A 144,179-nucleotide genomic window follows, 5' to 3' on the forward strand; every position below is an offset into this window, starting at 1 on the left:
TAAGATTTTTGGCCGTGGAATCGTTTTGAATTCACGCTAAAAGTTTTAATTTTTAATTTCGCCTTTATTAATTTCGTCCGAACCTAAATTTGAGACATTTCAAGATTCTGTTGTAATTTAGTTTTATCAAAGATCTCTATTTTAATCAAACTAAATAAGCCTTTGCGAAGTTTTGTCAGAAGATATTTTATAATTAGTTTTGTTTGTTTATCTATTGCGAGAGTATATTAAAATCAGACAAAATGAGCGGAATACGGCACGGAGCATATATCAAGTACGTTAGTAGAGAATTCATAATGAAGACATCATTACTAAACCGGTTTCAATACTTGGAAACGTCCGAACAACACACAGTTGAGAGTTGTCGTCGTAAATATTACTCGAACTTTATTGTATAAGCACTTTGAATATAATAATAATTTGTTGAATTTGTAGAATATCTATTTTAATTGTCAAGTAAAAATTGATTCGTATAATAAAAGATAAATAAATATAAACACGACCATTTATATTTAATACAATCGCAAGATTTATATGGTTTTAAAGTAAAATCCAGTAAATAGAATTTTGTTACGTCATTTGAAAGCGAAATAATATTTTCTAAATAAAGATTTCAAATTCGTTAAATTACAAACCCTACCGGTGCTTTATCTGTTGTCACATAATTTAAAGTAATTACAATTTATTAAAATGTATATCTATAATTATATTATAAAGCTAAAAAGATTGTTTGTTTTTTCTTTTAAATGCGCTAATCTCAGGAACTACTAGTTTGATTTGAAAAATTATTTTTGTGTTAGATAGTCCATTTACTGAGGAAGGCTGTATGCTATACAACATCACGCTTTGATCAATGGTGTTGAGAAATCATAAGAAATGTTACGAAAATAGGAATATTTTTTTTCTTTTTTTAGATTTCCCTTTACGTTCGCTGCGTTAAACGGTTAAAGATAACCAAAATCGTGTATGACGGAGTTGATCACCAATAAAATTTCTAAAAAAGTCCGGGATATGCCTATCTTTTACGGTTAATTTATTATAACCCGTTTATGGTGATTATTTTTTTCTAAAATAATGCATGATTTGCGAAGGTAGTTTTACAGACATTATTTAAATCCTTATCCAAATTAGTGTCATTCAGCGCAAGTATTTCCTTTTGAACAAAATTTTCCTCAACATTATTTGATTTCAATGTATATCTTAGAAGATATTACTGTTTTCAAAATAACTCAGCTACGAATTAATATTGATTACTACGAATGCATTATTATTAGCCAGGCATATGAATTCTCACGACTAACAAATACTTAATCACCAAGGCAATTTCATGAAAACAAACTTTGTCTTTTTGTAGTATTTAATTTGGTCACATAATTTAGGAGATAATGTAACATCGAATGAAACGACACCGTCGTGCGCTCACCGGTATATATAAGTCGCCCGAATTGCACAGTAAAGGTTTAAAAATATTTTAGTACGTTTTCACTCAAAATAACGCGGGTTAAGCCGTGGAGCACAGCTAGTCTTACATATTATAAATACACGAATAAATTTTATATATAAAATTCTCGTGTCACAATGTTAGTTACTATACTCCTCCGAATGGCTGGACCGATTTTTATAAAATTTGTGCATATCGGGTGGTCTGTGAATCGGCCAACATCTATTTTTCATACCCCTAAGTTATAAGGTTGTGTTAAGGAGCTTAATAACATAATAGTAAAACTACTTTTGCGGGGTCAGCTAGTATTAAATATAAAACTTTGCATTGTTATTGTCAATATAATATATAACTTAAATAGCACAAAAATGAAATGTTTTTAATATTAAAAAATAAATAAAAGTAAAGTAACAAAAAAGAGTTCATCAATCCCCGATTTCCGAATATAAACTTTACACGTCATTTTGATCCCATTGGATAAAAACAGAATGTGAAAAATATAACGCCCTCTGCACTTATGTGGAAGGGGAGATTTAAAACATTATAAAGTCTCAGGAATCTACCATTAATTGAATAATCATTCAGACCGGTGCCGGTATCATTAATCATTTCAATATCAAATAAAAAAAATTGAAAAGATTTCGTCTTAAGCTCATACATATCTATACATATATGTATTGCTATAAAATAATTAAGTAAGTTCTTTAGATTTGTATTTAATACATTTGTAAAAAATTACCAAACTCCAAAAAATTGCTGGTTTTATAAACGTTCCATAAACATAATTAAAAACCTCAATAAATATAATATCATTTTGTAATACATCGTGTTTATTACTTGGAACCTAATCGCGTGTCTTATTCTGATAACCTACTCCACCCCTTTCCTAGTCCCTTTTTTGAGGCTTATCTATTTAATTCATCGCAGGACTCTTTCAGACCCTGACCGCATTCACGATATCGGCCACATGACGAAGGGCCTAAGGATTCGGGTTAAATTTACCAGAAGACATTTATTTATTCACTGATACCCACGATTACGATCTCTTTGGATAACTGGTTAACGATGAATGATTATATTTTAATATTATAATGTATTAGTTAGATAGGGAAACCTTCCTTTGGACTTTTAAAATATCAATGTTAAAATGAAAAACCATAACGCGTAATTGCATTTGATTTACCTGGTATGATATAGCTGCATATCGTGGTTTCCATTACACGAGGTGTATTTAATGCTATCGCCGATCGTAATGGTCGCGAAGACCATTAACGGGCCCCACAACACAACTTTTTCAATGTAAACTCGAAAGCAAAATTGTCATTTTTTATTTTGTAACAGGCGTGCTTTGTTGCAGTTTTTTTATCCTATTATTTCATTATTGGTTTTATGGTGTTTGCATTTTGGAATATGATGACTTTTATATTAAAAGAGTTTTTATTATATCAATTTATTTTTATTGTTATGATCATATGAGATCATATGAGAAAAAATGTATACTTTTTATTTCGTATACTTTAAATTTAAACTAAATAGTACCAAAAAGGTAGTAGTAGTAATATCTATGTACTACGCTTACAACTGTAAAAAAATCTTAAAAACCCAATTGGCTCATTAAGCTGCTAACCGTCGCACCAGCGTTAGCTCGTTTTAGGCCTAAATAATACTATATTTAACGCTGTTTATTAATTTAGTGAAAAACTTTTTTTTTTCATTTTTATTATTTTATTGTGATATTATTATATCATATTCAGTTACTTTTTCATGAATACTGGAGTTTTAGTTTGAAATAATTAATTATTTATTATTTCTATATTGTTTCCAATCTGATTTTTACATTTCTTTCCAGGAAATAAATAATGAGTTCAACGCGTTAAAGTTAACTCCTGTGTAGTGTTGTGTTTTTGAAGTGACTGTGATAAAGAAAGATGCGGACTATGAGAGTATTCGCTCTATCAGTACGTTGGTTTGCGTTCCTAGTTGTGAGTGTAGAATGGCAAGTCCATTCTCAGGCTGTGCAACAAACTTCAGAAGTAGACAGCTCGTACAACTTTTATTATGAACAACCGTGTTGTACGGGACCCGTCATTAAGAACAAATATCATGTCAGACACAAGAGAGGTGAGTTATTCACATTTATAAAAAATCGTTAGCACATGTATCATTACAAAACATTACTTCATTAGTTGTTCATATTTCCTTAAGCACGTTTTAAGAGTGTCTCTCGATTCCTAGAAGGCTGTTTAGCGAATCATGATTCATGATATAGCAGAAAACATCAAACAACATGCAAAACTTTTAACATGTGTGCGTAGATCTGTGCATGTATTCTTAGCACGAACACATTCAAAACCGCGACGCTTTCAAGGGTACGTAATGTAAAGTGAGATAGATGTATATGACTTTAAATGTGTAAAGTGAGACAAAACAATGCTTTTATTTCATTGCCCTCCCTGGTGTCAAGAGATTTTAATACAGTTGTAGTTAATGTTTCTTTATGATCAGTAATTTCCTAAACGACGTACACACGTCTAAAAAGCCTATTTTTTACGGTTGTCGATAGAATAATAATAGTGTTTACTCGCAAACAGAAAAAAAACCGACTTAAATTACATCAACAAGTAATACCACGTCGGTAGACGAAAAAATAGTCAAGTAATACGCATTATTATAGATAAAAAGTACTCCTTAGATCTCAATCAAATTTATTTGAGACCACAAGACAAGTCAAGTACCAGCTTTTTATTAAAAAAAGAATAATCAAAATCCGCACACCAAGTAAAAAGTTATAAGGTAACACATGAAAAATCCAGTCGAATTAAGAAACTCCTCCTTTTCTTCAATTCTAAGCATTTCACTTTAAAATTTGAAATGTTTTATGTAGGTGCGTGCTTTATCTTTTTTAGGTGTCAATTGTTACTTTCCCAGGACAGCACCGGACGTGGTCATCTAAGCCGCAATATTAATGTGCAATTTACCGCCACCATTAAACTGTGGCTTAAACAGTTCGCTTATATCGTAATGAATGTGGAAACTTTAATCATTAAGCCTTGTCACAGTTAATGAAAATCAACTAATGTTGTTGGTACGCAGACACATCAAACCTGACATAAGTTTATAGCTAACATAATGTGTGCCTTGTATATTCCAGAAATACTTATCACTTTAAATTTTAATATATTGGATACTTAATGCATTTTCCCCAAATGTTTTACCCTTCGTCCGAATAATGAGAATGCAATCGGCTCGTCGAATTCGGATGCTGTTTAACTCAAACGCCATTAAAAGTGTCAATCACGGGGATTTTCGAATGACAAAACCGATTATCGGGCATATTAAGTCTGTTATTGTTATCGACAACGGAGCTCCGGCCATCCGACCATGAAGTAGATTAGGGACCTCATATAATGCCATATTTGGCGTCAGCTGCACGCATTGCATGCACGCCTCTAGCTGGCATATTTTTTCTTGCATTTACTAATAAAATACTAATTTAGAGAGTGAGCAGATACGATGGTTGAATTTTTAGTACACAATTCAATGCTTGAAAACTTCGAGCTACTATTGAATTTCGGTATTTTACCAGAATTTACCAACGAGGATAATAGTGCTACAATGAGGTCGGTACAGCTAATAGGAAATGGTGTTTTTTCAATTGTTTAAGGAATATTCTTTCATTATAAAATATTTAATCTAATTATTAACGAAGGCATAAAAATGTTGTGGCATAAAAATGTATATATATATATATATATATATATATACGATAAGTTTCTTAATAATGAAAATATACATTTTCGTAATAAAATCTATAAAATTGGAGTGTCTGTTTGTAATATTAAAATAACCGTTTTTTACCAAATGCATATGGATGTACTCGTGTACTCGGTACATATACCAAAACAACATTTTTTACAATTTTTGTCTATCTGTCTGTCTGTCTATTTATTCCGACTAATCCCTAAAACGGCTGGACAGATTTTGACGAGACTTTCACTGGCAGATAGCTAATGTAATAAGGAGTAGCTTGGGCTACTTTTATTTTAGAATTTCATTTATTTTATAACTTTGCGAAATTAACAATAACGTTTTTGTTAAATTCCACGCGGACGAAGTCGCGGTCACAGCTAGTCTCTAAATAAAAGTATATATTTCATTTTTATTGTGTATTCTATTCCAAAACATATTCGCTACTTAAAAAAAAGGAATAGCAGCAATTAATAAAACAAAACTAAAACGACTTTATCGTTCCATTTAATTTAAGTTGTTCAAGTGAGGAAGTCTCATCGGAGGCAAATGTCCATACTAGTGGCGAGCAAATAAAAAGTGTAGAGAAAGATTTGAAAGAAAGGACTCACTCAGCCGAGCAATGTGGAAAGGGTAAAAAATAAACACAATGAGTTAAGCAACGAACGGCGCACAACGTCCGGCGTAGTCAAAACTTGAAGCGCAAGTTGCTTTGACCGCTGACCACGTCTCACTCGAACTGTCCAACTCACTAAATAATGTTCAACAAGATGAAATATTCGTTAGCATTTTAATTTACAAACAGCAAACTCTCAATAAAGTTGAACTGGAAATCTCGGTCATAGATTGTATGATAAAATTTATTTTTTATTTCCAGAAACATAATAATTCCTCTGAGACTTATACGATCATGGAAAATAATACTGAAAATATTATTATTATTTTATTTAATAGTTCTCTCTGATTACTTAAGCAAATAATAGCTCTCTTATCTCAATAAGGCCATTGAAGAAGATACACTGCCGAATCAATGGGGAGATGACATTACTTATTTTAGACATTCGTACCACAAAACATTTTGTTTGAAATTTGGTCACGTATAACGCAAGAAGGGCGTCCCATATCGTATCTTGTAAGCATTGCGATTGTCCATTGTATTCTCGCGAGACAAAGGTTTGAGGACGCTGGGAGGAAGCTTACCTTCGTCAAACCGCTTTTGGAATCAAACGTTCAGGTATTCGCGAGTGATCAACCCACTTTATCTCAACAGCGTTCACGCTTCGACGAATACGCTATATCATTGTGAATGGTATAAATTCACGATAAAGATGTATATATTTTGAAACGATTGATTTCAATACGATTTCTATGTTTATCATATTTATATTTAGAAGACAAGTTAACACTGTGGTTACAACATCCGGCTTATGCGCTAGCGGTATCAAGTTTGATCCCCGCACACATGCAATGCATGTATAGGAGTCGTAGTTGGGGCATTTGTGCTTGAGTTGTATGTGTTTACGGTTATAGAATATTTATCTTACTGGGAGACAGTGAGAGATTGAGTCGTTATCCCGAGTAGAAATTTTTTCATGTTCCTCGGGCATGATGGACCATCTGGACCATCATGCCATCTGGACCGGATAAGGTATGTAACGCAGAAGATTTGTCTAGACCTGATCAGGATGAGATGAGATTTCCTGATCGGGTCCAGATCAAGCATCTGTGTTACATACCTTGCCTGGTCCGGGTCGTGTAAGCCCTGTCCGGTCCTTTTAAAAAACACGAATGTATATTCTTGAAAAAATTGTTTAATAAATAAAAAGTAAATTGATATTATAAATATGTTACTTAACATAATAATTATTAATATTTATTTCCATTTATTTTCCAATGTATTATTTATTTTTGTTTTTACTTTAAATATCAATTATTTTTATTTACTTTTTTACTATTAATTAATTATTATAAATAATAAAATTTTATTTATTAACTTCTATTAATTAACTACTAATTAACTACTTACGACTGCTCTACTGAAGAAATGGACTCCGTGCTAGACTGTCCTGATAACTGTATATATACTAAGTGCGCTTAAAAACATCGATAGCGCGATTCAGGCTCAGTTCACGTAATCTCTTTCAGGCTATCCTAATCTGAACCAGACCTGGTTCTGATGCAGTTATTCCTTACCATGCTTGATTAAATTTTTTACATCAGGCTTTTCTTATCCAGACCGGACCGGGTCCTGATCCAGTATGCCTTACCATACTTGATTATATTTTACATCAGGCTATCCTTGTCTGGACCAGACCTGGTCCTGATTAAGCTTGCCGGATCTGGCATGCCTCATTCTATCCTGATCCGGTCCATGATCTGGTTGAGCATTACTTTTTTTCTAGTCGGGATGAACGACTGATAATATAAAAATAAACATATATTTTGAGTTTGATTTTAAATGGTACTTGCATAAAATTAAATGTAACTACATAGTAATGATTTTGCTCTAACTGCTTTTTAGTTATAATAATTGTGTTTGCAGGCAAACGGAAAAAAACCGACTTCAATTACATCGACAAGTACATCAATATACAACATAGATAGACGAAAAAATAGTCAAGTAACTACGCGTTATCAAAGATTACTCAAGAAGTGGTTATCAGATCTCGATAAAATTTAAATGTGACCACATGATTAACATCAGCTTTCGATCAAATTAAAAATTATCAAAATCGGTACACCCAGTAAAAAGTTATGCGGATTTTCGAGAGTTTCCCTCGTTTTCTCTGGGATCCCATCATCAGATCCTGGTTTACTTATCATGGTACCAAACTAGGGATATCTCCTTTCCAACAAATAAAAGAATTATCAAAATCGGTTTTTCACCTTTCGATTAAAAAAAAATTGTCGAAATCGGTCCACCCGGTCAAAAGTTCTGATGTAACATACATAAAAAAAAAATATAGTCAAATTGAGAACCTCCTCCTTTTTTGGAAGTCAGCTAGAAATAAATACTATTGAAAAAACAAAAAAAAACAAATTCAACTGTTCAGATTATTGTTAATTTAAACCGCAAGTATGTGTAAACATTTAGTTTTTAAGTTGTGAATTGTAAATATGTATAATATTGTAAAATTTTGAAAAAAAATGTATATTTGTATCAATTATCGTTGTAAGATTGGTAAGTAGAATAACTGTGTCGCTCAGTATATCGCCTATATTTTTAGGCTAGTTACAATTTACATATTTTTATACCGTTTATAATTATTTAAAACATTACTCAAATATCCATTTTACACACATAAAAGATACGTGTACTATTGTACGTATGTGCATATAAAGTTTAAGATATAATTTTCAACTTACTTGTTTTTTTTTTATTCATCCTAATCGAATGAAGCTGGATACATGAAGTATGTTCAGAGGAGTTTATCAGAGCTTTTAAAATTGAGAAAAAAATAGTCACTAAAAGTCTGTACAGGATTTGCCATTTTAAATATAGCAATTTAAGTTTGTAATAATACAACCCTTTATAAGTTGAATTGGTTAATAATCGTTTGTATAGGAGTACTATAAGTCTATAACCCAATAAGTGTTCTCAAAGTTTTTCTTTGAAGATGGTGAAACTAAATAAGTGGATTTTTTTCTGCATTAATTAGGTCCAAATTAATAAAAATATGACATACTTCTTGAACTATGCTCTAAATAATAGCTAATAAAGATCATTAAGATTAAACGGTATAAAACAAAGTAAAAGTCTACAAAACGCTCTTACTCAAAGTGGATGCAAACCTTTTTCTTTTAAAGAACAAGAAAATGCAATATTCACAATATTTAAAGAAAAATTAAAACATTTAAAAACGCATTTATATATTTTTCTTGGTAAAAATATTTTATCAAAATTTAACTAAATTTATATATTCCACACACACGTTATTTAACGAATAATCCATGTAATTATCCTTTCACATTTTTTTTCCGCCCCATAATTTTTTTCTTTTAACTGGCTAACATATCGTTGATTACGATAACGATTCCATTTATTAAGTACAAGCGAGTTCTACAATTACTCGACGAACATTCAGATAATTACCGATTTGCGAATTGTCACAAAACTATTAATTAAATCATTTTAATAATGAAACATATCTTTGAATAATATTTTGTCAACTGACATGAGCGTTAAATCGCTTATTGATATCCTATTGAACGCTATTATTAATAATAGCCCTTAACGTAACAAATAAAATATAAGTATAAGTAAAATAAAATATAAGTAAGTTTAACGAAGCATTTTTAAAGCAATAATACAAATTAATTATTACTAATTGCATTTGTAACACTTAATAAAATACACGAACCACTTGAAGCTTTATTATAAATAGGCTTCATTGTATTAGATTAAAGTCGTCTTTTATGAAATTAATCCTCGCATCCTAAGTAGCGTTGCTGCGGCATATAAATTAAATTATGTTCAGCACTCTATCCCCTTTAGACCTTGAGCCATCCACATTAACTTTATAACGCGCTGCTTTGTTCACTTTAAAACAATTGTGGTTGCAAAGAGATCCACAAATTCCAGTCGTAAAATACTCATCACGGACTAGCTGACGTCTACTACGGCCATTGTTGGTAAAAGGCATCAAAATTCTTCCCGTCTGGAAAATTTCAGCTTTGTTCTCAGAATGCCCGAACGCCGAAGCCGAACAAGTTACTTAATCTCTGCTCCATCCCTTTTATGTTTCGTTCGTCAATACTTTTATAAGTTGCACCTCAAGTGAATTTCGCAACTTTGCTATTTTTCGTTAGTATGTCACTTCTCACTAGAGTTATTTTCTGTTTACAGCATTGAAAAATTTAAAACTCAAAAACGTACCTAATTTCGACAAGTTTAATTTTCATTCAACATTTTTATCATCTGTTCATAAGATTAAAGTTGTCTAAATGTGTTAATTTTATTTTCAAACTATTTACATCAGAAGGTGAAAATACATATTTGCTTAAACTAATTTCCATGTATAATTTATTCTTAGACAGAAATGTAGTGAAATAAATTTTTTATGTAGATCTTTGTGAAAATGAACAATATACTTAGTACCAGTACGTCGGTTTAGTGGCATTTGCAATGTTAATTTTATTCCACTTTAGACACCGCATCTTTTTGAAATATCCATTTAGTTACATGTTCTACCCTTTTATATTTACAAGGCGCTTATACCTCGACGACTCTTTTAGTTGTGCGTAAAGTTTTATTAACGCTGACGGTCGCAGGTTCGATAACTGCTCGGTAGTTAAATTTACAAATAATTTTAGTTTCGTTGAGTAGAATAATCTTTGTCATTTGTAGTTAATATTAATTAAGGTACTACTCTAGGAACATTCCTAGTTTCATATACATACCGTAGTCGATGGATGACTACAACACCAGAAGCGCGCAAGCGAGCAAATAAGCGGAGCAAGCACGTTGTCGTCTTTACCCCGATCTTCCCCAGGATCTCTGGTTACCTTACTCACAGGAACATAGAACTACTCGAGGGCAATATAATTTGGCTGTAATTTGCTACAAGATTGAGGTACTTCTTTAATTTTCAACAAGATACTTATAAACTCTGCTACTTACCTTAAAAAAATCCATGTACCTATAATAGACGTGTAATTAACAATTCAAACAAAATGTTTAATACTTTTATGTACGGGACTTATCGTTATTTATATTTTGAGATTCCTGATATTTCGGCGGTGATGTATGCGGTCACAGGAGTCGTCGTTATTAATAGAGAACGTGAAGCTTAAAAACTTAACGTATAAAAGGTTTAATAACTTTTTCTGTATTTTTTGCGAAACGGTAATATAATATATCTAATCGTGCAATCGGGATCTACATTTTTCAATTATTTAAAATTTATCAAAGTATTATATCGAAATATTTTTTTTATTTAGATACTATAACCTCACTGATAGAACATACCACATAGCTATTAAAACATTTTTCTACTATATAAATATTATATTAAGCTCGAAACACATTCGACGATTTTTAGTAAGTAATTTAAAAAAGTCCAATTTAATACAATATTTTTACGTATAATCACCAAAAAATTACTGCTAAAGTAATAACCTCATAGTTCTTAATTAGCACAGAGACATATTATAATAAAACTGGATCTTTTTGCGTTGGTTTTACATTTTGTGGAAATCAGATTAAAGTATCTACATAAAATAATTCATAAAATTATACTTACCCACGAAATTCGAGTCATTGCATTACACGTTCTTGGTAGTTATAAAACTCGTTTCTGTTTTAAAATTTTCGTTTGTTAAAATAATGGAATAAGTTTAATTAGTTTTTGTTGTCGGTGCCTAGTCTTAATTAGGCTTCGAATTTTGCGTAGTAGGTAAAGTACCTTTGTAGTTCTTATTCCAGACTTCTTATTTTTTAATTAGTTTCATTTGAAATGAATGTTATAACTAAGTTTTTTTTTTAAGTTTGAAGACCTTTTGAATTTAATAGATATATAGTACATGATCGAAAAGCTTCGTAAATCTTAACCGTTAATTGCAGCTTTTCTTATCAAGATATTAAATTATAGGTCTTACTTTATGTACTAAGTCTTTAAATGTAATAAGAATAAAAAAGAATTAATAAGAATTAAATATCAGCAGTATTTTCTGGGTATAAAAGACGCCGCGTAACATGTTTTAGTAACACGACTTTATTATGCACTTCCACTATCTTCTTTCACCATATTTCTTTATTACATACCCTTTCGTATGTGATTTTATTATCATTGCTCTTTAACGTTCGCTAAAATACCGTGAAATTCAATGTATAAGTGCCATTTGTTCGATATACTTTTATTGCAGCTGTCTTCACAGGTATAATAATAATCATAATTCTTTATTGCGGTGGCGTGTGTCTCGAATTCTCTCGCAAAGGAACAGCGTATGGGTCGATCAATACGTACATTTGGTTTATTCGAATGCATTTCGTCAAAGGTAATTCGATCCGACTGAATCGACGTCCTTTTGTTTTGGCACTTATACGCCTTTAGTTTGTTTTTGCCGTAATCCAATACTCAGGCGTTCGTGTTACTATTGACACTTCGTACCAAAACATAAAAGCGATTAAAAAATAGTTTGATTCGATCATGTTTTTTTCTATACAAGAGAGAAAGATAAAGTCTGTAAAGACAGAAGTAATATTTTTATCTAAATGATGAATTTAATCTCTTTAAGCTAAAAAGAAATCTATTGCACGATATCAATGATATGGCATCCAAAAAATATAAATTAAAAGCGGTCTTACAGCGGAACGTGGTTAGAATACGAATGACATTCATAATATCCAATTTTGTTATTCTAAAACCTGTTTGCCTAAAATATATCGTCAATCATGTATTTTCATTCAATCCGCGAAACAAAATTGATCTACAACATTAAGCGTACATTTACGATCATGATATAAATTGCCTGATATCACCGCTATAAAACAAACCACAGGATTACCGATTTAAATTCGTCGATAGCAAAGCAGTTAAAGGGGACCTTTATAAATTAACGATGCCAATTTCCCTAATGACATTGTAAAAGGAAAGTTTACGATTAACGTATAGACTGTATACAACAATACATAAATATAATGGTATTGTGTTACTATTTCGGGATACGTAGCGTTCCTTTCTACGTAATTGCACACACTATTGTAAATTCTTAAACTAATACGTAAATAACATGATCAATAGTTTCAAACGTTATGTTACGTTTCAAATGATTAAATCATTCTATAAGAATTTCATTGTTCTAAAAGTTACCCCCCCCCCCCCCCCCAATAAGCTAGTAATTGTAACGACGTAGGAAATTCATTCAATCAGATTACATGCGCCAAAATAATACGCCGGTGTCTTAAAATTAATTATACATGCGTCTTTATCAGTTGTCCGCCTCAGGCCCTTCTGAAATGCGCCGATCATTTTAATATTTTGTCTTAACATTTGTCTATCGCAAGTAATTTCATTGTATATAATGTTAATCTTTTATTGCTCGCATTATTTAATTAATTTAAAAGTTTTATGCGATATTTTTAAAGTATAAAAGGTCCTGTTTATTTAAGGGTATAACTATCATCCATTAAATTTTAAGAAGTTTTTAATGTAAGAGTTATACATACATTACTAAATTACGGGAACAATACTTCATATAATTTTATACAGTTTTGTATTACTAAATAACTACGTAATACAAAACAAAAATACTAGTAGTAAAATATTGTGTTTATTTGGAAGATATTGTATAGAAATGTAAGATATTTTGAACGTCTTTGTATTTTCCTCGATTATATTTTTGCGAATGGGTTATTTTATTATCAAATTATTTCGAAACATTTCTATTCTATAATGATGGAAATGAATCCCAATCCTTCATTAAATTAGGGCCGTCCCTCGATACAAATAGGTAACGACTTCACCCGCCGCTGCCTCTAAATTATATTACTTTATTGTTATACTTTTTTTTTACTTTGTTCCCCCGAACTAACGTAATTGGCTTGGGATCACGCTACTATAACTATAAACTGCGTTATTGGTTTGGCTTTGTAAGGCTATTTCCCTTTGTGTGTTTTAGGTTTCCATTTGTTCAACTATTAACTCTATCCAATAGTTGTTCTGACATATGGGAAAGCAGTTAGTTATAATATATTTCAATGGGAAAAAAACACGTTTATTCAATTTGATATTGTCAATTACCTTACGAGACTTTATGTATACTGTCAATGATGTGACATATCGTTTACAATTAGACTTTCGCCGCATACTATCTATTATTATGACCAGAGGAAAAAAGGTTTTGGTAGTTAATTCAAAATTGAACCGTTAGTTTTAGTCTTTACGTGAAAATGTTCTGCACAACGAAATTACTCATTTGTTATCACTCATTACGAGCCAGCCGAAGAAAGTAGACGGCATTTAATAATAAGAGTCTACTAACTTTACTTCAATCACGATAAAAAAGTTATATATTCAAAAATTGTAGTCAGGTCTTAAGCTGTATTTGGTTCTCCGTGGCTAGTTAGGATAACTATATAATAATATTTACGAATACAGTTTAAATTAAAAGTATACGGAAATGCTCGCCAGAAACTTTAGCTTCTACTTGTCCGTAGCATAGAATATGTTTGTTATAATAATTTGGAAGGAATCCGCAATTTATCGTAGGTTCAATCCAGTTCTTGACAAATAATCCCTATGAAAGTATATCGTTACCTTGGTTTTTAACCGACGTTCAAAAAAGAAGGATGTTCTCAATTCGTGTGTATTCTTTTTTATGTATTTTACCTCAGAACTTTTGACTGGGTGAACCGAATTCGATAATTTTTATCTTAATCGAAAGGTGATGTATGTCATTTGGTTCCAATCCAGAGTTATATCAAATAATGCGTATTTTTTACCTGATTATTTTTTCATTGACTTTCGTTGTATTATATCGCGTAACTTTACACTGGATGTATTGATTTTGATAATTCTTATTTTAATCGCAAGCTGTAGCTTGTTTTGTAATACCATTTAAATTTGATCAAGATCTGATGACTATTTTTTGAGTACTCTTTGATAACTCATGTTTACTGGACTATGTTTTCGTCTACTTACGTTGCGTTACTTGTCTATGTAATTAAAGTCGATATTTTTTTCGTTTGCGAGCAAACACAATTATTGAATTAATCTTGTATGTAATTCTAAATTATGAAGGTCACAGTTGAATTATGAAAGAAACAGGTGAATCGGTCATTTATTACTATTGCCTATATGTGCTACCCTTAAATTATTAATAACAAATAGTAAATCTTTAGGCATTTATAAAATTAATTGACCTAAATAACATCATAATTTGATAATTTTCCAGTATAAAAACTGAAATTTAAGCAAATTTATCAAATTAAAATATCTAACCCAAAATTAATCAAGTCATAATCACGAAGTACCTTTGCCTGTCATTTTTAATTACTTGTCAATTAATTTCCGGCTCCGTTCAAAACAGAAAGTGTCAAAAAACTTCTTTTTACTTTAAATTGAAAGTGCTTTGTGGTTTTTTGACAACTTATTTTAATATTTTATTAGGCTTTAGTGGGTACCCACACAGTTTTAACGTAATATGGTTCCCAGTAAAAAAAATTAATCAACTACGTCGGCAAACAAGCGTTCGCCTCGCCCGATCACACTTTTTGTAACGCTCTAGTCACGCATTCACCAGCTTAGCGCTGCCCAAGTCAAGCATGTGTAATGAAGTTTTACTTCATAAGTTCGGAGAAAAATTACGACATATATATACAAGGATTATCATGCAAACAAAGTCGCGGGCAGCAAGTAGTATTTTAATATTTAAACGATGGAATGGAAACCATATACTTCAGATGTACTCGAAGCCGTTGTTCACAACTGTACATGGTCACTAGACGTGTGTTTTGGAAACCAATACCACGTAGGCACTCAGGTCGTACATGCAGACCGATCGAGAACACTTTGATCCCTCTCGATACGAATCGGAATCGCGATTGATATCGGCTATCGAGAACCGCTGAAACAATGACCCCCTTTATCACGCCGTTGTTGACGTCGGATTAGTGGCCTCGCGCTTGACGCCAGGACCTAACACGACCCCATTAGAACCAGATTCGGTATGTGTATTGTATATAACGATTTCTGTGTATTATATTTTGACTGCGTTTGAAGACGTTTTAATCAAAACTGAATTTATCTATACAAATAAATAAAATTGAAGTGTCTGTTTGTAGTATTAAAATAACGGCTTTTTACTGAATGAATATGGATGTATACACGGTACATATACCAAAATAACTTTTTTTACAGCTTTAGTCTATCTTTCTATATGTCTGTTTGTTCCGGCTAATCTCTGAAACGACTCGACCGATTTTGACGGGACTTTCACTGGCAGATAGCTGGTATAATAATGAGTAACTTAGGTTACTTTTATTTTAGAAATGTATTTATTTCATAACTCTGCGAACTAAACAATAACTTTTTTGTTAAATTCCACGCGGACGTAATCGCGGGCACAACTAATTGAAAATAAAAATTGTCACTATGGAAAAATACTTAATAATTCTTCTACTTATTAAAATAAAGACTTTTGCATGTTTTAAATACACAAACCATGTTTTAGTGTACTACTATTTATAATAATATATGACTAAAAATAAAATACTATATTAGCCTTTTTAAAAGCTTAAATCGTCAAAACGCCGTTTAAAACGAGTTCTCGTAGAAAATCTCAATAAGTTAGTAGGCTTAAACAAGCTCTTTTGAATCATTAAAATCCCGATTCAGAATAACCTCAAGTAGAACAAACGACCTATAAGGAAACTCAGTAGTGAGAGAATTTCGGTTGAAGTAGTAACTCGTTTAAAAAAAAATCCACTTTGTAATGGAAATTGCATTTACTCGTACTTTTCAACAACTTGGAGTAATTTTATTTTTTACGCAATATTTATGCAACTACTGCTACTAACGCACCTGCATTTTCTGAAGCTTTGTCATTTTTTACGATAAAAAGGTATAATAATGAAATCACATAACTGCGTCGTGATCATATAAGGAGTTATAACTTAAATTATTTAATGTTTTTATATTATTCGAAGCTAATGAATAGACAAATTAATAATATAATTAGCTTAACGTTAAGTGATGTGGCTAATTATATTAATTAATCATCCTTTAAACACAATTTAATTTAATTAACTCTATGATGTATTGTTCATGCAGTAATGCAACAGTTTTGACCGCTAGATGTTTGCAGCATTGATGTTTGAAGCATTGGGATCATGTGAATTACTTGAAAACAATATACACACACATTTGTATAATGTATACAAACTCCATAACGTATAGTCACAAATGTGACCATACTCGTATCTTACATTTGTGGTGATTACACAGTTTCTGTCGTTTGCTCTTTACTTAATTATTTACTATATTAAGCTGTATGAACTGATTGTTTTTTTTTTTATACAATGATAGGCTTGCGTTTGACTACTATTTCACCTGATGATAAGTGAAAATGCGGTCTAAGATGAAGCACGCTTACCTAGAAGTAACCTATTCACTCGCGACTTAAAGATCCCCAGGTTATAGTTTTCCGGAAACACAGACGCTGGTAGAGAGTTCCATTCTTTGGCCGTACGGATCAAGAATGTACTAGCGAATCGCTTAGTGCGTATAGGGGGAATGTCAACCATATAAGGGTAGCGTAACGCAGAGCACCTGGTTGTACGAAGATGGAAGGGGGAGAGGGGTACCAGGTCATGGAGTTCCTGCGCACACTCTCCGAAGTGTATCCGATAAAAAACCGAGAGGCCGGCCACCTTACGCCGATGATGCAAGCTTTACAGCTTTGCAACGACCAGTGCATCATCACCGATGAGCCTCCTGACTCGTCTCTCAATTGACTCAAGAAGCTCCAGCTGGTACTTGGCTGAGCCATCCCAAAGATGAGAGTAGTAAAAGAGGATGCATGATCGAACTTGCGGTTAATATAAATTTATAAGCTGTTCCGGAGTGAAATACTGTCTCACCTTCGAGAGGACATCCATTTTTTTGGCAGCTGTTTGAGCCTTTGCCTCTATGTATGAGCCAAAATTGAGGGTAGATGACAAAGTTACGCCAAGAAGCACCATGTGGCAGGCTATGGGCACGGGCACATCTCGGAAAGACGGAGTCAGATATTGAATTAGTATAATCAAATTAATCATCCCTTTTAGGTAATGTTCAGAGATAAATTCAGAACCGTAGTCTTCATAACACAATAACTTTAACATGTTAATTAACACTATACTATATCTATTTACGTTTATACAGTCACAAGCACTAAACCCTTGACAAAGTGGAACTAACACGATAGTCAGCCCATGTAAATAAATGCAATTTTCATCCTAATTCAGCGTATTCTACCAGTGCGGACAGATTATGCTATAACATAAAATATTATTTTTCCGAGTAAACTAAAAATATGTTGAATTTTTACGGTAAGCATTCAAAGCGGCTTATCTTTGTCGCAGTTTTTCTTTCTGTTTATTTTTACTTATAAAATAGTATAAGCAGCAACGCTACAAAAAATTCTTCCAAAATTATAACTGATACTATTGTATCAGTATCATACTTTCAGCTTTAACAAAACTAGGTCGCTTTTTAATATGTCAAAGATATTTCTGAATGGTTATTAGACGAGCGGTCGGGTTGATTGTTTAGATAATCGCGACATCCAGTCAGCGTCACTGAATTAACACGATTGCAATTGACAGTCTACGGACACTCCATTAAACCTGACTCAATTACCCGACGTTTATCAAAGGCGTAAATAGAAAATCATCTTTATCGGGTAATGGATATATTTATACAAAAAAAAATGTATTGAACTGATTTTGCAACGGTCGCAATTTTAAACAATAACAAGAACCCATTTTATCTATTATATTGAGTTAATATTTGCAAATGAGATTAAAAATGACTTAATATTTTACAATTACTTATTTTATTAAATGATGGGATGTTTACACATTATACTTTTTACTTGTAATCCAGTTTATATGAACAAATAGTAAACGATACTCTTTTAATTAAATTCACATTTGGAGAAATTTCAAATTGAAGTAAAAGTAAAATTTATTTAGTAACAAAAAATTAAATAACGAATCGCAATAAAACTGTCCTAAACCAATCCACTTTAATCCGCTTTTATTAACGTTTTCCATTTTATCTGCCGTTTCGAGTATCTTAATGTAAATATAATTTCTTATTTAAAAAAAAAGTAAAAACAGACCAACCGCTGTAGTCAATTACAAAGCTTAAAAATATCGCTGGCATTATTCCTCGTATTTAAAATGAAGGGTTTCCGATCCTTTAAACCGCTAAAAACAACTCAAGATTCCATCGCATTAAACCAGCTAAATCTGTATTTTTTGCGAGCGGATTGCCACTCCGCGAACCCTGAATATTTCGGAATTTTGTTAATATCCCAATCCTCCTTTTTAACTCGGCTCGGACTTAAGCAACGGTATTCACCGTTAACAGTTTCATGATTAATGACTGAAAACTCTTTGATGGCTTTTTAATTAGAGCTAAAATAGGGGTGTAATACCGGCGCGGGCGGCCGACGGAAGGTTGTTGCGGCCACCGCTGTATTTCATAGAGGGTGCGGTGGCTCCAAATTTGCAAGGCTAATAAATTGCGGAATACCTAGGCCTTATTGGATCAATGTTGAATCGCTCGAGCGGCACTGGATTATATTCCTTAAGTCTCTCACTCGCTTCTTCATAAAAAAGCCGAATGTATTCTTTCTTACCTTTGTGCGGTAATATACCGAAAAGCATTTACTTATCTGTAACGCAGGAATGAAATTTCTAACTTTGCATTACAAATTTATTTCCTCGAACCTCAAGGCTCGCTTTTCAGATTATTCCTATTCTTCAGTGAAAATAGCGATTAATATTCAATATGAACAGCCTATTTGAGTGATTGTTTCTGGAGCTGGCTATAGAGATCGAAATCGGCTTTGTTGTCGGCACTTTCCAATTGGAGAAATAAGCGTTTTGATTTTAATAAAATATTAATCTTAAACTTTGGATTAATATTGGCCTTTTTCCTTTATTTCTGTTAATGTAATGAAAGGTACGAAAAGAAAGTAATTATTTGCTTATCGGTAGATTCATATTCTTCTACTAATGGTATGATAACAGAAATAAAAATCGTTTGTGTTTATTTGTAACGAAATTGAAAATGATGGTTTCCTATGAGAGGATTATCTTCAAAGTTGGTGCGTTGAAAACAATGGCTCGCGAGAACGTATTAAGCAGCCACTCCGAGCAGTTAGGAAAAAAAGGAATTACACGCCCGCTTTATGTCAAGTGGCAAATTCTTTCAAATGTTTTGCTTTATCAACGTTCTGATTACGTAAACAATGCAACTTGTAACACACGTTTAAGCGGTTAAAAAGACGCTAAAAGTGTTTAAGACAAAGTAACTAATTTGTTAGTGAATAAATTATAAAATGTAATTCTTTAGCAACTCTTTAAGCAATATTAAAATAATCATCTTAGGAATCAATAGTAAAACTATATAGTTTTAGTTGAAATTCAGTTTTGAAAGGTCGATAACTATATCAGATAAATATTTATTTAAATTTCTTATTATATTCAAATGAAAACACTTCAAATCTTTATCTACTTTAAACCTATGAACCTAATAATAATACCTGCCTTATAATTAAAAAAAATAGACTCTGAATTAAATAGTTAGATAATAGCAAAATTTAAATTATTTTAATATAAACTTTCCCTCTTAAATTATTTAAATGTAATTATTCACTGAATATTACAAACGTAAAATTAGTACAGTTTTACAAGATGGCGTTAACGAAATCCGGGAACAATGTAAAAAGTTACGCCGCCTGCAAGGGCCTCAGCTGCGCCCAGGAACTGTTCGTAATATATGGTTGTTATTAGCGAACAAAGTTTTAATTTCACTCTAATCCGAATGTAATATATTGCTTGTTTTATTTATTCATTAAAATAAGAATACTACTTAATTTAATGTTTTTCTGTACGACTTAATTTACTTTCTTTGTTGTTTCTAACGTCTTTATTTTTGGTTTTTATATTTTATTTCTTTAAATAATCTAGAATCTATGTAGGTACTCATTTGATTATTTTTTACAGACTGTATAGTCAAAGAGCTACTCGAACAAAAGAGAAAAAAGTTAATTATTTACATTTTCAATTTAATTGCATTTTTAAATAATTAAAAAAAATACAGTCCAAGAACTTTGCACAACCCAAGAAATTTAGTTCGAGATTTATTTTCATATAATCGGATGTAATAAATCAGCTATTAATAATATTTTCATTCATGACATAATGTTACAGACATTATCTATATTTTATTCACTGACAATTTCGTTATCATTTTATTAGTTGGCATTCTTTCCCCTCGAATGACTCACAGGTCACATATATTAAAGGATCCATTTCATGCCGATTGTTCACAATTCTAATAAAAACGGCTGCTTCAGGACAAAGGGCCTGTTCGTATATTAACTTCTGTTGAGATATCGCTAATTCATTATCATCATCATTTAGTCAATTGAATATATCTTACTATTACTTCTATATATCTTACTATTACTATTACTTATACTCATAAGCTGAAATATATAAGCTAAGAATATCGAGTATTTGTATCTTTGTTTTTAAACGGTTTTATTTAGCTCACCCCGTTTGTTTTATTTTTTTATTTATTCTTTATTCTTGGGTCAAATTTAGTAATTCAAATTTCACCCTCTTTCTGTCAACCGATTAATCTGAAATTTTGTATACACTTTGGATTTTGGTGACAATACAATTATGTTTAATCATTATCATTATAAATTCAAGATGGCCGCCGCTACAAAATGGCGGATAATTTATGTTTTATTAATCCCATCAATATGGGTATCAAATGAAAGGACTCAACAAGCAGAATACAATATACTATAAAAAATTGAAATCCAAGATGGCGGCCGCTACAAAATGGCGGATAACGTAGGTTTTATCAATCCCATCAATATGGGTATCAAATGAAAGGGCTCAACAAGCAGAATACAATATACTATAAAAAATTGAAATACAAGATGGCGGCCGCTACAAAATGGCAGGTAACGTAGGTTTTATCGATCCCATCAATATGGGTATCAAATGAAAGTGCTCAACAAGTAGAATACAATTTACTATGCAAAATTGAAATCTAAGCTGGCCGCCGCTACCAAATGTCTGATAACAATTTTTTATCAATCCCACCAATATGGGTATCAAATAAAAGGGCTTGACAAGAAGAATACAGTGCACTATACAACCTCAATATTTAAGATGGGCCTTGCAATAATGAAGCACTAAATGAATTAAACAGAATGCGAAATAAAAACTAAAAACTAGAAAATAAAAATAGGTAAAAAAACTTTTTAAGTTAAACGGTTTTATGTTAAACATACATTGCAATGTTTAAGATAAATGTACTAAAAACCAAAAAATAATAAAATAGATACAGTCGTGGGAATTATAAACATATGCATAGACTAGACTAAAATAAAACCGTGGGGCACGTCAATTGTCTACAATGTTTCAAATGTTTTGTCGATTAAAGACAAACTACGAGCAGTGAAACGATTCCTCGCCAGCCAGCAGTGTGAATGTCCAACGATAAACTAGTTGAAACATCTCTTTTATTTACATGGAGTGTATAACTATTGGAATTTCCATGAGCAAGAAAATAGTAAGTAATTTCCTCACCGTCTGCGGGCCAACTGCCTATTTTAACGACGAATTAAACGATTCTTCTATCGCACATTAAGTCGATAATTTGTAGACAATTGACGTGCCCCACGGTTTTATTTTAGTCTAGTCTATGCATATGTTTATAATTCCCACGACTGTATCTATTTTATTATTTTTTGGTTTTTAGTACATTTATCTTAAACATTGCAATGTATGTTTAACATAAAACCGTTTAACTTAAAAAGTTTTTTTACCTATTTTTATTTATTTATATGTATATACATATATTATGACAAACACATAGATACTTCTTAAGCCATTTACAAGTATGTGTCAATAAATTTGTAGTTGCAACTTTTTTATTAAATTAAATACATATATACAATTCACAACTTAAGAATTAAATAATCAAATATAGTGATGGTACAAATCATGTCCGCGTGGAATGGTGCCAAGAATAATGGCAGCATTTCTCCGTTGAATCGCTATGCCGATTCTCTGGGCAAAAAAATGCACCAGCCCTCTTGTCACTAGTGGTGGCAATAAGACGAGGAGTTATCTCATTAAATTTTTTAGCACTGCTACTCCAAGGTCCAAGTGTGTCGACTACAAACGGCACAAAGATGTGATTTGGAATTAGTGACGAATATTTGTGCTGTTTAGTCGTTTCAGCTTTTTCCCGCTCCCGCTCTTAAGGCTGTTTCCCTGACATGGGATGTAGCAAGTATGTCAACGCAAGTTGCGTCCTACAATAGTGCCCGTTTCCTTACTCAAGGAACCAACATCAATCCATCAGATCTCTTGCCATCATCGAAACTAATTCCAGTAGGCTCGATAAGAGCAAGAATGTCGGTGGTGGTAATTTTTTTTATGTTATCACTTAGTGAACAGTTGCAGGGAAACCTACCTGAACTCTTGTTACTGGAAAGGTCGTTTAGTCCGAAAGAATCGACCTCCTTTCCACACGGACATCTGTGTTCAAAGCACAGTGGAGATCCCAACCGGAGACCGATAGCAATTCTAAAACTTTCACGGTCTAAAAATGTCCCAAGATTTTTTACGACATTGCGTGTAACGAGTGACCTGACTTTTTATGTAACGCAGCTAGAGCCTGGCCTAGCAGCCTGGGACGTTTTTTGTCACTTGTAAGATTTAGCGTCAAAATATGAGTATTATTAACTATTGGCATATCCTTATGTTTTTGTTTTGTAACATCCTTCGCATTGGCAATAGCCATTAGAGCAACTTAACTTCCAGTTAGCATTTTTTTTTTAGCATTGCATTAGTAGTGTCTGTAATTTGGACTGAATTTACTTTTAAGGTGTCAGAACATAGACCCTTGATAGTATTCACAGAAGCAAGAAACGCAGGAAGAGCAACTCTTAAACGTTTTTTTTTTTTTTTTCACGCCAATGCCACCGTTTCTAATTGGTAAAGTAGCTTGATTCCACAAATTTTCATCAAACGATGAATTAAGATTTTTTTCTATGAAATTTCTAAAGTGGCATCAAGGTTTTCGGTCAGTCCAGGGAATTTCCAAATTGGGGTTGCGCGAAAACTATCCATTAATATCGAGACCAATTTTATCAATCTCGTTTTGAATTTTGAATCTTTAACGACATCGTCTACTTTAGCTCCTATGGTTCCATCTAACCACCATACGTTCAATTTCGATTTAAAATTCGAAATTTATAACAAATTAAATTGCTTATAAGCTCTAAATTTATTAAGAATATTGACACATACAAAGATTTATTTATATTTGTTCTAGCTTAAATTAATATTATAAATGTCGACATGTATAACATGTTGCTTGCTTTCAAAGATTTTTAAGCGGAGTACGCTGTTCATAATAATTTTTATCAAAAATTGACCTCTGTAAGCCGCTTAAGTCAACAAAGAGTATAAGTAAACGTTTCCGTTCATAGATTAACAGGCACAGCAATTAAACTCACATTAGCCTATAAAATATGAATCGGTCGCACTGCGAGGCGCTAAGCAATTTGCTTAAGCTGCTTGCAAAATGTTTTCCTTTACGAAACTCAAACAAAACAATTTCTCGGAGTCAGCTTCGTCCATTTGGCATCCGGGAGTAGGTTTAACTCCAAACAATAGTTAAAGGAACAAAGAAAGTTAGACTCTGCGGTCGGACCGTATGTGAATCGACAGTCGCATTGTTTTACGCTTTAACTCAAAACAATCAATTTAAATAAAAGCTTACTACGTGTGTAATGTCTAGCTACTGGTGAAATTACTAAAATAGTATACGTAGACATGTTTATATTTTTAATATGAACTTTAATATTTCCTCGAAATATGGTAGGTATTTATCATATATATTGATCATTTTAGTATATCTATTAAGTTTGATAATGTAAGTCAACTTCTTTTGTGAAATTAATTTAATAGAAACTATTTAATTATATTTAGAGATAATTTACCTACCTGATTTGAGTCTTATTTTCTTATAAAATTTATAACAAATGTACTTTTAAAAATCTGCTTACTCTAATATTTAAATGACTATTACAATTCCATAAATTTTATCTTTTTACCACCCGTATAAAGCTTAATAAATTATCTTTTAGATATCGTTATAGTATATTGTAAAATGAACTTCACAAATGTATATCTAACTTTATATAAAAGATTAAAAGAAAATTCTTTCAGTATGTTTACAAGTAAATTTACGCTGAAAGATGCATCGTTTCTATCAAGACACAACCAGAATATACGAGTATGTAGGAAATGCCATTAGAGTTTTCACTTGGGTCGATCTGGGTCTGGTGATTTATTTGCGGGCATGAGGCGTGAAGCAAATGAACTGCAGGCGCATTGAGATATACGAGCTCGCGCTAACTAGGGGGAGATCAGGAATGTTCGGATTGTAGATGCAACTTTAACCGTTACTTTAATGTCATTAGTGAGAACAAAGCAGCTCAACTTGTTTACAGAGTAATAAGAATGTGATGTTAATGGTTTCAGACACATTATTCAATTTTGAGGTAATCTCTGATATATATATATATATATATATATATATATATATATATATATATATATAGTTGTCTAAAAAGGTTTTTTTATATATCTATTCAATACACACGCGGTCATCTGTTCCTAAAGTAAGCAACATAATGCTTGTTTTATAGGTAACAGCAGACTGGTAAAGCTACATATTTTTTCAATACATATATATATAAATATATTACACCCAGACTCGGGGTGGGAATCGAACCCACAACCCCCGGGGCAGAAAACACTAACGGGAACCACAACAAGAAAATGAATATATTTATAGGTCCCAAACAAGCGTACGACTCTCCTGATGGTAATTGATTACCGTAGACGCCGGCAACACCAGGATCATCGCAAACGTGTTGCCGAGACTACCCACCCATTAACCCCCTCCCCTCCTAAGAGATCTGGTCACCACACTCACCACAAGAACACAACACTGCTTGAAAGCAGCTGTGATCTTCTTTAAGTTACGAGATACTACCCCAGATGAACTGCTCCAGATTTTAAGTAGCATATTTCCTACTGTGCCCTACCTCAGCCAAAGTTTCATTTTTCTATCATTTTAATCAGTATTATTTAAATGGGATCTTCTGTAACTACAGGAACATAACGCTGCTTGAAAGAAGAATTATTGTGTAAGGTCGAAGTACTTTCCCAATCCGGCTGCTCCAGATTTTGAGCATCCTGTTCACTTCCTGATGTACCCTATCTCAATTAAATGGGATAATCAGAGTCATTAGTGTAAATTATTCACCAAAGTAAACATAGTAACATAATTCTTACTTCACATAAAACTACCCAAGTGGTAGTAAACTCCTAAAATATTTGAAGTAACACAATATAGGATATTATATTAATACCTAATGTGAAATATCTGAATTAAAGTCAAAAAATCACAAACACAAATGTATAAAATAAATTATAAAATAGCTTTAAAATGCATTGGTATAAAATATAAATCAAAACATACGGGTACAGAGCTGTGCGTTTGCAATTCGGCTTGCGGTGAAGGAGTCATGCCAGATTCCGCTTTCCAACTGTCATTGCTAGCGATTAGTCAAGCTGTTAAGTGCTACTTTCCACTTGTTTTTCTCTTCACAGTCAGAAGCTGTAATTTATGCGACTTTACAGTTTCACAGCGAAATTTGCGATCGGCGGGGATCCCGGCAAAACCGAAAGTTTATTTATGGAGGTATAGTTAGAGCTGAAAGTTCTGCGGTTGCAGCGAACCTTTTTTGTTTCCGTCTACTTACTGAGGAATTAATCCTCTTGCGTGCATCGAATAGAAATTTTCATTCAATAGTTATTTTTGAAGCAATGCGAATGCATTTGTTAACTCACTTTTATACTTTGAATCTCCATGTGTTAAGTTTTTAACTAATAATAAGTTTACACTGCACAGTTATAAATGAACTTAAATTTTAAGTGTTTACATGAAACTATAACTGTATAACGAATATCTTTTATTTGCGAAAGTTAAACCGTAACTTAGACGTACAATCTCGTATATACCTCCTCGTGTAAACTTCTTAAACAGAGCCCGCGTTCCTTACACAAACTTTATAAGGAAAGTCAACAGCGAGCCGAGGTGACAAAGGTGCAAAGTCTCTAAAGAAATACCCTTAACAAATAACAGGTTACGCACACAAGACAGTTAACGGATTGTTAAATAAGGTCATTTACAAAAAATGATCCTAAATAATCATACTTTTGAATTGAGAATTTACACACATTTTTAAATTTAATTAGTAATTGTAATTATTCGTTATATATAAAAAAGAACAAACATCCCATGTTCTATCTGAAAAACTTCATAGCTACTTCTAGGCCTTTGTAACAGACTGGACTTTCAGACTAGACTTTCGTAAACAAACATGTTTAATATTTACGTATTTTAATACTTTTGTAGCAATAACAACCCAAATATATTTAAAATAATACTAACGTTCTATGAAGTATATATAATAATATAATTACATAATATGAACACGGCTTTAATCAATAAGTCGTATCTATATTGAGTCCCTTGTTTCGCGTTGTTTGTGTCGTGTATTGACAAGCAATCCGTAGCTAAAAGAACCATACAAACAGTAGAAGTGGGCGGATTCAGTGATTGCTCAAGGCAGCTCCAATGTTTATTTATCTGCCTTTGCCTTTGATTAGCTCCTTCAGATTTATAATAAAAAGTAAACTGAAACAGGTCAAATAAAATTTATTCGCTAAAATGTTTGCACTGTGAAATGTGTTCCTAGCTGTAAGTTAAAACGAAATACAAATAAATAAACGATTTTCTTTGTATAATTTTAACTTAATGCAGCATGTTTTTTTTTTCACAAACAAATTTATTTATTAATATTATTTTTATTAAATAATAACGCCCAAACGAAGACGCTGTTAAGTAAAACATTTATTGAATAGAATAAATATTTAAGATTATGAAAAAAAAATAAAAAAAAATAGTTACCCTTAGGGGTTTTTTGCTTTCCATGGCAAGATCAAGATATCAATTCTCGTAAAAAGTATTTCTGTGATTTTATTTATGTTTATAGATGTATTTAAAAAATATGAACATATGAGTCATTTATTCTTATACTATGAGAGAGAGATATCTTATAATATGAGACTTTTTAAAAGAAAATACTGATAATAATTTACGGCCAGCTGTAATATTTAATTAAAGGCACATATGTGCCTTTAATTAAATAATTATAAGTAAATATAATTAGTAATATTACATTCAAATGAAGTCGCCTAACCATTTTATTTTTATTATTTCTTAAAAATACTTGCCTAGCGCTGTGTCGTTAGAAATCCAGCAGTACCTACGAGTATAATATACAGAATTATCATCTGTAAAGTTTACGCGAAAATTTTAAAAATATGTATTATATTTTTTAAACAACCAAATACTCAACGCAACGAACAAATATTTTATACACAGTTTAATCTACAACACTCTTCAATCCAAAGTCACTGTCAAGAGCTGAGTGACTCGCCTCGCAGTCCTCGCTTCCGCCCTTTGATTTATAACCAACCGCTCTCGTCGGCTTCACTCTTAACACTTAAAGCGATTCAGTATTTAAATACCTTTTTTGCTACAGTGTGAAACTTAAACTCCTACTTGTTAAGTCGAAAGGAAGCCAGCGTTGAAACAGACTCAAGTCGGCTATGTTAAAAGAAATGAGAGAAAAGATTTTTTTTGGTCTGACCTACTGGACCGATTACCTTATTTTATTTCTCAACCGGATGAATTTATAGACTATACTATTAAACTAGTACTTCATGGTACAAATTTATTATTAAATAGTTTTTTTTTTTTTTTTGTTTTTCATTAATCTTATTTAAACTTTTGTTAATTATAATATAATAATTCAAAAAGAAGTTAAAGTTCCTTCATGAAAGTATTTATTTCTACTTACATAATGTTTCGACTTTAAGTATTTATGAATCGAACTGAGAGAAAAATCCACAATGTAAAGCTTTAAATATTGTTGACAGAAGAGGAAACTATGAGAGAAAAATGTTAGGACTGTACATTAATAATTTACAATACAAATTTTTCAATGTGAAACTTTTGAAGTCACTTGGATTTTTTTTTTAAATATGACTTTAGGTTAGGTTGGGAAAATTATTTTATTCATTTATTTAGGATTTCCAAAAGAATATACAATATTAATGTTTAAAATACTCAGTAATTTAATAAATAAGGACGATTGTAGTTATATTTATAGAAAAAAAGAAAAATTGTTTTTTTGGTCATAAAATATAAAAAGTTATTATTTAAATGAATGAAGAAGTATTAGAATATTATAACATAACATAATAATAAAATAATAAAATATAAGAAGATAGATATATAGCAAAAGAAAAAAAGGCTAGCCAGGATTCTGACTCGGCATTGGAATTTGCTGCTAAAAACGCAGTTATTGAGGCAGAATTTGTATTGTATAGGCAATAACTACTTGTTAAGCTCAGTGTAATTAAATTAATTAATAAAATCACAAAAACTCGTATATTAAGAAAATCGAAAACAATAAAGACACAAAAAATGGGGTCTCTGGTAGAAATGACTAAATAGACATAAATCCGCACTCTGTTACTATCTTAAAATATGTTTAGTGTGTAAAATTTAGTTGTGGAGTGCAATAAAGTATCAATAAACAATAAATAAAATATTAAATGGCGTGGATTATAACTAAGCCACGACATCTACATATAAAAAATTACACTTTCATTAAAAATATAAAAAAAAAGAAAATATTACACAAACGCAAAACAATTAAATTTGTGATCATTAGACAATACAATCATAATATACTATGGTAAGCTCAGATGCTCAAGTTTTCGAGGCAGAAATGGAAGGTATAATTTCCAAATATATAATTTAGGATAGATTAACTTACGCCAAATAAACGTTGCATAGTTTTTAAAAATATAGGCAAATTAACTGCAGAGAGTTGGTTATATAACCAGATTACTGGAAGACGGATATATGTCATTATAGAAGTATAATTAGTTCTACTGATAGAACTTAAGAACATTTATTTAGCTTATAGTGGTTATTTAAAATAAGTAAAAAAATAATTAAACAGATATTTTAAATTGACGGCTGTCTTGAATTGATAAATTGTTTGCCACAATGATTAATGGATGTTTTTTTTAGGATTCGCAACTTTGAGCAACACTGCTTTATTTGACAATTCATTAAACAGCTGATAGTTACTTTTTGTTTAGTTTGGTTTGACATTTCATTAAAGATATGCTTACACCTGAGCAACGCTTGCAAATTGTGGAAATTTTTTATCAAAATAATAACTCTGTTTGTTAAAGTTATCGTGCACTTCGTCGATTTTATGGCGTACATAATCGTCTTTCAAAACGGCTTCATTCTCATAAGAATGCATAGTTTTCGGGCCACAATAATGCCGTGAGAGTCCGTACAGTGCGCACTAAAGAAGCTGTATTCGCTGAACAGGAAAGCATTGAAGAAGATCCAAATCAATCAATTCGTCGCCGTTACCAGCAACTGAGGTTGTGTCCTTCCACTTTATGGAAGATTTTATTAAAGGATCTTGGCTAGGTTTCAAAAATTCAACTCGTGCAAGAGTTAAAGCTAAAAGACCAGCGTATGCGCCGCCAATTCGGCGAATGAATATTGTTCTCCTATGAAGGCTATTTTTGGTTGAATAGGTACGTAAATAATCACAAGTTTTTGTCGAAACACCATTACATCCACTGAAAATTAATGTTTTCAAAAACGATGATGGTCAGAATGTTACTGTCAATGGTAAACAGTATAGGGACACGACTAAAAAATTTTCCGTATCTCAATTAACTGGTATTAATTTTGCTGACATGTGGTTCCAGCAAGAATAGAGTCACACGTAATGGTCCAATTAATTGGCCAAGATCGTATGATTTACCCCCATTGGATTATTTTCTTTTAGATTAGGTAAAGCTACTCTACCTACTACCTACTATCGCGGAAGTACAACCGCGTCCCCGTGTTTTAACCCAAGCGTGTCGAAGAAACACACCAGAGGTTTTAATCCGTGCGAATCGGACCTACCCTCCAACTCCACCGAACTGGAGGTATCCGTTAGGGATTACCTCTGTGTAAAAAAAAGGTAAAGCTACTTGTCTACATCGATAAATAATAAATCGTGAATAAACAGAGACAATTGAACACCTGGAAATCAGCATTCAAAGAGTTATTGGCAAAATACGGCTGTAAATGCTGGAAAAAGTTTGTGAAAATTGGTGTTCCAGATTTCGCCTTGTACACGCCAGCCGTGACGTCCATATGGCCGAATTCATATTTACATTGCGTAGCTTTAAAAAAAGACGTCCATATGTTCAAATTATATTATACTAGCGACCCGCTCCTGCTTCGCACGGTTGCAAAAACTATCAGCGTTCCTCTTCAATATTATGCATGTATATAAACCTTCCTCTGGAATCACTCTATTTACTTAAGAAAACCGCATCAAAATCTGTTGCGTAGTTTTAAAGATCATAGCATACAGACAGCGGGAAGTGACATTGTTTTATACTATGTAATGATGGTATAGAAAGTACAAGATTTGTGTGTTATTGTAGAATATGTAAGTATACAAAATATTTGTTTTACTCAGCTTTAAGTATAGCAAAAGCAAACTACGTGTAGTAAGTAATAAACATGAACAATATTTTGATTGTTTTTACAAGAACTCCCTCGTGTTTTTGTACCCGCTGCCGGCGGCTCCATTCTGTTTCCCGTCACTACCATTGTACTACAATAATTACAATTTATTTACAGGACCTCGTTTATTTTGGAACATTATAAAAACGTAGCATGACAGTACTCGGCTTTTTAAATTTTCGTCTAAAGTACTTTAAGGGTAGTTTTATTTTTACTAAGGAAAGTTTAGCTTTACTTTTTATTAAGTAACTAATATAAAGCCGCAGTAAGAAAATACCTCAATAGTTAGCATAAGCGATACCCTCATGCCCATGAAGGTAACAAGGCTGCTGCTAGATTCTAGTTCTATTATGCATCCCGCCTTGTTTCTTTCAGGTGAGGTGTTAAGGATTTCCCAGATAAATGAAAGGAAAGTAAAGAGGATAAGTACTACAGTCTATTTATACGTATCACCATTACCACTCGAATTTCGTGTTTAGATTTTCTCAACTCTCAAAGGCAGTAATTAGAACAATAGTAGGTACAAGCGAAGAACATATAGAACGCCATAAGCATACTTACCTACATACAAATTGCTTTTCCTGTGTTCACAATAAAGTCGAAAATGATTTCAATTCTTGTAACTTGGGGGTCGATTGTAGGGAGTATTTGCTGAGTGGAAGCGAATGACTTTCATCACTCCATCTTTTTAGTGCTTAGAAAAATATGGTTAGGTAGGTAAATTATATATCAGCACGTCTCTCTTATACGCCCACTTAAACTTCGATTATTTTAAATTATATACCTACAAATAACGTCTGCATAGCTTTGTCAACGCTGTAAAAGATTTCTCCCTTTTTGATTAAAAGAAAAGGTGTAAAAAAAGGTTTCCACCTTAATGAGTCCATGGAGCATGTGTTAAAATAGTTCTTGCGCTCATTAAGTAGATCATTAAAATCATTGACTTTATCCTTACCTTACCGTTAGTTGTTAGCAGTCTAGTATACATTAGTTCCCCTCTTTAAGTATACAGAGCTGAGTCTTCTTTCTTAAACTTGACAAATGTAAGGAATATACAAAGCAATAACGTGCTTCTTGTTATTTGTATGCATACAAAAAGAGACTTACAAGAAAAGAAAAGACTAGACTAAAAACAAACGATTTAGAAAGAAAAAGGAATTAGACTGGTCTAATCAGCTGTTTTTGTTAAATACCGCAAAAAAATTCACAGGCACTTTTCAACCTAGAGAAATTTCGAAACTCGTAAATTTGAATTACTTACAGCCGTTGTTCAGACTAACATCCCTGTCGAATTTCGTGTCAGGGTGAGCCAAACAACAAAAGTTTCTCGTATGTACATCTCACTTCTAAAACAAAGAATGCAATGTATGTAAAACGAAGGGGGTGTCGCCACACGATAGTTCTCATGACGGCCCACCGATGCGGAAGGAAGCCGCTCTCGAGTTTTTTTTTTCAAAATGGCTGCCTGTCAGACGTCAGATTGACGCGTAAAACAAGAAAAAACAAGATGGCCGTTTGGGTAAAAGGGGTAAGCTTAAGTTGTTTTATCAAGGGGTTAAGTAAAAGATATAAATTTGAACGCATTCATTATTAAGTGTAGAGTTATTTTTATTGATATATGTAGAAAAAAAATTGATTAAGAATATTTATGCCTAACTTCGTCTCAGATTCAAATTCATTTACAAAAAAAAATTAATAATTCCGTTACCAACCCATCAGCATTTTCTATCTGTTCTTAAAGTCTTACGACTACTTTTTACGTACGTAGTTACGTACTTTATTCCTTATAAATTTTAAATACAAAAAGTTGTAAAAGAAAAAATTTAGACACACTGAAAAAAAATCTGTAATTTATCTCTTGTGATGGCGAAAATGACCTTTGACTTTGAAACCGCAAATCTCTGCTAAGTATAACATCTAAACGTCCTTTTTCTGTTAAATCAAAGTGAAGGAGCTCTTAAGTAACGGGCTCGGCAATATGAAACAGGCCGATGCGAGAGTCGCACTCCAAAGGGCCCGTCTCAGATGTCACTAAGAGAGGCCATTCGCGAGCCCGACCACACCCCCCACTCGACTCGCACATAAGCCTACGCGGGCCGCTTTATTTATTATGTACAGCCATTAACGCCATTGCCATCATGGCGGCGTTTTTCAATTTTTAATTTCCCCCTTACACCGCAACACCGACACTCGACAAATAGCCAGAATTGACTCTCAAGTTTATAACTCATTCTGCCCGACTACTTACCGACATAAACGATCCTATTTCGTATAAACATTTAATTAAATTTCTGCGAAAAAATCCTTACCCGATTTTTGAAAATACTCTCCAAAATTGCAAAGCAAGGGAAACATGATTCTGTACAGTAAGTAGGTAGAGGTATAACTTGATACGAATTCGGCGATTCGTCACCAGAATGTATTAAATTCGGTATGGCTTCATTTATTTACTCCCTAAATACTACCACCGATGTCACTTATAAGTCTTCTGAGGCGTGATAACAAAATGGCTGTCACCTAAAATAGTATCATCTTTCTATACCTTATAAGACTTATATTAATGTCACAAATAAATATATTTTACGTCATCAATCCAATTTTTAAACTTAGTCATGAAACTTGCAAGTGTCACTAAGAGTATTTCTGTAGCAATATATTTTAATTTATCTAACTCCAAATGAAAAAATAAGAAGAAAACTGAACATATGTTAAATATCTATTATAATATTATAATTCAATTACAAGTAAATATTTTCTTGTCTTACTACAAACAGAGCATGTCTTATTTTCTATCATAAATAATAAACTTACTAAGAATATCAAACTATTTTCTCTAAATAACGTGTTATTTGTAATTTATTGTAAACGATTGAAAAATATAATATTTATTTACGTATCAAATTTAACATTAGGTATCATCGATTATCACCATTAATCCTCTCAATATTTTTAAATTTAATTCTTAGATCTAGGTATGACATTAGTTGTTACTACTAGCTGATAATCTATCATTGGAGCTAAGTATATATTACAATAAATAATAAATTAATTGAAATAATTAGATAAATAACATTAAACTAAAAAACCTTAAGTATATATATACATAATATAATAATTAAAAAATATTATTAAAAGGAGTCCCTTTAGGCAAGGTTCCGAAGATACTGGCAGCATTCCCCCTTTGAATAGCTAGACTAATTCTTTGTCCGAAGTAGCTGCCAGCTCTTCGGTCTCCTGTGACGTCGAATAACCTTTTAGATATTTCCTTAAAAAGGGTTATAGCACTAGGACCCCACGGACCAAGGGTCTCGACACCGAATGGGACAAAATCATATTCGGAGCCTAGACCCCTGTATTTGTCTGCTTTTGTTTTTTCCGCCGCTTCACAAGCCGCACCAGCTCTGTTGTTGGTTCCATGTAGATGGGAAGGGGCCAGCGTGTCTGAACAGGTTGCATCCCATACCAGCACCCGGCCCATCTTCCATGGAATCAAACTCATACCGTCCGGTCTCTTGCCATCGTCTCTTGCAATACCAGTCGGCTCAAGTAGACTTGGCACGTTGACGGTGGCAAGGGACCGGCGTATGATATCGTTAAGTGCGGCATGTCTCGAGAAGCGGCCTGCACTTTTTAGGCATGACAGACCGTGATGTCCTAGCTTATCGACATCACTGCCACAGGGACATTTATGAGGAGCGCAGACCGGAACCCCAAGCCGTAAACAGGTTGCGATTCGGAGCGTGTCAGGCTCAAGAAATGTTCCTGTATTTGTCGAAGGGTACGCGTGAAGCCAGTAGCCAGCCTCATGCGTACCCACGGCCAAAAGCCTAGCACGCGCCGAGCCTGTACTACAGCTTAAAAGATTTTCATAAGTCAATTTGCAGTTTATGTCGTCCCAGCTCCTCTGTGAATTTGGAGAAACTGGAAAATTTTGACCTGGGCATGCAATTAAGAAAGCGTTTCTAGCTTCTTCCAAACCAGCAATCTCAAAGTTTGAAGGGGATGCCCTTAAAATTTTACTTATGAGATTTGCTGAACTATGGACAGAAGATAGAAAGGCTGGTAAAGCGACACTGGAAATTTTGCGAATCCCTAAACCACCATAACGGATAGGTAGGGACGCTTGGGTCCAAGATTGCTCGTTCAGTTGCATATTGAGAATCGATTCTAAGCTAATTTTGATTAAGTCGTCTACTTGTGTTAAAAGATCTGGGTGATTCCAAAAGGAGCAGCAACGGAGCGCATACGTAAATTTAGGGACGAAAAGACAATATTTTAAGATGCAAAGTGCATAATGTGGACTAATTTCAAGGAGACGGTCAACTGAATTTTGAAATTTAGTGAATGAATTATTAATATATTCAGAAATACATTCATCAAAAATTGGAGAACCTAAAAGGTAAAGCGAATTACTGTTAACTATTTTAATATTTGGAGCCAAAATATTAAATTTTTGTTTTACGTCATTTAAATTTAAGTCGCAGTTATTTATAAAAAGTTCGCATTTGCTAAAATTAAGTTCCAAACCAATGGCTTCAAATTTATTTTTGATTAAAAAAAGGTCCGAAAACACAGTATCCACATCACCTCCTAGGGTTCCGTCGTCCAAATACCAGACGTTGAATTTTGAATTTAGATTTTTAATTATCGGATTTATAGCTAAACTAAAAATTGCAGGCCCAAGGGGATCACCCTGTTGACAACCTACTTCCGAGGACAGTTCATTAGAACGATATAATAATTTTGTTGGGTCAGCGTAACTGAGAAGAAGATAATTGTATAATTCCGGTATATACTGTTTTATTTCTGTCAGCAGGGTATCCCTATTTACCGAATTGAAAGCATTTTTGACGTCAATTTTGAGCAACACGTCAGGCCGGTCGTAAGTTAGGAAAGAGCGTAAGGCATGGACGGCTGCCTCACAGCCTCCTTTTACACCGAAGCCTAACTGTACGGGTTCAAATTCCGAATTTAATTTTGGTAAAATATGTCTAACAGCAATTTTGGAGGCCAGACGTCGAAGTGTTGATCCAACAGCAATCGGTCTCACCCCTCCGTCCTTTTTGGTGAGGGCGATGAGGTTCGCGCCGAAAAGAATGGGAACAATTTCTGGATTGACATTACCGGAATACATAAAATTTATTAATTTAGTGATCGAATTTACAAGTTGCTCACCTGCATCACCCACAGAATGCGATGTTAAGTCTTTCAAATGTTGGGGTGAGATTCCATCTAAACCTGCAGCCGAACCTGGTTTAAAAGATAAAATGGCACCCGTAACATCTTTGTTTTGAATTTGAAGGCATTCTTGCCTTGCTGTTGGTGGGTCTAGAAAAAATGGGTTTACTGGAGCTGGAGGGTGTTTTGTCTGTAAGGCCTGAAGGGTGTCAGGGGTATCTGGTGATAGCACGTCGTTGGAGAACAAAAGGCGAGCGGCACCTTTGAGATCTCCGTCACAGATTTTGTTTTCGATGACTTTGTTGCGATTACGAGGGGCATCATGCTTAATTGGAGGTGCGGGAGAAGGCGAGGACCTTACAGCACAGTTATTTTTAATCTTTTGTGTCAACGATAAATTCGGTTCATCAGTTTTTATTATATGTAATGTGCTGTATGAGAATAAAAATAGGTTCTGCCAGTCTTGAGTACAATTGCTAATGTAACATTTCTGGATTAATTGTGACAAATGCTTAGCAACTGTTATTCGAGCTCCTCGAGGGATTCTTTTAGCTATGGGTATACTATTTTTCAAATGGCTGAGATATGTGTGGAAAGGAGTTGCATCATTGGCTACATAAGTAGGCGCACGCGGAATAATGGGATGGATGTCTGAAGGTGAACTATTTTGGCTACATTTCCTGTGTGTTTTTGTAGTATGTATTTTGAGGCCTTTCAATGATTTGAATTTCTTGTTGCACTGTATACATGTATGGATCGTGTTCGACGTGCCATCACAAGATTGGGTCACGGACTGCATTTAAAACATTTAAATACATTCATAAAAAAAAGGAATAACTTAAAAACAAATTAAAAAAAAAAAAAACACAATAAAGAAACTTAAACTAACACCGATTAAAAATAAAAATAATAAGTCTAAGTTAAAATATGACGGATGCTTGTTTAAATAACCAGGAGCGTCACAGAAAGGTCTTGCAATTGGACGCAGTGGAAGAGACTGATGGCGGCCTTAGCAACCGCATTTGAGCTTTCACAATACATTAGCTCACAGACACCAATTTGTAAAACTCCATTCACTGTTTATTTCAATTCGCTTTTCTTTTCCTTTTACATTTGGGGTTGATTTCTTCTATAAATATTGTGTTCGTTTTTAATTATTAAAGTTGATTTTCGGTTATGTCAAAAAATATAATTTGTTGGTGTTTTTCTGATTAAATCAAACATTCCAAAGCACTCTTTTTACACAGACAAATATATAATCCAAAACTTAGGATTTTTTATAACACTTTTACAACGTTTTTCAAACAATTTATAACGTTATTTTTAATTAAATCGTATAAAATATATAAAAGTATATTTATGTGACTTTGACAGTTTTTTCTCATTTTTTTACAATAAATTAATTTTAAATAAAAACAATTATAATAATCATAAATGACATCTATACAAATAATTAAAATTGGAGTCTGCCGAAATAACATTTTTTACAATTTTTGTCTGTCTGTCTGTCTGACTGTTTGTTCCGGCTAATCTCTGAAACGGCTGGACCGATTTCGACGAGACTTACTGACAGCTAATGTAATAAGGAGTAACTTAGGTTACTTTTATTTTAGAATTTTATTTATTTAGTAACTCTTCGAACTGGACAATAAGTTTTTTTGTTCAATTCCACGCGAACGAAGTCACGGGCACAGCTAGTTTCTAATAAATGTCCACAACATATGCATGCAAATGAGTATTTATATAAAACTGTTTGCGTGTATATTGTTTTGGCATCTCGAGTTTTAGTCACCCCTACTTAAGTGGAAATGGAGGACATAATACGGCCACGGTCAAGCCACAACTATCCGGCTTGTCCGTCCGTGCGAGCCGGTCTCTTGACGCAAGTTCCGACTACTGATTCCCTAAATTTATTTCATTAAATTTAATTCTAAACTGTAAGGGCCGGCTGGGAATTCGGTCAGAAGCAAACGAGTTAAAGTTCAAGAGTACCTCGGCAAATTAATCTTAAGGGAGTTTCGATGTTATCCTGTTTCTAGCCTTGAGTTGGTCCATCTGACGTTATAAATTAACAAACCCTCGACAGTAATTAAGCGGGAGGTGTGCTTTTACATCGAGCTTAATGAACAAAAATTCAATTAACCTAAATTATATTTAAGCATTTTTATCACAACGAGTTGTATTTTCTACATATCATTATGTCAGTCAGTCTGCCGGCCGAAGGACGTCCCACACCGCGTTTACCAACACGCAGTCTCTCCTTCAGGTTACGTTTTCTCCAGCGGATATCGGTCCTGTGACACATGTGACCAGCTCACGGCCACTTCAATTTACTAATACTGTGGGCTATGTCGGTTACTCTCGTTCTCTAGCAGATAGACTAATTTTTGACATTCTTTGAAAGAGAACCCAATCATAACCTGTTCTATTACACGTTCAGTGACTTGAAACTTGTGTTATAGTCCCTACGTCAGTATTCGCATCTCGTCACCGTATGTTAAAACAAGCAAGACACATTACTCGAAGTCTTTTGCCTTTAAGTGTTGCGGAATCTTTGAAGTTAAGCCTAAACGAAGCCGAAGCCAAATGCCGCACATCCCAACCGAATCCTTCTGTCGGTTTCCTTCTCGAAATTGTTTCACCCTAGTTGAATAGTATGGCCTAGGTAGACATAATCCTGAACAACTTTGAAAAAGGTCAAATTCTGTAAGGTGATGGACCAGCCGTCGAATGCGTCTATAAAACGTTACCAGATCTAGTGTTGGGTGGCAGCCTACCGTAACCCAATAATTCCTAGCACCCTCCGGCCCACCGCTAACGCGACTACTGCCGTGGACGGGAAGAGTTGAGCTGAAACTTCATACAGAGAGAGCCGAAATTTCATACAGTTTTGCCCATAGTCACCACGTTGGGCAGACGGGTTGGTGACCGCAAGGCTGGCTTTATCGCACCGAGACGCTGCTGCCTATCTTCGGTCTGTGTATTTGAAAGCCAGCAGTTGGGTGGTTATACCGCAATAGGTCGATTTCATTAGTTCCAAGGTGGTTCATTAGTGGAGCTGTATCCCTTAGTCGCTTCTTACGACACCCAAGGAAAGAGAGAGGTTGACTATATTCTATACTGCCGTTACCACACAGTACATATATCATTATGTGCCATGTAATAAATAATATGTAATATTTTTCAAAATATACACTATTAATTATTTTTGTTTTATTTTCAGGTAATAATGGAGTCAAAATCATCATCAATATAGGTTTGATTACCTAGCGCTATATATATACACCAAAATAATTATTGTAGCTTATCTATTTCTTTTCAGTGTGCGTTATTTTTACCGTAAGTTGAAATAACCACGATAAACAATACTTAAACGTGCAAAAGGTGAACGAAAGCACGTAACCAATGAAGTAAAGAAATAATGAGTATATATTGTGTTAGATATATACAACATATAAACTCATTAATTTTAAGTGAGAATTCGCGGAAATAGATCTAAAAAATGTCGGTAACTATTAGATACTATAATAAATAATAAATAATAATAGATGTATATAATAATATTAGATACTAAAATATTATCTATTATCATATAGATATATCAATATCTATATGATACTAGATAATGGTTTTTTCTTAAATTAAATGAAAAATTAACAAACAAAACTTGATAGAAAATTATCTTTTCCAATATGTTTAATCAACTATCCCGGTAACTTCGTTTAAATACCAATTCTATTGTGACAATTACACTTAAAGACCAGTGCCGAAATATCGAAAAGAAAAAAGACAGGCAATAAAAAATTCTTATTAGTCATTTTTATTAACATTTAAACAGTAAACATTACATTTATATGTGAATATAAATCATAATGTTCAATCAAAGTTATAAATGAAACTTACATATTTAAATATTGCGAACACGTAAATTGAATTTAGTCACCTCGCCCATATTTAAGTAAGCAACTAAATAGAGCAGTGTTGGAAAGCAGAAATACCTGAACATTTTCCCGCGTAGTTGCGCAGAAATCTCTTTAAACATACATCTGAGTTAGCCACGAGCTCGAGCGTTTCTGCCAAATCGAGTCAAGTCGAAACTTTATAATTAACACAGTTAAATATCTATTAAAATTCGTCAAATGAGTCGCCTCTCCATTTGCATATTTTGCAACACGGGTCGAATTTTGGTTTGGTTAATTATATAGAAGTCCCGGGACGGTTATACGAAGTCCTTTTGTGACTGGTATATAGAACGAAATTAAATGTTTATTAAATACAATTACTAACTTACGTGGGTATTGCACAGAAGGTTAAACTCCTGCAAACAATTTAAATTAACTAACTAAGCGTATACCGTTACGCTAGCCCTCAGCTGAGCCATAGCTATAAACATGTCATAAATTAAATAATAGTACCAATTAGATCGTACCTATTTTATGTAATTAATTGTTGGGATCGATCGAAACGATTATAAGGGATATTAGTAACGGTAAAACATAAATTACATGTGACAAACATACCTCCATGGAGTTTTAGTTATCAGGTATATTAATTTAGTTATTTTTAGTTATTTGTAACTAAACTAATGTACTTTCGATTTTTATTTTGATTATTACTTAATACAATAAATACAACAAGCTACTATTTTAGTTAGCAATAAAGTATTATGAACTTTAAATGTGTTTAATCAACGACTGTACACGCTTTATAACGACTGGTAGACTTTCACAAATGCATCGGTAAATGCTATCGCAGAAGTCATTTTCTCAATGCAAAACCGCTGGGGAGTTCTCGTCTGTCAATCATTTGCCCTATAGATAGCATAAAATATTTACAAGCGTAATTCTGAGTGGCCGCGAATCCATTATGTGGCCTTTTATAAATACTCGCCCTATCGTATTGTGGTAGGGTGATTTAAAGGCCAACATACACCATAACTAGATTTAATATAGCCTTACGTTTGTTAAAAACAGTCTAGTGACTATTATCATAGAGAATCTTTTGACGTGCTAGCTAGACTATACACTCTATTATATCTAATGTACTTGAGCCGGCCCTAATAACACTGGCCAGTATGTAATAGTTACTTATTGATAGTCAGCGGTCTAGACGCATTGACTTTTCTTGTTCCTGTACTTTCTGTCACTAATTCATAAATTATTAGCGAGATCGAAGTAATTACAAAAAATACTATTTCTATGGTCTTTAAATTAGAAAAATATATTCGTAAAATTATATCAGAACTTACGTTATTCTAAATTCTGCAGAGTCATAACCAAAATCAAGACCTCCCTTGCCAGCTGGTAAGCCGGAGCGCTCGACCATTTCATCATTGATCATTGTCAAAACTTAATTGATGTTTGACAAAGTGATGTCACCGCTTATTTGGGTAACTGGAGAAGCTTTTAAGAATAATTAATGTACCGATGAACTTTGGGAGATTTAAATTTGTCGAACATTATGAACCATTACTAGGAGATTTTAGGCCAATAATTACGTAGCTATGAAGTTTTAAAAATAACCAATATTTTATAATTCGTTGAATTTATCTAGTTTGTTTACAAGTACACTAATAAATAACATATAATTCGGAGCTATCTAATATAATGAAAACAATATATGAAGTTTAAATTTTGATCGTCTTAAAAATGTTATAAAATTGAAATACGACGATACGTAACAGTAGCAGTTGAATTGAATTCCCATATAGCCTGCAGCGAACTAAATTAAGAAATGAAAAATATCAATGGATATTGATAAAAACTATCTGCGATATCCTTGCCACACAAGAAAATAAAGTTTTCATATTATTAAATGCTAAGTATATATCAATACAATGGTATATGACATAATTATTACATTTATAAAGAAATTATAACGTGTTGTAAGTTTCATTTTTAATTACAAAATAAAACAGGCAACGATATTAGAAAATATGTTTCGTAATACTTTGACTTCCAACACTATATAATTTATAGTTAGAAAAACAGAAATACCTTTTGCAACTTTTCTTCAAAGCTTTTATCACACTTGACATATATATAGTTCTATTGAAACTTGACCAATCTAAATACAACAATAATTACCGCAGTGGTAAAACATTTTATAACATTTGTCATTTATATGTTAAAAATATATATCTTAAAAAATATGAAATATCATTATTATTTTTAAGAAATAAATGTACATAAAATATACAAAATATTAAGAAAAGACATCACTACATATAATCCTTTTAATTATTTATAGACATACATACTCATTTTTCTAATGGTATGAATGTATAAATGTGAAATCAACTATCGTTAGCACAACATAGAAATAACATTTTTGTTTATAAATACAACATTTTGTTATTGCCATTAATTCCTATTTGTCTAAATGTCTAAATGTCTAGAACATGTAATAAAAATATCTTCTTTTCTTCCCTTTGTCAAGATGACGTTTCTCTTATCATTGAGGGACGGTTTATTATTTTTGTCAAATTTATTATGTTAATATTTATATAACTGGATTTAACATGATAATTTTTATTTCCAAACATAATTCGATGTTAAGTAATTCGTCAACGGCATTCAAAAATAGTTTTTAAAATAAAAAAATCTTGCAATTGCATTAAAAGTAACACATTTTTATCGCGTTTTTCAACTGTCTTTTCAAGAATCCTTAAGATTTTTGTTAATAGACTCAGTTGTATACACGTAATAACATTTCAAGTTAGTTATTTATAAGGTTTAGAAAAATTTGCGTGAAGTGACTAGTCACTAATACTCATAGGTAAAAAGTTCTGTTGGTACTTTTAAAAGACTATTTTCAATTTTCTTCAAGACCGCAAAAAGCTTACCTTATCCCTAAAGACCCTCTTGCCCGTAATCTAAAAGTTGGTCCTTTGCTAGCAAATGTCGCGATATCAGCGCTCCTCAGAGTAAATAACGAGTTGAAAAATGACAGTAATAACTATAGGGATAATGAGTGGGGCGGAATGCCCTGCGGAATACATGGGGCGCCGTAGTGTACCAAATGTTACTATTGCACCCGAGGTGAACCAACCTCGCCACTCTCGTCTCGGATTTATATTTTAAATATGAGTTAAAATTAATAGCAATATGATATAACAAACATATAAACACAAAATACATAACAAACACAATACAAAATACAATATAGACCACTCAAAATAGTCCACTATTCTACCACTAAAGAATAATCTCTATGGAAATAGAAAGATTTATTTTCTGGCTCGTTGAAAAGATCATATATTTTATAAATTAAATGAAAATACCGCACTACTATGAGGAGTACCTACGTTTTAAAGTTAATTTCTAACATTGTCAACAATATTTAAAAAATATGAACTCAGGATTAATCTTCACTTCGCTAAAAATTGCTTTGTATTTTTTCATTGTCAACGAGACATGCTCAACGAATCCTTATCGGAACGCCTCATTTCTACTTAATCCTCTCTAACGTGCCGACGCACAACGAATCGTTCTTTTTAAAGCAGACGGGGGGCGTATTATTAAAACTCATGTGGTCCTATTAGCAGCATCTCAGATTGCTTGAGTTGCCAGCATCTTGCGAATAATAGCGCAATATACGCGTCTCTGTGTAATGACATCATTCCGTGGCGTCTATGGAGTATGTCATTACAAAAGTCACCATGACTACGCAGTGCTCACTGAAACGAGATTTACAAATTATAATGAGCCTCCTTGAAAAATTTTGTATCGTTTATTTTTCTAATAACACATCTGGTTAAATTAAAATTATTCTAATGAAATTTTTAGATAGTGCTCTGATGTAAAAATGAATGTTATTTATTTGTTTCTACTGATAATTATAATTTGCCATTTGCCGAACAATTCAGAAGTACCGCCTGAAATACAAATAATACATTACAAAATCTTTAAAGTACAGTCAGTAATCAACACATTTCGCTAAATTTAGTAAAAAAAGGTACAAAATTCACTTTCCTCCGACGGACAGGCCAAGCTTATGAATATACGAAAAACTTAATTAAAATTTGTTTGCGAATGACTGAGTAAACGGAGCAAAATTGTTATAACGCAAATAAGGACCAGGTAAGCTTTTTCTCAATTTAGGTTCATAATAAGATATTCATAAAGACGTTCTCTTAAAAGAAGGAGACGAGCTCGCTTTCCATCTGTAATGTAACAAGACAGTGGTTCTTTTTTGTACAAATGCAATGACACTGAAAACTCGACATTATAAATAAATCTACATAATATTATTGTGAATGAAATCTACTATTAAGTTGTCATTTTACTTTGTTCCTAAATAATCCTTTTACTTGTTTAAGAAAATATTTTAAAAAAATTATATTAGTTATAAAATGGCAATGTGGCGGTTAGATCACTTCAAAAGAAAACATACTTTTTTCTTTTACAGTAAAATATATCCGCAAACATATTAATTTGTTCCTTGCTAGTACAGCAAAGGCTAGATGATCAGACATTTTCAGATATATCGAGATCATTTAATCCACCCCTCAACAGCTAGCGACATGAAAATCTACTCATTTGTCTGTTCTCCCCCAAAATCTGATCCTGTCAAAGGAATCAAATGTCATGTGAAATACATTCGACTAAGTAATATTAAAAATAAATAAAATAACAAATAAACGTCTATGCGGAACCCAGAATTTACTCCTTAGTTATACTTCAATAAATTTAAATTAATATTTTAGTTCACTCGAGTTAATGTTTAACACAATAAATGCAAACAAATAGTCTGTTATAACGGTTTGATCTGCTCTGTTCTGATGGATTACAATTGGATAATGGTTTTAGACTTTAGTTACACGTTCATTCGACTTTAATACTTTTACTGGTCCAAGACTTATCAAACGCCGCGAACGACGGACAGGCGACTCAGCTCGCCACTTAGACGGCTTACCTCATCTACCCGGATCACTTGGTACAGAGCCCCCACGACGTATTAATATAATCGCAAGGAAGCTTTATTTTATACTCCCCAAACCCCCTAGGTCTGCAGATGTATGGCAGTTATAAGTCAGCCGAATTAATCCCTATCACTTGACAATAAAATAGAAGTAACATCTTGAGAAGTTAATAGAAATTTATTATTGTCGAGGGAGGCGGGTCTGTGATGAATTTTTATATCAAATCCGGAATACGCTTATCTTAATCGTACAATCTTTTGTCTATACATTTTTGGTCACATTTATGAATACCATTCTGCTCCTATATGTATGTTGTTACATATTAAATGATGTTTTGTTAGTTATAATATTTTTAATTAAATAGGCTAACTAAAGCGAAATTAACTTTTGAAATCGGATCGTTAAATATTGTGATAGGTGTTAAATTATCAAACTGTGTCCTTTACTATTTTATAAATATAGACAAATGTTTTAAAATACAACACAATTATACAAAAATGCTGTTAGGTGAACGTCAAATAAGAAACATGTACTCAATAAAAATATTGGATGGGTCAAGATTATTTTTTCAAGCTTGTTTAAGAAGGCACTATTTATGTAAACAGAGAATACAGAAATGTGTCTACTAACATGCTAAGGCGTGCTTATCACAAATTTGTTTAAAATCGTAAAAAGCTTTTTGCCTATTGTCTAGCTTCATGAATATTTCATTCATCGCGACAAGAACAACTGTTTTCGTAACACACTAGAAACAACAGTTCCGACGCTCTTATTTTCCGGATTTCTATCTTGAAATACATGAACAGCTACATTGAATATCGAACTAGAGCTGAATTTAATATTATATAAACAATATTTTGTTTATATTTTTCATGTTTGCGTTCAATTGTTGTTTTCATAAACAAAATACGAAAAGTTACTGGGATTCAGGTTACTCTAGCTTCAAGATAATAAAGAATTGGTATAAAATACAAGCAATAATATTTTGATTGATTTCAATCCACTAAATATATCTAATTCTGTTTAAATCTCATCAAACGCAAGTTCAGTCAAATAATTTTCCGCTATTCCGCTTCCTTATTGGCGGCTGCACCGCGGACCACATTTCAAACAAATTGAAAATCAATTTAACGAAGGGGTCTTTATGGAATATACAGGCGACGTCAAGAAGAAACAGACCTCTTAGTAACCGAGGGTAGAAATAGGAAAATACATCACCTTAAAGCGAGTAGGGAAGATTCATATCAGACAGGAAATTCGACTCGCGTCCCGCTTCAGCTTTGTGGATTTTTTAAGAAAACGAACTCGCCTACTTTCGCTTTCACGTATGGAGTACTGATTCATGAGTTTTATCTGCCATGAAATGTGAGCTTGTGAATTTATTGAATGTTACCGGCTTGTCTTGCATCAAAATTAATGGTAATGTACATAGCTGTGAAAACGCCCTTTTGCTGTGTTATTTTAACGAAAATATTATTGAAATAACCGTAAAAAATGTTTTGTTCGTGTTTTAAAGTTTTTTTTTTTTACTTTTAATGAAGTCCAGAATACTACATTCGGTCAGTTAATTTAAAGAATTATAAAATAAATAATTATCTTATTACATATCTGTATAAAAGTCCATAATCATTTAATATGGCTAGTACATAAAACGTTCAAGCACCCAGACGACACGACACAAGAACACTATATGAAATCGAAGTAAATATTACCTCATAAAAATGCATCCAAGGCGTGCAATCCAGCAGTGAATAATACACCCGAGACGTAACTTAATTTTCTGCATAAAAATTGGCATTCTTTTGTAACATTTGTTGATTCACGCACCCCATCGCGATACGAGCGATTATTATTTCGTTCGAAAACCCATCAAAAGTTACAATTGAAAAGTTAAAGTATTCCGAGCGGGATGCTAAGCCTCCCTTAGTATCTACAAATGAGATTGCTGTTGAAATACTCTTTTGTGTACACAACCGCCTCACTCCAATAGTATACATAATTACTATCGCGGATTATTGAGTTTTTTTTAGTTATTAGTAAATACTATTAAATAAATAATTACAGCTATGTAGAATAGTTTCAGCAATAATGCTATTTTTCAATTAAATAAAAAAGATTGGTTATAGTTGATGAATATTTATATTTTAATAGTTTTTGTGTGACATTAAATTATCAATATATAAAAAAACGAATGTTTTACAACACGAAGTTTCGAAAACCCTTAGAATCGATAGGATACTCAACTAGAAACTTATCTCGTTCCACGCTGCATTCCAAAACAATTTTATTAAACTTTTCTCCCGCCTTGGCTATTGTGGGAGCGGGAGAGATCCGATGCAATATCCCAGCTCGAACTCCTTCTTATGTATTTTTTTCGAAAACAAATTACCCTCCGCAAGCCCACCTTAAAACACGAAGGCAACGCCCTGAATAATTAATACAATGGAAGGTTAAATTTATCCAAGTGTCAACTTTCCCCTAACTTTTTAAAATACGACACCATCAAACGTGCGGTCTACGCCACCAATGTCTAGACCTTTTATCTCTCTGAGGGTGGTTTATTTCGTTTGCTTATTTTATCGAAGTTGACAATGGTTTAAAAAAAACTATCTTAGCTTAGTGTAGACGCGAGCAGAGTTTCTAACATTTTCTGTAGGGACTGATATTTGATCCTGATTGACAAATTTATCCCTCGCATAGTAAATAACATTTACGATACTGTTTACTGTGAGACGTTTAAGCTTCTAAGCAAATCGCAATAAGTTAGGGTGAGTAATATACGAGAAGGAATAAAAAGACATGAAAATTAGATAAGATATGGTCTATCTTTGCCATTTAGTCACTTCATAAAAAGACCTGTTCTAATAAATACAAATATTTATTTAGTAAAAACAAATGCTTCATAAAGTATTGAAATAAATGTTATTAATATTCAGTTATCCCGATACCATTAAATTGTGACATCATGGTAGGAAGAAACTACTTCATAGAATTAACATTTCCATTGTACTCTTTTAACTGTCACGATTAAGAATACAGTCACGTGACCGATACTCGATGCGATTTGCAATCTTCGATTATAATACACTGTTTTTTATACTTTGGCGTAAGCAATGCCCTTTAAAGCCCGACAATAATTTCCCCGGGGAGATTTAGTTGGCCTTTGACAGGGGTGTTCCTGGACAGTGAGGGTGACTCAGAGTTGAAACTTAGGAAAAGGTGCTGGGGTCTTGACGTTTATGGTCACTGAAAGGTAACAAACGAAGGTCAGAACTCGTTGAACCCAAAATGGTAATTTCTCAACAATTAATATTGCAGAAAAAGGTTTTCAATTCCATAAAATTCAATGCTTATCTAATGGGTGAATGGGTTTTCAATAACTTTTATAGTATTTACCGAAAACAAAAGACGAATTTTCAACGTTAATTAAAAATTTATACAGAACACAAACGCGTGGATCGACAGCTTTAGTTTTTATTGTCCATTAACGCCTTTGTGACGCTCAGTTAACACCCAATTGTTTATGTATTGAAATTTACGTCATTCTAATTCAAATATTAAAAATTGAATTTTTGTAAATATGTTGCATAATTATTTCAGTTATCACTAACTAAAATTGTATCGAATATGTACTAAAAGTTTATTAAAAAACAGCAACATATACATTATACTATAATTATTGCAAATATTCTCAACTTCGCAATCGGGTATTTTCTTCTTCTATTTGAGATTAAAAAAAAGAATCAATTACTCTTTACTTTAAAAGTATGTTTCATGTTCTTAAAATAATGTAACAGTAGGTTTCCCTGTAAACTGTCGAGATGATTGATTCGAGAGAACTATCACTTGTATACTTACACTAGAACATACAAGATAGCCGCAGTGATATAACGTTTGTGGATCACAACAGCAACTTAAACACGAAGCCAATATTTTCCCGCAAGTATGAAATCCAAATACAATTTAAAAGTTTACATACACTCGTACTGAGACTAAGAACGCACCTATATGTGGCTCGCTTTATGCGATAAACTTGCGCTATTTTAAATGAAATATACACAAACTGAAATAAGCTAAAGTAATATGTTATGGCATTCTTGCTCATTCCAAACTTAATACTAGTTTAAACAGTAAGAATTATGTTCTGTAGTGGATATTATTAAAACTTCCTATATAAACTCAAACAAACCTACTTAAAGTTGGAAATATAAATTGTTTCCCGTGATAGTTTTGTACGAACTTAAATTAACATTTAAAATCTACAACACAGTACAAAAGGTGAAACAAAAAATATGTTTTTAGTTCAATTCCCAGTAATATCTCAAGTCTCTTTAATTTATTATTCGTTATTAATTAGTGACTTTTATTAATATTTTAAAAGTCGTAGATGTTTTTTAAATGTAAATAGATTAAAAATCGTAGCATAAAACAAACTGTATGAAGGATTAATATATTTTATAAGCATTTACATATATACATTTCAATTAATAATGCCGGTAAAATTTTATAATAAATATTTACGGATAAGCATGGTATAAAATCACTCTATTGTGGTAAGAATGCAGTAGCAACGAATCTTTGCGTTTGATCGCAATTCCGCTTTTCGTAGAATCGTAAAAAATGAATAACCTAGTCACCTCCTGTCAGCGTCTTTATTCGCGAAGTCTAGCAAATAAATAGTAAATCTATCAGACTCCACTACTTGAGATGGTGCACAGTCAGTGAGTGCCGACTCAGACACTCACCGCCATTACCCACCGCCGCACCGCAAAATTGTATCGACATACAAGTTTCGTCACCTAAAATTATTCGTTACTAGCCCAGGGAAGCGACAATTACCTATTATAACGATTGATCCACGTGAGTTCACTGGTAGTAGGAACATTGTTGATAAAATAATCTTTTATGTTGTGTTATCAAGCTATTAGTAGGAAGGTATCCCTACATTTTAAATCTGTTACTGTTTCTAATTTGTGTCGAGTCTCAGAATTGTGGTAAAATAAACAAAATGATTACGCCATCGTCTTATATTGATCATTTACATTTCTGTTTCATACTAACTTCAGAATTGTATTAAACTTCAAAAAAATACAAAAGTGGCCATCTCGAAAGTTCTCTCCGGCTACGATCGCGTAAAGTGTCTATTCAATATACAGGATTAATATTCGGGTAACGTCAAAGAATGCGTCTGGGCCAATGTAAAACAAACTTCCCTAGGACGGAGCGTAAAATAAGGATTCATAATTCAAATCGAAAAAACTTTCTCGGGCTCGGTAATTTTTCCCATCTTATAGCAAGTTTCGCCCGAGGGGTCGCAACTCTTGGTTCGAAGAAATCTAAGCGAAGGTTTACATTTTTAGCCTTTCGCCGTGTCCTTCTCTCCACTTTATATCGCCTTTTGATTACTCTTTCAACAAGTTATGCATATTGTAAGGCACTTCGTCGTCTCTGGTTAGGAGAATTTTGGCGTCTTCCTTATTCAACGTCTTTTCGACGTTGATGTCTCATTTTTTATACCTTTTATCTCCGTCTGTCTTTATTACGAATGTATTTTGTTAAAAAATGATGAGTATTTATTTTTGTTTTGTTTTCTGCCATACATAAATTTATTATGCGCGTGCTTATAAGTGTTGTTAGTATAAAAAAATTCAGGTATTCAATTAAAAATACTTTAAGGTCTATTGTATATTTACTTATTTATAGAAAATTTCATCATCATCATTACAGCCTATACAGTCCACTGCTGGACATAGGCCTCCACAAGTTTACGCCAAAAATAACGTGAACTCATGTGTTTTGCCCATAGTCACCACGCTGGGCAGGCGGGTTGGTGACCGCAGTACTGGCTTTGTCGCACCGAAGACGCTGCTGCCCGTCTTCGGCCTGTGTTTTTCAAAGCCAGCAGTTGGATGGTTATCCCGCCATCGGTCGGCTTCTTAAGTTCTAAGGTGGTTGTGGAACCTTGTTATCCCTTAGTCGCCTCTTACGACACCCACGGGAAGAGAGGGGGTGGCTAAATTCTTTAGTGCCGTAGCCACACAGCACATAGAAAATTTACCAAAACGAAAATACCTAAGAATATCCAACAAAGATTTTATACTATATAGTATTTCATGTAACATTAAAAGTATTATTTTCGTTCTTGTAAAGCAGTGCGACTATTCTATGCACTGTTAATTCCCCTTAAGACCGAACCACCCTAATTGTTATCGCGTACCCGTAACCGTGTTTCTAATGCGCCTAATGTATTTTTGGACATTTTGCAGCTTGCTCAGGGCCATTTTTCTGTTTGTATGGACCCAATGCATTTGCTTTTCCCCCTTAGTGTTTGGTAACTGTATTATCATCGAATATGTTTCCAATTTCCATTGTCCGGCAATGCATGGGAGCAGCGAAACAAATGTGATAAACATAAATAAGAAAAATGTTTTATTTACATTCCCATTATATACTTTTTATTTAATAAAATTATAATACAAGCATCTCTGCTTTCCTACCTAGAGACAATTCAAACAACATCCATTGAAAACATATGATAGTAAATTTGTACGTGATGCGTACTTCTTCTATAAACAATACTAAAAAATCCTCAAAATAAAACATATGAATAAAAAGCAGCGCATTTCTTTTCATTATAAAGCAGCTTAAAACACGTCGTCAAAGTCAATAAAGTATATTGTGGACATTGCACACTCGAGTCAGCTCTCGTAAAACGATTTCCTATAAACGTAGCAAAGCGTTAAATTAGATTTTATTTTATTTCTTAAACAATTTGTGGCCGGACACAGACAAAGGGCACATAGTTCGATGCCGGTCAGCAATTCAACGGTTTATGCGGGTACGTTTATTACTTACCTACACGATCACATGTGTTGCGACTAACTGCCTAAAGCGATCGTATATCGATAACATTAAAAATTATTCCCTGCAATTATATAACCAAAACCAATTTTGCTAATTAGTTTAATTTACTCATTGTTAATGTGTTAAAGTGGTTTTTGTACATTTTCATTAAATTAATTTTTCGTACTTCTAAACATTTAAAACATTTTAAATTACCATTGTTTTAGGCGATATGCTATCAACAAAGTTTATTTTTATTTTATTATCAATTCAAAGTTAATATGAAACTATGAAAAAAATATATAAAAATCACACTTATTATCGATATCGACTAACTAGCGGTCAATTACGGAACCTTACTAACAGATAACGTGGTAAGTTCGCAATGACCACTGGACCCCTGCGCGCCGGACAATGGCCATGTTCTTGTTCGCATTAAAACGCAGTTAAACGTTCTTTATTGTTTTATCCGTAGCAATAAATGTCCACGACTCCTGGGAAATGTAAGTGCGATTCGATTTCGCTACCTACGGTCATTAAAGTCGCCTTTTATTACCGAAATTTGCTGCACTTAAATAACGAGTTCCTGTGTAATCAATAAACAATACGAATCGTAGAAATATTTCTTAAAACTATATTCCATTTGACATTTATAAAGAACTCTTATAAAACTTTTGCTTTAGCGAAAATTATTAGTGATCAAAATAAGGTCCCATGATGCTATCGGTACCTACTACAACGAGAAAACTCTTAAACCAAACCAAAGTTGAACGGATCAAACGATAGGTACATAAATAAACAGCCATTGGAAACTTCGACCCCTTCTCATACTTGATTGAACTAAATCCCGTTATCCCTTTTCTCGAGGGCTAAAAAGTACTTCGAACATTTACAGTTTTCAATGTGTAGGAAATATTTCACAGGTCTCGAAACGGGCCCATTTCTGTGTCAATCTACCATAAAAAACTGTAGACATTTGAATGTGTTTCGTAAACAACGGTAAAATGAGCGACCACGATACCATTAGATACACCCTGATTTTGCGTAATAAAAGATTCAGTAAGCAAAACGGGAAAAACACAAAATCAAATTGTCTCAAAATCACACGAGCGACGGAGTAACGCGACGTGGCCCGCGCATTTATAATTCAAGCGTCGGGCTCAAGAAATGGAATACTGTTTCTCGAGCTCAACCAATGTCGATCTTTTAATGAAGTTCTATAATTTCGTTCAGATACCCATTAACTATATAATGCGTTAATATTTAAAAACAGCAAGTAAATTAAATAGATATTCGGTACTCTGCACTCGATTCAATTCAAACTTTAACATTGATGTAAGCATTTACCAGAATAAATTAAATATTCATAATGAAATCAAATCTAAACTTCATCTTTATTTATTTTCATGCGTTTTAATAACTTATTATTTAAATTAGTTAGTTTAGAAAAAAGTTTCCACTTTCTTGGAGTACTTATATGGTTGTTGTAGAAATATAATTATTTATACTGTTTGAATTTATTTACCCACTGGGTTGAGTTAATTCGATTATTGTGGGAAATGTGTATCTCAATTTGGACTAAGAATAATCGTAATAAAATTACTATGCAAATAAGTATGCCTGTATGTGAGATGTGTGACACGGTGTCGCCATGTAATTCGCTTCAGTAATTACTATCGAGAATAGAATCATGGCGACGACCAGTAATTGCTTAATTGAGCTATAGCACGTTCTCGAAATCGTACCGTTCATACTTCAATAATTATCGGCGGCAAAGTTTTGCACCTCTGAATGAAGGTTTTAGTCATTACTGCAAGCGAAGAGTCAAAGTTAGCCATCCATTCGATTCCAATTGAAACTTTTGATCATCTTGTAATAATTATCATATTCTTAATTTTTTTTAATATGTAAAACGATTGACTCATTCTTATGTATTTTGGTTTTCTATTTATATAAGAAGTTATTCTAGTATATAATGTTTTTTATCTTTCATACATACTCGTAATTAAGTATAGAATATCTTTTACACTACACCATACTTAAATGCTAACTCAACATGCAATATACATTGAACAGTATTTTCGAAACTTATGCTAGCAATAAGTATTATTCCTATGACAGATTAACTCATTAATTAGACTGAAAAACAAAGTATTAAAAAAGAAACAATAAAATAATTTATTTTAAACCCGTGCAAAAAATATTAAATAAAAAAGTAAAAATATGAAGGTGTGATAAAAGATATTTATTTCAAATAATACACAACATAACACTTTTAAAACAGAATTATACATCGCGACTTCTGTAAATATCATTAAATTTTTAAATATTATCTATCCATTTGTCAGAAAAAACTGTTAGAGGTAAATGTAACTTGAATTCAAATTTAAAAAATCATAATTTCGTTTCATTTTTTAAATCTATATATGTAATCAAAATACTCGAACATAACTAATACCAGATGAAATAAATCAATGTAAAATTATAAGAAAATTACATTTAAAAATACCAGCCAATATATATATATTTTTTTACTACTTAACCAAAGCTGCATTTAATGTATTTAAACAGCCCCTATGTTCAATATCAAACTTTTCCTAATTAATTGTAAGATTTTAATCATGGTACGACGTAACGAAATTATTATGGACCGTTTAATTTCCTTGCCCTACGCCCTTCGGCATCTTACTAATGTGTTATAGCAAAATTTTAATCAAGGGCGTGTGGAAATTATTAAATTATGCAAGCTGTCGTATGCACTCGAGGAATATAAATCTCTTGCGTTTGTTTAGGTAATACCTTCTAGCCGTAATTTAGCTACGAACTCTAATAAAATTATAGCTCCGCTCTGTAACATGCCCAGATGGTGTAGCTAATGTCTTATAATACGGTTACCTAAATAGCTTTTGGTTAGAGCAGTGTAGGAAATATGTTAAAACTTCGTGAAATATTGTCAAGAATATTGATTTTTGAAGCATATAATATTTAAATTTCAGTGCACGTGTTTACTGTGTATGCAGTATGTAGATAAACTTTGTTACTTATTTAGTACGGATTCGAATTATCATTGAATTTAAACTTGTTTTTAAGTATTCATCTAGTTTTACGAAGTTAGTACTTTTTGGAATAGAATTGTTATTTCGGAACGAGTTTAGTTTCTTTGACACGAATCGGCACTTTAGCCGTTTGCCAAATGAAATAAGTGTAGGAGCTTAGAGCGTCGACAATAAAGTTCGCTTACATGTTTACGTAGTTCCTCTACGAATACACTTCGAACTCCTCGCTCCGAGGTTGCAGTCAAAATATCCAAGTGCAAAAATAAAATCAAATTAAGTCTGTGATCTTAGAGAATGAATTGCGCCGAATTGGACTTGTGTCGGGTCAGATCAAATAATTTTCGTCAAAATGAACTCGGGGTATATTTAATTAACTCAACTTCCCCTATTAAACTGCACAAGAATTCCCTGGCGAAACAACATTAGCATTCGTCAGGAATTTAATTCGTGCAAATGAAAAATGTTTATTTACACTTTTTTACATTTATTCTATTTTCCCTACCGCATGTACATGCATTCCGCGAAAGGGAAAGCAATTAATTTTTATTGGATTTTCTTTTCGCTACAAAAGTTTTAATTACTGCGGAGCGGAGAGGTACGTGGACCGGTGCTTTATGAAACCGCGTTTCCTCCCTCAGATTTCTCTTCAACACTAATTATTATCTGTTGCGGTCACATTATCTCGGATGTTCGTTTTTGTACATACAGTTCTGTAAATTTGTACTTACTCGTAATTTTCACAATAGGTATAAATAAAATATTTCTAATAATTGTATTTGCTCGCAAACGAAAAAAACCGACTTCAATTATATCGACAAGTAATACAACGTAGATCGACGAAAAAATAGTCAAGTAACTACGCGTTGTCAAAGATTACTCAAAAAGTGGTTATCAGATCTCGATAAAATTTAAATGTGACCACATGATAAACATCAGCTTTCGATTAAATTAAAAATTATCAAAATCGGTACACCCAGTAAAAAGTTATTGCGGATTTTCGACAGTTTCCCTCGATTTCTCTAAGATTCCATCACCAAATACTGATTCCAAACTAGAGATATCTCCTTTCCAACAAAAAAAGAATTATCAAAATCGGTACATCCAGTAAAAAGTTATGTGGTATACAACGTAGGTCGACGAAAAAAGCGTCAAGTAAAAACGCATTATTAGATATAAATCGAAAAGTAGTTGTTAGATCTCAAATAAATTTAAATGGGACCAAATGACACACATCACCTTTCGATTAATTTTTTTTTTTTTTGTCGAAATCGGTCCACCCTTTCGAAAGTGCTGAAGTCGCATACATAAAAAAATACAGTCGAATTGAGAACCTCCTCCTTTTTTGGAAGTCGGTTAAAAACTGGTTTCAAAAAGCTATATAAATTTATGAATTATTACGGCATTGCTTATTACTTACGAACAATATGTTATAAACTAGCAAAATAAGCAATCATCAATATGATCGACGTCAGCTCAGTCGCCTCTTCGTACAGAAATTAAGGAGGCCGAATCTGAGCTCATCAAACATTAAGCCCTTACCTGGGGCCCACTAAATAAATAACATCGGCAAATGAAAAACACCCGCGTCCCACTCGGATCGAACTGTGAGAATTGGAAGGAGGACCATAATAAATATGCATAGCGCGTCTATGCCACATCCTCTGTGATTAGTAGGTACGAGGGGGTGCGCGACTGATACGGCTAGGTGAGTGATAGCGAGGGGGCAAAGGAACTAAGGTACCCCCTAGCTAATAACGGAACGTGTCTCTCTCTATTGTATCGCAAGAATTTCTTGGATATTGCCAATATAGGGTGTTCACGTGTGCGTACTTTTGTTTCTGTCATTGCGCGTGTCACACACGGCTGCGTCTAATAATATTGTCTTTATTGGTGGGATATATATTTAATCCAATACGTATTTACATTGCAATACATTATTACATCTGGAAGATTACTCTGGCATCCCTATTATTTAATTTTTTACATATACATATTTATAAGTATAGTTAAAAAGAAATTATTTTGTTGGAATATTTATTTTTAGTAAAATACAATTATGTCTATCCTTCGTTTTACTACTTGAATACTTACGAGAAACGAAAACAAAAAATAGCAAAGTTAATAATGAAATGATGAACTCGCACGAGAGACACGTTTTGGCAATCTTTTTAAACAAATCATATATAATCATATACGTCATATATATATAATAAATGAGTCACGTTCAACGAGCCCTGGTTAGATTTACTTAAAGACAAATACTCATAAAATATTTTCGGATTGAATAAACAAATATTAATATTAAATACTGTTGTAGTTGTCGTTGTGCACTTGGATAAATAATATAGCAAAAAAAAATAATTCGATAATTGTGTTGGCTAGCAAACAAAAAAAACCGACTTCAATTACATCGACAAGTAATACAACGTAAGTAGACGAAAAAAATAACAAACGCACTAGTTGTCACTGCGATTTTCAAAGGTTTCCCTAAATTTATCTGGGCTGCCATCATCAGATCCTGGTTTCCTTATCATAGTACCACCCTTGGGATATCTCTTTTCCAACAAAACAAGAATTATCAAAATCGGTTCATAAACGTCGAAGTTATCCGCGAACATATATAAAAAATAATAATGGAGAAACCTCTTCCTTTACTTTAGATATCGCTCAATATTAAATCACAACATAGTATCTAAGCTTATGATTAAAAAAACATTACATATTCAAACTGCTAGGTGGGCGAAAATATGATTACGTTCTTTTTGCTATTAAGGAATAATAAATTCATAAAGCATGAGGAAAAAGACACCTTTACAATATTTTTGAAAGTCTTATGTGTATTTGTTTACAGACATAACGAAGAAAAAAAATTGTTTAATGTGTTTATAGCTTACGGACCGGTTTCGTTTGAATTAAATAGGTAGTCACATCATCATCATCACTTCAGCCTAATACAGTCCACTGCTGGACATAGGCCTCCACAAGTTCGCGCCAAAAATGGAGTGAACTCATGTGTTTTACCCATAGTCACCACGCTGGGCAGGCGGGTTGGTGACCGCAAGGCTGGCTTTGTCGCACCGAAGACGCTGCTGCCCGTCTTCGGCCTGTGTATTTCAAACCCAGCAGTTAGATGGTTATCCCGCCTTCGGTCGGCTTTTTAAGTTCCAAGACGGTAGTGGAACTGCGTTATCCCTTAGTCGCCTCTTACGACACCCACGGGAAGAGAGGAGGTGGCCATATTCTTAATGCCGTAACCACACAGCAAATAATAGGTATTACATACTTAGAACTTTTTTTACGTGGGGAAAATCCCCATGGATACCTCTCTAGCGCGGGGGCACTGGAGAGGTTATGTCAGACTTTTACTGACCAAAAAGCACTACGTGTGAGCAGTCATCCGCCTGGATGGGATGAGATGGGGTCGCTCTAGCATTCGCCACCCCAGTACTTAATTATAACTATTCTAACCTTATACAGATATAAAATTATTTCAAATAAAAACATTCAAAAAAATATATTGAAATTAAATTATTTCATTGTTTCTTTGTTAAAATATTAATTTAAACTAATTAGGTACTTAATTGTAATTGGCATATTAAAAATAAAACAAGGTTCTAATAAAAATATCGAAGCAATTAAACCCCGATTACGCCCAGTAATAGCACTCGTACCGTATGCAGTGATTCACCTCCACGGATTATATTTACTGTTATTGCACGCAGATTGCACGAGAGGCGTTGCCATAATCGAATTAGGTGCCCGACACAGTCCTAAACAAATTTCAATTTCCAATTATGAGTTCAGGAGAGTCCGTTCATCCCTCGAGAAGTCTGTGACTTATTGCGTAGAGTGCGTGGCGGTTTGGCGACGGTAACGTATTCTGAATAATTGTTCAGTACCGAGACCGATTGAATTTGGCCCCGAGAGGCATAATGAATACGTTCGATATGCACTATGTACTCCTACATACGAGTATACGCTTTATGATGCTAACGTCATGCATAAGCGTTGAGAATACCCAAGAGTTAATTTCTATGATGGTGACACTTTTCCACACAATCTAAAATTTAACGACTAATACCTTTGAATATATTTCTAATTATAGCAATTAGAATAAGGTACGGCGAGTGTACGGCATACAAAGAAAAATCGAATGTGCTTATGGGCAACTTTTATGAGTTTTATTAAAAGAAACGTCTCAGAAAACATTTGCACCGTCACTCGTCTTATTGATTTCATGTGGCAATAAAAGAATTGAAGCTACCTTAGCCTCCCCATACACTTTTGCCGGTTCAATGAGCGTAAATTGCAATAGGATCCCACGCCATGATAGACCCGAATTTTTTTTTCAAGGCAGGTGATAAAATTACCTGACCCTAATACAGGATTAACAGTATTTTATGAATAACGGTTGGTTCTGATAGGTTGGAATGGGAACATATGGTGAAATAGCTGATTTTCATATTCTGATCTAATAAACAAGTTTAATATTATAAAATATTTATAAACTTAATATGTGCGTCGCAACCCTGCGACATGTCCATATTATATATACATATCCATGTACATTTGTTAAATTTATATGCATATAACAAAGTCACTGATGAATTTTGGTTGTTTACATTCAGTCTCATATTGCTCAAACTCCATAAACAAACGGTAAAGTATTTCGATTTTGTTAATTAAGTATCGAATAGCTGTAATTGTTAAATACCTATTTTATATTTATATTTGTAAACAAGTTTGTCGTACGTGTAAATAAATTTATATAATATTATCCACAATTCAAACGCGAGTAATTGAGTATAGAAGCACGCATGACACATTTTGTATGTAAAATTGCGATGAATATTGAGTTAATTTAAATAAAATTCTGTGATAATTTATTTTCCACTTTGTTAAAGTAGAACGTGATTGAAGTAGAAAAATACAGGCATCGTGTCTACTAGACTGGAAGACGATCTTGTGATTGAAGTTTACTCAATTCACTGCGTTTGCTTAAGATTTTATGTAAATTATTTTGGAGCGCTAAGGCTCTGGCAAAAATACACGTAATAAATTTAAAATCCCTCGTAAAGCCTTTAAAGTTTTATTAATATATATATTTATACACTGTTAGGTGCCTATGATTACAAAAAAAAATATTTAATATATAAAATAAATTCGTTTAACAAGAAAAAAAAGCCAAGACGAACCAAAAAAAAAAAAAAAAAAAAAACGAAAAGCACTACCTATCTTTTCTCGAAGTGCTTCGTCGTTTTTTTGAACCCTCATAACTTGGGTTTGGATTATACCAGATAAACAAAATTCTGGGGATATGGTGTCGATAGTGGACTTATTAAACATATAAAGTTTCAATTGCATAGCTCTTATACTTTAGATTTTATTGATATCTAAAAAACCCCGATTTCGTCACTCACTGATGATCATCAAAATTCCTAGAGTCTTCCTGAAGTCCCCGAAAGCTGAAATTTGGTATGTAAGCTAGTATTAGTACACAAACAACAAAAAAATTCTAAGACTTGGAACTTTTACCCCCCAACCCCTTAAACTAGGGGATGGAAGTTTGTATGAGACTTCCGCAAATTTTGATGCTAGAGGTCTGAAAATTGATATAGGGACTCCTTGTTATTATTAATAATAATAAAATACATAAAAAATTAAAATCGGTTATTAGTTTATGTCGAAAATTTACATTTTGTAATTTTGGTATTTAAGTTTTGGCGGAGATCACCGTTTGCATATCAGTTCAACATAAAATCAAAAACAGCGTGCTTAAACCGAATATGGTGAAGATTGGATAATATTTATGGTATAAAATGTCTCGGAGGTAAAATGCAACGATAATATTGTCATAAGCAGCTTACAAAAAGAAGTGAAATCCCACCAAAAACATTTTCATGTAAAATGTTGCCAAGACGAGATCATATGGCTCGCACTGTCAAAAAGTTATCAGATCTCATGTAGAACCAAGCTTCTAACTCTACACGCCCTAACTCTACAAGCCCTAACTTCACAAACTCTACAACTTAGTCAAAATATGTGGCTTGGCCGTTTCGCTACCGTCACGTGGGCGTAAGGTGAAAAATTTTTTCACTGTGTTTTACTTTTCTGTCATACAATAGTTCTATTAAAGAAAAAATAAAAAGAAGAAGAATAATTGATATACATATAATACAAATAAAAATAAAAAGAGAAAATATATTTATATAAATGAGACAAGAAAGTCGTCATCTACAACATCGGCAGCCGGTAGTAACGAAACGGCCAAGCCACATATTTTGACTAAGGTGTAGAGTTTGTGAAGTTAGGGCTTGTAGAGTTAGGGCGTGTAGAGTTAGAAGCTTGGCTCTACATGAGATCTGATAACTTTTTGACAGTGCGAGCCATATGATCTCGTCTTGGCAACATTTTACATGAAAATGTTTTTGGTGGGATAATATTATCCACAATTCAAACGCGAGTAATTGAGTATAGAAGCACGCATGACACATTTTGTATGTAAAATTGCGATGAATATTGAGTTAATTTAAATAAAATTCTGTGATAATTTATTTTCCACTTTGTTAAAGTAGAACGTGATTGAAGTAGAAAAATACAGGCATCGTGTCTACTAGACTGGAAGACGATCTTGTGATTGAAGTTTACTCAATTCACTGCGTTTGCTTAAGATTTTATGTAAATTATTTTGGAGCGCTAAGGCTCTGGCAAAAATACACGTAATAAATTTAAAATCCCTCGTAAAGCCTTTAAAGTTTTATTAATATATATATTTATACACTGTTAGGTGCCTATGATTACAAAAAAAAATATTTAATATATAAAATAAATTCGTTTAACAAGAAAAAAATGGAAAATAAATATAACATTCCAATATTGTAAAATAATTTGTTTTTTTTTATTTTCATTTTATACAATTTGATTGTTAACAAAATATCAAAGCAAACTTCAGTGTTGTTATTGTTGAAAAGAAACAAAAGAAAATTCTTTACTTATACGCTCAGGCAAGTGAATGTAATGTACCAATATAGTTTGTTTAAATTACGCCCCTTGTATGAGAAGCAGGTTTCAATATTGAAAATATCCGCAATCGACAAGGAGATATCAATAAACGACACGACAAGATAAGGGTGCGTTCATAACCAAGAACTTTTCTGATAACCCTCCTATAGAGCTCCTGGGGGGGATTGGGGATTGGGTCGGCAACGCGCTTGCGATGCTTCTGGTGATGAAGGCGCTTATAAGCTACGGTAATCTCTTACCATCAGGTAAGCCGTACGCTTGTTTGCCGACCTAGTGATATATAAAAAAACCGCTCTAATTTTTATATTAGCTTAACACTAACAAAGATTCTTAATATTTATATGGATTTTAGGTAATATAAAAGTTATTTAATTTTCTTCGCTTTATGGAAATGGTCTGTCGTGAATATTTTTAATCTTAATGTTTAAACAACATTTTATACCTAGTTAAATTATTTACAATAAAATATTTATTAAACAGTATTAATTCAAAGTATAATTCGCCGTAGCGAGCTCGAAACACGTACACTCGAATACCTAAAATGTGAAGCTATTAAAGATAAAGTGTGTAAATAACATTAAAAAGGATTAAGCAAATATGTGTCGGATGTGAGGGTATTCATTGAATTTTGCCTGATGCGAACGTCGAGTGCAGGAAAATAAACAACTCATTTGACTTTATAATACTAAATTGATTTTTTTTTTTTCGATTACTGATTAAAACCCTATATATCTATAAAAGAGCGAGTAAAGATCACTAAATTAATAATGACAACGAATAAAAAATAAAAGGCTCAAGTTTCCAAATTTTACCATTAGCAAAGTAAAGAAAATCTACAACCCTGGGGGATCGAAAATCAAACAATGCGAGCGTTCGAAATATAATATCGTTCCTTATTAAGACGCAAATACAGCATTAAAGAAAAGCAAAGTACAACTCGGTACATCGTATCGCTGGCAGGGAAAAACGAAACAAAATGTTTGTAGTGAGCAAGGTAAGGAGGTAATGCTCGTAATAAAATTTTATGCGCCTTAATATTTTACCGAACGATGAGTTGAGGCGTGTGTGAAATTATATAGCTTCAGCGCGGTGCCAAAATTTACAACTTCTCCCCTAGGTATGAATGTATGGTAAGTGTATTTCGGTGTATGGAGACAACTGATATGTCTTCAAAATATTGTTGAAGATTGTGAGTTACAATTTCACTATGCCTCGCGTCTCAACTCATTAAACGTCTTAATAAAGTTAGTAAGGTACTTAATTTAAATTAAATACGAGAAGGTTTTGGTATTTGTAAAATATAAGAGAAAATTAACCCCTCTAGCGTCATTCCAACATTTTGTGTTAACAAGCGTCCCGACGGCACCTCACCTCAGCATGGCGACACCGTTTTTCTTCAGAGATAATTTATGTAAATGAAATTCACATTACCCTGTTTCTTATTCGAAGCCTCGTACGCGACCTGACATGTTTTCATAGCACGTTTATTGCCATGTTTTTGTCTTTATTATCTTGTCTTTCCTGTCACTACTTTCAGTCTGACGGCTTAGCGCTGTATTTCATAACTTTTTTAATTCTTCACAAACGAATGCTCAGACGCTAATACCGCTCTTTGAAAGCTTTTTGATACACAGTTTCTACTCGTATATAGAAAAATAAACGGCTTGTGATAATTTAATTTATAATTATTCATTTAATGTCATGTGAAATAAGTGTACTTTTTTTTCTTTTGTGAGTTCAGTAACAGCGAACGTAAAGTAAATGAAGATTGAAAAAGTTAATCAAGCTCACAAAGCGATTGCTAAATCTAAAAATTCAGTTCTTATATCATCTATGAAAAGAACACTCCAAACACCGCAACGCTTTTTCTTAACTATTAATACGGAGACTCCTAATAAAGGCTCTAAAGTTTTAAGAGCGCGTTTGGTAAAAATACGGTGTCGCCAAAGTTTTCTTTATTAGTTTTCCCCTTTAATCCGACCAGGCGTGTCCCAATGTCTTTATGGCGAATTTTCAATCTGAGTCTGGGCGGAAGCCAATAAGAAATCAACTATTTGTTCCCTGATTCCCGTGCATCGGTTCGAGGGGAGTCTCGCTTCTTTACGACTTCTTTTACGATTGGAGGTGCATTCAGAATTAGTCCGCGCAAACGGGAGAGCCTTTTCGTGTCTGCGAAGATGAATGGTAAAAGTATTACAATGACTTACTGTATGAAATCCTTTCTCACGGCCAAAAAATCTTTTTGTATTTTAAAATGAAAAATCAATATCATCTAAATGTTTTAGAATATTTTACTGACTTTTTAGAGAACAAGTCTTACAGAAAATCTTAGCTTATTTTTAAATTTGACTTTATTTAAATAGACGGGTTACTCTGGCAATGTACTTCTGCATAACCATCCAATACAATTTTTCTTGGCCCTAAAAACGTCGATAAAGTGAAATATGAAACTTACAGCCTCATTTTTATCTTTTCACCTAAGAAATATAAAATATTTTACTATAAGAAAGCTACATTATTTAGACGCAAGGTGATAGAAGTGCAATAATGCTATCTGGTATTAAACATTTCTTAAAAAACGAAGAAACATTATCTAAAATATATAACAATATTAATTTTTAAATTGCCCAAAATATATACAACATTATTCTTTTCAGCCTAATTATTTTTTTATAGAATTAATTTTTACAATCGCTAGAAAATCGAAAACTTCATTTTGCATAAGATAGAGCTTAAGAATTCTAACGAACTTGCTCTATATCTTCCTGAAGAATTTGTTTACATTTTAATAACTTCTGTGCACTTTTAATAACTTTAAATTTTGTGGTTTATTACTTTGTTCATTACGTCATAAGGATGCGTCGTGTGGCGGCATCTTTTAAGTCTTCGTTAATACCGTATTATGATCCGTACGAGATTACTTGGTTCCATTTTACGACACTTTTAATCGCTACTAAGTTTCATTGACCTTAAGTAAAGGGTCCATTTTAAGAGATGTGATTTTGCAGATACTAAAATTTTATTATATAACAAAGCTGAGAAACGATTAATTATTCTCTGTCATTCTTTATTGACTATTATAATGGAATTTCTACGGACCTATAATTAATCCGTAACTACGCAGCAATTGCATAAAATGTGTACACAAAACATTACTGATATTGTGTATCGTGGACGCAATAAGGACGACGAAGTCAGAAACGAAATTTAAAAGCACAGTTATTCTGTACATAAAAGCATTTGATGTAGTTTATTCATGTATTCAGGTCGTGAAAAGTTTATAAAAGCCAAAATTCATGTCATACATATATTCATAAACGAGTTAAAAAAAGTAGTGATTTTTAAAGTTATAAACCTATGATATAAATTTCATGACATACAATAATTGAAACATTTTATTCTTGTTTAAATTAAAATACGTAATTTACACAAATTGCAAATTATACTGGATATGATAAAATATGTGTTTAAATTTAATGTTACGACTTAAACTACTAATACTTAGTCCTTTGTTAAGCGTCTCTCGTACAAATGCACTCAATTGTTCTCAGAGTAAAGCATAAAGCGACACTCATTCTAGCCATTGTTCAGGAGCAGAGCGACAAAATGTTTATCTTTCAAGAGAAAAGTGAACAGTTTTATACGAAAGCGTTATAGAGCTGTTTTCATTAACACACATATTTACTCTTGCCTAAATACTCTCAAACTCTCTTTATTAATTTTAAAAAGATGGGTTTGAATGTACTTAAATATTTATACTGAAAATATAATGAGAGCTTTAGAAATGTTATTCTTCTCGTTTTTGTTTTCTGAAACTTCCATAAGAGTTTAAATTGATCGTCACGTGCTAAGAACGTACAAGATATTCAATATTGAGCGTATAAAGTCGATGCAAAGCGCTTCAACATTTATGCAGTCGGTACATTACATTGACGCGTGTCGCGATTAACTCGCTTAACTCACTTCGACTTGCCGTCTGAGTAACGGTGTATTCAAGGAGATCGTGACTGAAATCTCATATTATAAGCAAGTTAATTTAGTTCTGCGGTAGTCGTAGACGGCGCGCAAATGCTATCAGCCATTAGTTATATTAAATAAGGAAAATATACTTCTATTACTTTAATTTAAAATTTATGCATTAGTAGATACTAAACAGTAAGTATTAGAGAATTTTAACACTAATAAATAATAGCAATACTACGACACGAGTGTCTACTCAGCTGTTATTTGAATATATAAATATACTAGCTTACAAAACGTTGTTTTGCCATATATATTATTAACCCCCTTATAACTTGGGGGTATGATAATTGTGTTTGCAGGCAAACGAAAAAAAACCGACTTCTATTATATCGACAAGTAATACATCGTAGGTAGACGAAAAAATAGTCAAGTAAATACGCATTATCAAAGATTACTCCAAAAGCTATAATCAGATCTCGATGAAATTTAAATGTGACCACATGATAAACATCGGTTTTCGATTAAATTAAAAATCATCAAAATCGGTCCACCCAGTAAAAAGTTATGCGAATTTTCGAGAGTTTCTCTCGATTTCTCTGGGATCCCATCATCAGATCCTGGTTTCCTTATCATGGTATCACCCCAAGGATATCTCCTTTCTAAACGACGAAGTTATCCCCGAACATACATATATATATATATATATGTGTGTACGGTCGAATTGAGTAACCTCCTCCTTTATTGAAGTCAGTTAAAAATAGATGTTGGTCGATTCTCAGACCTACCCGATATGCACACAAAATTTCATAAAAATCGGTCCCGCCGTTTCGGAGCAGTATGGTAACTAACATTGTGACACGAGAATTTTATATATAAGATGTAACTTGAAACATAATATTTTAATTTAGGAACTAGAGTTCTCCTATTCTGTAACTTAATACTAGAAAATCATAAATCTTAAGCCATTATCAAACTTAAGTTAAAAAAAAATATCATTCATGGTTGTGTTTGCTCGCAAACTTAAAAAAAAACCGACTTCAATTACATCGACTAATGAGGTATAAAATATTCAAGTAAATACCCATTATTAGAGATAACTAAAACAGTACTGCCTTTGAATTAAAAAACGAATCATCAAAGTCGGTACACCCACTAAAAGTTATGAGGTAAAACACTTTAAAAAAGAACTACAGTCGAATTCAGAATCTCATCTTTTTTTTCAAGTCGGCTAAAAATTATTCGACGGCCTATCGATTTGTTTCGTGTAACCATCGGTCAATGTATCTGACATTACTTAACTTTTATCTGCACGATAAATGTACTTATATACAATTTGTAACTTAGATTAACTAACAATAAATAACATTTACTAAAATTATAAAAATTATGAAGTATTAATAAAATTGTCGAAACTCCACTAATATTTTATCAGTCTTATTAAAAAAACTATATGATATATAATTAACCCTTATTATCACTTCATTTGTAACTATTAATTTCCTAACCTTAATCATTAAAACGTACGGAACACAGTGCACCCACAATATTTAATTTGGAGTTTGTCGGTTTGGCGTGTTATTGTTAAAGACAGAAGCGATAACACGGAACACAAACACCGCGGGGCACGTTCTAAATTAATCCAATCCACGAAATAGGTATTACAGGGCTAATGGGGCAAAGTTTTCATGTAAGCCAATTGTGTGCCGTTAATCTAATCGGTGCCGTGTACTGCGATATCGGTACCGTAACAGTTGCCAAATAAAAAAACGCGGAATTTCCGTCCATTCTAATCGTCTTTTGATCCATCAAAGAAACCTTCCAATATTCACTACTTCCGAAAATACTAATGTTGTTCTATTTTTATATATTTTGTGTTTGAATGTAATAAATATTTTTGCCTTTTGTAATATATGGAAGGTGTAATTAGAATTTATTATAGGGATTTTTTAATAACAATGTACGTGTAATATGGTTAGTACAATAGTATGGTTGTGTTGACTGAATGAACTCACCTAAAATTTTCAACTGGCGAAGAATTTCTCCGGCATAGGCAATAATTTAAAGTTTATCTACTACGCTGCTGCACAGAGTTTTTAGACCTACCGCATAGCACTTTACTAAAAAAACAGACTAGAAATATATTCGTCACGGATAAGCAGGTATCAAACTTACGTCACCGCTAGACCAGAGCGGTCGAGCGGTTGACAGAATATTTACATAAATTATTCATTAGTTTACTAAGAAACTAAACGTCCACAACGTAATAAATAGCTAGAGTTTGCTTAAACTATCCTTGACCAAAATAGTTTAGCACGATAGCATCTCGGAACGTGCGTTGTATAAGTTTCTTCGACTCCAGCTGTGAGCATGACCCCATCCCTCTCGACCACTTGACCAGAGCTCATGCGATAAAACAATTACCCCGACCGAGCCCGGAACACGAAAATTTACAAATAGGAAGGCCAAAATTATATAGTAAAGTTTAATTAAAAATCCTACCTCGTTTATACTATTGATAAAATCTACTCTATATAGGAATAAGAAAAAATGTTCTCTGATTGTAATTTATATTACTTTATTATTATTATAATTTCTTTTAATTTACTTGATTTAATGAATCCAGGATAAAAGTGATTTTTTACAGCTATAGTAGTGTAAAGGTTAAAATAGTCTATCAATACCGAAAATTTAAATACATATAGATATATAAAATACAATCCAGTAATATTTTATTGTTTATAGTAATATCAATATAATGCTTCGATATTCACCCAAATAACATGACTAAACACTGGTTACGTTTCCTGTCATTGTTAAACGGTTCGCGTGTCGAAAAGGCTCATTGGAATTTTGATATGGCTGGACTGCTCGATAATTACACCCCGAATCCTAGGTATTTCTTTGTTAAAGTATTAAATAAATAAGCTATATTTATGCAAATTAGCTCCGGATAAGATTGGAACGATTGAAGTGGTGAAATAACATGCCTCGTTTTTAAATAAACAAGCAAATTAATAGGATTATAAACATAAATTATCAAAAGCTCCCTCGACCGAAAATTTAGGCTAAGCTTTTATCAAATCTTGATATATTAATATTAGTTTTTATAAAAACACATTATATCGCTACTTAACAATCCTAACGCTTTTATTACATAATTGGCATTCGCATCATCTTTTCGGTATTATTTTATAATGATATATTATTTTATTTAAACGTAAAAGTTTTCGATTTCTCCATATTTTAATTAGTTGCCAAATAGCTAGATTTAATAGTCAGTGTGGGCTGGTCACTTGTGTTGCAAGCCCGATTTCAGTTAGAGCAGACGTGTCCTGAAGTCGATACCGCGTGTTGGCAAACGCAGTGTGGGGCATCATCCGGCCTGCTGTACCGACGATCTACGTAAGATTGCCGGCATGGGCTGGATGAGTATAACGGAAAACCGGGATGTCTGGTGTGAACGGGGGGGGAGACCTATGTCCAGCAGTGGACTACGATAGGCTGAACTGACTGACTGACTGTCTGACATTTTCAATTAAAAAGACATCAGTTTCTCTTTCAAACGTAAGTTTTAAAGTAAGATTTTTCCTAAAATCTGATACTTTTCTCTAACAGTATTCGACTATTCCACCCACGGGCAAATGCCTTTTTCTTTGATAGGCTTAAAGGGTTAGCGTTATACCCTGAAATTAGCATTATACTCTAATCACATTTTATTTTATTTTAATTCATATAAATTTGTTACATTCAATACATACTCTTCGAAAAAAATCAATTTATTCCGTTTTTATTACTACACGCAATCAAAGGATATTTATTGAATAGTGTAGAAATAGATTGTAAAAGATAATTTTATTGATGGAATTTATTGCCATGGTTACCTATATTATTACCAGTCACTAGTAATCATACAACATAAAAGTTCACGTTACAATACACAAAACTAACGCGAGTTATTACACTTTGTGAGGCACTTTAATAACATAATGTGACCCACAAACACTAATACGAACTTAAAATACATTGTACCGTTTAAAACTACGAACTTTAATCTACGTGCTTGGAGATTGAGTGATGAAAAATGTATCGACGTAGAATGATAACGAAGACTTGCTGAGGTAGCTCGTCGCGACGACACATAACTAAATTGTGGTAACTTTAACTTGTGTTACCGTGTCATACTTCGGTAACGTTCAAGTTACAAAATTTGCTTCAGAATTTTAATGTTATATTAAGTATTTAAAATATATAGTTATAAAGGAGTTGTGATTACACGTGCTTGTGAAAATAACGTTTTAAACACCTTTGACTTATACATGTAAGTAGGTATATAATTATTTAATAAACGTAGTCTACATGCTACCTCGTTATATACGATTGTAATTAAACGAAATCACTTAAAACCTGAAAGAGTTCCACTACATAAATAAATTATTTTATTACTACCCAAATTATGATTTATTTTGTTTTAATACTATATCAATTATTGTGACATGTATCAATAACCTCAAAATACTCACACACACATATCACAACGTCGCGTCTCTAGGTGAAATAAAATATTGAACAAGCTTGAACAAGCTCACATATGCAAATTCTTGATACAATGTTGTCGTCCCAGCGGCGTCGCGAATGGCAATACCGATTCCTGATTTGCACCTGCTCAATTCCCTACCCAATGCACTGCCTGTTCTAACTTCATTTGCTGTGAAACATTGTCACTTTATCGCGACTATTAATCGAAGTTCCCACTCCCGCCCTGTATTAGCATATTGGATCTTACTTTTCGCGTTAATGTCGTCAACATATTTTACACTTCAAAGTAGTTTATTTTTAATAAAAAGGTTATTTACTTCAATTAATTGACTTTCATTTTATTTCGACAGAAAGTGTGTTGAAGGCTGATTAAATTAGAAATGTTCAATTTAAATGTCTCAAGTATCCTTAATATCTGAGCTATACTGAAGAGTGTTTATAATTTATAAACAATTGCTTTCTGTGAACTCATGTGTTTTGCCCATAGTCACCACGCTGGGCAGGCGGGTTGGTGACCGCAGTACTGGCTTTGTCGCACCGAAGACACATGAGTTCACGTTATTTTTGGCGTAAACTTGTGGAGGCCTATGTCCAGCAGTGGACTGTATAGGCTGTAATGAATGAAAAATGCTTTCTGTATTTATTTATTTATTTATTTATACATTATTGCACAATACATTAAAGAATTGTACAAAAAGAGGGCTAAAAGCTAAAAGCATTCTCTACCAGCCAACATTAGGACGTACAAGAGCAGACTTTTGTAGGTAGGTAATTTAGTATTAGTAAAATTCACATTAAGAAAAAAAAGGGAGAAAAAATAAAGTAACGTTAGTGGCAATCGTTATATTTATACACAAGCAAATAATTCATATACATACTATACAACTACATACATACTACATAAACAGACACAAACAGACATACATACACATATACATACATACATACATACATACAAACATAATACTTATAAGCTGACGACAATGCATCACTCACACAAAAATATAAGTCTTTGACTATACAAAAAAAAGGTGTATATATGCTGAAACTTTTAATTGATGTCATCATCAATGAGTATATATTAAAAATATATTATGTGAAGTATAATAGTATAGTATGTGTAGTATAACTTAAAAATTGTTTTCTAGGCAGACTACGACAATTACACTTAAGCTAGTAAAAATAATAATTGCTCTCAGAAATTCGTAAAATAGTGATTCTGTTCAAGTAATTGTATAAATAACGTATAGCTGACATTGTCTTCCTTTAGATAATTCCATTTTAGTGTTTTCAATTTAAACTTTCTGTACAACGAAACATTGTCTATATCAGCAAAGCTTCAAGCTGCTATAAACTAAGTTATACGTTTTAGCGTCTTTTTATTCTAAGCCAGATCAATAAAACGACTCAAAATATTACCGTAGATTAAAGTTATTATCACACAGAAAAATAAAAGTGTAAGATTTTTCGTTCAGCAGTATTATCTTTGTGTTTATATATTTCATATTGTAGAATCTCCAAAAAAACTTCGTAACCGCTGTCATGTTTACACGATATTTCATATGAAAATTCAGAGTAGTGGAATGAAAGAGTGTGAAGAACGAGTCCTTGCTTTAATTTCTTTATTCAACACGAAATTCAGACTTATGCTGTATGAAAAACAGTGATGTCTGGCTTCGTGAAAAATGTATTCCATATAGAGGCTTCGAACAAGCGTATAGGAACACATTGAAAAGTCTTCCGCGTGAGCTAGTCTCACTCGTCAGTCGAGATGTTTGGGTTTTTAAGCTGTTCGGTCTTATTTTGAAGATAAACTTAAATAACACAATGTACATTTAAATGTTGATTAGGATAGAATGTTTCTTTTTATTTCGACTAATGTTATTATTTATTATTATTACAGAATTTTAAATGTTACTATCAATTTATTTAAAACTAAAAACATAATATAACATTTAATTTTATCGATAAAGATCATGCAAATATTAATAACAATACTTTAATTTTATTAGCTATTTCAAAGCTTCTTTTACGATTTGTGGTGTATTTCGTTTGCTGTTTCGTTTATATTCTTACGACTTGAATGACTATTGGTTGTAAAACTATCGGGCGCTCGGTGCGTGACTTCATCCCCTTTGCCTTCATTCCTTACGTGTCCCATCCCACTTTAATAATAGATAAGCATGAAATAATTGCATAAAATTTGATTTCATGATACAATAAAAATATTATTTATCTATGACTGTATTTCAAATCAAACTCGAGGCTTTGATGTTTTAATACTATAAACGATATCGGTACACGAACATTATTAGCTCTTTGATCTTACACGTTAAATATGATCGACGTCAGTTGTACATCATATTAATAAATATTAGATTAGATTTCATAAAGTTAATATACCCACTCAGATCTTTAAAGAATTAAATATTATATTTAAACTACTATTACATTTTATGAAAAACATATAACCTTTTAATGTATAACGTGCTATTAGAAATATATTACATATTTTAATACTTTAATTGATGAAGATGTGCTTTTAAAATCCTCGTTTAAAAATATCTGCTATTTAGAAAAATCTGTGTTTAAAAATATATAAAAATATGATAACTTTAGTAAGCTCATAGCAACATTTCCTTCATTTCAGATCATGTGCGAGAATTCTCCTGCGGCACACTCTACTACAGGACCTTCTTTGTGGATTCGAAGCGTGATGCGCTCTACGTCGGCGCAATGTGAGTTTTACATTTTAAAGTTTTAGAAATAAATAACTGATAATGAATATCTCGGTTCTTATGGGTAATTGATATCTAAAATGTACGAGATAGGCCAGTGTATACAACAGTCTCTGTCGTTTTCGTGGGTAGAATACTAATATAACACCGCTAAAACTTTTAAGTGCTAAACATATTTTTTAAAATAAATCGTACTTTCAAACGAACAATCTTTTCAAATTCTATCTATCTATAAGAATGAAGATTTTCTTTTTTTATTTATAAAGAAAATAGAAAAAGTTTTAAAGCGTATATTCTGGTTGAAATTTCTATGAAAATGATAATTGTGGTTGCAGGCAAATGAAGAAAAACCGACTTTAATTATATCGACAAGTACGTACAACGTAGGTACAACGTAGGTAGACGAAAACATAGTCAAGTAAATACGCATTATCAAAGATTAATTCAAAAGTTGTAATTAGATCTCGATGAAATTTAAATGTCACCACATGATAAACATAGGCTTTTGATTAAATTAAAAATCATCAAAATCGGTACACCCAGTAAAAAGTTATGCGGATTTTCGAGAGTTTCCCTCGATTTCTCTGGGATCCCATCATCAGATCTTGGTTTCCTTATCATGGTATCACACCAAGGATATCTCTTTTCTAAACGACGAAGTTATCCCCGAACATACATAAAAATATATATATGTACGGTCGAATTGAGTAACATCCGCCTTTTTTTGAAGTCGGATAAAAAACAATACTCTATCATCATGGCAAAAAGTCAATTATATGTAATATAGTATTTTCAGCAGTAAAACGTATTTTAATACACACAAAATTGATTGTAGTCTCACGCGAGCTCACCAACTTTGTTCAAAAAGCGAAGCAATTTTTAGCAATAAAACGATCTTTGCATGTCGATCACGCTAATTTTATTACTCGAGTTAGGTATATTTTTATTGGTTGCTCAAAAATAGTTTCGTTCTAATTAAGGCTATATATAAACTAATATTATTAGGTTTATTTTATAAATTGGCAACTAATTGTGTATTTTCAAATCAATAAACTTTGAAACATTTTAGCGATCCTTTCACTACAGTTTCCGGAATTAATTTCGGGTCAATCAAACTACGACTTGTTATAATAGAACATGAGAACAGATAGTCTTATGAGTACATACAGATGACCTCGTGAGGAATCTCTAAATTTTAAGTAATAGTTATACTTGCATTATATCAATTATATTTGATGTTTTTTTTCACAGGGATCGACTTTATCGACTTAACATGAACAACATCAGCGCTTCACACTGTGACGTAAGCTACATATATATATATAACATAAAATTACGTATATTATTATTATTAATAATATTGAATATGTAATAATCAAATAAATTTTCTTGTTTTCAGAGAGATTCAATAAACTTAGAACCAAGTAATGTAGCTCAATGCGTCTCCAAGGGAAAATCAGAAGTAAGTTAATACTTAATTAATATAGAATACATAATATTACTGTAATATACCAATTACGTTAAGTTTTATTGTTATATTTGCAAACAAAACTACATCTCTATTTTGAACAGTTTCAACGATCTTTCAACGTAACGAATTATTATATAATCTTTGGTTTCAATTGAAAGAAATACTCGTTTTGTAAATAAAAATATTATCAAAAAGTAAATAAAGAAAAAAGGAGCTAGGATGCAAAAGCGCAGTAAAATAGTAGCTAATTATAAATGTTATAAGATAAACAACATTATAAACTGTATAAACATATCCCAATTCTAAGAAAAAGAACTAAAACACCTCAGATCTAGTTTCACGATAAATATAGCGTACTTAACCGTAGAGAAATTGCCATTATTGCCTCATTAAATCAATTGAAACTCCTTTGTTCGGCGCAAAATTGCACACAACTAGCACCATTTCCATCAGGGATTAATCCCATTTTTAACTGAGCGGCGGGCGGCGGCATATTTCATAGCGGGGAGCTCAAAGCTACGTTCCACTCGCTGTATTAAGGCCGTTAATTTTGATTTACAATCGCCGCGTAAAAGCAATATTTGTTTTATTTTCCGTCTCCGAAGATTGGGTGATTGTTGCGAGTTACCGCTCTGCACGACCTACTAATACGATAATGCACGAGACGCGAGTGATTTCTACGCCCGAGCGAACCTCAGTTTTAGGTACTACAACGTTTATAATTGACATAGTAACGATTAAAAATTTTATTAGAGCTTTATTTATTGGCCTTATTTGGGTTTTTCTTTTAGAAGTCGGATCGACCGCGCGTGTTGAACCCAGTGGTTATTGTGGTTCGTAGTAAGTTGATAATATTGCTACGTTTTTGCATACGTATTAAACGTTTATAGCAAATAATAAACGATTAACATTTATAATTTAAAATCCAATCTAATAAATATTGCAAATAATGGGTAAAACGAAATTACACTGTTGAATAATCTTATTTGACAAGTATATAAATGTCTGATAAAATACATTATAGATATATCCCGAAATTTTCCCTCGTCGACTAATATTGAAGAAATAAAGCACGCTAGTAAAAGATCGAACTTTTGTAATAGCTCGGAATTAAAGCAATAGACCACATGCTACCATTCAACTCTTGCAATGAAGAAAAAAGTAAATTTGTTTTATTAGTATTAAAGAGGGTCATAAAAAAGAAATATCCCCGAGTCTATCGCCCTGATCGTGGGAGGAACGACTACTCGTGAAAGCTATAATCAAAGTTTCTCGCTGTAGACGAGTTTTCCTTTCTCTAAACACGATGTCGTAACACGAAAGAGGCTGGAAAAGCGCCGACGGCGAAAATTCTGTAAGCGGCCACAGGATTCCCTCACTTTACCGATCTCAATCCTTGCTTGCTTTCTTTGTTATAATAACAGAGATAGGTTTCAGTTGTTTAACATTAAAAAATAGATCTAATCTATTATATGTAATTATCTTTTATCTTTGTATGGCGATGGGCCGGTGAAATGTACAAAACACCTGGCTGTCACGTTAATGGTCGTCGGTTTGAATCGCGCTTCTAATAAATATTTGTTTTGACACAGATATTAATTTTTATAAGTAAAATTATATAATGCTTTTGATGTAAAATAAACTATTTAAAATAACTTTAACGTCTATATATACACATAAAATGCAAATTTACTTAAGGATTTGTCACGAAGAAAAAACAAGTGCAGTGTTCGTCGTTAGCAATGCTAATGAGAATGAGAGCTTCGCATATCGGCACGGAGAAGCTATTTGATGTTAAAAAAAATAAGTACAATTCAGTGCTAAAACCATTTGTTCAAAAAACGCTAGGAAAAGTAGAGCCCGCCGTAAATCAGCTTACGTACAAAGTGGCGAATAATTAACGAAATGGACCAATCGAAAACATTAGTTCCGAATGAAGTTATGCGAGAGCCCGGCTAAGTGCCGTTAAAAGAAACTTAGACGTGAGCTTGATTGTTCTCCTGCTTAATTCTGATTGTTTCCGAGCGCAAAACACTTCTGTTCACGTCAGTACAACGGCTGGAACGTTCTAAGTATATTAATCCGATAATTACTTTAGAACAATCTCTAGCAAAGTTACCTCTGCGAGGCCGAACCTAAGAGAGTGTGGAACAAGTTCTTACAAAGAAACAGTGAACTTATACTAATTGTTTATTTCTACGTGCCCATTGTATAAAAGTATTACATACATACTACTTAAATCTGCTCTGCGATGTATGAAAATTTAATGAAATGTTATAAAGCAAAATCTAACAGCTACGTAATGAGAGAGTACAAAAAGAATAATGAGTGAATGAAAACAAATGTCTAAAACCTGTGTCTCTGTTTACTCAGTAAAATAGAACACTGTCGCTCGTGATAACACTTATTATATCAAGCAAAGTGACAACCAGACTAGGACAAAAAGTGTTTCTGGTAGTTCTATTCTGTCCTGTATTTCGTAAACTTCAAAATCTGACAGAATATCCACACAATAGTCGTTCTCGTGAACGGCTCTCGTCGTGACGTAGAGAAAATTAGTTTCAATCTCTCGTCCCGCCACGGCTACCGCAAGCCTATCTATTCGTCCAACGTACACATAGCTTTTAAAAACATGTCAGAATCACCGATGATTTTTTTAGAATAAACATATACATACATTTGGTATGACAGTAGTGTAATATGTGTATTAATTACATATTTACACTATTCTCATACCTGATCGTTTATGTAAATATTTTTACAACCACTCACGCAAATTTGAAAGTTATTCTACTCATTAAATTTACGTTTACGTTTTAAAGTTTTCTACACATGTACGATATAGCGATCAATAATATGTGATACGTGTGATTTTGATTAATAAAATAAAATATTATGTTTTCTGCATTCAAAATAATTTTAACGAAGTCGAGTAAGGTGTTACGTATTGCGTAATAAACAACAAAACCTAATAAACACAAACACGGAGCAATTGTTCATTTTGAGCCGCGTTTTATTCACTAAAGCGGTCATCGCATATTCCTGTCGTACGGAATATTAATGTTCCGTTCAATATTTATGTTGGACGCAAATTTGCATAATCACAGCCAGCGAACACTCACCCACACTTGCCCGAATTACTATTATTTCGATAAAATTTCCGATGCACCCAATATGTATTCCTTCATTGCAGTTCATTTATTTATCGTATCGGCTAACCAATTATCCGTATTGCGCCAATTTTGATTGAAATGTAAGAGAATCAATGAATTAACTGTAGTAATTAGCCTCGATTCTGATTTATGCATTAAATTCCAATGGCTCTTTAACTAAACGAGCTACCGTTTAGTAGCGTAATATATATAATATTTAATAACACGCGTTTTATTTTTCGCTGTGCTCGCGACTTCGTCCGCGTGAAATTAAAAAAAATGTTGATCACTTCGCAGAGTTATAAAATAAATAAATTTCTAAAATAAAAGTAGCCTAAGTAACTCCTTATTACATCAGCTATCTGCCAGTAAAAGTGCCGTCTAAAACGGTCCAGCCGTCTCAGAGATTAGCCAAAACAAACACACAGACAGACAGACAAAAATTGTAAAAAATGTTATTTTAGTATATATAGCGTGATACATCCATATGCATTTAGTAAAAAGCGGTTATTTTAATATATTACAAACAGCCACTCCAATTTTATTTATTTGTATAGATTTGATACCAAATAAGCTATATAAATACAGCTGAATTTCTCACAAACTCTACTAAATTGACCAGAGTGAAACCATGTGTCTACACTCTACATGCATACATACACACATAAATACAAATCAACACAGTAGTAGGATATAAAATATTTGAAAGGATATAATAATCAAACATACGTATTTTTGATGTTTTCATAATTATAACATGTATCGCATGTCAATAATATATCTATTATTGATATATTAACAGAATTGAATTTTTTTACTAATATTTCATTCTGTTACAGCACTTTGACTGCCGAAACCACGTGCGAGTAATCCAGCCTATGGGCGACGGCTCAAGACTCTACGTCTGCGGTACAAACGCCCACAGCCCAAAGGACTGGGTACTATATGTAAGTATAAGATTTTTATATAATGCTGCCCGCGACGTCGTCTGCGTGAACGCAATATAGCACCAAAAATACCTACGATTATACCTTTTAAAATATCATTAATTTACCTGTTTCTTCTTTACATTTCATATCTACAAAAAAATCTCATAGATGGCGCTGCTTTAAAATTGTCTGGTCTACTTATATTCATTTAATTACGTTTATCGGCTTAGTTACTTATATTGCGTGATTTTTATAGTGTGAAGCTAGCTTATATAGCATGGTTTTTACATAATAACAACAACATTCAAATATATGTCGTTAGATTACACGTTGTTACAGAATGCGTTGAGGGAATAAAGGTTCACTGCTCGTTGCCGGTAGGTGATAGCATGATAATATGCAGCCTATATGTTGACCCGACTTCTTAATAATATTCGTGCCAAATTTGAAGTAAATCCATGCGGTACTTTTTGAGTTTATCCCGGACATACATACAGACAAACAGACAAACAGACAAAAATTCTAAAAACTATATTTTTGGCTTCGGTATCGATTGTAGATCACACCCCAAGTATTCTTTTAAAAAAATATTCAATGTACAGTTTTGACTTTCCTACCATTTTATTATATGTATAGATTATAGCACTAATGACAGTTTAACGAAATATTTAAAAAATGCTATAAAACTGCGAGTCATTATTGCGCAACGAGGGTTCGTCCTATATCGAGAAGTGACAGGGATGGTGGAGACGGGACTAAAGAGTTACGACACCCAATTCACACACTAATAATAATTTTATCTTATTTTTTTTTATTATTTTTAGGAAAACTTACAACTAAACACTTATAGTTTTGGAATTACTACTAAAAGGCCAATTACAAGTTTTCACTGTAAGGTGCTTAATACTTTAATTATTATCTTAGGTAAAAAATCATTTTAATTAAAAATTAATCTTAGATTTCATTAAACAATCTTTGGCAACAAAATGATGTTAATTGAATCCACGTTACACGAGCATTAACTTAAAGCCGTTTATCTTTGGCCGGATATCTTGGCACAGTAACGTTGCGGCCTATTATTATCCTTAGATCCACTTCAAGTTAGCCCAACATGAGTCTTGGACACACGCCAGAGACGCAACAGTTCCTAGGATCTCAGCGCATGTGTTACATAAATAAAACAAGATACGCTTACGTTTTATTGCACTTTTTTAGACAACTCATTCTTAAGCCTCGTGCAAATGCTCCAGTCTAACAGAAGCTTCGCGCCAGGAACCGCGACAAATTTCATGGGTACTGATTTCAAATGACGCCGTAAGATGAGAGCAGATTTTTCCTCCACGTCGAAGTTTCTAACCGAACGAGTCTGTAAAGCCAGCGTCCAATGACAATTTTACGTGAAAATGTATATCCTAAATATTTTGAACTTAAAATTTCCATTTCATATAATATTTTTGCCGACGCTTCATATACGGATATAGGGATATTACTAGCACTTGACCACTCGAACCAGCCCGAGTGTGGTGCGGCGCGTTAAGTCGAGATATTTTTATGAAATTATTTTTAAAGTCATAAAAAAGCTTTTCACAATAGGTATCGAAAGCAGACCGCAATAAATTTGCTGTGCTCTGTTCACCTCTCACTTACCCTGCTCTTGACTTTCATATAATTTTATGATGTATCGGTGGCCGTTTTGACCCTTCACACGTTTTATCGCGTTTCAGGCCGAATGGATAGCAGTTTTTACGATCATTTTGCAAATTTTCATTTTCAAAGTATGAATACGATAATAAGTTATTACAAGTCATGAAAATGCATCGTTTCGATGCCGTTAGATCTCTTCGGCAATGATAAGTAACGAAATATTTATTTTTTTGTTAGCCTCATCACTGAATCTTTACTTTTGCAGTAATAAATCTCCCAATCATTTTGGCAACCGTATTTCTTAATAAATTGTATGTATCGTAATTTATTACTTTATTAAATGTTGTCAACTTAACTAATAATATCGAATAAGGACTATAGTAATTAAGCGAAATGCCACCTAAATGTTTGTGTGTGAACGTAAATACGATACATCTAAAGCGATAAATTCTATTAAAAGTCGGAAACGCAACGCAGTGTGGTTGAAAATTGAAAATATATTAGATTTGTGGGGAAGGAAGCAGTGAATGCGAATTTTGATACTTGTCCGCCAATCCGACCCACAGAGCAAAGTAATACCAGAGATTTAATTAAAGTTGTCACTTACTTCTTAAACTAGTTAAAGATTAACTATAATTTTTAACTAATGATAATTTTGTATTATTAACTTTATCAAACATTAGGGGAATTATGTAATAATCTTTAATAAAACTGAGTAAATAAATTAAATTTCCGAGTGCAGCAAAAGTTCGCAAAATGCTCCGACGACGCTTTCAACTTCGATCTTCTTAGACATAATCTAATTTTTAATTTTGCGTTTTATATTGTGATTTATTTCATTTATTCTCGGATGAAGTATTAGAAACATTAAAGCAAAAATATTGCCACATAATCTGTGGTTTGAGTAATGCGTGCACTCCCTCGCTAGGGCGCGTCAGTTTCAAAAATTGAGTGAAATCACATGTACGCAATTGATAGGGCAGTAGCGGTGACGCACTCGCTACACGGTCGTTTACATTTTGTAACGTTTTACAAACTGCACATTACGTAGTCAACGGCAAAATTATTTTATAATACGAATAATCAATTACAATTAATTATGCGTTACAAAGCCAGCCCTGCGGTCACCAACCCGCCTGCCCAGCGTGGTGACTATGGGCAAAACACATGAGTTCGCGCCATTTTTGGCGCAAGCTTGTGTAGGCCTATATCCAGCAGTGGACTGCAAAAAGCTGAAATGATGAATGATGATGTGTTACAATTAAAAAATCAAATATATATATATATCCGCTCTGGTGAAGTAGTTCATGTAGGCGCCTAAAATACCGACGGTTTACGGGTCCGATTCTCGCTCCGGATAGATATTTCTATTTGTACAAATTTTTTTTTCTTTTTAGATATCTGTTTTTGTGGGTAACCCCAACGTGCCTCAGAGAGCACGTTAAGCTGTCTGTACCGGTTATTATCTTTAATACCTGATAGCGATCGTTACTCATAGTCTACTATAATATATCCGCTAATCTACAGCGTAGCAGCGTGGTGGATTAAGCTCTAGTCCTCCAGTCTCCTACATGAAGAGGGAGCTCTATGCCCAGCAGTGGGGTGTTACAGGCTGAATCATAGAAATAAAACATGATAAACTTGAATGTTAATTATTAATCTAATTTCGATTTTAACTCAACTTACGAATAGATTTAAAATTTTATTTTTATTTTTATTATTAGTTATGATACGCCTGTCTTGAGAAGCCTTTGAAAATAGTGTGCGCAAAGCTTTACTGCAGTCAATTCATATCTATTCTGTTACAAATGGCGGTTTTCGATCGGAGGGACATCGGAAACAAATGACAGACGCGATTGCATTCCAACCGCTTGATGTTTATTGTTTTATTTTCGTGTTCGAGTGATGATAAAAATACTATTTTCCTTATAAATATCGCTTGCTTCATCTTAGACTTGTATATTTCAATGTATTACATTTTATGAAATTAGCTTCTTTATAGTTTAAATGGATTAGTTCTGTTCGACTCATTGTATTGTTGCGAAGATGTTATCAACGATGTTACTCATTACTTGGACTCCCGCTCGAAACAAATATCTCTATTTATACTAAGATTTAAGAAAAGCCAGTATTGGATTATCGATATAATGATGTGAATAATTCACAAAACACAGTAGCGTAAACTCCAACTGTTTTCCTATGTAAGAGTAAAGACGTTTATTGATAATTAATAATTACGTTAACAGACTATTCCAATTCATTTGACACTTATTATTTGAAATATAAATTAAAAGCAATCCACATAATAATAAAAGTTTTTTGAATTTTTTTTAGGATGAAAGTAGATTCATTTAAAAATTCAAAATACAATCTCTATTTAATAGCCAATCAGTCAAACTTTTTCGTACATAATTTTAATATCAAAATGCAACAAGTGTTTTTTTTTTCTTTGAAAGATCCTATTAAACTCGCTTTAACAAAAAGCCAAACAAGCAAGTCTGTACGCCGACAATGTTGCTTAAAAAAGAAGGGTAAAAAATAAATGAAATGCAATCGTTATCGTGAAAAGATTAGTCACTGTGAGTAATAAAACGAAAGTGATTCAAAACAAACAAAGGTACCGTTTGTTACCGCGGACCTGTTTACACGCGAAATAAAATTTATACCAGAAAAATTCAATTTACTACTTTTTTCCTTAATTAACTACACAAAAATAAATTTATTATAATTCAAAATACAAATACTAACCTAAGTGATGTAAAAAAAAGTTTCAATGTTTTAAACACTTTTTAATAATTCGTTTTCATGCTTTTTAATACTTGATAGGAAAGTATAAATTGTATCGACCATTATTTTAAACATTAATTTAAATACATTATAATATTTAAATTCAAACATCATTCACAATAACAATTATTAATTTTAAACATATTCAAAGACAATATAACCATATTTTTATTACTTCTGTATCAATAATACAAAAGAAATTTGTGGATTAACTTTATGTGCTTGCTATAAACATATACGAGTAGTTATACGTTTAATTTTTAGTTGATTTTCTGGTTAAAATTATTTCATTTCATTTTCCTACGTAAATTTCACGCTGTTTAGTTACGGCAGTAAAGAATATAGCGACCCCATCTTTTCTCGTGGGTGTTGTTAGAGGTGACTAAGGGATAACACAGTTCCACTACCACCTTAGAACTTAAAAAGCCGACCGTTGGCGGATAGCCAGCCAACTACTGGCTTTAAAATACACAGGCCGAAGACGGGCAGCAGAGTCTTCGGTGCGACAAAGCCAGCCCTGTGGTCACCAACCCACCTGCCCAGCGTGGTAACTATGGGCAACGCACATGAGTTCACGCTATTTTTAGTGCGAACTAGGGGAGGCGTATGTCCAGCAGTGGACTGCGATAGTCTGAAGTGTGATGACAGAAATTTGACAAAATATACCTATATACTTACGAATGCAGGTAATTAGTAGATTTTCAAACGACAGTGTCTGATTTCTGAAAATCACCGACTCCAGTCTAATATAAACGGGACCTAACGTCCTCTGCATAACAATAGAACAATTTGTATAGCTAGCAGATTTAAAACACATCGCATTCATCTTGTTCGAATAAAATGCGATAAGCCCCGCTTATTGATTGTTCCCATTTAAATTGAAAACGTTAAATCTGTTGCTCGTCACACGAGTAAAATAAAAGTAATAAAGGTGTGGTCTTGCTATATATGCGAACATAATAAATTGATGATGCTCAATTTTTATAAAAGGTATACAAATTGCATTAAAGAGCCTATTAATTAAATTAAAAGCCTCATAAATAAGTACTGGTATTTCGATTGTCATTAAGTAGTCATACTTTTAAAATTATTCATAAACAAAAATAATAACAGAAATGGAGAAATAAGCTACGTGGGCTATACATTTGTCGTGGATATATTTTTGTATATTTAATTTAAATTGGCCGCGGCGATGGCTAGTTTAATGTCACACGCCACCGTCATTACCACAGTTATAAAAGTGTAGGCCGTGACGCCGTGCCGCGCACCGTGCTGTTGAGTCAAGAGCACTCAACAAAATCACTTTATAAGCCATGTAGTGCATTTAGCTTGCACGCAGATGCTCTCATATAAACATTTTTCTCCTAGAATTTACGCTAGCTGTTAAACTAAATATGAAATAAGTCTAAAACAGTAACTATTCAGACGCTATACTCGAACATTTTTATCGTTTTCTCTCATTAAGATTCTAGTCGGTGGATAGCAAACATGAGTTTATGACGGAAACTTCGTTCAGTGCTCGTACAGTTGTTTTCTTACTGCTACGAATACTTCATTCTGAAGTAAGCAATGTTGATATGCGAAACACGGGGCAAAGTTTCTGCGGGAGCGCAGCAAATTGAAGTTTTGTCGAACATCAGTTATGACAACCTAATATTCGCTTTTAAACTTATTTATGTACAGATTTTGTAAAGTTACTACGGAGACGTGAATGTAATCAAATAAGGCATCATTTATTAAGGACACGAGCCAAAAAAAATTTAATACGTAGTAGTAGTATAGTTAGTATACATAAAAATCAATAATATTTTCATCATCATCATCATTAGCCTTAATCCGTCTATTGCAGACGATTTAGACACTGCCAAAAAGACACTGTGTCACCTAGGACACTCTTCAGGAAAACGCAGAGTTGCTTAAGCTCTGCACCACTCTCTCGACCTCACTGGCTAGGCCCACAGGAACGACGAGTCGATACGTATGGAGCCAGTTCGGCTGCAGGAGCCTTTCGCATTTTAGAGCTATGCCACGAATGCTTGACGGAAACCCCATTCCGGGTTTCAAATGAAGTTTTCCTTCTCCAGGACCCTGATGATTTTGAGCCAGGTTTATCCCTCGGTCGCCTTTTACGACCCCCACGGGAAGAAAGGGGGTGGTGCTATTCTACTCGACCGACACCATTTGGCATCAATAATATTTTATGGTATCTATTAATTTATTAATTCGTTAAACAACCTAAATACTGTGTTTGTCAATAATATTTCGGCACTGTTCTAATTGTCATGGCCAAGGATACATTGAACCAAAGAATTCCGTGAAAATGTTTAACCTAAAGTTTATTCCAACTTTTAACATCAATGTAACTTTTTCATAACCAATTTATTCATACCTTTTTCATCGATATGTACATATACGTGTTTATAGTTGGCTTGTACATTTCGAACTCATATTTCACGTGACAACGTAGCGCAGTGCACAGGTGCAGCATCTATCCCATTCAGAATTAGGAGCCAATACCGTCTGCTGTTACATTCATTGCACATTGTTTTGTGATAGCACTGCATAAATGTACCTACTATTGTAAGAGCTGTAAAGCTTTATAATGAATGTATAGATTTTTTGACATTGTATATAGGTAACGCTTTTTTGTAATTCGATGATCGTATGATCTTTACGGAAAGGGTGGAAATTTATTCTTAAAGCATTATTTTACTATCTGTGATCTGTCAATTATAACTTTGATCTGTCACTTACTATGAACTGTCACTTACTGTGATATTATCTGTGATGGACTAATATGTCCACCGTAATAGGTAAAAACTTTCACAAAAATTTTAAAAATGTATGAGCGGCTTAACAAAAATTACCAAAAAAAAAATCTAAATGAATTGTTTAATTCTTATTTTGAGGTTTTCAGCTTGGTCTTAACACTTTCTGTTGTTTGGAGTGTTACTCACATCGGCAAAGTTTTCTTTCTTCGGAAACATAACACATTTATATAATTTTTTCTATTTTTGTTTCAGTGTTCTTATATAAATAACATTACTTATTTTGATCCTATTACACCCTTCTCACATCATTCCATAAGCGCCATTACAATATATATTTTACACGCTGAAGTTCATTCGATCTCATCATCTGATAGTAAAACAGTTGCCAAAACTTCACCCGCAACATCCTGTAATTTAAATATCCTTTACTTCGAAAGCCACCCCATCATCATAACAAATGAAAACAGAGTAATATAATATGTATACTGTATCAATCAGTAATACACAAAAGCATTATAATACGAAATGACAATACGTAAATATACAAATATAGTAAATTTAACAAATTCTTCATACAACTTTTCCGATTACTTTCATCTTTAACATTAAATGACTGAAAATAATTGATATATACCTATTTATTAAAATAATACATACTATTTTTCAGAGTCCTCATATTGCTAAAATTTAAACAGAAGTCTCAGCTGTTGTTTCATTTCAGCACTGCGGTTACAGAACTGGTTGTTGCGCTTGCGATCACGGATTCGATCCCCGCTCACGACGGGCATTTTTATTGGCCATATTGATGTTTTTCGTGGTCTGGGCGTTTCTCTTCTGTATTTCCCGACAGGAAAAATCCTACTGGGAGCCGTTGAGTGTAAATCGTTTAGTATTTATCATTTAAATTATTCAATAATCGAAGGTAGAAAAGAAAATATTATGATATTACACTGATTCAAAAAAAAAAAGTAAAGTAGATCATATGATTCAATTAACTAAATAAATGTTAACAGTTTTAAATAATGATATCAGAAAGAAAAATCACAAAGAAAAAGCAGTCACGACAAAAACACGTAGGTATACAAAAATATATATGTCGGCACCTGCACTGTCGTAGGCAATTAGCAAGGAATTCTTAACAACAGATGTACCGATAACGCCACCTAACACATCATTCAGTACTTACCTACCCTCACTCATCATCACTCAATGACTCGAGTCGCTGTATAAAAGGAATGGAGCAACCGCGGCTAAGGTAATCTAGGCTCTAGCTTAGCACGGTGCACGAATTAAATGTTACATATTATATTGCGATCTATAGCTGTTAACTAATAAGTATCGTGTGTTACCTAACATTGTAATTAACCAGTGTGACCTCCTTCCTATACACACATGCCTTGACGCAAAAGATGAGTTCTCTTCTTTCGCTTTATACGTCAGTTTTAAGATTTTTACTTCTTGTACCTGAAATGTTTCTTTGATTTAACAATAACCTAAAACTTTACACGATACTACATTCGATTATTCGACATCGTAAAATACAAATGCTTCTAATTATATACAAAAATTAATTATGAAAACAATTACGTGCGTAGATGTGATACCATTCTAAATTTATACATTATATCATATTTTATATCTATACATTTTATCAATTAATATATATTATATTTATACATTTACTAAACTGTATGTTGTGTGTCTAATTAAGACATGTTTATTTTTATATCAACTATATTTATAATTTCGACGAAAAACACTTATGCTAACAGTTACAATAGCAAACAAAAACTTGAGTAAGAGACTAATATTATAATGATTTCTTGTAAAAACATGCTAATCCCTTTCGCAAAGTTTCACGCAGTGTGTAATAATTGCCACAGCGAACGATTCCTTTCTGAGACTCGAAGATGCTAATTCTGTAAACAAACAAAGCAATGTCCTAATGAAGGTTGCGGGTCTGTCCACAACTTTCTTATTCTACGAGGGAAGGCCTCGAGCTCTTCCGTCCGATTCATTGAGTTGTTTACTCTGGGCTTACGCTCACTTAGATGAAGAAAATAATAATGACTCGCTTTGAATAGAATACCGTTGAATTTGTTATTACGCTACCGAAATGTATTTTTGTATATTGCATTAATAATAAATACTCTTTACTGTACACCACAAAGAAATATTACAAAAAGAAATTTTGCATGCATTTTTTCATGTTCAACGTGTATTTTTATGATGTTTGCAGTTTTTGCAGTAATTAAATTTATTGCACTATTCTACTTATAATAAACACAACACAAACATTAGTCCAAAATACATATTGTAAGCATAAATTAAGTTACAATTATAATCAGACATTTATTATAGGTAACTAATTTATCAGCATTTTACTAAATATACAGCTAGCCGAACTGTGAGTTAAAAGTAAAGAATAAGGAAAGGGCGTTGCGCCCGAGGCGGCCGTCGGAGGCACGTCCTCGCACGGCTAATTTAATCCTCGGCTTATTGAAATAAAAACGACATAGGTTTTCGACAGGTGCCGCGGGCTATGCGAGGGATGAAGGGGAAGGCGGGTCACAGGTGCCTCCGATGGTCGCAGCGTCGTTAAAATTTACATAAAGTCTCAATCCACCGCGACGGGCCTCGCTGCCCACCCCACGTTTATGCTACATTTAGTAATTTTATGATAATTTCGAAAACCGTACCGCCACCCATCGCATTATACTAATAGAGGAGTTCGGTGGAAAACGCCTATACGATGCCGAAAATATTCGAGGTACTTTTAAATAATAAGTTTCGGTCAATAAATCGCGCCGGACGTGAAACGGACGTGGATTTTTTGGAAAAATTAGTCGCAGATGTGTTTTCCAGTTCGGCCAGTTAGAGGGGAGGTACGCTAGACGCATAAATCTACTGGAATTTTTTGCATTCCCTTTGATTAATAGCGCATAAAATCGAATTCCAAAAAAAATATATATTTAATTATTACTTCCGTATTTGTTGGTATAAAATAATAAAGTATTTTATAACAAGTCTTACGGAGACTGCTTTTAACACGCTTTTCGTAGAAGGCTGAAATAAAAATAAACGTATTTGTTTTGTTACAGTCCAACCTGACGCACCTGCCTCGTCATGAGTACGTGCCGGGCATCGGCATGGGCGTCGCCAAGTGTCCGTACGATCCAGCTGACAACTCCACCGCTTTGTGGGTAGAAAAAGGCAACCCCGGCGCCCTGCCCGCTCTCTACTCGGGGACAAACGCGGAGTTCACTAAAGCAGACACCGTGATCTTCAGAACCGACCTTCATAACTTGACGACGGGTCGTCGGGAATTTTCTTTTAAACGAACTTTGAAATACGATTCAAAATGGCTGGACAGTGAGTGAATATTCTAATATACTCATTAACTTATTTTTCAAAGTTAACTATTATTGAGCTTTAAACACAGTCAATATTAAAGCGCGAATGCATTTATGGAATAATTCAATCAATGTAACTGGCAAAATCTATGCACAAATTTCAGTTTTGCTCAACTAATTATTATACAAACAACATATGATAGGCGCAACCATTGTCCTAGAAAGCTTGATGAATGAATTCGTTAATCAGTGAATCGCTACATCACTGATCAGCAATCAGCTGTAGGTGGTTGGTAATGATTAGAACAATTGTTACAAATTATCGACGCTTACACGAATTAGACTGGAATCGGCCTGTTCGCAACTAAACAATGGAAATTAAACTGTTTTCGCTCTAACGAGCTGTAATGTGCCCCAATCTTTGCCCGTTAATTTGGGTGCCGCAGTTAGGAAAATAGAAACGTTGCGACAAATTTTCTTACCCTAAAATTGCTTTGAACATGTATCGTGATTTTATAGAGAAAATTCTACAGTTATTGTGTTCAAAGATGTGATGTTTGATGTTTTTAAACAAATGTGATATGAACATTAATAACAGTTTAGACATATCTACGAGTGTTTTTCTATTATTTTTTTTAAACAATAGAGCAATCACGCGTAGTTCGCAAAACAACATAATCTAACTAAATAATGCATGTGACCGATTTTAGTCCCGTATTGCGGTAACGTGGCATTGTATATTAAAGCGATTCGCTTCGTAACGCTTCGATCAAGCGAATAGAATTCACCAAGCCTAATTTGGGACTATTGTTTCAAAATTGTTAAGTGAAATAAAAATGTAGCATCTTATATCTATTTTGCAAATGAGATATGTAACGAATGAAGTAATTGATAAAATCTTTGATATCACCTCCAACTTTTTATTAAAGTATAATAAAATTAGAAATAATCTTTACGTAGCAAAAATATATTATCTTATATAATTTAAATTTTTGACATATATCAAAAAAAAAATATAAAAACATAAAATGAGGTCTAATTACCCCACATCTATTTAGCGCTATTTTTCTAAAATATTTTGATACGACTTATTAAAAACAAACAGATTTTTTTTATTGAAAGTATTGTAAAAAAATTAAAAGGGTGACATTATTGTAAATCGAAAATAATTAAATATAAGATTAAGATTATATATACTATTTATAACTGAGAGGGTTCTGCATAATGTAGCTGTTTACTCAGTTTCTAATAGCGTTAAATTATCTTAAGTATTAATATATAGAAATCTATTTATCAACGTTTAGGTTGGTTTATCGGCTCTATTAATCGCGATTTAATAATTTATTGCGACATAAAAGGTTCGAGGCTTTATTAAATTGTAATGCCTCTTTAGCTTTTATTAAATACGAAATAATCTCACCTATGGAAACAATACACGAGCGAGGACGTTGTAGATGAACCAACGACGATATGGCCGTGTGTCTATAATCCTTAACACGCGACGATTTCATTTCGCTTCCAACAAATGAGCACGTATTAATGGGAGTTGCAAACGCCTCATATATGACATAATTGACACACGGCTTCATCTAATATTTATTGCATATCACAGAGAATAACAGCAATTTGATACTATAGTATTAAAGCGGGAACGCCGGTTACGTACCGGTTCGAATATACTATATAATATTTATGTTCGTCATTAAACCATAATATAATGTCAGCAGTTTAATGTAACGGCGGTAACGACAAACCTTTCGGATTCCATTTTAATATTTATCAAAATTAAAGTAAACGTTAAAGCGCTCCCTTAATTTATGATGGATCTCATTAATTTATGTATTTTAATTCCTAAATAATTCATAGAGGACAAGTACGAGGTCTACTCTTTGCTCACATAATATGATTTTAAAAAATACCTTCCGAAGATGTATGTCTGTCTTGTAAATGACTCTTAGTCTTACAGTTACAATATATTTCATACACATTTCAATCCTATAAAGCAACGTTTAATATGATGTATTTTTGTTTTGCTAATTAGAACCGAACTTTGTCGGCTCATTCGATGTCGGCGAGTACGTTTTGTTCTTCTTCCGCGAAACCGCCGTTGAGTACATAAACTGCGGGAAGGCGGTGTACTCGCGGGTAGCGCGGGTCTGCAAGCGGGACACAGGCGGAAAGAACATCCTTAGTCAAAACTGGGCCACTTACTTAAAGGCTCGTCTCAACTGCAGTATTCCTGGAGAGTTCCCGTTCTACTTCAACGAAATACGTAAGTATTTTATACAAATTAGCTTATTAGGTATTTTATAATAAACAAATATCATTTTGTTAAAACTAAAATAACAAAAATGATTACTTCAGTGTAAATAATTCATACCTAACATACATATATGTTTATAAGTTCCCGTATATTAAATCAAATACTTTTTTTTATTAATAACTATCGATAGTTTGTAATAACGACATTGATACCTTTTATTAATTATTTATTATGTAAATTCGTGAAAAATCAAGTCACAAAATTTAATATGAACTTTCAATTTTTGTCATAATTGTCGTCTTTATAATTAGCGTTAAGTAGTTGTCCTTGTGTGCTGTGTGGCTACGGCACTAAAGAATTTAGCCACCCCCTCTCTTCCCGTGGGTGTCGTAAGAGTCGACTAAGGGATAACAAGGTCGCACAACCACCTTGGAACTTAAGAAACCGACCGATGGCGGGATAACCATCCAACTGCTGGCTTTGAAATACACAGGCCGAAGACGGGCAGCAGCGTCTTCGGTGCGACAAAGCCAGTACTGCGGTCACCAACCCGCCTGCCCAGCGTGGTGACTATGGGCAAAACACATGAGTTCACGTTATTTTTGGCGTAAACTTGTGGAGGCCCATGTCCAGCAGTGGACTGTATAGGCTGTAATGATGATGATAATGATGAAGTTGTCCTTTGCAATATGTTGTCTAAAAGAAATCACTCTGGTTTCGTTGTATTATACATGTTACTACCTATTTTGTATTAATCCTCAGGGTACAACAAAGTATACCTTTTTCCTTTATTTATTGTATTAAATTTGTAATTTTCTTACAAGTTCAATCATATAGCAAAACTTCTATCTACTACGGTATCGTAAGGCTAAATATTATAGCAATTTTCTGTAGCAATTCAAAATAAAATTCAGTATATCCAGACTGACTTACCGAAGTTCGAAAACTAACTCCGTAGCTTTACCTATCCTAATCTCAAACACGCAAACAGTCACCGTCAATCTCGACCAAATATTTCCCTTCGATTCAATAGAGCATAGCAAGATTTAAAACGACAAAAGTCTAGCCAATTCCTCTCGGAAACCGGAGTTTGCAACTGCGCTCATATAATATTAACGTTTACCGCTCCGGCTCCACCACGGTTTTTCACGCGCCCCTATTGCATTCCTGCATAACTTATGAGAACGTAATAGCTAGCTTCGAGTGTGTGCTGTGTACATTTGCGTTTAAGCGTGATTAGATTCGTAAGCAAACTTTGGATAATCTGACTTCCCTTTGATTAAGCCTATGCTTATATTGCATCTGTACATTATTAGGCAGATGTGTGCAGTACGAGTGTTGCTTCGTTAGTATTGATGAGGAATGAACAGCTTTTAGATTAATGACTGTTGAATGCACGGATTTGAGTGCTCACGAAATTTTATTTACTTATAAAAGTAAGAGAATGATAATAATTGATTTCTTTATTTAAAATATTCACGTAAATTACTATACTGTACTCATGATTTAGTCGTATCAGTTTGAAATTATAAGTTAATCTCGACTGACGTCTAATGAAAGGTAAACATAATAACGTTCAGTCTTACATATGTTCCAGACATCGAGTATTTAAATAATGCGACCAAAAGTAATATATTTATAGTCGGCACGCGTCGAGCTTTCGTTTGACAACTGTTTCGTGTTGTGTTTGTAAATTATGTGCTTGCTTTTCCCGAAAACATCGTTTTACGCCTTCCTAAATTTAATACAAGCCTTATTTACGATCTGACAAAACCATTCTTAAGGTTATACTTTCAAACTGTTACCATTAAACAAATATTTGGCGTATATTTCAGACGAAAGAATAATACAGGTTTACATATTGAAATTAATTTTAGTGAATGGATTTACAGTTACAATTGCTTTACACAGTTTAATATTATGGTATCGTCTGGTGACACGGAGATATAAAGTTCGGAACCTCAATTACAGTAATTTAATAGTCAACTCGGGGAAGTTTTGACAACTGTACATAGATTAGGTTTGTATGAGCTCTGATAATTTGAATTATTTGAACGATATATTGCTGAAACAATATACGTGTGTCATTCTCGTGCCCCCTTTATGTGTAATAAAATCGTAGATGGATGAACATGAGATATATTTAGGAATAAGGAGTATTTATTTGGACCGTACAAAAAAACATTAGCAGCTGTTTTGTTATATAATTTTGTCTGGCTGTTTTTATTTTTATTTTGTATTTTTTTATTCTTATACCACAAGAAAAATTCTACCTAAAATTGGATAAAGTTTTCTCAGTCGTATTCTTTGAAGTCTAACTTAAAAACTGGAGTCACGAGTCATGATCTGAACATACCTAACACCAATTTTCACGCGTATTATAACACTAATAAGAAATATAGTATTTTCTTAATTTACATAACTTGATCCAATTATAAAAACCTTGTACAAAAACTATTTTAAAAAAATCGAACAAATATGCAAATCGTGTAATTAGCGTATTTGAACGAACGATGAAACAAACTTATTAGATTACAGGTTTTCTGAAGTAAATTTTTAGCCATTTTGCTAATAAATGCTATCTTGATCCTGATATATTTACCCAGTTTCTATTACCTGGTATTTAATACTCTAGGCAATATTAATACACTAAGTTATCGAACAAATTTCAGTTACAATCTCTAGGGAGGCGTTAAAAGCGTGTTCATTTCACTGAAATATTAACTTTGTACGTTCCGTAAGGTTACTCTAGATATAATGTTTGAGGATGAGTACAAAGTAACATTACTAATATGTATCTCTAATAGTTGTATAATCTAGACTTTATTATTAATAACGAATATATATATTTTATAAGCAATTACGAAAACGTCATAAAAATGTCCATTTCTCCTATCTTAACGACCAAAGGAAATAGAGACATAAAATTTGAACTATATTTCACTGAACCGAAGTAGTGGACGATAAAAATTCGAAAACGGACAGAACTACGTATTAATACTAAATAACGTATTCCAATAACTTATAGCTAGTTTTGTAACTTCGTGATTTACTCTTTGACGTTTGACTTGAAATTATAATATTTGAATAAATTAATACTATTGAACATAAATAATGTATAGTGAATATTTAAAGTAATGAGTTATTTTTTTCCTGACAGAGAGTATCTACAAGGTACCAGGTGATGACAGTCGTTTTTATGGAGTCTTCACGACAGCCTCGACAGGATTAATGGGGTCAGCGATATGTACTTTTACGATTGGAGACATTCAAAAAGCGTTTGAAGGCAAATTCAAGGAACAAGCCACATCAAGCTCGGCCTGGCTGCCCGTCATCAGCAGCAGAGTCCCCGAACCGAGACCAGGAACTTGCGTGAACGATACGTCATCTCTGCCCGATACAGTGCTTAATTTTATTAGGTAAAGTATTATCATTTTATGAAAATAAATATATAAACCATCTCTTTCCAGCTTATTGCAGTCCAATTCTAGACATAGGCCTCCCTAAGTTCGCGCCAAATAAATCATAAGGTTCTTAAAATCTTTAATATACGACAGACATATATTATAAAAGCTTAAGTTTTTAAGAATAGAGATAACTTAGTTGATATAAAAGAGTAACCCTTAAACTGTAACTAACCATTCGTAGTTAAAGTTGCATATTCTAGACAAATAGATAAACGAAAGACCCAAATAACAAAAACTTAGTCATTGATGCTAAAATCTAGTTGTGATAGATTCTAATATTTATACTCTATATAAATTACAATATACATCTAATTGGTACTGAAAAAAAATACAAATACTGAAAAAATGAGTTAAGAGAGATGATTCAGTGAAAATAATCGAAAGATAACACTACAAATTGTCACATTTTTAGCACAGAGCTAGTCTTTCCTGGTTGCCGCCCTCATTGAAATCCAGAGGCACTTTTATCTAGCGACACGTCCTGTTAATTATCCAACGCTCTGGCCTCGGGAGTGTTCAATTATTATTTTTTTTCCCGCTTTTTACACAATCCTCGACGTTGAGATTTTAGCACTTCACCTGAACCAGTCGGGTGAAAATAATACATAGAAATTTTTATTCGAGCTAAATTGAAATTTTTTAATTAAATGAAGTATGGTGTTGTTGGCGTTGAAGTAACGGCCTTTATCTGTGACGGCGGCGTGTTATACTCGTAGTCAGCTTTGCTTGTTTTGCTATCGTGTTTCCCGTCTCTTCAATGTGTCACTTCTGAGGTTCCTTGTTTTACTATAAACGCTTACATTATTAAATGTATTTTAATAACAAATAATGCTGTTTTGATTGATTTTAAGTTAGCATTACTCTTCTTATAATAATTAATTTATTTTTAAAACTAGCTATGCCCGCGACTTTGTCCGTGTGAAATCAAAAATAAAAATGTACAGTTCGCAGTTATAAAAAAAAAACTAAAATAAAAGTAGCCTATGTTACTCATTATATCAGCTATCTGCCAGTAAACGTTCCGTTGAAATCGGCCCAGCCGTTTCAGAGATTAGCCGGAACAAACAGACAGACAGACAGACAAAATTGTAAAAAATGTTATTTTGGTATATGCACCGTGTATAAATCCATATGTATTTAGTAAAAAGCGGTTATTTTAATATTACAAACAGAGATTTATTTGTTTGTATATAGATAATTAAAAAACGATTATTTCTTTTTACTACTAATAAAGAAATGATCAGTTCTGCTCACGATTTCTTTCGCATAAGTATCATCCATCATCCCTTGGGAACCCTTTCCATTTGCCGGAATATAGAGTATCCTATATTATACTCCAGGGTAAAAGGTACATAAAATTTCATTCAGGTATTAGACAATTTCAAAGCTTATTTTTATATGCGATCATTAAAAAGATAATTCTAAAAACTTAACTGACTTTTTGTTTTTATCTTTATTTAATAAAATCAATTCCAATAAATATAATATTAAATAAATAAATTTTGTCAAAGTATATTTTTATTTAAATTTTTAATTATCACCATTTGTGTTCGTAGATCTCACCCGCTAATGGACAGCGCTGTATCCCACGAACATGAAAAACCAATCTACTACAAACGAGACCTCTTCTTCACCCGTCTCGTGGTTGACCGAGTGAAAGTGGACATGTTAGGACATCAGCTTGACTACACAGTCTACTATGCAGGCACAAGTGAGTACAGGTTTTTTTTTTACCTTAATGTAAATGTTATTGTTTCTTACAGAACTCCTTAAGAGATTTTTATGATTTTTTTTTTGTATGTATTGTAAGTCTGAAAATAAGTCATTGGCTATTTTTTATACCCTCGGGCACCGGGTTAGCTAGTAACACTAAAATTTATAACTAAAACGGGATTTTCCCATGTTGTTTAAGTTTTCTTTACATTAGAGATGTCCTCGTGCTTCTAATAATACCAAAACATAGGGAACTAACAACATGCATGGTAAATATCCTGTGAAAATATCTATAATTTTTTCCTTATTTTTTTTAAGTTTTTATTAATAAATAATCGTTTAAACAATTTTTAAACTTGTCGTTATATATTTAAACGTTTTCATAACAGGATATTATTCGGGAATATTAGCTGAAAATCTATTAATCCATTCAGTCCCTGGAGTACTCAGCTATAAACTGAATACATTACACTTCTCCCGTTTTGCTATCAGGTATAAAGTTCCTTTAGTTATTCATAATATCAACATAAATTCTCCGGTGCGAAGGTAATAAATATGAAACAAAGATATTTGTAATGTATACATTCTAAAGTTATGGCCGTAAACGTTAACATTGGAAACAATTTAATTTTGAGTGACGCAATTCAATAATATTGATTGATAAGGATTCAAATGGAGACAAAGCCACGCATTTCAATCAGTTTCGAAATCTACACACATTTATCTTGATGGATCTCACTTCAGGTTTATAAATGTACATTTGTGACAAATAATGTTATATTATAAGCAATACATAATTTTGTTACAATGTATTTTACTTAAAAATTGTATAAAAATCATAAAATTTCAGAAAAAGTTATAAGGGTCAGTACAGTATGAAATAAATTATCGACCCCGTTTCGAGAACAATCAACGAGGCCCAAACTAGGGTGACACCGGGAACAATCACGGAAGGACATAAAATTTCATAAACGTGCACGAATTAAAAAATGTCTGCGCACTGGGAAATTAAAAAGTAGCGGCGAGTGAAAGTGACACAAAGGCCATAATTCGTCTCGCACTGACGGCTGGACGTTCGGATTCTCGTCCGAATGCCATCACCGCTACCTCCCGCGCACATTCGCCGACGAAACAGGGGATTTAGTCCAAAACACGAAAAACCGATTATACGTTCATTGTTTGTACCCAAATAGCGTGTGCAACACCTACTCTTAACGTTTTTTTGTCAACTCTCAATTTATTAACTTTTAAAAGCTTGCACTAAAGCTTTTAAACTGTATGCCGGTTTGGCTAGTTTCCTGGCATGCCAAAGAGAGAAATTCACATTTAGCGTTTTAAAAATCCTTTTTCAGTCTTATATTGTTCTTTCCGCGCCTCTGTTTCGCGACTTTTGAGAATGTTATTGTTTTAAATAAAATTGTATCGAATGCAAAAAAATTGTTAAAATTGTACAAGTATGAAAAATATGGAATTAAAATAATATGTTCTAATATTTCTATGTTATAAGTCAGTATGATATTAACAAACCAGAGTCCAATCGCATCATGGGTACATGTTCCGGCGTAAATAACCACATTTTCGTAGCCGTTTGGCGCAATGTAAAGTGCACTCGCAGGTTGGCGTAGACCACAGAGACCTCACGTCACATTTTCAACGCCATATAAATTCGAACCACCGAGCTAAACAACACCTCCGAGTGGTAATTTTCGCCAATGTTGTTGCAATTTTCACCAATTTTCCTCGAAAATCGCTCCCGAATGAACAGCCCTAGCGTGAGACTACAGAATAGATTAAGCTCACGTAGATATCTAACGAAGGGGGGAGTTCGTTTACGGAACAACTTTTACGAAAGGAGAGCTACGTTTGAGTTGGCGTTTGAAATGCTTGTGTGCGGAATATTAAATTGTTTAAGCGTTACCTTTGACGTTTCCCTCTCGTGCTTTATCCACGTACCGTAATAATTACTCTAACTTAATCTGCATAATGTAACTTTGTTTCTGTATTCGATAGTTGAACGAAACCTTTCGTCGCGTATTAACACATTGCGGTTAACGGTACGTTGATTATAAAGTGCCTCGAAATAAATTAATTATACGTTTATAATTGAAACCTTAAATTCAATAAAATAAAAAATCTGTCAATTTTATAGTAAACATTAAGATAGCATTCACTTATAATTAAGCTCAATGAAGGTAGTATTTGGAAATCTGAAGGTATCTTAGTTTGCTATTATTTACACTTGAGCATCGAAAACGTTGAGAGAAAATCCAACATCACAAAGAGCCCGAGGCGTCTCGTGAAAAAAGACAGTTTACTCTTTCAATAAAGAAGTTGTTCGTGCCGTGTCGTCTGCCGCAAGATTACTTTCCCGCTTAACCCATTTCGAGTGTTTACCGCGTTATAATATGCATTAAATTGCACAAGAATCGGCGCGGTAACGCTGCAAAGTTGTTGCGGCAAGGTGCCGGCAGACAATGAGAAATGAGCGTATGATGCCCCGCAATGCAGAGCCGTCTCGCTTCATTCTTTTTGTTTTATCGCATCTAAATCACTGTTGCCACACAATTTTGAGTCACTCCGCAGGCCTAATGAAAGTTTCGCTGTCACTGTCATATACAGGAACCCCTATTTGTCAATGAAGAGGAACCGAGGTATCTAAGACGTTAAGAGTATTTAGAAGTTAGCAAAGTTAATTAAATTTCTCAAGTTGACATCAACACTGAATTCTTAGTATCAAGGGTGCCTCTGTGAACAAATGAAAGCAATATTTATCTTAACACATCACAGACAGCCAAATTCGCTTATTAACAACGGTCTCGAAGCTTATTTACGGCATTCCTATTCATAACAGAAAGTTCTATATAAATACATTATGTCCAGATGCTTCAGAGCTTCAGTTCGGTATACCTAAAAGTGGAAAATCAAATAGTAGGTAGCCCGGCCTCGGTTAGCTTTGGCGTCAGATGTGAGATACGAGGCTATTAAAAACGATTTAAAATTCACAGTCGGCTTTACAGTTGAACCACCGCTGGAAATATGATAGCCATTTGATAACATCATTACACTCTAAGTCTGAAACGGTGATCCTTTGATGGTCCGAAATTCAGTTTTCATACAGGCATCGCAGGATTCGTTGCTCGTATTTCAACAAAGATATGGACCACCCATCCACGGCACGTTATAATTTAACATTCAAATTTATGTAAGCTTGGATCGGTAATTTGCAATCTACTTACCCTATACGAGTACATTATATTTAGCTGTACGATACGATATCACTTTTATAAGTGTAAGAAACCCATTTTGCTGAGTGCATGTAGTCCAAGTTTTGCCATTACCAATGAAATGCGATTTCGGTAAAATGATATGTGAAGGTGGTTAAATTATCGTACCCTCTGACGCCATATATTGCGATCCTTGTCTAAAATCGAGGAAATATTCTTTCCAGAGCGTTATATACTTACGTGATGTATTTAGTATCGCTTCGGGGTTCATCAACTAGCGCTGCCCATGCAATATTTATAAATTAAACGAGTTCAACAATATTTCATAACATGGTGTCTTTTGCTAACTGCTAAATAATAATTAGCACAAAGCATGAAGTTTCATTATGCAGATTTGATGTTATAACACGTAATAAAAACAATTTCACTGTACCCAAACACAAACAATTAGTATACTCATAATCTGTATTCAAATCGCGTCCAGTGGGAATAAACATTGATTTTTTTCTCCCCCAAAACTGGAGGGGAGGTCGTGGTCGTTGGGATCAGGAATACTAATGCGTTCACTTTTGAACGCTTACTCGCGCCCCGCTAAAGGCGCTCAACGTTTTTTGCATAAAACATCTCATCAAAGGATTGCTTAGATCCCACAGTATATTGAATATCAAAAGGTGTACGGGCGAGAAAGTTTTAGGGTGCCGCGGACGCGGCATCCCTAATGCTCTGGCTACCGAAAGCCGTCTTTAAAAATACACCTTCGGAACGTGTTTGGCATAACCTTTCGTTTATTTTAAAACACGAAGTAACAAGTACACAGCTTTCAACCTGTTTGAATATTTATTGAATTTAACAATCTAAACAATTTTACAAGGGGAATAAACTGGTTCACTGCAGGATATTTAATATTAACGTTTCCATATTAGTTTCCAGATACATTTTATGTATTATTGGCTTTACGTCATTAAAATAAGGGATACAATGGAATCATAATCGTTAATAGATGCGGCAGAGAGCTTCGACATGACACAGTAAATTATTCATATCGATCAAATCATAAATAGTATAAAATCGGTCAAAGGGTCCACTCGATCACATAAAATTTCTAACGACAAATCTCATAAAAGTCGGTGGAGAGCTCGTAGGCAAACGCTAGAAGCCATGTTTCTCGATTTATGGCGTCTATAAAATACATATTGCAATCCGTGATAAAAGTACGCATGAATTCGTCGATACAAATCACGGAATTTGTATCATATAAAATTTGTGTAGGACATATAGTTTGTGAAAGTCCAAGTGACTTGAACTTCAAGTTCATATTTTAAATAATTACAACACTAGTTCTCTACTAAATTTCTTAAATGTAATACTATAAACAGCAATGTAGAAATTTTCGAAGAATTAATTACGAATGAGAATTAAACGATTGGTCGCTTTACATATGAACAAAAAACGAATTTACTTGAAACTATTTTTAAACATACTTTAATAGTTCCTGTTCAAGAATAAAAATGCTACGAGGATGACCCGCTTTAAATCGTGAAAGTCAATAGGTAAAACCGCCGTATGAGGTGGATTTAAACGAAAACCTATTCGATTGGCTACTGGCGAATCTATAGGTTAAACAGGGACTTTTTATGAAAACCAATAAAGATGTTAGAGCTACTTTGTGTTTGGGAATTTATACCACTTCGAGGAATAAAACTTATATTGTTCGAGGGATCGCAAAAAGTTTTCACTTAAGGTCTGTTGGAGCGAAATCTTTATTGGATTGCTGGATTATTTCTTTGAACCTTTATTGAAGGTTCCTTGATCGTTGGCTAGAATAATATAAAATATAATTACAACATTTTACTTCTTCAATCAACTTTAAATTTTTTATATCTGATACTACAAAATGCCGTTATTATACTTTTGGGAACGTCGGGGTCACCAGTTTGAGGATGCGGAGGAACAAGGTGTTGAGTTCCTCGTCCGCCATCGAAAATGGAGGATCCTTCGACCAGACAGCTACATACTTAAACACTAAAGTGCTTTATCAAATGGATAAAAAATATAACAATTTTAATAAACTATTGGCTACTTTACATATTATTCGTACGTGCTCTAATACAGATTTTATAAATTTACGCGTTCATATTTCTTTAAAAATTCTTTTTTTACGTTGCCAGTGAAACACGCACGCACGTGGAAAAAACGCAATTTCCTTGTATTGCTGATTGTAGGTTTCTCATTTGACGCGGCCCTAAAAGAGTTTACGGTAGAACGTGCCTCCTGTTACCTTGTGCCTAATTCGTTTCTAAAGATGGGTATTCCTGAGGGAATCTCCGATCACAACCAATGTGGGATTGTTTAATTATTTTGCCAGACCCGACTGTGATCGGAATTAATGACTATGAGTAAGGGAATTTATTAACGTGAACATTAGATGGATTACATTCATACAGTATCGATGTTTGAATCTAATTAATTGTACTCGCTCTAATTTATATATTGTAAGGAGAGTATTAACACTTCGTTCTTTCTTATCTTATTAGCGTCTTTGAACTTAATTAAAAAAAATTATAATATAGTATGATACTTTAGTATAATATAATAATAAGTACATTTTTATTTTTTGTTACAATAATATTTCACTATCTTTTTGAGTTCTTTTTTAAAAGCAGATTTGATATTTTTTTTCGATAAAAATTATATATGTATATCATTTCAGTCAAATCTAATTCCGACTTTTCATTTTCAAAGCAGATTTTGTTTTTTTGATAAAAATTATATACATCATATCAGTTAAGTCTAATTCCGACTTTTACTTTAACTTATTCCAGTCGGCCTCGTTATATTGGATCTAAAAGGAATGATAAGTCAAATTTTTATCATCTTGATACCTAACGTTATCAATAGATAAAACACAATAATTAGGAATAGTAATTGTAAACTTATATAAATAATTGTGTTTGTAGGCAAACGAAGAAAAACCAACTTCAATTATATCGACAAGTAATACAACGTAGTTAGACAAAAAAATTGTCAAGTAAATACGCATTATCAAAGATTACTCCAAAAGTTGTAGTCAGATCTCGATAAAATTTTAATGTGAACACATAATAAACATCGGCTTTCGACTAAATTAAAAATCATCAAAATCGATACACCCAGTAAAAAGTTATGCGGATTTTCGAGAGTTTCCCTCGATTTCTCTGGGATCCCATCATCAGATCCCGGTTTCCTTATCATGGTACTAAACTAGGGATATCTCCTTTCCAACAAAAAAAGAATTATCAAAATCGGTTCATAAACGACGGTGTTATCCCCGAACATACATAAAAAATATATATATATACGGTCGAATTGATTAACCTCCTTTTTTTTAAAGTCGGTTAAAAAGGCAATGTTACCGACATTTTCTTTTGAAAAATAATTTTACTTCCATTTCATTGCAACAGTTCATAGTTTCAGGAACAGAACACGCCAACCGCAGCATATTAAACTAAATAACGTTTTATAGTTGAGTAAAGACCAAATTTTCAATTTAACCTCTATAGTCATTTGAATTTTCCTCTACAAATAAAACAAGAGAAAATTGGTTTAAAAATTATGTTTTTACTACATAAAGGTCACATTTTATTTTTCATGGCTTCAAAATAATAAATAACAATTAATAAAATTATATAACAAAATACTCTACAGTATATTAAGGGTATCATTGTTCCGTCACATTAGTAGGTGACATGTCTTGGAGCTTAAAACGTGTAACGGGGTCGCCATAAACAGATTCGAGTTGCGCCTCCTTCCCCCAGCCTATTTACTAACAAACACACTGAATGCTTTCCCTTGTACTCTATTATCACATCAACTTGATCTTTACATAAAGCAAGTCTAATACATTATGCGAGAAACGTCGATCAAACTTTCATGTATGTAAAATACAAATACATACTTAAGAAACTTACAAATTGAAGGCCTTTCGTCAAGCCTACTCAGACATTTATTGGATAACCTAATCTTAATTTCAGATACAATTCATTAAATTACATCAAAAAAAATTCCGTCGTACATCGCGTTCAAATTACTATTGTTTCCGTAGTTTTATGTATCTGTATTTCTTATGTCATGCTTACTATATTACGATAGAGTTACTTGTAAATTAAAGTGCAAATATTATTTTCATATTTGAAAAAATAGATTAAAAATAATAATAATAACTAAACTTTATTCGAATTAAGAATATTATTGACTTAAAATTATAAACTTCGAATGTAAAATAATTTTCATTCGTTTAAAACCATTAAAACAAGCTCATTCTATATTAATTTCAGGCTTTTTCCGCAGTTAGAGCGGTGATTTGGGTTGAATTATGATTAGATCTATACAACAAAGCAAGCGAAGGCCAAATATTAAAGTATCGGGTAATTACCTTCCATAGTAGGTTTATGTTGGTACAATTGCCCCAAATATGTTTCTCATTATCTTTTACTATAGCCCCGATATTAATCACATTCTTTCAATTGCAATCAAATACTTTACCTTTAAAATTATTACAAATATAATTAAAGTATTAACAAAGCATCTTTATGAAATTACGTATTTTATATTTTTATTTATTTAAACACGTATTTATTTATTTACTCACATAATATATCTTTAATCAGACTGAGAACGTTGATTTGCTATATCTATTACCTATAACCAGCAACACATTAAATATTCTCTTAGTAAAGTGATTTACTTTACAATAGATAAGTTGATGTTGTCTACATATATACAGATATAGATATAGATATGTAAGGTTTTCTTATTTAAAATATGCTTGTAATTCCTTTTATGTTTTAAATGTAGGGTATTTGAAAATTAAATATTGTTTAATCATATTTTAAGATTTTGCTTACTATTTTTTGATTTTTAAATAAGCGGAGTTAAAAAGCATGTTCAAGTTGTTATAATTCATACTAACTTTACTTACCAACTCTTCAAGTGATTTTGTGTTATTTCAGTACAGTAGGTACTCTAGGTACTATCGCTTGTGTTCTAATTTCTTTTACATGTTAACGTCAATTGGACTTCTGTTTTGTTTCTGTTATGTGATGTAAAAGCATTCCTTAATTTAATCTGTATCAAATCACTCAATTTAAATCCTATGTTCAAGATTATTATGTTAAAAAATGTAAATTAGTCTCAAACACATAGTATAAATATGAAATATATGAAAAAATATTTTTAATATAATTTCTATATACATATGTAAATAGCCTACTTCTGTACTAGTTACTCGAGACAAAATATCTATTGATACAATATGTCGCGCATGCTCAGCACACAATCAGCGTATTATGCTTCATTATGAACGACCGTAATACAATAACTGATTTATAGCACAGCAACTATAACTTAACGAACACAATAACAACGGGGCTCTGGGATTCAATGTGAAGTATGACAGGCGTTATCTTAGGGCTGTCGAATTCAGACTACCGAAGTTTCACTAAAAGCTAAACTGTAAATTAAATTGGGATATCAGACTTCCAATCAAGGCAATAAACCTTATGAACACAATACACATTCATTTTCACGTATAATTTAATGAAGTTTTTGAATTGTGGTTGTATTGTCGATATTTAAATGATACTAGCTGTGCCCGCGACTTCGTCCGCGTGAATTTAACAAAAAAGTTATTGTTCAGTTCGCAGAGTTATAAAATAAATAAATTTCTAAAATAAAAGTAGTCTGAGTTACTCCTTATTACATCAGCTGTCTGCCATTGAAAGTCCCGTGAAAATCGATCCAGTCGTTTCAAAGATTAGCCGGAACAAACAGATAGACAGCGGACAGACAGGCAGACAAAATTTGTAAAAATAGTTTGATGAATGATTTGAATAACAATAAAATAGCAGATATAAGCAAATAATATGCACCTATATAAAATTAATTTGTTTATTAAAGAATACATGTTTTTATTAACCCATAATAAAATTCTCTATAAAATTTTGATAAAACATTACAAGCTGATCACCCTAAGTGTGACACGTACCCAGTATATTACTGTTCGTAACTGTGTTAGGTAATTTTGGTACATGTCTAATCCAATTAGCTATTATGATTCGTGGTCCGAATATTAATTTGACGGTCGTACTGTAAGGAGGCTACATTCTGCGACCTTATGTTAACAATGGAGACGGCACTAACTCTGATCACGTATCAAACTCAATTGTATCGCATTTATTAATATTACCATAAAATCTAATACAAACTAAACAAAATTACTCGTTACTTATAAGAAAAGAAAATAATTTGATTTAGAATTTGTTTTTGCCAACTCAGTAGTTTTCTGCCGCCAAAATAAATAACCGACTGTTTTAACAGATTCTGCGGTATCAAGTTTTGTATTGTGCAGTTGCGGTCATGGGTCGCCGTGGTTTTAGCCATTCATTGTTGTGTAGCAAAAGCAACAAACCAAAAATCACGATTGGTTCGTTGCATGCCTCGTTTAACGGCTTGTGGTTTGTTAAACGCTTCAATGACTGATTCTAAGTAATCTAAAACTGAGTACATAGCGATATTCGTGCACGTCACGATCGCCATGCGCCGCGCCCGGTCGACTGTCTGGCATTTTTAATTTTACAAATGGCCATTAAACAAAGAAAATTCGATGTTTTTTTTTACTTCTTATCTAATATTATTTAACTGACAATTTTTTGAAACCAACCTTAAATTATGAATCTATCAATATTATAATTAGAGTGACATTTTTGTTTGTTGCATTTCATCTCTTTGTTTTCTAAGTTATTCTGAATTTTCGAGACAAAGAAACGCAAAACTTAAATACCTTTACGTTATTCTAAATGGTATTTTAAAAGCAAACGTTTCCTACGTCACTTACGGGCAAAGGGCATAATACATACAATAAACAGCCACCTTTCCGACTTTGCTAATTGATCCCCGATGTAACGAACCATTGTAATTTCTCTTACGGCTAGACGCTACCTCCACAATTACAGAAAACCTAATTACAACCAACGAGCTTATGGGAGGAATGAAATAGATTATATGGTTTTATATATTTAATACGAAGGCGTGCTTTAGAGCGTAAATGCTTTTTGTATTATACAAATAGTAAAGTTAGATCATGATTTACACACACACCTTATTGGCATTATTTGTATTGTAGTTCAGTCGTTGCATGTATCAAAAAGTCATTTGAAGGCTTCTTATCTGATTATCAAGTAGGTAACTTAATAATCGTATTTGCTCGCAAACGAAAAAACCGACTTTAATTACATCAAAATGTAATACAACGTAAGTAGACGAACAAAATTAGCAAACGCACTAGTCGTCACTGCGATTTTCCCGGGTTTCCCTCGATTTTTCAGGGATTTCATGATCAGATCCTGGTTTCCTTATCATGGTACCACACTTGGGATATCTCCTTTCCAACAAAAAAAAAATAATCAAAATCGGTTCAATAACGACGAAATTATCCCCGAACACACATTTTATATCTACGGTCGAATTGAGTAACCTCCTCTGTTTTGAAGTCGGTTAAAAAAACTTACATATTCACGTAATAAAGCCCTAACGCTTCCTTTTATTCAAAATAAATAACAGCAAATAAGCAGGTAAAAGCTATGCGACGTTTGAATATTATTTATGATTGTTACAGATGAAGGTAAAATTCATAAAATCGTGCAATGGACTCGGAACGGCGACAGCCAGTCAGCTTTACTTGACATCTTCGACGTTACTCCCGGTGAACCAATTCAGGTATGTGAAGAATAAATTGCATTTTAACACCCGCTTTTCACGTATGAACGTGATAAAAATTGAAGTTGAAATTTTAGCATTGATGACGAAAATATTTTCAAGTGCTGCTACTCCGACAAGCTGTTAATTTTAGTGATTACATTTGAGTCTTTACAAAACTTTATTACATGCCATTCTATCGGGACTTTAAAGCTTTTGTCTGTATAGTGTTGTAAAAATGCATCAATGTCTACACATATATTTTAATGAAAATTTAAATGCTACATTATTGTTAGCGTAAAATAAAAAATAAAAATAATTTAATTTGCGCTACAATATACGTAAAAAGTACAAAATAAGTATTAAGGTAATCAAACCTAAAAGTGTGAGAATCAATATAATTTAAACAATATAAATATTTCCATGCAAAGAGAGTCATATCTATTATAAAAGAACAATTATAATATATCACTTTATAATAAGAAATATTCAAATTTATTTTGTTCGTCAAGATTTGGAACTTCTTTCACGTTGCAATTTTCTAATTTTCAAATAGTATTGAATAAATATTGTAATATACACACACCGTCATCCTGATGAATAGACAACTGTATTCATGTATTATAGATAACAGATGATTGATATAGCTACATTCTTCCGATCATTATACACATAAATAGATATATATTACATAGAAGACATATCGTAATATTACCCCCTTAAAGATTTTATCGAATCCACACAATTAGTCACAGCAAACTGCGCCACAGACTTTTTTATATACTTTATTAAAAGTAACGTGTCTCGCCAGGCGATGGCTCTATCCCGCGTGCACGGGTCTCTGTACGCGGCGTCCGACCGGCGCGTGCTACAGTTGCGCCTGGCGCTATGCGCGCGGCGCTACGACGCGTGCGTGCGCTGTGCGCGCGACCCCTACTGCGGCTGGGACCGGGACGCGGCCGTCTGCAGGGAGTACATGCCAGGGTAAGGACTACTACTGACAAATAAATGTTTTACTCGTAGGATATATTCTGCTTAAAATCTGGAGCCAACCCGTCTGGGAAAGTAACTCGACCTTACAGAAAATCACAGCTAAATAATACTACACTCGAGTAGTATTTTTTTCCTGTAGTGACTAAGAGCTCCTGGGGAGGGTCAGCAACGCGTTTGCGATGCTCCTAGTATTGCACACATCTAAAGGCTACGGTAATCGCTTACTATCAGGTAGGCCGTATGCTTTGTTTGGCGTATGTTTGCCGACTAACGTCGAGTTGCACGAAACAAAAGATTAGACTAACTTAATCGCAAAAATTGTATGAAATTCTTGTGATTAAATTAGTTTAATCTCTACTTAAATTTTAATTTCGTTTCGTGCAACTCGGCGTTAGTCGTTTAAAAAATCTCAATGTAGTTTTCTTAACCGATATTAAGCGCTGACCATCAACTTTTCTTCAAAATTTTATGGAAACAGATATAAATATTTAATAAGTCGATACTAAATACTTTTTCCTGTTTTATTTTTATTTATTTTTTTTCATCAAAAATTTTTTTACGACCCCAGCACGCTGCTCCAAAAAATCTCCACTCCCCACCACTGAAAATCCATACCGACACCATTACTAATGTATCATCTACTAGTGTATATAAACTATATTTCTTATTCTATTACATTTTTATTTAATAATGTGATTTTTTTTTAAATAAAACGATATAACAAGAAAAATAAACGAATATTTCAATTCATTTTAATATTGAAAGCTTCTAGAACGAAGTAACTTTTAGAAACCCAAAAAATTATATTTAGTATTTATTACCAATGTTATTATATAAGATTTTAAATTAACAAGGTTACTTCTAATATTAAACTATTCAAAAACGAGACAAGTCTTGTGAACAAGACATTCGCAGTAAATACCCAAATATCGAGCTCCGCATAATGAAAATAAAAAACATGGTAAATATCCCGTTTATGAATAGTTTTAGCATTATAATAAAATTTAACTAATCTTTAAATTAAATAAAATGCAATTTATATAAATTAATACTAAGAATGAATGATGATGAATATTATTTGATCACAAAACGTTATTTTTAATATGTACATCTTAATACAATACAACATGTAATTATAAAACGAATATTTCCTAATTATTTAATAACACCTTTTATTAGTAAATAAAAATTATATTTAAAAAAAGACAAAAAAGTTTCAACTAAAGTTTATTTACAGGCTAATCCAAGACGTAGCAAATGAAACAGCGGACATTTGCGATTCTTCCATCGCCCGCAAGAGCGTATCGGCGACGTGGGGGCAGAGCCTGCACCTCGGCAGCTTCGTCAAGATGCCGGAAGTGTTGCAACCGAGAGCCGTCACGTGGTTCCACTACTCTAGAGATAAAGGAAGGCATTCCATTACTTTCAAGTAAGTCTTTAATAGAAATTATACAGAAGTTTTAATTAATTTATTTATTCTTGGCATAATTATATCTATCTCAATTTTCGTTTCAATGACAAGTTGTACTTTAGGACAGGTACACAATTACGCATATTCCATTTTAACTCTTACTTATTATCCGTTGCATATCGTAAAGATATTTTATTATTATAATACTAAAATTTACGTCGTGTGATTATATTTAAGGTTACTAAAACGTACTATTTATATTATAAACTAGCTGTACCCGCGACTTCATCCGCGTGAAATTTAACAAAAATGTTATTGTTCAATTCCAAGAGTTATAAAGTAAATAAATTTCTAAAATAAAAGTTACTTCTTATTACATCAGCTATCTGCCGGTGAAAGTCCTGTCAAAATCGGTCAAGCTATTTTAGAGATTAGCCGGAACAAACAGATAGACAGACAGACAGACAAAAATTTTAAAAAATGTTATTTTGGTATATTATGTACCATGTATACATCAATATGCATTTAATAAAAGGCGGCTATTTTAACATTACAAACAGACACTTCAAATTTATTTATGTGTGTACATACAACATTCACAGGAAAACAGTGTGCGGTTTAGGACACACTTAATACATCAAAAAGTTTTTCTACAAAATATTATTAAGTGCTTAATGAAAAAGTAACCTTAATTAAAAAGCTCCTAACAACAAAAAAAAACAATAATTCGTTGTGCGCTCAAAGTGAACATGCGTGTAACAACATTAATTAAAGTGTTTCCAAAACCACCATTATCGCACTTCCTTAGTAATTAAAATGCAGAGGAAAACTCGAGATTCCGTTTCATTCGCCTAGTCCTATCCTTTACGTTTTAAAGCGAGGGTTTATTTCGTTAGCAGAGATGTAATTATTTCTTAAAACGCAGATAATAGGATATCAAATTCGGGAACGTTAAATACAGAAAGGGCTTAGGAGAGACAATTATATACGAATTTTATTTGTTTGTTGTATATAAACAGAGTAAACGAATCTCGTAAGAAATATATTTATTTTATCATCAGCCTTTGTATATAAAAACATAATTATGAAATTAATTGAATTGTTAGAAATTTATTATCTTCTGTAAAAGTATTATGAATTTAGAATATTTCTACTCTTTCAATAGTATTCCGTTTGAAAGAAAAATTTATGCAGATATGAGAATATAAATGAATTTACACCTACTAACACCATAATGAGGCTGACGATTATCTTCATTTAATCTAACTAATATCTTTATTTACTACTTGTCAATTAGATTATTAGGCTAACGAGTCTGTTTTGAAAGATGTTTATCCTCAAACTGAAACCGTAAAACTAGTATGTAATAAATATTAAAACCAGTAAAGATAAAATATAAGATATTGCTAAAATTAAAGCATTTTAGCAAATAAAATATAAATTATTGAATTATTGAAAAAAAAACTGACACATACTTGTTATTCGTTTACCTTACAATGGTAACGCCACTACAGCTGTTCAACCAATAACGCATTTGTGTTTCATTTGCAACTACTATGATTCATGAACAGCGCTGATAATTAAATATTATCAAACTCATTTATAAAAATTAGTAAAAAATAATATTATCAAATAGCAATTACCTTTTGAAATATTGTATATATTTTTGTTTTTGGGAATAAAATCAAGCTGTCAATGCTATAGGTAAGCTATGTAGATAATTATTTTATACTAGCTGACCCGGCGAACTTCGTATCGCCTAACAGTGACTTTTAAGTATTATCACAAATCTTTTGTATGGGAGTATAGAAAAGTGTTGTTTTTAGACTTTTTCAGGAAATTTTAAATTTTTTTTTTTAGAATTTTTCTCTCCGTAAGAACCATCCTCGTACTTCAAGGAATATTTTAAAAAAAGAATTAGCGAAATCGGTCCAACCGTTCTCGAGTTTTGCGCTTAGCAACACATTCAGCGACTCATTTTTATATTAAAGATAATTGTTATTTTGTCTTCTTGTCTTTTTCACGAGTTATTCTTAGCATTAAGCTAAATAATGCTAACCTTGCTAATATTCCGTGGCAATTGGTTAAATGTATAATACCTAAACTATGTACATTGACATTGAGTTAAATATGTGATAGTGGAATGATGTACCTTAACATTAAGTCGAATGTGTACATATTCATAATGTCGACGTCACTGATATCCAGTAAAACTCGAATGAACTAAGTGTCATCTTACTGATCTTTGTAATTTATGTTCTTTCTTTTATGTGTTAATAAATTATATATCTCTATCTCTATAATCTATCTCTTTCTACTCCTATTCATCGGTCTGGGTTTTTGTCTGATTCATTTGCTATTTCTGCTGTTCGTCTCTGGAATTCGTTATCCGAATCCATCCGTAAAGCTCCTTCACGTGACTCATTTAAGAGACAAGTTAAGGGGTTCTTCTTAGCCAAAATTTAACCTAATTTGGTGAACTCAATAAACACTGTAATTGTGTTTTGATTATTGTCGTCAGCTTATTAAATATTATGTATGTATGTAAGCATATATGTATGTTTATATGTATGTATACATATGTGTATCATATGTATGTATGCAAGTTTGTATCCGTTTATGTATGTATATATTTGTATGCTATATATATGAATTATTTGCTCGTGTATATAATATAACGATTGCCACTAACGTTACCTTATATTTCCTCCCTTTTTTTCTTCTTAGTGCGAATTTTACTAATACTCAATTTTGCATACCTACAAACGTCTGCTCTTGTACGTCCTAAGGTTGGCTGGTAGAGAATACTTTTAGCATTAAGCCCGCCTTTTGTACAATTATTTAATGTATTGTGCAATAAAGTATGAATAAATAAATAATAAAATGTATAAATATATAATATTAATAAAATAATAATTCACTGTGTTTCCCCGCAGTAAGCCAGAAAAGTACATCGAGACATCGGAGCACGGGCTTCTCATCCTCGCGGTGTCGGAGGCGGACGCGGGACGCTACGACTGCTGGCTCGGCGGTTCACTGCTCTGCTCCTACAACGTCACCGTCGACACGCACAGGTACTGATAAAAATATATATCGTCTGACTCAGCGTTCCGCATAGTGCTCTCTCACTACCTACTTCGTCCTAAGTCGAGGTGCGATTTCGCTAGGAGATACCCTAAGGACGAATCTCCGTTTTGTAAGTCTTCTTAAAGAACTAACTTTTCTTGACCCGGCCTTCCAAATCGAAACATCCGAAAAAGATACATGCATTTTAAAAAGTCTCTATAAATATATTATTCACATTTTATAATCTGACTAAGTAAATGTTAAAAAATATAACATTTTAAAAATAGAATCGGAACAATGAAAATGCTGTAAGAGAAAATAGGACATTAAACTGCTAAGGTCTAAATAAATAGCAAAATAGGACATTAAACCATTATGTTTAAAAGTTAGAATTTGTATTATTTTTAGAACCAGTTCAACCAGGTCAACAGGGAACATTTGAGACCAGCATCAGACCGCCTTTAGATCAATTTAACGCGGAGTTTGTTTGCTTAATTTACTGGCTCTATTTGAAGAAAAATTGAATTGTGTTTAGAAAGCTGTTTATTTGAAAAGGTTACGCAATACTCAATGTTGTGAATATGAGTGTTTATAATTTTAAGGGATATTGCGTATCACCATTTCATCATTTCAGCCTATCACAGACCACTGGTGTACATAGGCCTCCACAAGTTCGCGCCAAAAAATGGCATGAACTCATGTGTTTTACGCATAGTCACCAGGGACAGACGGGTTGGTGACCGCAGGGCTGGCTTTGTCGCACCGAAGACGCTGCTGCCCGTCTTCGACCTTGTGTATTTCAAAGCCAGCACTTGGATGGTTATCCCTCGATCGGTCGGCTTTTTAAGTTCCAAGGTGGTAGTGGAACTATGTTATCCCTTAGTCGCCTCTTACAACACCCACGAGAAGGGAGAGGGTTTCTATATTCTTTATTGTCGTAGCCACAGATAGATATATTTACTAGCAATTAGTACATCTAGCAATTAAAAACTCGAGGTCTCTGTTTGGAGTCTCTTGTACCTTGTGCAGCAATTAGCACGCACCTCTTCTCGACCAGCAGCAGCATACACAGCAGCCATCCGAGCTTCGACTAGGGTGTATAATGCTTTTTACCTTGGTAAATTAGAAAAAATAAGAACCCATTTCCTTATACTGATTTTCGATACCGTGTCTGAAGGTAGACCACATTTCAAAATTATTTACAATCGCTCTCTTTTAATTAACAATCTTTTGTACCGAGGAGTTATTCAAGTGCCATTATTAGTGAAAAAAATACAGAACCTGTAAAAAAACACTGTTTTTTGAGCCAGCCACGTTGAAAGGATTCCACGAGGAATTTTAAATTTAAACTGTGTTGTTTTCAAATGTATACTATATGACAGGCAAAATCATATAAATCCCAACACATTAAATTTAAATATCGACAGCTAAAAAGGCAGAGCTGTGTATATATTTTTATAAAATGACATACCTGCCACTGTAATACAAAATTGTAATTTTTATCAAAAATTATATTTAGAATAATTATAATTCTTTGCTGTAGGAATTGTTTAGCTACGTATAATACTTTTTTATAACTAGATTATAAGAAATTAAAACTATTGTGACGTACCTATTTTCCCCAATACAATGGTAATACTAACCAAATACTTTAGAGGCGTTTATATGTATATTATGAATATAAACGTTTAGCACGCCTAATATTGCACACGGGAACTATAACGCTTTCGAATACAATATTTTAAACGTTATTTTGAAATGCAGTTATTCAACATTTTCTCTGTCCCACGTGAAATATATTAAATCGTATATTTCGTTATATTTTATTAATGGAGTTAGTATAGTTTTGTATACAATTTTTTTTTCACTTTCAGATGTTCTCCGCCTGAAAAGAGCAACGAATATCAAAAGATTTACTCTAATTGGTGTCATGAATTTGAAAAATATAAAACCGCTATGAAGACTTGGGAAAGAAAACAAGAGGTAGATTAAGGTTTCCATTTCTCAACCATTGATTGCTTTTGTTTTAATTAGAAAACTTTGAATTTGAATACATCTGTTCCATCTTTTTTATTATTTGATTTTTAATGGTATTTATTATAAAATTTTATTTTTAGAAAAACATTAAACATGCGAAATTCTTTTTAGAATGAAACGTTACAATGTTAATAACAAAAATTGGGACAACATATTAGTTTAAATATAAAAAACTGAATAGGTTATTCCTCTTTGAACTCTTGAACCAGTTAATTTATTCAACTCATTTTCTTACAAAAAATAATATAAAAGGAGTTAACGACTTAGTTAAGAAGTATCTTATTCATCTTATTATTTTTTTCAGCAATGTTCGAGACAGAACGACTCGAATCAGAACACTCATCCCAACGAGATTGTGTGATAGCTTCTGAACGTCGCCTATCTCATGTTTCAATCAGTCAACTACTACGCTGGAGCCATTCCAGTGCCATACATCTCAGCGGGCCTCAAATACTTCAACATATTCACTTAAATTATCCGCAGTTTTCTGTGATGGACTTAGTGCCCCGTATAAAACAGTGAAAGCAATAAAATCCGAAGTGCTTTGATATAGAAATATTTCTAAATAAAATATCGTATCCAGCTCAATTTCGTGAACCAAGTGCCCCATATTTCAGTAATAAATAATATAGACAGTAAATAACATTTACCAAAAAAAAAAACGTTAAAATTAAAACGATCCAAGTGCGCCTAAATATTTTACTATCTCTATATTGACTGGTCTTAATACTACAATTTTTTTCAATAAAGCTCTCTATAAAATCAGTGAATAAAAACTTAATGAATCTCAACTGTTTACGTAAAGAGTCATACAGTGAATAAGTTTTACAGTGTTGTTGTGACGGACCTGTGTCCTCCAAAACGTTCCACGGTGACTTCAAGCTCAAGTGAAACTAATGCCCCGTTAGGTTTTGTAAACTCTTCTTAACTGACAGTATTTCAAACGAAACAGCGGAACATGAGAAGGCGATGGCAAAAAAAAATTATGGACCTTATTTATTGAAATTAAGGACTGTTTCCTAGCGTTGTGCGTTGCTTTGTTGGAATATTGAATGTAAAAAGGATTTATCTAAATCGTAATGTAAGTACGCTTCTTTCGTTGACTAAGTAGAGGCCGTTTGTGATCGAAACGGAATTAATTTTGATTATAAATAATAAATTGGTAGTGCATTTAAATTGCCTATAAGTCATATTCGTAGCGAGCGAGTGATATTTCATAGTTATTTACTGTATTTGTTCTCTGGTATTTTCTATTCCGCTAGCAATTAGCGTATTATTTTCCTTTTATATTAATGTGTTTGGGCGTGAGTGAAGTGAATAAATTTGATAGCTCAGTACATAATTATGTTCGATAAAATTAAATGTCGACACATTGAATAATTTCATTACATAACATCACTCGAGTTCGAAATTGATAACTTTAAAAAAAATTATATTTTATTTCTTAATGTCAAATGAGATGTTATTTTCATACTAAGACAGTTTAATAATAGAACAGCTGTTGCAATTTTTTTTTTTTTTTCGATGCCTCGAAACCATGTATCTTGATCAGAGTAATAATTGAGTTTGTTAGCAAATGATCGAGACACGTTAGCTCTCCGCCTCACTAATGGGTGAATAATACGTATCGTTTCGTATTATCAAATCTCCGAGGGTTGTGGCTCGCCTCATTATTTTTCCCCTTTTCGTGTAAATAGTTACTAATTATTTTACTAATGTAAGTGTACTATAGAATGCACGTCCCTAAACGTAATGAATATAATTTAAGCCTGTGATAAATAAGAAGTTCGTTTAGGTGATATAATTTTTAAGCGTCTACTCAAACATACACTGGTATTAAATTCAAAAATATATTATTTCAAATCGAAATTATTACAAAAGTATAAATTTTGAGAATGTTCTAAATATTGTGTGTATGTTTTTTAAGAAAATAATTTTTAAACGATACTCACAGATTTAGAGTAGAATAAAATAGTAATCACATTCCTTTGCCACTGCCATCTTAGTATAAACTTATAATAGACGGGTTATGATTTATCTCATTGAAATATATAAATAAAATAAATATGAATGTATTAAAGTAATAAAATATTCGTATTTGTTTTTAAAGGATAGTTTTTAAGTAATACATTCATTGTTCTTAATTAATCACGTCCCATAAACATGTGTAACAGACTCTCTACGGTACAACCGTATTCTTGACGTAATAAAACAGCAATAATTTTTACTAAAATTTCAGTAAAGCTTGCTCATTTGAGTAATATGTACGCTTACACATACGAACAAAGACATATTACACTTCATATCTCGTATAATCTGAGTACAAGATACTTTAAATAATTAAAACTATATATTATAAAGTATATTGTCAAAGTTATACAAGAGATTACGAACAAGTATTAAATCCGACAGTACTCATATGTCTTCGCGTACATACTTACATCATTAATATTTATTCATATATAAATTGAAGAAATATTAGCGTTAAGTAGCCAGTGTTTAGGAAATACTCTGCATATTTTTGTACAAAAAATAAATGTGTTTAGGTAATTAGCATTTAAGTAATATTGATCAAGTATCATTCTCGTGGGTACCTATTTAAAGTAATCTGTTACGTTTACACTTACGCTTTCTTGTTTCGTTAATAATTTTATAATTGACATTGTCATTTTACATTCGTAAAATTTTCTACGAAATGTATGCTAATGAATGAAATTTTTCGCAACAAAACTAATTTAAACCAAAAATAGCATAGGCAAGAGTATTCTATTCAAAGGACATAACGAGAACGTGGAAGTGTAAACGAAGCCATTCAACTTCATATCATTTTTACTACGTAAGAGCTTGTACCATATTGTACTTACGTCATCAATTTCTATTTATAACGCAGTCGAATAAAATATACAAACGAATTGCATTTTATGAAATCATAAAAATATATTTTCTAGTATTTTATTAAAGTACCTTAGCGTGTCGGCTATGTTTATCGTAGTTTAATTATTTAATTTGTCTCTCGTGTTCCGTGAAAACTGACTTATTAATTCTGATCGTAGTAAAATGAAACTTATACCGGCCATTTTATACAGATATATCGATGTATTCCTTAATGAAAATCGTTTATGTATTTCTATAGAAAAATCAAAAAGCTCAACTAATAAAATAATCATTTAAATATTTATTCCGCCATTTAGTATAATTATTGTAAACTTAGGTGCTTTTTATTACGATTGTGTTTGCAAATACGTATATTTTCTGTCATATCATTATGTAAATACGTGAATCGAAATAGATGTAACATAGAATTAAATATCTGAGCTTTGTCGTTTATTAAATTACGTACTACCTAAGATACTGTACTTAAGTATTTTAGTTATTATAAAATTAAAGATTTCCGACACTTCGGGAGGATCTTGCGCAATAATTATAGCTAAATACTTACTAATGTCTGTACTATTGGAATAGCTCTGTAAATTTCACATGTTACTACTACGTAAGTTAAATTTCAAATGTAAACATAAGATTTTATATAATAAATCTATGAAATGTATCTTGCAGATTGACTTTTATTTTATTACAAAATCACCTCATTTAAAGTTAATCCTAATGTTAATCAATTCTAAAGTAGAAACAAAACAGTTTGCAACTATAAAAATTCTTTCAAGCACGCTCAATTTTGTCACACATTTTTCAAATGTATAACAAATGGCATATTTTCAAAACACAAGTGTACTTTAGTAATCGAATACAAGAAAAGCGATATCGAAAGATTCAGGAACAAGGCATGTTTAAAATAGTGTCAATTCATCAAGTCGCATACCGAGTTGACATTTTCGTCATAACAGCGGCAGGGGACGTCGCCCCACGAGGGTCTATAAAAAGTGAGGGCACGTAATTATATAGTGCCACTAAACTAATTTCACGATACATTGCCTACGAAATCTGTGCTTGGCACCGCCTCGCCTGCCAACGAAATGTGATTTCGCCTTCGGACGCCTGATTACTATTGTTATATACCATTTCGTATGAATTACTAATATCACATTATGTTAACGTAAATTACTCACGTTGGCAGCTCTGTTGACTACTATTATTTTAGGTTGGAATTACATGGCAATTTATATACACGCATTATTAAATTACAGAAAATTATTAATATGTCGCATGTTTTAATGTTACATAAAGTTGTAATAATAGAAATTCGAAAACACATTTGCTCTAAACGTGAAGCTATGATATAAAAAAATACGTACCGAAAAAATATAGGTACCGAATCAAAAATAAACTGAAGTATCGTATTCTGATAAAATCACTTAGAATCATTTTATTAAACTATTGCAAAAAGAATAAAAAGTTAAATAGCATCACGTCAGCAATCATCGTAATAAATCAAAATGATGATAAAATGTCATATATTAATTTTTAAATATTTTGTTTAAGCACACATACGTATCCCTACATTGCATTCTTTACATACATAACGAATTATATATAATAAAACCCTACAACGTAAGTACAAATGCGAGCAGCAATTTAACAGTTTGTCTCAGGATGCAGTCCAAAGATTAGATTGTAGATCGCGTCATAACCGGGGGAAAGTTAGCGAATTTGTTGAACACCACCTAACAACTTTAACTAACACATGACTATTACACGTAACAAACTGCATATTGCCCGGAGTTCCAGCATGTCGTAACTTATATTACTTCGTGTATGTTCTTTTAACTTCTAAATAATGCAAGGAAATTATTAGCACAGACGGCGAGTAAAGTAATAAACATGCGATTATATAGTTGCCTGATTCCAATGCAAAAATATTTTCATGAAAATTATGCAGGCATGGGAAAGTTATAATTTTATTGGTGTTTCGTTTGTACATTATACAAGCTTTTAAAATTCACCATTAGTGACTTACTTAGTACGTGTTTTAAGAATACTGCATTTATGAGTCTTATTTAATATTAATATTATATAAAAATGAAAATTAACTAGCTATACCCGTGAGAATTATTCGCACTGAATAAGTATAATAATAAAACTTTACAAAATTACAAAAAAATATTACATTATATATTATACGTGAGTTGATTTGAAATTGAATAATAAAAAAATTACCGAACGTCAATCATGTTGACGTTATTTCAAAATTAAAACCGTCATATATATAATTTTAATAATTGATTAATTTAATTATTTTTTTTTTTATAATTTTAGCTATGATGCCGGTAGAGCAAGCAATTGTCTATAAAATGATATATTATTATATTTATGTGGAGTAATTGTGAAGTTTTTTCTAAAAAGATAGGCAAACATCTTAAATCTCAGCGTATATATATGTGATAACAGACCATGTTAGAAAATAAAAGTGGAAATATAATAGAGCTATTAAATACATAGGTACATAATATACAGCGTTAGCAATACCTAACTCTGTATACTATCGGAAAGTAATTGAACTGTCAATAAGGGATAAAATAATACGATCAGGGTTATGTGAGAATAGAAGTAGAAAATTTGGTTATCCGTGTCAAATCGCTGTGATGCAATGGATGCGGGGCGTGTAATCTTACGAGTATATTTCACGGCGCGCCCGCTGCGGACTCTATCTCCATTAAATAATTACTTGCGTCAGAAAGTAAGCGCAGAACTTAGTGGTGGCTAGTGATTTTACGCCAGTGCGTTTAAAACTAGGGTGCTATTTTTTTTAAATGCATAAATAGTCTATTTTGGGGATGTTGGGTTATACCAAATTGTAAATTGTTTTTTATAAATAAAGTAAACTACTGAAATAATTAGTTCTAGGTTTTATTGTACTACATGAAAAATTAAAACAAAGAGCACTAAAAGAAGTATATAATAAAAAAAGTAATATATGTACGAAAATACATATAAATTTTTATTAATATGAATATTTTTTATAAAACATAGGTATGAAAACACGGCTAGATTAAAATTGCAGCAATTACGAAATTTATTCCAACATCATCCTACCAGTGAGGGTCTTGAGATCTTTATTGGAAATTACTTCCGGCCAATATGTCGCCAGACAAGGGTCCATGTCTTATAGACACATTTGACATGATGAAGGACTTAACAACTTTTCTACTAAAATTTCTTTACTAATATTCTGTATTTTTGCCAAAATGCTTGCTTCAATCAATAATATCCCTATTTATAAAACAACACACATTGATGATACAAAAATCTGTTTAATTTAACAAACAAGTTCTAGATATCAGGCAGACAGATTTTGGCCAGGTCAATTAAATCTCTGAAATTCGTCATTGTCGTCGCAACCCTAAGAAATTAACAGAAGCCTTCCTAGACTGCAGTTCGATGAGGTTGAGCGTATAATCCTTTATTACAACGCGGGATGTTCCGTGGTGCTGTGGTGTCCCACTCTCGTAAGCGCATTATCCGAATTAACAATTAGTCATGCCTACGTCTGCCGAAGTTTGCACAAATTTACATAACAATAACGCCCTTTCGTTATGGCGATTTTTAAAATTAATTGGATTGCGAACCGTAGACAATTTGTATTCCCCTCGCTGTATTCCATAATTTTGTGGTCAACTTCAAACTCATGAAAATTTCGTATTGACAAAAACTGGAAAACATAAAAATAATAATAAGTGTATCACATTTTGAAACACTGTAATTTTGTGGTTAGATAGTTAGTTTAGTTCATCACATGGATATTTCAACATTTTTCGAATGTGCATTACCGGATAAGATTTATGTAGATTTATATTCATTTTTTACCTTACATACTTAAGTAGCCCTGCGGTCACCAACCCGTCTGCCCAGCGAGGTGACTACGGGCAAAACGCTGCTTTTGGCGTGAACTTGTGTAGTAGGCCTATATCCAGCAATGATCCAGCAGTGGACAACAAATAGGCTAAAGTGATGATACTTAAATAGTTAAAGAAATAAACCGACTGAATATAATTTCCACAATAAATCAACTGTCACTTAGTTTTCTCTTAATAATCCATCATTTTTACAGTTCAAAACTATCATCAGCTTATTATTAAGTAGCTGTTGCCCGTGGCTTTGCTCGTTTAAATATAGAAGAGATACTAATGTATACATTTATTATACTTCAATAATTTATGAACAATTATCGACTTTTGTGCGGGAGAACTACAAGACAGTTCGAAGGCGCTAAGTTGTCGCGCGAACAACATAGATGAACAGCTATGTGGAACATAGTCTCTGTCTACTTCAGCCACTTTTAGGTAATTTCTGTAATACGAACTAGTCACCTATTTTATGACCCAGAATTTACGCAAACGCTCCAGTGCTACTAAAAATGCTATCGAAAGCCTAAACATAAAATATTTATTATTTCTTCTTACTTTTGATATGTTAGATAAACTTTTAAGATATGAAACGTATATATTCGATTAAGACTAGAATACTAATTTAGTTACTAATCAGTTCCTAGCCATCTCTAAGAATATGGGTGGGTATTTATTACTTAAAAAGCAGTCCAAAAAGAAAGGCTTTTTTTATTTATTTAGGTTATTCTTTAGAATTGATTGCTACTTATATAATATGAAGGAGCTATAAATATATAGGATCGGCACCTCTAAAGTGGGTTTAAATCGACGTCACTCCCGCTATTCAAACGGGCGCCGATAAAAGCGCAAAACTAAATCGAGAATCCAATGAACAAGAACAATGCCGAGCTTAAATTGTAGAATTGTGAACAACGAACCGAAATGTGATGAAGAATAGAGTCATTTGCCTTTAACAATATTAACGTGACCCTTATACCATCAATTTTTGTTTGTTAATCTGTAGGAAAGGGCGTAACTCATTTTGTCAACATGTAATTTAATTTCACTTGAACCCCTGTTACAAGTCGACGCTCAAACTCTGGGACGGCACCGGACATTGGTTTAAATAATTTGTTTAATCCCTTAATTAAAATTATGTGTACGCAGATGTCCTTGCTAATTAACGAAGTTCTTTTTTAAAGAAACAATGGACGATAAAGACAAGAATATTTACAAGGGAATCATATTTACATATACACCAATATTTAAAAAAAGGTAAAGTCTATACTAATATTATAAAGCTAAAGAGCTTGTTTGTTTATTTCTTTGAACGTGCTAATCTTAGAAACTACTGATTCTGATTGAGGAAGACTATAGGCTATTTAGTATCTTAGTACGTTATTTCCTCCAATTGATGTGGGTAAAACTGCGGGGCAAAACTAATATTTTATATTATAAAACATTCTTTACGAATGGCTAAGCTTAAAATACAACGGCATCCCAACAAAAGGTGACGTTGAGAATGTAAACGTTAAGAAATGCTTAAAATGCAATTTTATACGAGGAGTTTTATTTATGACCCCAAAAAATGTAAAATGTGAACGTTTTATTGCGGGCCCATATAAAAATACGAAGAATAAACAATGTACCTTGTATCTTATGATAGGGGATGTCGGACCGTATTTATCCGGCCGTGATGCGTCAAAAGGGCCCCTCATATTTTTTTTTCAAGAAACGGAACTACACTAAGTCACTGTTTGCGGAAATCTATCACCTTGTGAACATATAAGTAAATTGTAAGTTTTAATTTTTTTCATTCTTTGTCATGCCGAGAGGTAAGCACCTGCACCGTGGTAAATTATGCCTCAATACTTTAGAAAACGTGATCATTATTCGTCGGAAGGATATTTGTAATCTATACCAATTTCTGCAAAAAAGGAATTAAGATATGGGTGTCTGAATGACATGGACCACACATTGACATATCTAATTATAAGTATTAACATTGATATATCTAATTATAAGTATTAAATTAAAAATAACTGGAACTGCTTGCTAATGGTGCACTCTTTAATTCAATAAACCATTTATTGTTAATTTAATATTAAGTGTTGAAGATACATAGATATTCTAAATTAAGGTACACAGAAGTGACTTCGTCTATCTTTATAGCTATCTATATAGCAATAATAATGCGTGGTGACTATGGGCAACACACATGAGTTCACGCCATTTTTGACGCGAACTTGTGAAGGCCTATGTCCAATAGTGGACTGCAATAGGCTGAAGTGATGATAAGTGATACAATTCCGATACTACCTGATACTTGTATTATTTGATATTTACTTAGAACTTTTAGAAGATAAACCTCACCACTAACTCTCTACCTCACTACGGGAATGTGGAGTGACTATTCGTCCTGCAGCGCTGGAGACTACAACTATTTAGTTTCTTTGAGGGCTATACAATTAACAATATGACCTATAGTTCCGAATTTAAGAAATTTAATAACTATATCAGATAATCGATATTCTTAAGTACTAATATATTAGACTCAATAGCACTTACTATAATCAATTAATAATGCCTGATTATTAAAATGACGTTTCAAAAGTGCAGATAAAGCCTACTCGAATAAAAAAAAATTGTTTATAATTTTTATATTTATGTTTTTTAAATATAACAAACTCCAAGAATAGCTTATAAAAAGAATGAAAAATTAAAAGCATCATTTTAACGAAGTTAACTAATGTAGTAAATAGAGCCATTTAAAAGACCCTTTAAAATGAAATGAGAATTCGAATCTCTGATAAATTTGATTATTCTCTCGACAAAGAGATTTCATTTTGATAAATCAACACTTATTGTTAGAAAGATTTGTATGTTTGTTCCTACCCTTTGTATAAGAAAGCAATAAATAGAATTAAAAATAATTGTTTTTGCTGGCAAACAGAAAAAAACCGACTTCAATTACATCGACAAGTAATACAACGTAGGTAGACGAAAAATAGTCAAGCAAATACGCATTATCAAAGATTGTAATCAGATCTCGATGAAATTTAAATGTGAGCACATGATTAACATCGGCTTTCGATTAAATTAAAAATCATCAAAATCGGTACACCCAGTAAAAAGTTATGCGAATTTTCCCTCGAAGGTTTCCCTCGATTTCTCTGGGATCCCATCATTAGATCCTGGGTTCCTTATCATGGTACCACACTTAGGATATCTCCTTTCCAACGAAAAAAGAATGATCAAAAGCGGTTCATAAACTACGAAGTTATCCCCGAACATACGTAAAATATATATACCTACTTGTATATACGGTCGAATTGAGTAACCTCCTTCTTTTTTTAAGTCGGTTAAAAATCCTTTTAATGAATAACTTTCGTATATAACATTTTTGATGAAATACATTATAAACATACAATTTCTTTATATTATATTGAAATTGCAAACATTAGCAACTTTCATCACTATAAAGTGGTATACTCGTATATATTCATTAAAGACAATAGTATCTTGTGTAACTAATAACGGGTAGCGATACCTACAACATGACGGGTAATTTGCCTATTTTATGTAAAGTGATAGCAACATTATTCTCGCGGCGTGAAGCTAAGTGGTGAAAAATGTGAAATATTTAAGATGCAAGAATTTATAATAAGGATCGCTGAGATTACACCTTGATCTCATCTATTTTTAATGCAGCGGCTGGAAGTGGGACATTTTTATTGCCCCCGAGCTCTAGATTAGTTTTGTTCTGTGAATTTGATGCATATACAATGAGCTCGATTATTCAACGCCCTTGTAACTTGCTTAGTATTGTAATATGAATTTGAAGAAATTTTACCATATGACTCGAAAATTGAATGGAAAAATATTCTTTATTTCTACATATCAAGGCACTTTGGTATCTCAGACACGGAGTCTAGAACCAGACGCTGTTAGTAAAATATTATTTATTACCTTCAAGGTTAATATATCTAGGTAGGTAAAAAGATATATATTTAAAATGATTTAAAATATATTGATACCAATACAAACAGACAAAGAAAAAGATATCTGTCTGGCCTATACAAATATTGATCGTGTTCATTGAACATGTTCAAATATGAAGAAACAGTCTCGCGGCAGGAGTAACATTCTGTATCGAATGCGAATACAAAAGTTCGAATATGAACATGTGCAAAAAATATTTCGCGTATGCATTTGGGAATTTCGCGTGACAGAGAATTTAATACAAGGGGAGTCTAATATTAAACCTCGGGGACCCATCACTTTTAATATCTGGCCGGCGTCCTAGAGGGCTTTTAAATTATTTACCAAATGGAAAGGTAATGGTCACGGAAGAGTGCGAATGAAGGTATGCAAATTTTATAAACATGTATTGTTAGCCATAAAATGCGTTAGTCCATTCCGGAGTAATGAAGGATGTGAGATCGTCAAAACGCTTAAACGAGTAATGTGCGGGCCGGGAGGAGCAAATTTCGTCGTACTTTGTAATTATGAATCACGGACTTTGAGTGAACAACGGTCGTTTAATTCACTCATACAGTGTTTGAAAATTATCCAAGTTACTGTTATGGTGGAAATATTTTGACGGATTTACGTCACTTTGAAACTCAAATTACTTTTTTGAAAATAAAATAGATGTATTTTCTGTAATTCAGTTATATTCGTTTAATAAACAATACAATTAGTAGATACGGGTGTAAATATTTCGGTATTGATTGTGTGATATTATTATTGTTGTATTTGATAATGATTCATCATTTAAATAACTCATATTTCAGTTAGTTTACAAATGATAGTCATAATGAAGAAATAAATGTCAAACCCATCTTTTTACTACTTTATAATTTATAAGAAGGTTGAGACCTTGTAAAGTGAAAAAAAAAAACATTAATAAGCTGCTACTTAATATCAATGGGTTTCCTTTTTTGTAAAGTTAAACAAAAAAGACGCCAAATATTAACATTGAATATTTAACCAAGCTTGAAAGTCTGCTGAGTACAAGGATCCCCTATATCTATGATCTACGTTTTGATCACATTTCTATTGTTCTCGTTTTAAATTGTTTCTTATCACACAATGCAATAGTTTAAATTTAATTTTATTCTGTCTAAATTCTTAGTCTAATTTTCCTTTCTGTTCCAGCTCACAGACTTTTTAATTTTACAGATAATAATTTCACTTGATGTGTTGTTCAAGTAGCTATACTAATTGTTGTTATATGGGGGATTGACGCTGCATGCCATAACACAGGTATTCCTAGTATGGCAAAAGAAGCACCCTAAATATAATTACTGTGAAACCGCTTTGTAACTACATTTAAGTACAAATGTGAATCTTTTTAGTTTGGGAAAAAATAATGTAATAATAATTTATTAATCTCTTCACTTTTAGTTCTGGAATTTTGTGTATCGAATTAGTCACACATAATAGATTTGACCCTAGAGACTATCATATACCTAGTATTTTTAAATAATTCTTATATATTTTTTCTTATTGCTTTTGCGTTTTACAACACCCATTATTAATCTACCTACTTGCTCGTGCCACCGCGCTTGAAATAATTTATATGAATAAATAAACATTTTTACATCTACATCACGCTCTTACAGACATGCTCTGATATAGGCTAAAATATTAAACTGCTTGCTGGTCGATGTATTTTTTTTTTTACCATAAAGTATAAAATAATAAATAAATAATAAAACTGCGTATATATTTCCCTCTTAAATATTTTAAAATAATCATCTGTAATTGGATTCAAAATTCAATCAAAATTGCACATCGGCCAGTGCGACAGTAACTCTGGATAAATGGAGAAAAATCACTATTAATCCTACACGTGTCTGCGTTTAGGGTGAAGGGTTGATTGAGTCACGCACCATAAACAGTCACGCTCGGCGGCCGGCTAATGTTGAGTAGCAACCGCGGCGCGTGGAGCAAGCTTTGGATATACGATATTACAATTACTTATAATAATTCCCGTATTTATAATGCGAAGACAATGTCATCTACCATTGTTTACAACTCTTTTCAACTTTACTTACTACTTGAACTATCCTAATATAATTATTAAAGTTTGACGCTTTAATATCAAAACTTTAATATTTAAACCTGACAGAACAAATTCTATTATTATGCTAGTTATTGGTTTACGTTAATTTTAATACCAATATTAAAAAGCATTATAATTAGGTAGTACAAATTGGCGAATCTATATAAGACTAGATGACCCGGTGAACTTCGATCACCTACACATATTTGTGAAAAATATGAACAAAACACTTTCTGAGAGCATCTATAAATATTTGACAACCAAGTGACAATTTTTTATTCATAAAAAGACAAAAGACATCAAATGTTTCACAGCTAGCAACATTTTATATTGGAAAATTTTAATATGTCCTGTAACTTATTATTTATGCTTCTCACCGTTTAAACACGAGACAAACGAACCGCAATTGATTTATATATACATATATGTATATAAATTTGCCACTATGTACAATAACAATTCCTACAATTATTTTGATTTATAACTTCCAGCAGTGACAATACAAAAACAATATTTTGACATAATTACATTAATTTTTGTAAAGAAATTGCAAGAAAACTATTGATAGGAACTATTGTCCTTTTTTTAAGCATCATTTTGCATACAAACACATCAAACATTAGCTTTATAACTCAAATGATATTATTGTTCAATTAACACTTTGTCGTTTTTGTTTTAACTATGGGTATAAAATAATGAATATTGATAACAAAGAAAATCCAAGACTTTTAAAAAAATATTATTCTTAAACCTTATCATTTGTACTTTTATCTACTATTATTGATATTGATCTTATCATAATCTTTTTAATAAATTAATTAAACTATTGCGTTACTATTTCTTAATCCAACTGAAATCGTCATAGCCAGATATTTTTAAAATTACTAACTCTGTAATCATAATCACGTACGTGCGAAATGTTATCAGATATATTTTCTACTGATTAAACTCTTGGGTTTTTCGCTTACCTATGATGTACAATTCCCTCCTCGAGATATGATTCTTTTCACTTTTTATAAATTATTCAGATAAAACCTTAACTTCCTTCTTATGTCAAATCATAAAACGAATCTTCATGAATATAGTATGCGCTGTCTTGTACGCCGTCAAATTTTACAAAGAAATATAAAATTGTAGCGATGTTACCTTTAAGCTGCTACTTAAAGTCTTTCTCATGTTTGTATGAAATAGACTTCATTTTGCCAAACATTTTTTTGTATATATACATACATATCTTTACTTTCATTTTATATAAAATTAACAGTTTTACAAATATAGATAATACAAAAATAATAAAAAATAGAGATAACTATATGTTCTATTCATTGCATAAATTATGAATTCGTGGATTGTTGGCAAGAATACTGGCAGCAATTCCCTATTAAATTGCAATTCTAATTCTTCCCCTTCTATCATATTTGGTGGCTATGGATCGAGATATATGGGATTAATATTTAAAAAAAATTGTAACACTGTTATTAAAGGTTAATAACATATAATTTTGAATGAGTTATAAGTATTTGCGAATAAAATAAGATAATCAGCCGCTTTGTATGGCATCTGTGGACTACGAGAAAGCCATTGACTCAGTCGAGACCTGGGCTTTCCTGGATTCTCTGCAGAGATGTCATATCGACTGGCAATGTATCGAGGTACTGAGATGTATGCATGATGCATATGCATGGCGATGACACCATATCCAAGACCAGAGGACAAGACTCATTTTCCTTCAGCGCAGTGTTAAACAGGGAGATGTATCACAGAAACTGTTTATCACTACTGCGGATGTCTTTAAGACCTTTGATTGGGGGGAACAACATCAACGTCAACGGCAAACACGTCTCTCACCTTCGATTCGCCTACAATATCTTCATCTTTGCAAAGACGTTAAAGGAGCGAGACGAAATACTGGTCGGTCTAAGTCGGTCTCGGTATGAATTTGGACAAAACTAAAGTTATTTTTAACAAACAACTCATACTTTGACCGGTATCGGTCGATGATATCCTTCTCGAAGTTGTTTAAGATTATGTCTTCCTAGAACCGTATGGCCCTAGGTAGAAGCAGTAGAGGCCCTAGTAGTAGCCATAATCAACTAGGCCGAACCAATTTCGAAAAGAAAGCTGACAGGAAGATACGGTTGGGCTGGGCAGCGTTTGACAGGCTTCGTCGAGTCCTCACTTCGAAGATTACGCAATGCTTGAAGACTAAAGTCTTCGAGCAACGCGTCCTGTCTGTTTTAACATATGATGCCGAGACGTGGACTTGGACGAGGGGACTAGTCCACATTCATTTAGTCTCTCTATTTACCCTTTTATGTATCCCATAGTTTTTTTAAGTAATTTCTATATCGACCTTTTACCACAACCTTCTAGTTTTTAACCGACTTCAAAAAAGGGGGAAGTTCTCGATTCGACTATATTTTTTTGCAATTTTTGATAAATCTTTTTTCAGTCGAAATCTGGTGCTTGTCATGTGGTTTCGTTTGAATTTAATCGATATCTGACAAGAACTTTTTGAGTCATCTTTAATAATGCGTATTTACTCGACTATTTTTTCGTCGACCTACGTTGCTTTGCCGGTCAATGTAATTGCAGTCGGTTTTTTTTTTCATTTGCGAGCAAACACCGGTAATTTGACCTAATTTTCTTTTACTCGTTATGAGAATGGGACTTTGAAACTTTTTTGGATTTTTTTATATAAAAATTTATGTATGTCACCGTTGCTACTATGTAGGTATAGTATAAATAAAATACGATATCCGTCACCATACTTTTCTACAATATTTAAGCTAACTACATATAAATTCAAAATGCTATGTACAGTATTCTTAACAAAAATTGTTATTTTTCTTTTTTATTCAACTTTATTTTAATCTACAAAGTTTGAACTTTAGTACTTAAGTAATTTTAAATAATGAACACTATCCTATTATAATTATTTTTTGATAAATTCTACAGCTTCTATTGTTACATAATTATCAAATTGATTTATGAAAAATGATTTTCTTTCTAGAGCTCACATAAATAACCTAAGTTTATCTGATTATAAAAATTATAGGCTTTAATTACGATTGGTACCTAATTTATATTATATACGAGTAGTTAGGTTTTTATATATGAGTAGTCTAAAATTTCCAGGCGTAACCCAAAAAAAATCATAGCAACCGACTGAATCAAATAAAAACAAGGGGCAGATTGGTGTACGTAATTCGATTATCATACATTGTACATCTTGTATAGAGTTCGTTAATCAGCGAACGAGGGTTATTTTGTTTTCAATGTGCCGATTTTGTACGAAGCAGCGGACGGGAAATTCTCATTGCAAAATAAAATGTACTGTACTCGTATTACAAATTGCAAATTTCATTTGACCCAGAGACTAAATTAGTATAATATATGATGATGATACTTTTATTTTACAAAATATTATATTCACAACTTAACATATTTACAATTCACAACTTAAGAACTAAATATTTACAGATAGTTATAGTACAAATCATGTCCGCGTGGAATTGTGCCAAGAATGCTGTCAGCATTTCCCCTTTGAATCGCTACACCGATTCTCTGGGCAAAAAATCCACCAGCTCGCTTGTCACCAGCAGTGGAGGCAGTAAGACGAGGAGTTATCTCATTTCAAATTTTTCTAACACTGCTATTCCAAGATTGTTAGTTCATTTTGACATTGAATATATTTTACGTTGGTGAATAACTAGATATATTGTGTATGTTTCTGGACCCTATACAGAAATCCCGTCCGACGGGGACTGTATATGAAGCATTTTTTATTTTTTGATCATCATCATCATCATCATTCAGCCTACTACAGTCCACTGCTGGAGATAGGCCTCCACAAGTTCGCCCCAAAAATGCGTGAACTCACGTGTGTTGCCCATAGTTACCACGCTGGGCAGGCGGGTTGGTGACCGCAGGGCTGGCTTTATTTTTTATCAAATTAAAATAACTGAGCAACTAACTATAAATGTGTTTCTACTACATATACATCAATAGTTTTTATAATACTTCAAAAGTTTCAGAGACGCTTTTAAGTTTATAATCAACTTAGTGTCAATCAAGATTTAAATCATAAGGGATAAATGCTTAAGTGAAACGTCAACGAAATTTATTAAGCAGAGCTTATGCCTCTTTCAAAGATCACTACTATAATTCAAAAGATGTTAAATAATGTCTTAATAATTTTAATTACTGATTATTATTTGTACTTAATGAGATATTTAAGATTAAATATATCAGATCAGATCAGCCTATCGCAGTCCACTACTGGACATAGGCCACCACAAGTTCGAGCCGAAAATGGCGTGAACTCATGTGTTTTGCCCATAGTCACCACGCTGGGCAGGCGGGTTGGTGACCGCAAGGCTGACTTTGCTCGCACCGAAGACGCTACTGCCTGTCTTCGGCCTGTGTATTTCAAAGCCAGCAGTTGGATGGTTATCCCGCCACTGGTCGGCTTCTTAAGTTCCAAGGTGGTAGTGGAACTGTGTTATCCCTTAGTCGCCTCTTACGACACCCACGGGGAGAGAGGGGGTGGCTTATATTCTTACTGCCGTAACCACACAACAAATGTATAGCATAAAAAAATTAAAAACTAAAAATTTTAATTTCATTAACAACTTTACAAATTATATCGGAAATACTCTGTTAGCCTCTCGTTGTGTTTATGTGTGTATGTAGTTTATAATACATGTACAATACAAAATGACACAAGTGCAGGTGCTACTGAGTACACTTGAATTGTTTCCAATGGTGCATATGTGATCGGATTATGGTTAAAGCAAGGAGACATAAAGCCACAGTTATATGTACACCTAATGTCCGACCGGATTGTACCGGCTCAGCCTTGTCATAGTGGATTAATGAGTTTAAATGCCAATAGGGTATAGGATATTAGGTTATAATTAGGGTGTTATAACTATTGCTCTATAACATTCAAGTTTATAGTATGTAAATAATTGGAACAAAGTTCCTTGGGCAGGCTTGACATTTGGCTGGGCGACAGAACTGAAAAAATGTGATACTAAAACCGTAAGAAAAATATATAACGGGAGTGACGTAATATCAGTCACACGACTGTATAATGTATGGTGTTTGTAAAACTAAAATATTACTAGTAAACTTTTTTTAAATTATTTATATAATTTTATACTATCAACAAAAATAAATAAAGACATATGTTTTTTTTTTATTTCACTTAATAGTTTGAAATATTATTATTATTGTTTTGTTTGATTTATTTTATTTTATGGTATTTGTTATTTTCTAAAATACTAAATTACCTAAATACTTTTATGTACTTAATTAAAAAACAATCAACATTTTTTTTCACATTGTGTTGCTTCTGTACTGTCCAAAAGAACTTCGTTCCTACCTGGTGTCCCATGACACCACATAATTTTTTCTTTTCCTAATTATACATCATTCCAATTCGTGGATGTTGTTATTTATCATACATTAATATTTATATATGTCTAGATTTTAAAAGCGAAGAGTATCTAGACAGTATAAAACATATGATTTTCAGTTTCAGTTAAAAAATAATTCTTAAAAATTTGTTAAGTCACTATGAAATATTAAAAATAAATATTTATACTCACAAACATTTGCCAAATATTCTCATTAAGTTTTTATTTTCTTTAAACCATTTTTTTTAAATAGGTAAGTATACAAATTTATATATGTTCTTGCACTTATGAACATGGTTGAACAAAAAGTGCATATTTGTAGTTACAACTAATGAAATCTGCAGACAGTATGGATGCTATCGTTTAGCTTAGCCTATCCTATCCTCTTAGCTCCAATCTTTATATGCACTAATGGCCAACAGTACGTAGGTACTAACTAACATACTTTTAGATATTCAGTGTATAATTAATTATTGCAAAGCCTTTAAAAAACTTTAGAATAGATATTTAAATATTCAATTATTCATAGCTGATTTTTTTTTTGTAACCTCAATTATAGTATGATGTAAGCAAAGCAAAATAAAAACAGGCAAAATTAACGCAATTTACTTAAGTAAATATATTCTTGTTTATGGATTGTTTTCTAAATTTTGTTTTCTAAAATTGTTGCATAATTATTATTTGTTTTCAGAGCGCGGAACAAGCGATAGAGAGGCACGATCAGCTCAAGCGTTGGCTTGTGATACATTTATCTCTCTACTCGCGTGACATCAGAGCTAGCAGTTCAAAATAATTAAATCCAATTCATAAACATAATTATGCAATTTTTCATCAATGTTTCTTTATGACGTTATCGCGTAAAACTATCGTCCGTAAACCGACTTTACAGACAACCAATTTTTTGGGGTCTAGTTGTTATATATACTAGCTTTCCGTTATAATACACCTCCAAAAAACCACCTCCAAAAAAGATAAAATTCAGAAAACCTTGAACTTTTCACAGGATATCTAGAGTTTCAGTATAAATAAAATAATTAGATTTTATATTTATCTTATCTATTGCTATCTTAATGATAAAACACCTTACAAATAAATTAAGCCCTGCTTATCATATCATTGGTATTTTACCTTTTTTAAATTAATAAATAAATAAAAAACTTGTGTTAAAATATAGTCGTATGTTGTGTACAAAATACGACTATATTTTAACTTTCTATTCGTCTATTCTATTCTACTCCTCCACTACAGTAGTAGTGGAATAGAATAGAACTCTACTCCACTACTACTCCACTCTACTCCACTCAACTCCATTCCATTCTGTTCCATTCTGTTCCATTCTGTTCCATTCTGTTCCAGTCTGTTCCAGTCTGTTCCCTTCTGTTCTCTTCTGTTCTCTTCTGTTCTCTTCTATTCTATTCTGTTCTCTGCTGTTCTCTTCTGTAATCTTCTGTTATCTTCTGTTCTCTTCTGTTATGTTCTGTTCGCTTCTGTTCTCTTCTGTTCTCGTCTCTGTTTTCGTCTGTTCTGTTCTGTTCCATTCTGTTCTCTTCTGTTCTGTTCTCTTCTGTTCTGTTCTCTTCTGTTCTGCTCTGTTCTGTTCTGTTCTATGCTGTTCTGTTCGTTCTATTCTATTCTATTCGGTTCTGTTCTGTTCTGTTCTGTTCTGTTCTGTTCTGTTCTGTTCTATTCTATTCTATTCTATTCTATTATTTAATCCATATAAATGAACAAAATTGGAGTGTCTGTTAAAATAACCTTTTTTTACTCAATACACACGCTCTACATATACCAAAATAACATTTTTTTACAAGTTTTGTTTGTTTGTCTGTCTGTTCGTTCCGGCTAATCTCTGAAATGGCTGGGCCGATTTTGATAGGACTTTTACTGGTAGACAGCTGATGTAATAAAAAGTAACTTAAAGTACTTTATTTCAGAAATTTATTTATTTTACAACTCTGCGAACTGAATAATAACTTTTTTGTAACATTCCAAGCGGATAAAATCGCGGGCACAGCTAGTCCTTTAATAAATTTAAGCTTTTTACTACCAATTAGCTAATATAACTTTTATTTTGGACATAAAACAAAAATACGGAAAAAATATATAACCAGGAAAAACTACAACTATACTCGGCGTGCTTTCTTTTCTGCGAAAGAATCTATTAGCTCCTCAAAGTCCGTAGCATAGGCAGTTTTATTTCCAATGGCTAGGATCGCGAGGCCAGATAAGATACTCCTGACTCATTGTTGAACGTAGATAAGTTTTAATTATTTTTAGTTTGCTGAAGGTTCACTCACAGTTTGCAGATGTTGTTCGTAATGTGCAATAAATTCTTAAAGCTATAATAACATAAGGAAACGGTTCTTGCATCATGCTTTTACAGTCATGCTTTTACAGATGCTGTAACAAGTCGAAAACACTTGATTTTTCTTTATCTTTAAAAATTTACTAGATAATAATAAAGTTGGGTATGGCAGAAGAAACATGAAAGCAGCATAAATGCAGTTGAGATGAGAGCGTTGAGAAGTATGATAGGAGTTAAAGTGAGTGACAGGATAAGAAATAGTGAGATAAGGAAACGTTGTAGTCTGAAAGAAGATGTAGTGACAAAAATTGAAAAAGGTATGCTCAGATGGTTTGGCCATGTCGAGAGAATGAGTGAAAAACGATTGACGAAAAGAGTGTATAAGGCGAGTGTAAATAGAAGGGTTGGAAGAGGTAGACCTAGACGGACGTTCCGAGAAATAAGGGACGTCTTAAAAAAGGCCAGATCAAGAGTACCCTAAACCGAAGAGCATGTATGAAGGGAATAATGAAAGTGGACGAAGCGAAAGAAGTATGTAAGGATCGTAGCAAGTGGAAAGAAGTAGTCTCTGCCTACTCCTAAGGGAAAGAGACGTTAATATATTATTATATATAATATGTATGTATAATAATAATAACAAATAAATATTATTTATTGTACACCAAAGACGAATTCAAAATACTTAGATTCACAACATAGTCTTAGCTTTGTATAATTACGGACGGCCTTATCGCTAAAAAGCGATCTCTACCAGGCAACCGTGTTGCGGAGGATATTATGACCAGTGAATACAGATTGGTATAGGTGTACTTCTAACAAATAAAATAATATTATTGTATATATATATAAATATACTAGCTGTGCCCGCAGCTTCGCCCGCGTTGAAATCAGTGTGTCACAAAGTTTTCCTGACAAACTTCCAGTGAAACTATCATCAAAATTGGCTTAGCCGTTCCGTAAACCTTCCTCTTAAAGGCCTCTTTCCATTGGTGAAACCGCATGAAAATCAGTTCAGTAGATTTTGAGGGTTATATATATAGATTACGATGCATTATTTGGACATTCTTCTCACCATCTATAGAACATACATTTTAAATTTCGTCTCTTACTTCAAAAACATAGGCTTTCCATACAAATTTACGACCCCCGTTTTATTCCTTTAGGGGTCGAGTATCATAAAATCCGTTCTTATCGAATATTTACACCTTATAAGGAATCTACCTGCCAAATTTCAAGTTTATAGCTGATATAGTTTCGGAGATTTCGTGATGAGTGAGTCAACCTACCATCCCCCGTTTTAACTCCAAAAGGGAGTTGATTTCTAAAGACACATTATTTGGACACCTTCTCACCATCTATAGAGCATACATTTTAAATTTCAAGTCTCTTACTTTAAAAACAAAGGACTTTCATACAAACTTCCAACCCCCGTTTTACCCCCTTAAAGATCGAGTTTCGTAAAATCCGTTCTTAGCGGATGTCTACGTCCTATAAGGAGCCTCAGTTCACCCTATCGCAATCCACTGCTGGACATAGGCCTCCCCAAGTTCGCGCCAGACATCCCGGTCTTCCGCAATCCTCACCCAGCCTACACCGGCAATCTTACGTAGATCGTCGGTCCAACGGGCTGGAGGACGTCCCACACTGCGTTTGCCGAGACGCGGTCTCCACTCTAAGACCCGTCTACTCCAACGGCCATCGGTCCTGCGACACAGATGACCAGCCCACTGCCACTTCAACTTGCTAATTCTGTGGGCTATGTCGGTTACTTTCGTTCTCTCGCGGATAGTCTCCATTTCTAATAATATCTTTGAGAGAAACCCCAAGCATAGCCCGTTCCATTGCACGTTGAGCGACCCTAAACTTATGGACTAGTCCCTTCGTCAGTGTCCACGTCTTGGCTGCGCATGTTAACACAGGCAGGACGCATAAAGAGCCTACCTGCTAAATTTCAAGTTTGTAGATGTTATAGTTTCGGAGATATCGTGATGAGTGACCTTTGGCTTTTATATACATATATATATAAATAATAAAAATAGACGTACCGTACATACTCGTATTTCTTATAATACATATGTGTGACTAACAAATATATATATTCTTATTATCTATATTGATACACAGATACACTTAACTAAGGTAATGTAGGCCTTAATAAGTGAAACAAATGGATAGATTATTAAATTTATGATTAAATTAACTAGCCTGTTAAATGTTTTAAATTAATCACTAGCCTATTCAATGTTTGTATTGACTGAGCGCGTCTGTTATGAAGCAGTAAGGAGCTCCAAAGCCGAACCAGAGCCGAAAAAGCTTCTACGGAGAAGGACTTAGAATAGAAGGAAGTTTTGTGAGATGTAATTTTTAGGCAAGACTTTCTAGAACTCATAAGATGCGTTCATAAATCACTTAATGAGTATGTGTTAAAAAAATAACTGAGCGTATATCATTACAGCCTATATACAGTCCACTGCTGGACATAGGCCTCCACAAGTTCACGCCAAAAATAACGTGAACTCATGTGTTTTACCCATAGTCACCACGCTGGGCAGGCGGGTTGGTGACCGCAGTACTGGCTTTGTCGCACCGAAGACGCTGCTGCCCGTCTTCGGCCTGTGTATTTCAAAGCCAGCAGTTGGATGGTTCCAAGGTGGTTGTGGAACCTTGTTATCCCTTAGTCGCCTCTTACGACACCCACGGGAAGAGAGGGGGTGGCTAAATTCTTTAGTGCCGTAGCCACACAGCACATAGCGTATATAGAAATACAAAAGTTTTTTTTCAAAATTATTATATTAAGATTCGACTACTTAAATTATGAGATTGTAGGAAAAGAGGCTTCACTTGTTCGATATTTCAAATTATTGTCTCAAGGATTTTGCACCCAGATAAAACTACTGCCCGGAGCAAGGACCCCGGTTTGCCCACCCTTAGATCCGGGGCTGATTCGATGATAAATGGTGTTCGAGAATAAAAATGTGGTCACATAATGTGGTCAACATAACATCTAACATTCCATGATTATGTTAGTCACAGGCATGCAATGCATGGGATGCGTTTCAGACAGGTGTTTGGTTACGATTGTGGTTGTTACGCGATGTTCCGGCGACCGCACACACCGCACGACTGTCCTGGGACGTCACAGTATGCGGCATGAGCACGACACGTCGAACAAAATATACAAGGAATACACTTTTATAAAAAAGGCCAAATACATACATTATTATTTTATACATTATTAAACGTTAGCGTAGTGAGTTTTCGTAGAAAAAAAGACCTTCTAGGTGACGTATCCAATCATTTAATAAAAAAACAAAAAAAAAGTTGCCTTGTGAAACATATATTCGATGTCCTTAATGCTAAATGTGCTATTTTCGAAACTTTCTATAGAATCTCGTTTTATAGACTACTAAGATACATAATTGTTTAAACATTCAATATATTTGAGCTCCTTGAATGTTAATGTGTACACACAAAATATGACCATCTCCATATGAACAACTAAAAAATCAAATCAATAATATATATATATATATATATATATATATATATATATATATATATATATATATATATATATATCAAGTATGTAATCGAATCGAAATCGTTTCGTATGGTTGTAACAGCAAAACTGATATTCATTCGACCCAGAGCATTGTGAATCAATGCCATTAAGTGATTCACACGACATTAGTCCGAGAATAGAACCCTTCGTTTCCATTTCAGTAATAGACGCCTTAACTTTCAGCGATTATCCAACCCACAACATGGACACTATGCTCTATATTGTTTAGAAGCATATATAAAAATTATACAAAAGTTTTACAATCTAAAAAGCAATATCTTTAGGCTAAAGTTGTAAAAAAAAAATTTTATATAAAAATGTGTTTTAAAGATACCAACTCTTAATATTTTATAAAGAAAACGTAAACAATTTAAATTAAATCTCTCAAATAAAACAATTTTTCATTAAATGTTACACAATCATTTAATTTTTAATCGCTAAATTTTAAAGCGTCACCTGCTATAAATAAAAAGTTATCTAAAATATCTTAATTATAAAAATTAAAATTTTAAAAGACCTTATTAAAATAAGGACGACAAGTAGCAACGATAACCTAGCAAACTATTTTCTCTCCAAGTGGCTCATTTCCTTTTTGTGAGGCGTAATTTTACAACTCGTAACAATAACATAATTATAATTTGTAAGCAAAATTTGTAATCATATAATTTGCGAAATAACATAATCGCACAAAAGGCACTACAAAGTAAAATTTTAGGTTTATTAGTAGTTTAGGTACAGAATATGTCAACAAAATAGTATATTTTCATATTTAAAATAAGTCTCGTGCAACAAAAGAAATTTAGTTAAAAGTTAAATTTGGCGATTTCAGTCTGAATATGAACGCGATTGCAGTAAAGTAGCGAAGAACGAAACAAACTGTGATACACTCACATAACATTAAAAGCTTCTTACACTCCCTACATTTCTAGTGTGGTATTAAAAGGCATTTGGAAATGTTTGCTAATTCTCGGCAGAAAAGAACAATCGCAGCGCGTGAGAGCTGTGTGTTCACCATTACTGGTGTTGCGTGGTCCGGATCACATGATATGAGCAATTTGAAACTCTTTAATAGAAACATATTTTGATTATTATCGTATAATTTATTGTACCTTTTTAAGCAAATTTCTTTTGACATTGGTTGTAAATACTTTAGTTATCAAGTTCGTATGTTTTTCATTTTCATTCATTCTCATTTCATCAACATTCTATCATGACAACCTCTATAGACCACAAATATTTTGTAGTGAAACTTTACTCAACAGTATTTACAAAATTAATAAATATTTTTTTTAGTCAATTACTTTCTTTTAATATAACTAAAACGGCAAACCTGCCACTTGCAACACCAGAAGCATCGCAAGTGCGTTGCCGACCCTACCACCAATCCCCCCAGGAGGTCTGGTCACCTTACTCACAACATGAACGCAACATGATCTTTTGTATTTCCCCAGTCCCAACTCCAGATTTCAAATATCAAAAACAAAAAGTAAAATTTAAATATTCGACCATCTTACGTAACTTAGGGTAAACAACGGCGCAGCGGAGATTAGGGAGAACAGAGCGGTATACAAAACACGAGCCAGGCTCTCCACTACAGCTTTGTCCATTATTAACTTCCTCTATACGCCTGCATTTAAAGATGGGTATGTTTTATTTTATTTTATTTTCCTAAAATTGCAGCGTTTCAACACACACGAGAACGTTGTGCCTCGAATTTTCCTCTAAGTGCACAATGGAGCCACTGCTATAATAAAACCTAACTTTTATTAAGATAGGTTTTAGACAGCTATACGCAACCCATAAATTGTTGCTCTTTCACTTTGTACATATAAGAAATCATGTAATGAACAATTGTTATAGCCTTTTGTTAAAACCTAGTTTATTGATAAACGCATTTTTGACTGTATACATCATCAGATTAAAAAAAATCAAATCGAATTTCTAAGTCTTACTTTTTTACAGTATAAAGATTACAATTTTTATTCTAAACAAATTCTGACATTCGAATTATTTTAACAATTAACTGTACCTACATGATAAAATTAAAACTCTGATCGTTACCACGGCAACGTTTTTTATCAAATCAAATTATTATGATAATAAAATATTATGTATTAACGAAAAAGTCATAAGAATCCGATAGCAGCTATCACTAAATCATTGTTGATTACTCTTATAAAATTTATATCCACAAAATAACGATGACAGTAATCTTTTAACAAATAGTATAAGGTTAAAGATTTGGCCTTCAAATATTATGCCCCACATTATTTTAACGACGATAGAAAAGTCATTCATCAACCACGAATTATTCTACACATAAAAATGAAAATCTAATGAAAAACCATTACATCATATCTAAGGGGTGACATTGAGAACAATTTTCAAAGATTTATTTTCAAGATTAACTTTTATTTTTGGGGACATTTGCTATTAAGTTGGTATTATGAATTCCTATTTTTTTAACCTTGTATTTTTTTACAAATTTATTTTATTTATTGTTGTTGTTATTTTAATTTATTCTTTTACAACTTCTTATTTTTAAATGAATAATACTGTGATTGTATGTTGATAATGCCCAAGAAACATTTCATTAATTTTATACATATAATCATATAACAAATTCTTAAATCTGATATTGGCATATATCAGATATTCACTTCCTGCCTCATCGCACCATGCGGGAGCTATCTGCTTTAGCGTGGACGTCATCGCGATATGTTTACTGTGAAGATAAGCATGACCAATTTGCGCTAGACACGTCACCGGAACTGACAACAAGTGCAAACTTATGTAAGTGACCTATAGAATGTCTAAACTGTGCTCTTCACGAAACGTCCGAAAAAATACAGAAACTAAGATGTGATACAGTCATTTTACTCATCGCACGGTTAATGCAACTTTATAAAAGAAGTATTTCTTTAGTTTTTTTTTTTTAATGATAAAATATTTTGTCTTAAAATTATCTAACACCAATTTTACAATCTAAATTCAGGAAGGTTTTCACTTATGATAGGAACGTTTACACTTATGAAGAATTAAAGAAATTCTTCCATGTATCGACTAATATACCTTACATATCCTAGATAACAATAACATTACCTAGTAATAAGTATCTAGTACTTAATTGTATAAAACTTTTGGTAGCTATAAATGATAGTCATACTTCTTATCAGCGGTTATATTTCTTAAAATAATCCTATTATGTCCTCTGTTACACGTCGTAAACAGACTACTAAAGAACCCACGAAAAATTCGGGTGTATTAATTTTATCGAATAATAATTTTATTTAGACCAAAGAAAAACTACAAACTATTCGTTAATTTATCACAAATGTTTCCGTTACGTAACGTAACTCATTATAATACGTAATAAAAAATGAGGTATATTTCTAAAAATGATACCTAAAAATCTTCAACTATACAATAATATTTCTTCTTCTATGGAGAAAGAAGCCTATCCCCAGTAAGTGGGATTTTACAGGCTGAATCGTATAAAATAATATTAGTTTATATTTATTGTTATTAGTGTAAAACACATATTGAAAAAATAAAGATTAAGACAAATAATTGTGTTTGCTCGCAAACGAAAAAAAAAACCGACTTCAATTACATCGACGAGTAATACAACGTAGATCGACGAAAAAATAGTCAAGTAACAACGCATTATCAAAAATTACTCAAAAAGTAGTTATCAGATGTCGATGAAATTTAAATATGACCACATGATAAACATCGGCTTTCGATTAAATTAAAAATCATTAAAATCAGTACACCTAATAAAAAGTTATTGCGGATTTTCAAGAAGTTCCCTCGATTTCTCTGGGATCCCATCATCAGATCCTGGTTTCCTTTTCATGGTACTAAACTAGGGATATCTTCTTTCCAACAAAAAAGAATTATCAAAATCGGTACACCTAGTAAAAAGTTATTGCGGATTTTCAAGAGTTTCCCTCGATTTCTCTAGGATCCCATCATCAGATCCTGGTTTCCTTATCATGGTACTAAACTTGGGATATCTCCTTTCTAACAAAAAAAGAATTATCAAAATCGGTTCATCCAGTAGAAAG

General features: G+C 32.8%; 1 protein-coding gene across 1 annotated transcript; it reads left to right on the forward strand.

The window, feature by feature from the left end:
- The first annotated feature begins 3,369 nt into the window (after positions 1 to 3,369).
- On the forward strand, positions 3,370 to 116,622 carry LOC123661254 (semaphorin-2A). Its single transcript, XM_045596241.1, has 15 exons — positions 3,370 to 3,562; positions 73,871 to 73,958; positions 75,210 to 75,261; positions 75,358 to 75,420; positions 79,421 to 79,528; positions 89,814 to 90,084; positions 92,107 to 92,337; positions 95,489 to 95,747; positions 97,352 to 97,506; positions 108,384 to 108,484; positions 109,275 to 109,447; positions 110,694 to 110,885; positions 113,804 to 113,941; positions 115,808 to 115,916; positions 116,275 to 116,622. The coding sequence occupies exons 1-15, from the start codon at positions 3,370 to 3,372 to the stop codon at positions 116,329 to 116,331; spliced, it is 2,190 nt and encodes a 729-aa protein (XP_045452197.1). The 3' UTR covers positions 116,332 to 116,622.
- The last annotated feature ends 27,557 nt before the right edge of the window (positions 116,623 to 144,179 follow it).

This window comes from Melitaea cinxia, chromosome 16, assembly GCF_905220565.1.
Source record: "Melitaea cinxia chromosome 16, ilMelCinx1.1, whole genome shotgun sequence".
NCBI classification, from domain to species: domain Eukaryota; kingdom Metazoa; phylum Arthropoda; class Insecta; order Lepidoptera; family Nymphalidae; genus Melitaea; species Melitaea cinxia.

Coding starts and splice junctions, on each gene's coding strand:
- LOC123661254 (XM_045596241.1), top strand. CDS start 3,370: ATGCGGACTATGAGAGTATTCGCTCTATCAGTACGTTGGTTTGCGTTC. Junction 90,085..92,106: donor CGATTCAAAATGGCTGGACA/GTGAGTGAATAT, acceptor TTTGCTAATTAG/AACCGAACTTTGTCGGCTCA. Junction 92,338..95,488: donor GTTCTACTTCAACGAAATAC/GTAAGTATTTTA, acceptor TTTTCCTGACAG/AGAGTATCTACAAGGTACCA.